Source organism: Mus caroli, unplaced genomic scaffold (assembly GCF_978045245.1).
Source record: "Mus caroli unplaced genomic scaffold, Mus_caroli_1 scaffold_18, whole genome shotgun sequence".
NCBI lineage: Eukaryota > Metazoa > Chordata > Mammalia > Rodentia > Muridae > Mus > Mus caroli.
Genome location: NW_028227273.1, coordinates 15,180,008 through 15,324,186, shown reverse-complemented (window position 1 = coordinate 15,324,186; position 144,179 = coordinate 15,180,008). Strand labels below are relative to the sequence as shown.

Genomic DNA, 144,179 nt, shown 5'->3' with positions numbered 1-144,179 from the left:
TATCAAAACATGTAGCAAGCAGGCAAAGCCCAGTTTGCGGAGTGCACTGTGGAACTTCTGTGGAATTCAGCTGACAGAGATCTGTGAAGAAAGAGCCCCTCAAGTCCTAGGGTACTTTTCTCTTTTTAGGATATATGCTCTCCTTCCTAGGTGGCCTGAAATGTGTCTGTCTCTAGGACTGATATTGCTGATAGCAGGAATGTAAAGTATGAAAAATCACATTTGAATAGCAACATTGGTGACTCAAAACATGATTTGGTTTCAAAGCACAAAGCTTGAAAACCAAGCATTGTTCATAGAGAAAACTGGCTGAATTTTTTTTTCTTTTTTTTCTGAGACAGGGTTTTTTTTCTCTGTGTAGCCCTGGCTGTCCTGGAACTCACTCTGTAGACCAGGCTGGCCTTGAACTCAGAAATCCACCTGCCTCTGCCTCCCAAGTGCTAGAATTAAAGGTGTGCACCACCACCACTGCCCATCCTGGCTGAATTCTTTGATCTCCTTCTTTAACATCTAAAAAACTGAGACCTTACCAATAAATGCCTCTCTGGGAAGTAAGAAATGTGAGAGAAAAGATTTTCTCTTTAGCCAGAGGAAGTATCGGAAGAAGATAAAGAGGTGGAAATCCTTAGACAAGAAGCATCCTTCTTCTCGACTCAACCCAGGCATGCATTGTGTAGGTATGTATGTGTGTGTGTGCGTGTGCATCTGTGTGTGTGTGTGTGTGTGTGTGTGTGTGTGTCTGTGTCTGTGACTTTGTGTGTGTGTTTTTCTGTGTATCTGTGTCTGTGACTTTGTGTGTGTGTTTTACTGTGTGTCTGTGTGTGTCTGTGTCTGTGTCTTTGTGTGTGTGTGTATGTTTCTGTGTCTGTGTGTTTGTCTCTGTCTGTGTCTTTGTGTGTATGATTGGGTCTATGGCAGGGGACAGGGGTCCTGTGTCAATAGCCATTGCTCATGTTAACACCAATGGCCATGTGGATGTCCCTGGTCTGGTCTGCATTCTGGGGCCCCACCTCTCACCTGGACAGAGCAGAAAAGCTGGATCTGATGATGTAAGAATGATGTGAGCGGAGCTCGCCCAGCACCTTTCAGCTATGCAGTGGCAAGGGCACTGGAGCAATGGTCCAGCCCCTCTCTGGCTGCATCACTTTGGAGAGCAGACCCAGTTCCTGGCCTGGGAGACTCATGAGAGTTGGCTCCAGTGGTGTGAGTACAGGAGATCTGGTACCAAGGCACGAGAATGAAAGAGCTGACCTCACCCCTTTGCCAGGGTAGTGTTGAGAGCTGGCCCTCATGACATGAATGCAGGGGAGAGGCCCTTCCTCTTGCCTGGGCATCATGGAAGAGCTGGCACTGAGGGTATGCACACGGGAGAGGTGGCCTTGCCCCTTGCCAGCTGCTGCAGGTTAGAGAGCTGGCCCTGCCCCTCTCCTGGGCAAAGCAGGAGAGCTGGAATGGGGGCTGTTGACCAACGCAGCTACTATCCAGTCCCAGATCCAGGGCTTTCAGTTATCCAACCTTAACATGCACCCCTTCTATGAACTGCTGAAGTACATGGAGGGGCAGGTCCTGGACAGCCAAAGCTTCAGGATCTCCATGGCAACAACAAGACATCTGAGAGGAGTCCCTGTGAGGATCCAGTATTATTGATGTAGCAGAAGCCAGAGACCTTGAAGCAGACCAACAACTCTTTGCAATGAACATTTGCAAGTAAAGCTGTTTGGGCAAAAGAGTATATTGTGTGACACACCACAGGCTCCACACTAAGTCAGTACTTGCTTTAATTTTTAAAAATTATTTCTTATTTTTAATTTTTGGCCCTTGGTGGCGGCCCTAGCCTGGACGTTACCATGGCCGCAGGTCGTAGAAGCAGGCTAATCACATCAGGCTATTCTTCATCACCCTCGTGTCTCCAGTCCTACCGCTCTTCATAAAACACAAACCATTCCACCTCTCTTCCTCTCCCATCTCTCCAACGCATATTTATTCATCTTAGCAGCGCATGCCTACCCAAGCCTCATAGCAGCGAATGGGCCTCTTTGCTCAATACTTTTCCATTATATTAACTTTTTTTTTTCTTAAGCCCAGTGGTGGCATATAAATCCCACATAGGGGAGAGTGACACAAGAGGCTCAAAAATTCAAAGCCAACCTGGGGTACATAGCTGGACTCTGTCTTGAAGTAATAGAATAAAACAAAATAAGCAGAAGTTGGAAAACACTTGTTGTTAACTATATTTAAAAAGTTAGGTCTACACTGCTTAGTCTTATCTTAATTGATAACCAGTGACGTAAACTTCCCTTGCTTTGTTGGTTGTTTGTTTGCTTGTTTTAAGAAATCAATTGCCAGGCGGTGGTGGCACATGCCTTCAATCCTAGCACTTGGGAGGCAGAGGCAGGCGAATTTCTGAGTTCAAGGCCAGCCTGGTTTACAGAGTGAGTTCCAGGACAGCCAGGGCTACACAGAGAAATACTGTCTTAAAAAAACAAAAACAAACAAACAAAAAAAGAAATCATCTTATATTTCTAGTTCAAAAAATACTGAGAATCAAGAAAATGCTGGACAGACTTATTAATACGGTATCTTATGATACCTAGATATATCAAAGTTGTGTCAAGCTGACAAAGACCAACCAGGACAGTAGCATCTTTTCTACTCTGACATCTTTCTACCTACACTGGGCAGCGGATCAAAGTTGAGAGCCTTAGACCTCTCATTGTCTCAGGCTCTTGTGGAGATTGGAGAATCCTAAGGGCAACAGGACTCCTCTTGCCTCCGCGTAGCTGTCTTTCCAGAGAAGGCCACCAGGGGACTCCGCTCTGAGCCGGAAGGAACATGAGGACCCCTTGGAGCCCATTCAAGAGGACGATGGAAGGAGCCATTTAGAGTAAATAGAGTGAAAACTACAGGCGGCCACACTGGGGCCTGAAGGTTGGCAGTGGAAAACCCTGCTGGGCTGTGATCTCTCACTCCAAAGTCCCAAGTGCCTTTTTGCTTCCTGCCAAAGAAAGAAGCCAAGGAGGAGACCATGTCCATCGCCCTGAAGCAAGTGTTCAACAAGGACAAGACCTTCCAGCTCAAGAGGAAGTTTGAACCCGGTACACAGAGATTTGAACTGCACAAACGGGCTCAGGCATCCCTCAACTCGGGTGTGGACTTGAGGGCAGCTGTGCAGTTACCCAGCGGGGAGGACCAGAACGACTGGGTAGCTGTGTATGTGGTGGACTTCTTCAATCGCATTAACCTCATCTACGGCACCATCTGTGAATTCTGCACTGAGCGAACCTGCCCTGTGATGTCAGGAGGCCCCAAATATGAGTACCGGTGGCAGGATGACCTCAAGTATAAGAAACCAACTGCACTGCCCGCTCCCCGGTGCATGAACCTGCTTATGGAGTGGATTGAAGTCCAGATAAACAATGAGGACATATTTCCAACATGTGTTGGCGTCCCCTTCCCAAAGAACTTCCTCCAGATCTGCAAGAAGATCCTGTGCCGCCTCTTTCGGGTCTTCGTCCATGTCTACATTCATCACTTTGACTGCGTCATTGTGATGGGTGCAGAGGCTCACGTCAACACCTGCTACAAACACTTCTATTACTTCGTCACGGAGATGAACCTCATAGACCGCAAGGAGTTGGAGCCCTTGAAATAGATGACAACCAGGATGTGTCACTAACACTCCACCTCATCTTCTGGAAGAAAGGAACACTGTTTCCACCAGGAGGCCCCATGGGACAGAAAGTGGCCCTCTGTGGCTGAAGCCATCCCGACTTCCAGGAGCCGGAAAACCCCACAAGGACTTCTGAAAGACGTCTCTTACCCACTTCTCATGCTCTTAACCCTCTAAGTGCTGCTAACCAGGACCTGTGGGCCATGTAGACCACGGCATGAAGGACCAACCTTAACCCCTTTGGGCCAAGGACAGTGCAAGAGAGGCTGCTGCACTTCTGCCCACGTCACACTTCTGCCTGTGACCTGCCGCTAGGCTTTACTAGAATTCAGGTTTTGAGACTGAGGGGTTTGTTTGGTGGTTCTTTTCCACTTCCGTCTTCTAGACTAACTTCTCTGTCACTTATTTTTCTAAGTTCTAAGCAAACGTGGAGCTACCATATAGGCAGTACGTTTTCCTATCCCATCTCTCCTCCACTTCCTGGAGGTCTCTGGGCTTGTGGCGTAACCTTACATGGGGCTTGGAGCTGGGGGAAACCTGCAGTTCCTCTGGAAGTATCCATGCCGTTTCCCTCATGGGCAGTTTCACCAGGGACCACTTACTTGATGGGCTACATGACCTGTACCCGAGACAGGCCGTTCCCAGGCTACCCTCTGGGACGAGTCTAGATACAGGAAATAAAGCTGGTGTGTGATCTGTGATACCCTAGTTAGAATGTATTCTTTGTAGCCACCGTCATGTCTAGATGCTTCCATTAAAGATAGACTTTCCCATTTCCCCAAGAGAGGAAATAAAGTTTTTAAGTGACCAGTAAGATCCTTGAGCCAGGTTAGTGCAGTGTTTGTTCTTTATTAAGGGGTAGTGAGCCCTGGCTGATCCTACATATTATATTGTGGGGGCTTCAGTGACAAGACAACAGACAGTTGGTACATGTAGATTAAATACTTGTAGCCTTCCCAACTGACCCCTCCATCCTATTCCCCCCTCCTCATTCTCCCTCTCCCTCTCCCTCTCCCTCTCCCTCTCCCTCTCCCTCTCCCTCTCCCTCTCCCTCTCCCTCTCCCTCTCCCTCTCCCTCTCCCTCTCCCTCTCCCTCTCCCTCTCCCTCTCCCTCTCCCTCTCCCTCTCCCTCTCCCTCTCCCTCTCCCTCTCCCTCTCCTGTTGTCCCTCCATCTCCCGTACTATATGACACAGATGCATTTCTTTCCAGTGGGTAGGCTATAGTCAATCACCAAGGCCTTCCTGCTCTCCGTTCAATCTGTCCCTTCCGACCGTCAAAATAGCCATGCTGTGCTCTCTCTGCCTCTGGAAGCTTTAGTGAATGAAATGTTGCCTTCTCTGATCCCTTCGCAGAACTGGTTCTGACCACTTGACTAAGAGGTACCCACACTTCCCATGGTATCTGATTTTAATAAAGTATCTGTTGGTGGAGGGGAAAAAAATACTGAACTCTGGAAAGCATAGAACTCGCACATTTCCTAGAATCCAAAGTACTATCCAGTTGCTAAACAGAAATATACGTTCTGTATCTTTTGTTGTTGTTGATGATGTTAGAAAGATAAAATGCACCGAATTTGAGTAGATTTTAATCAGATGTTGAAAGTAGACATGATTGCAAAGAAACAAAATAGTTTCTCAGACACATTTTACAAGTTGGTGAGACACATCTGTTATGGAGAAAAGTACTATCAACCAAGTATGTTTGAACTGTAAAGTGAACCCAAAAGGTTCTCTAAAGAAGCAACCTTAGTCCTGGCCCCTGTAGTTATTTTCACGTATGTTTCATGTCTTTGGTACTTTAAGTGATCACAGTATTTTCAACAGTATTAACATGAAAGAACAAACACAAAGACTTGGCCTGTGCAATCACATGTCTCTACAGTCGGAGATGACAGCAGTCACGTGTGAAGTATTTGGTAATGTTAATAAGCGCCGTGGGAGGGAGTTGTTGCCTGTCTTCTGCATTTTACATTACAGTATGCTTTGAGTTTTGCCATCAAAGATTCATCCATACGAAATGCAGAACAGAATCAATGTCTGTCTGCAGATGATAATTTATATATTCCACTGTAATGAGAGAAGAAATTACTAGACTCTTCAGTTTTAAATTGAATTTTATAAATACTTACTACCTGAAATACTAGTGAGTATACATGGTTCACATATGAGCATATGAATTAAGGGACCTGGGCTCCCTGTACTCTCTGTTAGTTGAAATGCATGATAAACAAAGTTTGGAGTTCACTGACTTAGAAAATAAAAATTGCAATATTTTAGTCTGTTGTGCTTTTTAAAGATTTGAATTTTTTGAAAGATTTGCTTTTAATTTTTTATTTACGTGTGTGTGTGTGCGTGTGTATGTGTGTGTGTGTGTGTATGTGTGTGTATGTGTGTATGTGTGTGTATGTGTGTATGTGTGTATATGTGTGTGTGTGTGCGTGTGTGTGTGTGTGTGATCCTCTGTAACTGCGTTAGAGATGGCTATAATCCACATGAACTCTTATGCTCCAGAAAATCAGGCAAGCTCTTAGCTGCTGAGCCATCTCTGTACCCCCAATTTTAAAACGTTTAATTCCCACCCTCTGTAAATTCTTTCTAATTATGTCCTTCCATATATGTATAGACATATATAGGAACAGAGAATGTTGATAATTCAAACCATGGAACATGATTGCTCATGGTAAATTAATAGAGTAGTTCCTGGTTGTGATTTAGTTTGCCATACAGTTAACTTTTGGGAAAATGTGTAGATTGGTCTCATGTTTTGCTCACTAACAATGAATAGTTGTCCTGAGTTTTATTCAATTAGGCATGAACCAAAGACCCTCTCAGAGCCCCATGAACCTGAAGTCTTGCACTGTGAATCCTGGAATGAACTAATTGTCATGAGCTGGTTATCAAGGGCCTTTCTACCAACGGCCCCCAGTCAGTGTTCCCAGAGCTCTGCCCCTCCGAGATGTTCTTCCTCCCACTTCACAGTCCTGCCTTTAATGAACAATCTTACATTTTCAGCTTTAACATAAGATCTACTTTTGAAAAAAGTTAGAAACTGCCTTCCCTTACTCCCATTTGCATTTCCCCTCAGTGCTCCTTTGGTTTAGTGTTATTTGCCAACCCACAAAGGCATCTCCTTTCTCACAGGAACATGCTTTACCCAGCTCTTTCTATCTCCATGCCATGTCACGGTGTTCCCTGGCCCACCATGCCTCCACTTGGTTCTTCATATTTCCTGGATTCCCTCCAGTAACATCTTTGTTCCTTTCCACCCGCTTAAGGCCAGAAGCTCCCTGGTTCTCTGTATCTGCTGTAGACTCCAGGATTGTGTGCCCAAAGTAGCTGACTAATAAAGTTGTGCTGATGTGAATTACCTAAGAAAGAGGTTGAAAGTCAAATACAAGGCTCCATTAGGCCTCTGTACCTTCATAAATGCACTCCAATAGTAACACTGAAATACTATATTAGCAAATAGCCTCACGTGTCCTAAAGACTCCTCTCTGATCTCTTCTTCTCGGCTACTGTCCATTGTTCCTGCCCCTCTGTTCCACTTGGATTGCTACACAATCTAGCAAGTAAACGATTTAAGTCCAACCCAGCAGAGAACCTTAGAGCCAACCCAGCCCTACACCCCAGCTAAGATACCGGCATGGCCACCCTTGCTGAGCTCCTAACTGAATCTTGCAATCTTCTGCCTCAGAGTACACAACAAGAATACACAGAGAGCCTTGTGAGGATGGGGTTAGACCATAGAGACAAATATTTCCTGAGATCTTAATTAGCCAGCATGGCCATTCAGATTGTATGTCTACATAGGACTGGAATGCTGCCTAAGCAAGGCCTGGGAAAGAAGGGGAAGACACAGCCCACAGGGATTAGCTTGGAGCTCACAATTTGGAAAGCAAACCAGATTACTGCGAAATAGCTCATGGGTAGTGAGACCTTCCTTCGGGGGACTAAGTTGTACATTATCCAGCTGACCTAGGCTATGTCCATCATTGTATCATAACCCAAGAACAGAAGAATTTGGAACTCAAGCCCATACAAATGAGCTCAAGCCGTCTTTCCTTCTACATCCCATTCAGTACTTGTATTCTTGGCTCTGTGCTGGCCTGGTGTTTTAATATGGCTAGATGTTTTGCAGTTTCCAAGGAACTTTATCATGCACAATCAGATTTTGATTCTCAAAATGGCCTGTGCCAAGCAATGATTCGCGTACGCATCATACAAAGAAATTGGGAAAACTCAGAGAAATTCTGCAACAAGCCCACACTCCTTTAGAAGACAGATCCTCACACCCTCACACTTTAAGTCCATGTGACCAACTAAATTATGTTGTATTTTAGTGTCCTTTGACTGAACGCAGTGCTCTGCTTTGTTTGACTTAATTGGGAACAGCCTTGTGAAGCTTAATCGTTCCTATACATTCTGAAGCAAGAAGGTGGCCGTCTGCTAGACTGAAGATGGAGCTGAAAAATAAATTCAAGATCCCAGGAGCTTGCTGATTGGTCCATAAAACACGTACCTACTTGCAACTGTTAAAGAAAATGGTGAGAATCCATTTTACTTTCTTTGACAACAGGTTAAAAACAAATTCAGACCCTAGCAGCAGAAAATTTTCCTTTGAATATCTGCCTATAACAAGAGAGAACAGTTAGAATCAAACATCTAGTCACCAGAGAAAAGGAAGGTCCTAGGACTGGGAAAGAAAGTAGAAGAGAGGAAGCATCTTGCTCTGCCTCGCACAGAAAGGCATAGACCACAGAATGCTTACTGAACTCCTTAGAGGATGCTGTGTTGGAGGGAAATTCCCTCAGCATCAAACTGACTGGGGGGGGGGGGGAATGAGTGTGGATTCTTGTCTCTAGTCTTGTTTGTAAACTTTTTCTGTCTGCCAACACTTTCAGAGAGATTATTTCCAATAAGGGTCTCATACTTGTTGGGGAAAGAACTAAAAGGGTCACTGGGGTCTCTGGGTGGGTGATGTGGCCTGAAACCAAGTGTGCAAAATAAAAGGAGCAGGAGTCAGGATTTGGGGTTATTTGCTGATGGAGCAGGATTAGGGATGAAGGGTGGAAGAAAGAAGATATGAGATGGCAGAATGTTGGGTGCAATGGTGCAAGATCTCTCAAGACTCTATGATGTCATTACTTCAAGAGATGATTGAAAAGCCGTAGAACCCCACAAAGTGCTTAGGTTTATCCAGCTCAAGGGAGACAAAACGGCATCTGTGAGTGCAAGGATGGGTGGGATGCTGTCTCATCAGGGAGTTCCCGTATCCCTGAAAGGCAAGCACGTCTCTTTGACATCAACATCCCACAGTTAATGAGTTAAGGCAGTTTTTGGGAGGAGATTGTATCAGGCATCTTTTCTGTCCTTCCCTGTTCTGCTCCAAAGAACAGATTTGGACACTGTGGTCTTTGGAGGTTCCCCAGGTGGTCTGTGGTTTGGTGCCCAAATGCAATGGGTAAGTTTTGTTCAAAGAATATTTTCTACTTGAAATTCAAATTTTCTCTCCACAAAAGAAAACAGAAATGGAGACTTGAAAGTTACAACCACAAAGATAGCCACATACTAGGCAAACACTTCAAATGGTGACTGGAGGGGAGGGGAGGGCAGTGCAAGCAGAAACTTAGAGGTGGGTGGTCCAAGGGATTCCTTTAATGTGGTTGACAGTCTGAAGCCTCTATTTGGAATGAAGTTGAGCCAGACACCGGACACTCAAAAGGCAATCAGAGATCCGACCGCTCTAAGAGTCTCCAAAACAGGTATTTGTAACTAATATTCCAACTAAGAAAAACATCTCAACACTAAACAAGCAATTTCATTACTCCCCATAACTGAGGAATGTCCTGGCTATATCATCCTTATATCCAATTTTATTTCTAGGAGTATAAATACTTGGCTTTGAAGTTTTATGCCAAGTCATAATTTAGGGAGTGATTTGGGGAAAGACTTTCCAAAAAATCTGGTCTCAGAAAAGGTCTTTTTGAAAGATCTTCATTAATCTTCATCAGAGTACATGTTTCCTAACATATATATATATATATATATATATATATATATATATATATATATATAGAGAGAGAGAGAGAGAGAGAGAGAGAGAGAGAGAGAGAGAGAGTCAAGCCATTGGTTCAGAACAAGACAAGCATATAAAGCATTCATTCAGATTTCAAATATGTGGTGTTAACAGTTTAATGTTTTTGCATTTGTATTCTTTATTCTTTGGCAATGACATGCCTGTATAATATAGATTCATTTCATCTTCCCAAGTCATTTTTAAAAAGAGATAAAAAGAAAGAAAAAAATGAATTTAAAAAACAGGGCATGAAGGGGAAAAAAGACCATCAACAAAACTATGTAAAAACACAATTCCCGACCCCTCAGAACTGAGGTGTATGAGACCAAGCAGCAACAACCGAAGAACCTGAGGGAAAAGATACAGCCCAGAAACATCTTACAAGCCACCGACTCCGTACACTACAAACAAAACACGTGCCTGAAAGGAGAGGATCGTACACTTCATGAAGACCCAGGTAAGCGCATTGAAAAATAGCTAATAAGACTCCAATCTGGTGGGGGAAGATGGCTTCCCTATGTGGCTGTCCACTTAGACACACAGATGACAGTAGACTGAAAAACAAGGCCCCGGAATGTGCCCACATTCTAATCTCTAGAACCCATGACTGCACTGCCTAAGGGATTCAGCAAATGCAGTTAATTAAGACTTCTGAGATGAATTATTCAGGTAGGCCTCATACTATCATTAAGAGACCTTGTAGCAGGGCTCAGAAAACTCAGACTCAGACAGGAGAGAGGACAGCAGAAAGCAGAGGGCTGAAGTGCTACGGTTAGATGGTGGAGGAGCTTGAGCCAAGAGCTCACCCAGCACCTGGAAACCCATCAAGCAAGGAAATTGGTTCTCCCGAGATGCTTCTAGAAGCCTGGATTTTAGCCCAGCACACCCCACTTCAATCTTCTGACCTTATGCACTGCGAAGGTAATAAAGCTGCATTTTAAGCCATTAAGTTTGTGTGATTTGTTACAGCCGTCACAGGAAACCACTACCATAGAAACCACTACCTTCTTCACAGCCCCTTTCTTCTGTGTTTCTGGCTAGATGGTACCAGAAGAGGAACACAGGCAGGATTCAAGATGGTGGAACCAGGGTTATTGTTCTCTGAAGCTCTATGAGAAGATGGGGTCCCATCAGGGATGGCCCTACCCTGTGCACTGTGTCTAGCTTTTCTTCTACTAGTCCCAGTGATGGACAGCAACCCATGGGAAGTGCTTGCCTGTGGACCCGAGAGGCAACACTTCCTGTGGATCGCACACATACCCCACCCGCTAGACTCACTTCGGCTGTGGTCAATGGGATTCTGAGGTACCAAAGGATTTTCTATTCTGTCTTCTTGAGGTGAATAGTCAGGCTTTCTTGAAGTGGTTGTATCAAGTTTGCAATGAGTATGTTTCTGTTATCCCATAATCTCAACAACACTTGGTATAGGCTGATTCGTAATTGTGCCCAGTCTGTAAGCTAGGTGCTGCTATCTCCTTATGACTTTAACTTGCATTTCCCTGGTGAGTCATGAGGTTGGCGTCTTTTAATAGTTAGAGTGATTGTCTAGCTTTCCTTGTTTGTGAGACAACATCATGACTCACTCCTCCTTTTCCTTATTGATTCGCTGTTCTTTATATATTCTGTATGTCGGTCCTTCATCCATTAAACATATTTCAAATATTCCAGTGAATGGGTTGCCTTCCCAGAATCTTTAAAGAGAATGGTTCTGTGGCCTGGGGATGTAGTTAGATGCAATCAATGGTAAAGGGCCTTGCCTAGCATACACAAAGCCCTGCGTTCAGTCTCTAGTGCTGGCAGGGAGGTTCCCCAAAGTTTAATATTGTCAAATTTATCATTCTCTTTTTTAAAAGATTAGTGCTTATCACCTCTCTCTCTCTCTCTCTCTCTCTCTCTCTCTCTCTCTCTCTCTCTCTCTCTCCCTCCCTCCCTCCCACACACACACTCCCACCACCTCAGCCAAAAGCAACTCTCTTGCTCTCTTGCTCCAGCTCCTTACTCTCTCTTGCCCCATTCCCCTCCCTGCTCTCTCCACATGCTCATGATCAGCCTCTACTCCTCTTTTCTTTTTTCTCTCTCTCTCTCTCTCATCCCCCTTTCTTTGTTTCTACTAATCTCTGAATCCCCCTCCCAATGTCCTGAATAAACTCTATTCTATACTTTAAAAAAAAAAAGATTGTTTATGGCAGCATTTTTCCTACCAGGAAAGTAGGAACAGGGGTGGAGGCAAACGTTGGAAATTTCCCAAATGTCTATCAACAGAAGAAATAAAATATGCAGGCTTGTTAGAAGAAGGCAACATACCACAAATAGGTTCCATGCGTGGATGAGACTTGCAAAGATACTCTAAATTTAAAAGAAAAAATATTTATCAAAATTCAGTTACTCCGAGTTAAGTAATGTGTTTTAAAATATAATAGTAGAGATGTTCATCTTGTAAGGAGAAAGAGGGGGCTATTCTCATAAAATGTTAGGATTGGAGTTACCTTCTGAGGAGACAGGAAATGGGGTGGGGGCTCTCAATACTGCTGATACTCTGTCATTTGACCCAAGAGGTGTTTGCTCAGCTAGGTTTTTTTTTTAATTCTTTGAAATTACCATGTGCTTTCAATAACCACTAATACCTGACCTATTTTTCCAATAAAACACGTTAAGAGGTATTTATTAGTCATCTCAGTATAAAAAGATTGTGCATTCTCTAGGGAAAGCTGTTCTCATATCATATGTTAAAAGCTCAGGCTCCAGACCCCACACACCCTGGAGAATTTGAAATGTTCAGGGCAGAGCTAGAGAATCCTCCACCTTTCTCTACAGCATCTCTCTAGAGTGCTCAGCCTTCAGCAGGAATCAGCGTGGTGAAATTCATGGCGCCCACTGCCCTCTTGTGGCCAGTTTTACTACCCACAGGGAGAAGAGCAAGGGAGCACACATCTGTCCTGGAGCAAGTGGTCTGGCTGGTTTGGGCTGTCTCCTAGGACTTGCTTAGCTAGGTTAGATACCAAAATGTGCCACCTAGAACCCACTAAATTGTTTTTGTCAAAGTTCCAAGCTTGTGAGCCTGGCTTCTCTTCTGGAAGCATGCTTGCTTCCTTCTGACGATGATAACATCACAGATAGTAGACCCCATCTGCTCCAAAGCTCCTACTGCTTGGCTCTCCCAGCCCAGGCAGATCCCACAGTTTAGATTTTGCCTCCCCTTCTGGATCCACCGCATACTGTCTCTCCACTAGCTGCTCTCTTTTTCTATCTAAACCAATATCTATGGCCTGGAGCCCACAAAGCTCAGTGCTTCTCCTAAGTCCTTATCGATCTTCAGCTGCCTATCAACCAGTGAGCAACACTCACCCTTCCTCTGCTGGATCCCGTCCTTCCTCAACCCCATCTTACTTTCCCCTGCCAAGATCATGACTGTCAACCCGTCCATTCAGGGTTGCTCAGTCTGGACCAGAGGACACTACATCTTCAGTGGTGGGAATTGAACCTGGAGTCTCACAAACATTAGGCAAGGACTCATCCCAGCCTTACTTTTCTAATCAGGAGTCAGAGTGAGTGTCATCTGCTTTAAGCACGGTGTTTTAATACCTCCAAAAAACTGGGCAGGCTGAAGGACTGTAGAGTATGCTACCCTACAACTTATCACTTTGCCATCAGTATTATTTTTCAGCTAAAGACAGTTAAGAATGTATTTAAAAACAAAACAAACAAACAAACAAACAAACAAACTCTGTCTCCTACCATGAAAACAAAAAAGAGACACCCCAAGACCTATGCTTCTATACTCCCTACTAGGAGACTCCAGAGAACAAACCTTACCACCTCACCCTTGGGTACCATTACTTTTCCATATTATTTAACTTCCTCAAATCAGCTGCCCCCAAAGCTCAAAGCCTCCATCTTTCACCTTGTTGCATCCCTAAATACTTTCTCTTCTTTTGTCAGGATGTCGCATGAATTCAAGCTCTAGACAGCCCTGAGTCACTCATCTCTGAGAACCCCATGTGAGTATGGTAGACATGCCAACTTCTGGTTCTGAACAGCTTCTGTTCTCTTGTTATTCAACCTTTTGTTACTCTGAAGTGCCCTACATAGATGGAGAAAGAGTTCCCTTTTCCTACAAGAATGGTCAGGTTCAGAGAAACAAGCCAACAGGCATGTGCTGTAGAGCTCTGTCAACAACTCCTCTGTTCTCTGTCAGAGTCAGCAGCCTCTGCCCCTGCCCTCAACTCTGCTTTCCTGACTTAGTGATCCCTCTGCCTCACTCCTCAGTCTCTGTGGTGAGGAACTCCTGTCTCATGTTGGACTGTCTAGAGTCAACAGTTATAGAGCTGCTGAAATAGCCCATTCCTCGGGATGACAACATTGAGTCAAATTCATATCCCGAATGTTTGCTAGACTAATTGGTAAGGTTTTCTTAAATCCTCTCTCTGCACTCCAGGACATGGAGCTGGGAGCATTGCTGAGAACATTGTGCTTTATATTCAATGGCAAAATAAAAACTCTTATCTAGTTTTGGACAGTGATAATCAGACAGCTTGAGTTCTAGGCTAAGATCTGCTTCCCCTGGCCATATGACATGGGTAAAAAATATGTTCTGAAAGTTTCCTATCTACCAACCGAGAGAGCTGGGTTAGATGACCTGCTTTGATAGGTTAATACCCTGCTCACCAGCATGCAAGAGGGTTGGACTTCGTCATTTGGTGTCACTGTCCCTTTGAGAAGGCCTCCAGTCATTCAGATAATACCATCCTCCTTATCCATCAGTAAGCCTTACTTAAACAAGTAATTAATTACACAGATTAATACACAGACTCCATAAATGACTTGCTTAAGGACACAAAATGAGTCATTTTCAGAGGCCTAAACAGCGACTTATGCCTCCCTGCCATTTTTCTTCCATTAAGACAGGAGGACAGAAACGATTCCTGCCATCTTCCCCCTCCATTAACATTGTTTGCTGTTAAAACAGTGAGCAGGCCTTTTGCCTGGATGGTTCTTGTGCCTTGTATTCTTACCTGAGCAAACAAAATAAAAGTTTCATGCGAGCAGTATAACAGACCTCAAACTTAACCAATCAGGAACTGCCATCTAAGCTCTGCTAGGGGCTTCCTGCCTGACCATACCCAGAGAAATCAAAAGCCTGACTGCAGACAGTCAAGTGATCTCCCCACTTTGCCTCCCAGTTCAGGGACTCTCTGAATCACTTCCCAACTCCCAACGCCTTTGATGTCCAAATACACTCTGTGAAGTCTACTTAGTCTGAAGCTTTTAACAGAAGGCTTTTTTCCTCTATGTAAAGCTTCCCGTTAACTGAAATATTACATTTCAAAGGGAAGTATACTTAAACGCATGGACCATCATCATTCAACACTTGCTTTTAACCTGCATGAGAGAACATTTACAAACTGAGAAACTATCGGCTCCTCCCTCCCCACCACCACTTCTAAAAAAGGGGGCTTTATTATCAAGACATGGCTAACAGACCATTTGGAGGCTGGGGAGATAAATAGTATGTATCAGAGTTTTATTTAAGAATCAGTGTTTTCCATCCAAGACTTACTGGCTACCCGCCCCCGCCCCCCGCCAAATTAATGTAGGCTCGGCCCTGAGTCACATTCTCAAGGCTACCTCCAGAAAAAGCACTGAGAGCAAATGTCTTTTCTCAAGGCAACAGTATCTTATCTTTGACTTTGTTTCCTTATGCAAGGAGAAATCAAATAGCCTGTGTACTGTTAGAAGCAACATCATAATCACAACTTCCATATAACTTTGTGAAAAGAAGTTTGAGGTTTTATAAGAGCTCTGCCCAGGAAGTTTTTTGTTATTGTGCTTAATTACATCACCGTAATTTTCATTGACAGGGCCAGTTTGTCTGGGAAAGTCCTGAAGACCCTATCCAGGTAGAAGAAGAACCAAAGGTTCCCCTAAGAGCCTGTGGATGGAGTAGAGGAACATGGGCTGCAGACGGGTGGGAAGGGCTAGAAACCAGAATATGCATGTGGTTGGGACAGAAAAGGAGTGTCTAGACCTTGAAACTGAAAGTCACAGAGCTGACCACAAACATGAGCAGTTGAAGGCAGAACGTAAGCCTACAGACAGGAACAGAAGTAAGGACTGGTGGGCAGAAAACCCCGAGTCATAAGAAGCAGAGGAGCACACAACAGGATGCTTAACCCTCCTGAAGGGTTCTCAACTCACCCTCAGGGCAGGACAGAAAGTGAAAGGGCGAAAAGAGTAATCCAGACTCAACTGTTAACACAACTGTCTTAGGGTTTTACTGCTTTGAACAGACACCATAACCAAGGCAGATCTTATGAGGACAACATTTAATCGGAGCTGGCTTACAGCTTCAGAGGTTCAATCCATTATCACCAAATGGGGAACATGGCATGCATGGTGCAAGAGGAACTGAGAGTTCTATATCTTCATCTGAAAGCTGCTAACAGAATACTGGCTTCTAGGCAGCTAGGATGCGGGTCTTAAAGCCCACACCTACGGTGACACACCTACTCCAACAGGGCCACAGCTTCTAATAGTGCCACTCCCCGGGCAGAGCATATACAGAGCATCACACCAATAAAGAGAGGCTGCAAAACTGCAAACCCTGAGCTATTTCTAATGGTTATTTAATATCCTCTCTTGTTTACTATGACATTTGCTTAAAAATTAATAAAGATGCACAGTGACAGCTGTATGTATTAATAGCTGGATACTGTCATTATTCTAAAGGCTCATCTTGTGCTACAGGAAGTATTTTGTTTTGTTGAAGGGTGTTTTGGTATGTCTCTAAGGCTAAAATAAAAACATAGTAACCTAGCTTTGATAAAATCAACGCACTGTATCCATAGTGACATAGAGGGCAGATTGGTCATCCCATATATGCCTCTTTAGCATAAGGCTCGTTAGAGCTGATGGTAAGAAGACACTCTTGCCTATTCTCCTGGCTAAGGGTAGGGCACTGATTTACAACCAAAAGATGTTCTACTTCCCACACACTGGTCCTGACAACAGTTAACCACTGAAGACAGCCTCAGTCCCTCCTTCTGGGCAGGTACCAGAGGAACCCACAGAAGTGAGCTTTACTAAATTGCCTTCATCTGCCTTGCCACAATTGCCTGCTTCTAGAGAGATAGAAGTCATTTTGTTATAGGTGGGTAAGAGTCTGGCGCTAGTGTTTCCAAGTTCTTGGCCTCTTAATCAAAGAAGTTAAATAAAGGCTAAAAAGGTGCACAAAGGTAGCAAGGAAACTCCATTCAAAGTGAAGCAACAGTACAGAGCAGGAAGGAAGGAATACAGTCAAGATTGACAGATGGCCCCACTTGAGCAAAGGTGCACAGTGGGTCATGATAACCATCTGGGAACTCATCTCCTAATGTAGTCACCCACTGTATTAACTTCTTGTGTCATTCTTGTATAAAATACCTGATAAGAACAAAAATAAGAAAGAAACTCTTTATTTGGCTCACAGTTCGAGGCTACAGTGCATCCCAGTGGGTGATCAAGGTGGCAGGAGCTTGAGGCAGCTGTCCCCATGGCATTGTCAGTAAGCAAGCAGACACATAAGCTTGTACTGTTTGCTTTCACCCTTCTATTCAGTTTGGGACCTCGGGCCATGAACTTGCACCTCCATTTAAATGTGGGTATTCCTAATTCAGGTAACCTAGTCTAGATAATCCTTCACAGATATGCCCAAAGGCTTGTTTCCATGGGGTGACTCTAAATTCCATCAACTTGACAAGATTAATCACCATATTTGTCAAAGATCCAACGTCCTAACATCATCACACTGGATTAGAACTTTAACATATGGGGGCTGGTGAGATGGTTCTGTGAATTAAAGGCACTTAGCACCAAGCTGGACAACCTGATTCAATTCCCAGGACCCATGTGTTGGAAGGACCAAACTAGCCCCACAAATTATCCTCTCACCTATACATACACATCATAGCATTCATATGTACACACACACACACACACACACACACACACACACATACACACACATACACACAAGTAAGCTTTTAAAAAACTAAAGAACTTCAACATATATATGAGGCATAAACACATAATCAACTTTCAATGCTCTGACTTGGGAGATTTTAAAAATTAAAGTTCCTTATTCAAAAGAAGCATGCTATGCCCCAGTGCCTTTTCCTACAGCATTATCAAGAATGCTTTGTCCAATGGCCTTAGCATCCTAACCCTCAAGCTCTGATCTCTGGAAGAGCTGTCTCACCAGCTTACTCTTTTCTCCATCACTCTTTCCACTAATCCACTTCTCTAACCTCGCTAAAAGGCTCTTCAAGCCACAAAGTTTTAACACAAACCACAGACTGTATGAGAATTTCTACTTCAAAGAGTATAAAATAAAAATATCTTGCATACACCTTCCTATCTAGATAGTCAACATATAAAAATAAGCATTAGACTGAAACTAAAAGTCAGGTTGATATTACTGGCCATAATATTGCTTTAAAAATCCCTCAGTGCAAGAGGTCTCTTGATGCAGTTGCTATTAATGTGTTAAAATATTTCATGAAATGTAGGGGGAGGAGCTGATGCTAAAATCTGTTTCTCTAATTGGTTCTTGATTTGGTCAATAAAGAAGGAGAAAGCCAATTGCTGGGCGAAAGGAAAAAGATGGGACTTCCAGGTCCCAGGAGGAGGAAGAGCAGATGAAGGAAGAGAGGATGGTCTTCAGACCAGGCTTTGGAATGAGAAGGATGCCATAATCATGTAAGGCCCTCAGGCAACCAGAATTGGTAGCCTCCATCACCTGAGAATGGCTCATATAGGTTAGCTGATAACTCTGGTTCTAGAGGTTTCTGTGCCCAGAAATTGTGTTACCTGGAAAGTTTTAAAATCATGATGTGGTCTAGTGTTTTTCTTCCAAGGAGCTAAGGTGTGTAGGAGAAAGAGAGAAGACAGATCAGCTGGTGGCATCTTGAAGAAGCTAGCTATGAGGAATAAAGAAAAGCCAAAAAAAGGACTGGTGGAGTACAGAGAGCAGCTCCCAGTTCCCAGGTTGAGGGATGGTTGCGTTCAATCTGGAGCTAAACCAAGAGTGTGGATGGAGCTCCTGGGAAGGTGGTAATGTGTTTTTGGCTTTTTTGTTGTTTTGTTTTGTTTTGTTTTGAGTCCTAACTTTGGACTTTTCTTTTCTTTTCTTTTCTTTTTTTTTGCTTCTTATTTTTATTAGATATTTTCTTTATTTACATTTCAAATGCTATCCCGAAAGTTCCCTATACCCTCCCCCCTCCCCAACCCTGCTCCCCTACCCACCCACTCCCACCTCTTGGTCCTGGCATTCCCCTGTACTGGGGCATATAAACTTTGCAAGACCAAGGGGCCTCTCAAATGATGGCCGACTAGGCCATCTTCTGCTACATATGCAGCTAGAGACATGAGCTCTGGGAGTACTGGTTAGTTCATATTGTTGTTCCACCTATAGGGTTGCAGACCCCTTTAGCTCCTTGGGTACTTTCTCTAGCTCCTCATTGGGGGCCCTGTGTTCCATCCAATAGCTGACTGTGAACATCCACTTCTGTGTTTGCCAGGCACTGGCATAGCTTCACACGAGACAGCTGTATCAGGCTCCTTTCAGCAAAATCTTGCTGGAGTATGCTATAGTGTCTGCATTTGGTGGCTGATTATGGGATGGATCCCCAGGTGGGTCCATCCTTTCGTCTTAGCTCCAAACTTTGTCTCTGTAACTCCTTCCATGGGTGTTTTGTTCCCTGTTCTAAGGAGGAATGAAGTATCCACACGTTGGTCTTCCTTCTTCTTGATTTTCTTGTGTTTTGCAGATTGTATCTTGGATATTCTAAGTTTCTGGGCTAATATCCACTTATCAGTGAGTGCATATCAAGTGATTTATTTTGTGATTGGGTTACCTCACTCAGGATGATATCCTCCAGATACATCTATTTGCCCAAGAATTTCATAAATTCATTGTTTTTAATAGCTGAGTAGGTAGGTGTGTTTTTTTAAAATTACACTCAACAATGAAAGTTGAAAGCCATTATTGTAAAATGATAACACATTCTTTGTATACTTTCAACTCATTATTAGTTGTATCAGAGATCCACATCTGAATGGATCTTGTTCATTCCACTTGGCGTTGCCAACTCCCATTTGGTCAGTGTGCAGATATTGTTGGGTAATTAACCCAAACCATCCCCAACTGCCTCACTTATTTTGCTGAGAGACCAAATCTTTTGGATTCAGACTCCATCTTAGAGAACCTGACCTGAGACTGAACTTGAGTTAACTAACAAACTAACACCTAGCACCAGTTTCCAGGTTAGTCCTCAACAAATCTGCACCTCCATGTTACAAGCCTGCCCCTGACACTTCACTTCTTCACAACCACCAACCGGGAGAAAAGCAGATGTTAAGTTTATGGTTTGGTTTCCAGAACCAGCCATAATAGCACCCAATCAGATGTGTACCAGGCTAGATACCCCATTCTTGCCTCTATAAATGCTTGCCTGAAACTGGGCTTGGTGACCCCTCCCATTCTCTTGGATCAGAGCCACTGGTATGGCTTAAGGTTCAGCTTGAATAGAGACACTAATGCAATCACACTGGAATCAGCTCCTCGGGGTCTTTTGGGATTAATGCTTCCTGGATCAACGTTGCTACCCTTGAGGTCAGAAAGTCAGATGCCTGGTTCCAGAGCTTCTCTTGTGCTGCAAATGGCTAGACATCCTACTTCTGACCAAAATGTTAGAGGCATAAATGTTATGGTATCTTCTGAGGCATTTTCTCTTTCTTGACAACTGACCCCACATTCCTTCTCCCTGTTGTTTGAGTAAAACAAACAATAGACAAAAGGCCAACAAAGAAATATTAGAGAAGGAAGCAATCTGTCCCTTAGCATCTCTCACCGACCCTGGAGCTTGCACATGTGGCTAGACCAGCTGGCCAGCAAGCCCCAGGGATGTATGTGCCTCTTCTCCCATCTCAGTGCTGGGATTATAGGCATGTGTCCCCATGCTCAGCTTTCTAAATTTTAACTTAACATTTAACATATGTTCTAAGGATAAAACTCAGGTCTCATGCTTGCACAGCAACAACTTTACCTACAGAAACACATCCCCAACCCATCTTGCCTCTTTTTCAAAGCAACTAATTTGTTTAATTCATTGAAAATATTCCTTGTTGATATATCAGTTTTAATTTTCTCCTCCAGATATAAATGTTCAGAGTTCATCCATTTTGAGAGCATGTGGTCAAACAAAGTTAACAGACAGAAAAAGTAGCCTCTTCCCTCTCAACCTTGGCCATTCTTAAGAAACCCATTCCTTCCAGCATTGTTGCATAGCTAACTTGATACTAATGGGCTTAGGGGACCTGGAAACTCGATTCCTTCCATCATAGTCAACAGCCTATAGAAAGGAGAACTGGAATGACAAGATTTTAATTACTCAGAAGCATGGGCCTGCGTCATATTTCTGCCTCTGGAAGGACATGTGGATCCCAACCTGCCCGGAAGGCTGTTAATGGATAACTTTCTAAACAGGATCTATGGAACCCTAAACTACGTAAGATTATTATAGAGCAGGAGGCTTTCTGATGAGGAACAATGAAAAACCATTTTATGACATGCATCACTGAGATAGTCTTGAAAAAGTCATTTCCATCAGACCTATTTAAATCACTCAAAATGGACAAAGATCCTAAGGCGAAGTTATTGTCTCTATAGATAATAGAATACTGTATATAGCCTATGGGGGATATAGACTAAGGCAATGGTCTCTCTCTTCACTCTTAAGAATGTATGCTCCTTTGCTCTGCAGTAGACTGTGCATTGTTTCTCTCCTGCTCTGTACATTTTTCTTTTGTGTCACATGGATTCTTTTACAGAGGTCACAAAGGAAGAAAGTGAAGGGAGTCTGGAGGAGGATCCTGGTGACATCTTTGGTGTTTCTATTTAGCTCTATTGGGTTTCTTTCATCTCCGCCATGAGAGGGTATAGACGACTCCTTGCTGTGTCAGGAACATAGTCTCCTCTGTTCATCTATAATCGGGAGCTCCCTTGAGACATGCACAGTACCAGGCTGTGGGATCACCTCCACTCGCCTAGGTTTTGAGACTACATGTCTTGGGTCACTTTTTCTTGCTCAACTTATACTTTGCTTCCTGCTCCCTCTGTACTAACTGAAATACAGTTTTCAGGAAGAAATAACTATGCTTATGAAATCTTTTTCAAATATACCTTGTCGTGGTGGTCTTTTCCAATTTGATTACTAGTATAAAACTTAATCGGAAGGCTGCATGTTGTTATTTACCGTAACCGTTTTGCCTGTACTTTCTCCTTTCAGCTACACAGTTTGTACATTCCTATGTGTCTCTGGCTTGTAATTTGATTCACTGTTGTCATATAGTGAGATAAGTTCATTTTCTACATAGGACTGAGGAGGTGATGTCAGACCCTAATAGGGGCTTCCTTTGTTTTGAGTCACTTGTTTTGCATGGTGTACCAGAAGGAGAATTTGGACCCCCTTATGACAGTTATCCTGCAGTACATTTCGAGTAAGATCTGTGTGCAGCTCCTTCTCCTAGGTAGTTCGTTCTGAGAGTTAGTTCAACCTCTCCATATTCTTGTAGGAGGTAATGTTCCTGCACCATGGGTCACAGAGAAAAATGAAAAGAACACATGGAGAACTTGGCTCCCACCAGCAAAAGTATTGCATGCTGTTCTTGATATCTAGCCTGGAGAGTAAACTGGGTTCACTCAATGGTGGTTTCATAAGGCTCAAGAAATGACAGATTTTCTACAGGCTCCTTATATTCTTCCTCTTCTATATGAATAACTCCCTCTTCAATTCTTCCTGATTTACCTCTTGGTATGTTCTTTATATTGAGGTCAGATTTTATCCCTAACTTTAAAAATAAACCATGTGACCTCAGGACAGGAGAGAATAATTGGTCTGGAAAAGGAACTATCAGTTACAACTAGGTTTATTGTGGGAATGACTGGACAAATAGTAACATCCTATGTTCAAACTTCCTTTGCCTTAAGAGAAGGCCCAGAAATTAGATCAAGCAACAATAGTTCTCAAAAATGAGATAGAACTCTTCATTTAAGAGATTGTACCTTCTCTGATCCCCCTCCTGATAAGTCAGAAGTGGCATCTTTGGCCATTGCCACCTATGAATTAGGCCCGGCATCTCCATATTCCTTTATAACACTTGGACATGACTCCTTCAAGAAGTTGATAGGAACTTGAAGCTATTGAGCCCAACAGCCATTATTCAAGAATATAAGCAAATCAAGTAGAACTCACATAGCTTCTCTGATAATTATGAGAAATATGAAGAGTTTTAGTTTGTTTTTTTTTTTTCACATCCCTCACAGAATTTGGAAGGATGCCACTGCTAGTACGGGGCAGACACTACCTCTGTGAAAAAGGGTGTGACTCAGGTCTAGACTATGTGTATATATAGTATACACACACACACACACACACACACACACACACACACTATAAATCCTAAGTATTCCCAATAGGACCTGAAATAATACCAGCAAATTCCATGATAGGGAATTACAACACCCAATTCAGGATGAGAGAGGGTTATTGAAGTCTCCCACTATTATTGTGTGAGGTGCAATGTGTGCTTTGAGCTTTAGTAAAGTTTCTTTTATGAATGTGGGTGTCCTTTCATTTGGAGTATAGATGTTCAGAATTGAGAGTTCTTCTTAGTAGATTTTTCCTTTGATGAGTAGGAAGTGTCCTTCCTTATCTTTTTTGATAACTTTTGGTTTAAAGTCAATTTTATTTGATATTAGAATGGCCACTCCAGCTTTTTTCTTGGGACCATTTGCTTGGAAAATTGTTTTCCAGCCCTTTACTCTGAGGTAATGCCTGTCTTTGACACTGAGGTGTGTTTCATGTATGCAACAAAATGTTGGGTCCTGTTTACATATCCAGTCTGTTAGTCTATGTCTTTTTATTGGAGAATTGAGTCCATTGATGTTAAGAGATATTAAGGAATAGTGATTGTTCCTTCCTGTTATTTTTGATGTTATTAGGTTTGTGTAGCTATCCTCTTTCGGGTTTGTTGAAAGAAGATTACTTTCTTGCTTTTTCTAGGGTGTAGTTTCCCTCCTTGTGTTGGCATTTTCCATCTATTATCTTTTGTAGGGCTGGATTTTGTGTAAATTTGTTTTGTCATGGAATATCTTGGTTTCTCCATCTATGGTGATTGAGAGTTTTGCTGGGTAGAGTAGCCTGGGCTGGCATTTATGTTTTCTTAGGATCTGTATAACAACCTCCCAGGATCTTCTAGCTTTCATAGTCTCTGGTGAGAAGTCTGATGTAATTCTGATAGGTCTGCCTTTATATGTTATTTAATCTTTTTGCCTTACTGCTTTTAATATTCTTTGTTTTATGCATTTGGTGTTTTAATTATTATGTGACAGGAGCACTTTCTTTTCTGGTCCAATCTCTTTGGAGTTCTGTAGTCTTCTTGTATGTTCATGGGCATCTCTTTCTTTAGGTTAGGGAAGTTTTCTTCTATAATTTTGTTGAAGATATTTACTGGTCCTTTACGTTGGGAATCTTCACTCTCTTTTATACCTATTATCCTTAGGTTTGGTCTTCTCATTGTGTCCTGGATTTCCTGGATGTTATGGGTTAGGAGCTTTTTGCATTTTTTCATTTTCTTTGACTATTATGACAATGGTATCTTCTGCATCTAAGATTCTCTCTTCTATCTTTTGTATTCTCTTGGTGATGCTTTCATCTATGACTCCTGATCTCTTGCCTAGGTTTTCTATCTCCAGGGTTGTCTCCCTTTATGATTTCTTTGTTTATATTTCCATTTTTAGATTCTGGATGGTTTTTTCCAATTCCTTCACCTGTTTGGTCGTGTTTTCCTGTAATTCTTTAAGGAATTTTTGTGTTTCCTCTTTACAGGCTTCTAGCTGTTTACCTGTGTTCTCCTGTATTTCTTTAAGGGAGTTGTTTATGTCCTTCTTAAAGCCCTTTATCATCATCATGAGATGTGATTTTAAATCATAATCTTGCTCTTCTGCTGTGTTGGGGTATCCAGAGCTCACTGTGGTGGGAGAACTGGTTTCTAATAATGTCAGGTAGCCTTCGTTCCTGTTGCTTATGTTCTTGCCCTTGCCTCTCGCCATCTGGTTATCTGTGGTGTTAGCTGGTCTTGTTTCTCTGACTGTGGCTTGTCCCTCCTGCAAGTCTGTGTGTCACTACTTTTGGGAGACCAGTTCTCTCCAGGAAAAATTTGGGTATGGAAGCTGTGGCACAGGGTCAGTTCTGGGATGCAGATGGAAACTTGAAGGATCCTGTCCCCTGCTGTTCATTGTTTCCTGTGTCCTGATGGCTCTGGGCGGGTCCCTCTTGGGCCAGGAATTTGAGCATAAGTTGTGGTCTTACCTGTGCTCACAGGTGTGTTGGCACTCCTGGAGAACCAGCTCTCTCCCAGTGGTATCTGAGTGTGGAACTGCTGTGGCACAGGATCAGCTCCCAGAGCAGACAGAAACCAGAAAGATCCTGTCCCAGGCTGCTCCTTTGTTCCTGTGTCCTGAGGGCTCCCAGGCAGGTCCCTCAGAACAGAACTGGTGGTCTTACCTGTGCTCACAGGCATGTCCACACTCCTGGGAGACCATCTCTCTCCTGGCAGAGTTTGGGTATGGATTGCTCTGGCACAGCATCAGCTCCTGGTGCAGACAGAAACCAGAAGCAGGGCAAACAATTCTTTGGCCAATCAAATTCAAGTTCTGCAGACCCTTCTAACACCCATCACTATAAAACAGCTTTTTTGGAACTAACAGGTTAGTGTTGACAGATACAGCTTTATGACTAAGCCTCTGTTTGTAATGACAAAATTTTCCTTTTCTGGGAATAAAAACAACAGAGTCCTCTTGACTCCAGGCTCCAACTTCAGAGGTACCATACCAAACCGGCTTTCTAAATTGTATGTTACTAAACATCAAGGTACAGTCCTGGAAGTCCTCACCCAGGCTTTGGGTCAAGCCCATTATTAACCTGTTTTTGATAATTATCAAAACAGCCTGACCTGGTGGCCCAAGAATGGCTCAATTGCACAAGGACAATAGCAGTTATAGAAGAACCTCATGAATTAATTGTGGGTTCTCCTCTACTTGTTCGTTCTTCATACTAAATAACCCCTGTTAGAGTCCAAAGGATCCATTGATTTAGAGATGTTCTTCTTATATTTTACCAAGCTGTGTTACTTGACAGTGCTGAACTATCTTTATATTGATGGTATAACATCAACACTGATACTTGATTGCCTACTCCCAATAGAGGACACTCAGGGGAAGCGCATTCACAATTACCCCCATATGATTAATTTTGTTCATTATAGTAAAGAAGACTTACAAGATAAGTTTTTTTTTTTTTGATAAATCAAATGTATTTGGCTCACTGGTGACCATTCCTATGTGAAAGCTGGGGGACAATGAGTTGTTTCTCTTAAGAGCATACTAGATACCTAATCTCTGCCTCCCCAAACCTCAAAACAGCTGGTTGAGTTTATAGTCTTAACTCATGCTTTGAAACTTTGCCAGGGGAAATTGTATACAATATATACCAACCCTAAGTATGTCATCCCAGTACTGTCCACACTGCCACAATCTGGCGAGAGAGACTTCGCCTTAATGTTGACATCATTTCCATCAGAGGTAGGCCTCTGGCTCTAGCCTCATTGAAAGCAATACAATTACCAGCTGCAACAGCAAGAGTTCACTGTAGGTGCCAAGAAACAGAGACACATAAGGAAATAAGGGAATAGATACAACAGCCAAGTAAGTCTCCTGGTTCAGTCATGTGTTACATTAATTCCCATCTCATCTTACTTGTCCAATGTATACACCAAAAGAAATTACCTGGGCCTTAACCTAAGGGCGTAAATAAGAACCAGATGGGTGACTTCAATCAGAAAACCCTTCTCCTTTCCCAATCTACTGAAAACCAGTAAGAGATTACATGATTTGTGCTGTCTAAGCCAATACCAATTGTACGAACTGTGTAAACAGGTGTTCTGTAGCAAAGAACTTTATACAACAGATCAGGTTTCAAAACCAGTGCTCTCTGTGCTGTTAATAATCCCTAAGAATCTAAAATTTTCCTCTGTCGCTGGCTCCAGTCCACCATACCCTGGTGAAGATTAGCAAAGTTTATATATAAGTGCTGCTTTGTCAGATTTAAATCCAGGTCTTTACTGATACATATAAGAGGCATTCTCTATAACATCTGAAATCCCTGTCTCCTGACTTAATTTGGGGGTCTCAACTCTTAACCATGGGGTGGGGGTTAGCAGCTAGTTAGATAGGACAGGACAGAGAGACCTGAAAGCTGAACTCCCTACCTCCTAGTCAGAAGCCTGTAGAGCAAAGGACTGGAACAGCAGGTTTATAGAAACTGAGTCGCATTGCTAGCTCTAGATGGTTATTTTGTGCTTCCCAGAGGGCTACTACTGGGTCACTATAAACTGAGTTCCATGGTGCCCTAAACCTCATAGGATTATTGTAGAGCAGGAGGATTTCTGGGAAAACCCAAAAGACATACCGTCTTATGGGTAGGTATCACCAAGGAGCCTGTAAGCATCCGTCCAAATAGATTCACTGATCACCTGGACAGGACAGAGGGGTTTTTTAAAGTTGTTTGTTATAGAGACCCTAAATATAGTCCACAATATACAGAGAGGAATAGCAACAGGTAACTCCACAACATACCAGTGAGAGAGTACAATATGGTAGTTTCTTGCTTCCGTCTCACTGGACTGGGGAGCACGGAGAAGAAAAGAAAAAGGATAACACTGAAGTAGCTGCTTAAGGGTTCTTTGGAAAGTCAGTTCTATGGTTTTTGTTAGGGCAAACACGTGAAGGAATGTTTAGCTGAAGCAGATGTAGAAGAAAAGATGTTCTGTTAAAAACAAACTTATGAAAGAACATGTGATGGAAGATTCCTTGTTAATACACACACACTTATATATGTGTATATGAATGTATGTATGTATGTATGTACATTGTTAATAGCAGACATCATAGTCTTCCTCAGAGTTCTGAGGCACTGTGGTAAGCACATGGTGGGTGTTTGATGGTAATCACAGGTCATTAGATTTGAAACAAACTTGTTTAAATCATATGCATCACTCTTTAGCCCTATACTCTCTGAAGGTCCCAGGAATCACATTATCCAATATAAAATTTTTCATAAAAAAATCAGAGAGTATCATACGAATGATATTCTGTAGGATGTGTATGGGTATCCAACTCTTTCTCACCAGCATAAGAAAATGCCTGACTAAAAACAGTTTAAGATGGGGAGGATTTGTATGGCCCATCATTTCACTGGTTTGCTCAGTTCTTGGCTTTGTTGATTCTGGGTATATGGTAACACAGAATATCATGGTTGCAGGGCTGTGTGTAAAAGCTTCTTCACTTGATGGTGGACTAGAGGCAGACACAGGGAGAGAGTGTCCCAAGATGGCATGCCCCTGAGAACCACTTTTCCCAGCGACATCCTATCTGCTAAGATGTCCACTACCCTAAAAAGTGTGCCACCAGCTGAGTGCCAAGCATGCAAACCGTGAGTATTTGGGAGACATTCAAACCATGACACTGTGACTCTAAATGTGAGGATGACTTAAAATAAGAGATTAAAATAAACTTCAGCAGTTATGTTACCTCGTCTCCTTTTAAGCTGCTAGGATGTGTTTTATTGATATTGGCATGATCAACATTGTAAGCCAGGTAGTCTGTGCCTTGTACAATGGCTTCCCTAGACATCAGAATTTCTTCAGCCACATGCTTGACCTCTAGTTGTTGATATTAGTAGACCTCTTCTGTTATGATAAATATATATATACCTCTAGAAATTGTGAAATGTTCTTAGGGGCAAGGGGAAAAATTGTCACTGGGTTAAGAATCACACCTAAGGTTTATTAAAGCTTCAATCATAGTCAGGGATAGTAAAAAACAATTTGTACTACTACATGGGATTTTGTTTTGCTTTGTTAGTTTACTCAACAACTAATTACTCCACAAATACTACACACAATATTCAGTATACGTGTGGAGAACACACTGAGGAGACAGAGGGCTTGTTCTCAGGAGCTTCCCTTATATGGGGAGCCAAATGAAAGAGACAGGTATGCAGCGGATCACCAGCAGAGGAGGAAGTCCAGGGACAGGAAGATAAGAGGGAGGTAAGAGCAGACTGGACACATCTGTCACAGAGTCCAGCCTTCAGTGAGTCAGAGGACTACCATGGGCAAAAAGAAAAGAGGTTCCAGATCTCTCTTGGCAAGTTGGCGGAAGATTTCATAGTATTTTCATATGGTGGATTTTAATAATCTCAATGTATCAAGTGTGTTCCTTTTTCTTCCTATATAATTGTTACATTTTAGCCATCGTCATAAAGTTCAAATATTGTAAAAGAAAAGAAAATCAATATTCTATTTTTATGATTTCAAAAGATGCCCCATCATTCTGAAGTCCGATATGAAGTTAAAGAAAAATTTTAGTTTTCAGGAAAAGAATAATTTATGCCAAGTTAAGTTCTAGCTCTCAGGCAGGAAAGAGCAGACACAGGCATTGAGGTCAGGGTTCACAACAGCTCAGTGTGATTTGTCTGGAATGCTCTGCAGGCAGGAATTTCCTTGTCATCCCTAGAGGTAGCAAAGCATGAGGCAGGGGACATGCCTATGTCGTGACACTAATTAAACATAAATCATTGAGAGGCTTAATCTCAGCTCAACTTAACTTCTCCCCACCCACCTCATTTTCTTTTTTTTTTCTTCTCAGTTCATTAAACTTGAAATAATACACAATTAGTCTTCTGACACCTACCACAAGATAAATTAATCCTCAGACAGCTGAGTTAAGCACGACGTGAAAAGTTAAATAAAAGGGAGTGTCCCCGAGGATCAGGGTGAGATATTTCACATCTTAAAGTCCAGACAACTGTTCAGAGAGTTATAGGCTCTGGCTTCACTTATCTGCACATTTTTTTTCTTTTCTGGTCTGAGCCATAACCTGTCTCAGGGAGGAAAAATTTTAACAGTTGGATTTTTGGATGGGGAAAGCAATAATATTTAAACGTTTGAGAATTCTATCATTTTTTAAAATTAATCCATTGTATGTTTAGTTGAGTGCTATGTGACATTTCAACACATCCTGTGATGATCTCATAAGGGTAATTTGCATACTCATCAATGTGTGACTTGTTTTTGAGTCACTGTGACTATCCTGGGATTACTGTGGCTGTGATGAAACACCATGACCAAAGGCAACTTAGGGAGGAGAGGGTTTACTTTGCTCACACTTCTATATAACAGCTCACCATCTAAAGAATTAAGGGAAGAAATTCATAGACAGAAGGAACCTGGAGGCAGGAGTTGATGCAGAGGCCATGGAGGGGTGCTGCTTACATGGCCTGCTCAGCTTGTTTTCTTATAGAACTCAGGACCACCAGCCCAGGGATGGCACCACCCACAGTGGGTGGGGCTCTCCCTACTATTCATTAATTTTTTAAAAATGTCTTACAGCCAGATCTTTTTAAAAATTTTTTAAAATTAATATTTTATTTATTTACATTTCAAATGTTATTCCCTTTCCTGGTCATTCCCTCTGCAAAACCTGACTCTATGAGGGTGCCCCCCACCCACCTACCCACTTCCACCTCACTGCCCTAGCATTCCTCTATACTGGGGCATCGAGCCTTCACAGGACCAAGGGCCTCCCCTCCCATTGATGCCAGATAAGGCCCCTTCAGCTCCTTCAGTACTTCCCCTAACTCCTCCACTGGGGTCCCTATGCTCAAGCCTGATGGTTGGCTGCTTGCATCCGCATCTATATTGGTCAGGATCTGGCAGAGCCTCTCAAGACACAGCTGTATCAGTAATAGTGTCTGGATTTGGTGTCTGCATTGGAATAGATGCCCAGATGGGGCAGTCTCTGTTACAACCAAATCTATGGAGGTATTTTCTCCACTGAGATTCCCTCCTTGCCGATGACTCTAGATTGAGTCAGGCTGATGCCAAACTAGCCAGTATAGTGACCAAATATCTCATAGTAAGATGTTCTGGAAGGAAAGTTTTTTTTCTGGCTCATGGTTTCACAGGGATTTCAGTCCTTCACGGCAGGCAAGGCAAGCAGAGTTCATGACAGTGGGAGTACATGGTGGACACCAGATCACGTGGCACGTGCCAGGAAGCTGGGGGAGCAAGGAAGGGCCAGGAGCAGGCTGAATCATCAAAGGCCTCTCCTTCTCTGCCAGCTATGCCCCACTTCTCAAAGGCTCTGCAGCATCCTAACAGCTACCAGCCAGGAACATAGGCTTGAGGGAATAACTTTAAGTTCAAACTATAACAATCATTTTGAATATTTGTCATTTTTTTTTTTTTTTGGTTTTTCGAGACAGGGTTTCTCTGTGTAGCCCTGGCTGTCCTGGAACTCACTTTGTAGACCAGGCTGGCCTCGAACTCAGAAATCCGCCTGCCTCTGCCTCCCGAGTGCTGGGATTAAAGGCGTGCGCCACCACGCCTGGCTATTTGTCATTTTTGTGTTAGGAACACCCAGGATTCTGTCTACTAATCCATTTAACCACTCTGCTATGGAACTTTAGAAGTCACTGCTCCTGGCCAGCTGCACCCCTATGCTTCTTTCTCTCCAGCATTGCCTCTCCTTCTCCTAGCCTCTGGTAATCAATTTTCTAGGTGGTACTTCTCTGAGATCAATTGCTGTATGGGAGCACATGCAGTGTTTGTCTTGCTGTGCCTGATTTATTTCGTCTAACATAATAAGCAGTCTAGGGTCATCTGCCGATACTGATTTTTCTGGCTGAATCATATTGTGTTGTGTACATATGCCTCATTTCGCTTGACTCGTTCACCCATCCGCAGACACCAATACTGATTTCATATCCTGGTTATGTTGGGGAGTACTGCAGTAAATATGGAGTAGAGCACCCTTGAGGACTTGTGCCCTGTCCCTGGAATATGCACATAGTAGGGTGTTGCGGCCTGCCCGCAGTCCACAACATGAACGGTTCACTGAGAATGGCAGTTCACTGAAAAGAGAGGAATCTAGACGGGGCGGAAGAAACAATGGAGCCAAGACAAGATTCTGATCAAAGCTCAATTTTACTAATTCCAGACACTCAGTTATAAAGGAAGGGGGAGGGAACCCAATATCCCGCCAAGTAACTCAGGGTCCAGTAGCAGGACGAACACATGTGTGCCTCCAGGCAGCAAAGGCAGGTTCCAGCAGTAGGTAGGCGTGACAGGACGAATGAGCCGGTAGCTCCACCCTTGAGCAGGCAGGTTCCAGGCTGGGGGAAGGGAGGCCACAGTAGGGAGATTGCTAGATCACATAGTAGGTGTTTTTCCAGCTCCATACTGTTTTCCACAAAGGCTGAGTAGTTTACCTTTCTAGTAACAGTGGATGAGAGTCCACCTATGAAGACTTGTCTTGATCATTACACAACGCTATTAATTTATTTGGTTGATGTGTATTAAACTTATTTCATTATCAGGGGTGAGTCATACCTGAGCCACAACATGCATGTGAGGTCAGAGGACAGCTTGTGAGAGTCAGGTCTCTCCTTTTAACATGTGAAAACCAGGAACGGAACTCAGGTCATAAGATGTGGTGGTAAGAGCCTCTACTCACCGAGCCATCTTGCCAGCCCCAATTCTACAAATTGAATAAAAATCACTGACTTTTAAACTTACGTGGCTGAGTTTTAAGGTATATTATTTGTACCTTAATGATTTTATTCCTTTAAATAGTGTTTTAAAATAAAAACAGACTGTCAAGAAAAAAAACGTGTTCGTTCACATAAAAATGAAATTTGTAGTAGCTTTATTTGTGACTCAAAAAAGTAGACATAAATGAATAAACAAAATCTATTGTATCTACAGCAAAAAGAAAAAGAAGTACTAAGAAACTAATATATGCTGTGAGAGAGATGAACCTTGAGATTTTTGTTAGATGAGGAAAGCCAGACACAATAAAAATTTTTCCCTAAATAGATGATATAATGTTTTATGGTTAATTTTTTATTCATTTGGGATTCTTAGGGGCTATAAGCAGGCAATAGGTTTTTTAATAAAGTTAATCAACTGGACCTTCATTGTCTCCTGACTGTTTCTCCTTGGTTACTAAATGCTGTGTGTACCTGGGTCTCTATTGGGGTTTTGTCTCTGTCATTAATTAATTCTGTGATTCCCCACACTGGCACTGTGCTGTTAGCGTATTTTATAGTAAAATTTAATAACCAGGAGAGGTAATTGATCTTATTATTATTATTCAGACTTTTTCTGATTTCTCATGAATGTTTATTCTTCTGCTTGAATATTAAAATCAAGTCTGAAAAAGACCTGGTTTGGGTAGAAATCTTGTGAATTCGTGTGTGCAAACACAGTATCTCTTAAATATAACTCTTTGTATGCAAGAACACAGTGTGACTTTTCATTTAGTCCAGCCTCTTTTTTTTTTATGCCTGTGAGTGGGTTTTTTTTTCATGTAGATCTTGAACATCTCTAACATGGTAATGAGACACTATGGTGCAATGTTTACAAGCAAGGGCTCTGGAGCCAGATTGTTCACATATCACCTCCAGTACTTTCTGGCCACATGACTGCACAAACTGCACCTCTCTAAACACTTCAGTTGTTAGTCTCCAAAATGGAAATGGTGGCTAGGGGACATGTCTCAGTCGGCAGAGTACTTGCTTGTCACGTGCAAGACTCTGGGTTCAAACCCCAGTTTCATTTTAATTATTTCAAATATAAGTGGCATAATTTACATTACAGGATTGCTATGAGGATTAAACAGGCTGCCTGTGGAGATTCTAAAAGATTATTTATGGAATTGCTTTTTAAAGTGCTTAGTTCAAGCCAGGCATGGTGTAACACCGCACCCTGCACTTGGGAAGCTAAAGCAAAAGAGTCTTGGGTTCAAGGTCATTCTGAGCTACATAGTAAGACCATCTCAAACAAACAAACAACCAAGAAGAGGAAAGGAAGAGGAGGAGACCAGATCACTATAATCAATGTGCTCATGACAACAAACAAAGTACCTTATAGCCATAACCAAAGGCTAGCCACCAACAGAAAAACTGTTGGTGAGTAGTTTTCAATTGCACAGTACTTGGAAAGCAATACTCTCCCTTTTGTTCACTTATCCCTTTAACCCAGGAATTTCAGCTTTAAATATATTACCTGGAAGAGACACTGGAATGAACACAACATGGGGTTTAATTTGTGGCGGGGCAGTGTGGAGAATTATGTTTTGTGCTGCATGCTGACAGGAACAGGCAGAAATTGTACAGTTGTTTTTTTCTCACTAAATCTTATCTGGAGGTAGGACACAGCACAGCTAGGACAATGCGGTGCCTGCTAAGGAATTGGAGTTCAGTCACTTAGCAAGGGAAGCAGATCTTTGGGGCTGCACAGTATTTTTGTTTTAACTGGCCGTTCTTTGAGTTGTTTATAGAAAACAATAAGGATTAGTATGGATTAGCTGTGATCATGGAACTAGTTCATAAAACTATCGATGCTTCATGCTTCAGATCTGTCCCCAGACAGGGCATGATTTCATTTTTCCATTTATTTTTCTTGTTGTTGTGATTTAAATAAAAAAAAAAAGTCTTGACAACAGCAACCTAAAGCAAAGGGTTTATTTTAGCTCTCAGTTTGAGGCTGCAGCCCATTAGTGGCAGGGGAGTCAGGGTGGTAAGCATGTAAGGAGACAACTGGTCACATGACCTCTGTAGCCAAGAAACCAAGAACGATGAAGTGTCATGTTCAGCTAGTACTTTCCTTTTGTACAGTCCAGGTCAGGACTCAAGTCCAGAGCATGGCGCCTCTCTTCTTTAGGGTGGGTCTTCAAACCTAAATGAACCTTATCAAGATTATCCCTCTTTGGCCTGCCCAGAGGTTATTATAAATAAGCCCTCATGGGTTTATCTCTTAGGTGATTTCAGATTCTGTGGAGTTGAGACTATTAACCATCACACTATCTCATAATACACTTGCACTGAATAATATTTTCATCGAAAATAATGAAGTGAGCCTAAATAATATCTAGTAGTTCAGAGCCTAGTTAGACACTTCACAACAAAATACTTATGAGTTATCAAAAAAGGTAGAAATGAAATTACATAAGATACATTAATTATTATGCATGTTTTATATGGCACATATAACACACATGCATACCTGTATATTCATGGGAAATATGCAAACATGTGTATCACAAACCATATCTTACTTCTGGAGAATGAGATGGTCTAGAAAGGACAAGGCTTTCTTAATAAACCTCTGTGCTTCTAAGTTGGATTGTTAATGAAATGGCTTTAATTAAAATGCATATAAGGTTGTCTTCAATTTTCAGTAATGCTTGACCTCATTAGAAATGGAAGCTACCCCAGAGCTTGCTCACTAAAGCTATTACATTGTAAAAGATAAATAATTTAATTTGCCAATCCCTCCAGTGAATAGTTGATTCAAATACTATTCATCAGAGAATGTCTACTGAGCAAAGTCTCTCAGATTTCCTTTAGTTATTAGAATATTAGCATTGGCATGTCTAAGGATGATTAAGGTAAGTAATTGATACTGGGCTATATTAAGTTTGAATAAGAGCCCATTTGTCCCTCCTATACGAAGGACTAGCAATAGTCCCATAGGATGAAAACAAAGACATTAAGGTTTTATCAGGCACCAAACCAAGACTAGGAAGAGTCAGCTCACGTAGTGACTTAGTGGCCCAGCAATGCAAATAAACACAGTGGGGTCACGTTAGCAGGTGCAGAACCACAAAAGTGCAGCTGGGACGTGAAGCGTAGAGATGGGTTTATTGCCTATACCACAAAAGGAAATTGCGGGAACTGTTTCCAAAATGGTGCCCTTTGAACAGCTGCAGCAGCATGGGGGTCTTATCGGAAATCTTATTCACACTCACACAAGGGCTGGCCATTCCAGCGTACTTGATTAAGAAGTACAGTCTTAAACATGCTCAGTTTTAATCTATAATTTAAGAAAAAAGCTTAGCTACATCTTGTGGCATGTTGATCGCAACATCATGAGGCACATGTTTAAAATACTGAAGTGAGGAACAGGAATGTAAAGCAGGCTTAGTGTGATGGTTTGTATATTCTTGGACCAGGGAGTGGCACCATTTGAAGATGTGGCCTTGTTGAAATAGGTGTGTCATTGTGGGTGTGGGCTTAATACTCTCACCCTAGTTGCCTGGAAGTCAGTCTTCTACTAGCAGCCTTTGGATGAAGATGTAGAACTCTCAGCTCTGCCTGCGACATGCCTGCCTGGATGCTGCCATGCTCCCACCTTGATGATAATGGACTGAACCTTTAACTTGTAAGCCAGCCCCAATTAAATGTTGGGTTTTTTTAATAAGACTTGCCTTGGTCATGGTGTCTGTTCACAGCAGTCAAACCCTAAGACACTTAGCTTGAAAAACAAAAGTTCAGTTAAAGATGAAAAAAGTTTGAAGATGTAGCAACATAGGAGTTTGTCCCTAAAAGTGTGTCTTGCACGGTGGTTAACTGAATAGCTTCTTCTGATACCCATTTATATATCCACGTATACATATAGAGTGAACTTATTTCCCTAAATGTCTATCAACTATGTTCCATTGAATTATCTTTTCTACTGCAAAGTGGATCCCTGAACTTCCAACACTGTGTGGAAATGTATCCCTAGCACTTCAGTCTGCATTTAGTAGCTCTTCCTCAACCTATAGCAAACAGGACTTGCTCTCTTTCTCCAATCCCATTCTCTTAACTTCTCCTTCCTGTTTTCTGCCATCGGAACACATAAGAGGGAATAAGCAAGGCTTCCTCAAGAGGCTGCGTGCCCTCTTTCCAATTGGTTGCGATGTTCCCTCCACTGGCACAGCTTGTGGGCAAAGTTGTCATTGAGGGCTCCCTTTCTTAGTCATTGGAACTGTTTCAAGTCATAGAATCACTGTAGCCTGGGCGTAGGTAGGTAAAGTGTACAAGTGACCCTGACTATATGGGCACAGTCAAAAATGGCTTCCTTGGGTAGTTTCAATCTCAATTACATCCCACTAAGACAAGATCACACTGTTTTGTGACTTGCATGCCTTTTCTGCTTCCCTGTAATGGTGCTCAGAATGTCCGAAGCTTCCCACTGCACCTGCCATTGACGAGACAACATCTTTAATATATCCTGGAAGGGACTATGACTGTCTCCTTTATTCTGCTATTGATGAGGAGCCAGGATGCTTTCTAGACTGAATGGCCTAATCAGAGCCTAATAATGATCCTTAACCCAAGTTGCTCTTCCACTGGAGATGAAGAGGCCATCTCCAGGGCTGTTGTGAGTTACAGGTGATTCTCTTGGTGATGCCCCACCCATCGTCAAGGCCCTTGGGTATAGAATGCTGGTAAAACACCCAGCCACTTTACCAGGCTGCACTCTTCCAGAGGTTTCTCATTCCTGAAGAGGACCCAGAACCAAGGTGGAAAGAGGAGCACGGTCTCTTCACATGCACAGTGAAGTGTTTTTCCATTTAGAGTAGAGATTACGTAATATTTCTTGTTTTCCACTAAGGAACTTATCACCAATCCCAGGAGAAACAAGAACAATCTCACTTGGCATTTTTATTCTTTCTGAGGGTTCATGAACCCTATCCTTTCCCTTTGTCTGCCCCATACCTTCTTCATGCATTGCCTCTAATTCTAACCCTGTGTATTCATCATGCTGTTGATTAATCCCATGGCATGCTAAATAAAAGACTTATTTAGCATTCTGTGTTCTTAGAGATTGTCACTGTACATGTAAATAGCATCTGCACTCCTTATGTAATTTTTCTCTACATTTTGTTTCTTTCTACCATAATTCTCAAAAATAATTATCAATGTGATTTACTCCAATACTCTACCTAATACCCTCAGGAGGACACTCATTTTCTGGTGTTCTGGATAAGCAAAGAGCAAAGAGATTAATTTCCTTGTAGAATATTTTCCAGCCACTCATACAATGAATGTGGACCTTTCACATTTTAATTCATTATGAAATAGGTTTAAACACTGCCACATTCTACCACTCTTCTATTCTCAGGATATGCTACAAGTGGTGTTTACCCTCAGGGAGGCTAATGTTAGAAACTGAGACACCACCTTAAGTAAATTCTTATTTGCCAAGTGTTTGCCCAAGGGCAAAAGTGCCCTATTTGAACCTGCAAATTTACTGCCCAGTTGCTACAAGCTTTCTCTCGAAACTGAAAATGTTCTCTCTCACTGTGGACAAGCAGGACTGTTCCACCCTCAAGTTTCATGAGAAGAGTTCACAAGCCCTTCCATCCCCTACAAAACCTTTTGCTGTGTTTGCAGCACACTATAAATACTCCAAATATCATCTTAAAATGTTTGAAGTAAGTGACCTTCCCAGATCCTTTCAAAGTGCATGAACTTATAAACACACTTCAGACCCTTACAGCAAAGATATAAACAAACTGTGACTCCCAGAAAAGAACTGAAATAAACCTAATTTGGAAGAAACTTAAATCAATACTGGAAGATAATCAAAGAACTTTAGCAGCTGGTAAGGTCAAAAGTAAAGGATATTTCCAAACTAACTTGGCATCTCTATAGGCAATCATTTATTAATGAAAGGTAACATTCTCATTTTTTAATAATATTTTAAGTTATTTTCCTTCTCAGTTAAATAAATAATGCACTGTGGAGGAACTGAAAATTAACTTCTCATTTTGTTCATCGAAACTTAACTGGATTTATTCTTCTTCTCTGTTCTCTCATTGACTGAGCTTGCTACCTTGAATATCAGAAATTAAATGGACGTCATCGAGGCATTAATCCACAGCACTTCTTAAATTTCTTACCTGGTCCCAGTGTTTAATACTTTTCCATAAGATTAAATTTCATTTTAAGTACTGGGGAGAACCTTCAAATCATGGAGCATTCTCATAGGCAAAAATTCCAAAATAAGATTTTATTTATTTCTCTCGATACTGCCTTTTAACTCCACTTCTCACAGAACACTAAAAATGCAAAAACAGGTCCACAGTGATTCCTACAGATGGTGATGGTGATGATGATGATATCTGGTCTGTTTCATTTAAGAAACTCTTTATCAACTACCACCTAGAAACATGTGAGGCTTCTGAAAGGGTGGCCCATGCAACATCAACTGGAGAGTCTTTACACTGAAGATTCTTGAGCTCCCTGTCAGAACTAAGCAACCAAAGGCATGGTGGTCAATGATCCCTGGCAATCAACAGTCAATTCAGAGCCACTCTATTTACACTCAGTGCCTCATTTTCCAGTCTGCCTTCTTAATTACAAATACCATCTAAAAGATTTAGTGGCCTGGTGAGGCAGAAGCGGTGGTGCTAAAGCACTTTTAAATACAAAATACATAAATCAGGGAGATTTTTAAACACTTGATAGCAAATTCTAATGAAAAAGTTACTATGATAAACAGGACTCGCTTTAGACCCCATTTTGGCTCTAATGTAAAGTCCAAAACTTCTATTAAGTTTTAGAAGTTGATTTCTACCTTTTCAGCTTTTCTACAAGTTTGTTTCAAAATCAGCAGGTCTTTATCCTCTGAAAGCCACTCTACCCACCCCATTAGACAATTGTGTGTGTGTGTGTGTGTGTGTGTGTGTGTGTGTGAGAGAGAGAGAGAGAGAGAGAGAGAGAGAGAGAGAGAGAGAGAGAGAGAGAGAGAGAGAGAGAGAGAGACTGTGTTGGACAGATATGAGAGTCTTGCCAAGGCTTTTAATTTAAAAGTAAAGACTTTAGATATATAGATATCTCTCTTTGTTCCCTATTCATTCATTCATTCATTCATTCATTCATTCACTTTACATTCTTATCACTGCCCCCACTCTGGGTTCCCCTATCACACACACACACCCATTCCCTCCTCTCCTTCCCCTCTGAGAGAGTGGTGACACCCTGCCCCCAGGTATCCTCCCATTCGGACACATCAAGTCTCTGCAGGGCTAGGTACAGCATCCTCTCCCCCTGAGGCCAGACAAGGCAACCCAACTAAGGAATGTATTCCTCAGATGGACAGAAGCTTTAGGGACAGCTCCTGCTCCAGTTGTTGAGAGACCCACATGAAGACCAAGCTACATATCTGCTCCATATGTGCAGGAGGCCTAGTTCCTAGCCATGTATGTTCTTTGGTTGGTGGTTCAGTCTCTGAGAGGCCTCAAGGGCCCTGGATAGTTGACGCTGTTGGTCTTCACGTTGAGTTCCTATCCCCTCATGGGCACTCAATCCTTCCCCCAACTCTTCCATATAAGTCCCCAAACATTGGACAGATCCATTGTTTGGCTGTGGGTCTCTGCATCTGTTTCAATCAGCTGCTTGGTAGAGCCTCTCAGGACAGTTATGCTAGGCTCCTCCCTGCAAGCATAATAAAGTATCATTAATAGTGTCAGGGATTGGTGCTTTCCAATGAATGGGTCTCAAGGTGGGTGGGTTATTATTCGTTAGCCATGCCCCCAGTCTCTGCTCCATCTTTGTCCCTGCATTTATTGTAGACAGGATAAATTTGGGATCAAGAGTTTCATGAGTGGGTTGGTGTCCTGATCGTTCCACTGAGGTCCCTGCCTGACTACAAGAGGTTACTTCTTGAAGTTCCATATCTCCACAGCTATAAGGCTCAGGCAGGTTTCCCTCATTGACTCCTGAGAGCCTCCCCCATCCCAGGTCTCCAGCACATCCTAGAGATACCCCCAACTCCCACCCTGACCAGCTGCAGACTTACATTCATTCTCCTAGCCCCTCTGTTCTGTCTCTCCCTACACTGATCCTAAACCTGGTTTCTCCTTCCTATCCCCCTCCCACACAGTTTCCTCCCTCCATCTGTGTCCTATGACTATTTTATTCCATCTTCTAAGTGAGATTCAAGCATCCTTACTTGGGCCTTACTTTTTGTTTAGCTTCTTTGGGTCTGTGGAATGTAGCATGGGTATCCTGTATTTTATGGCTAATATCCACTTATAAGTGAGTATATAACATGCATGTCCTTTTGGAACTGGGTTACCTCATGCAGGATATTCTCAAGATCCATCCATTTGCCTGTAAAATTCATGACGTCTTGGTTTTTAATGGTTGAGTAGTATTCTTTTTTTTTTTTAGATATTTTCTTTATATACATTTCAAATGCTATCCCGAAAGTTCCCTATGCCCTCCCCCCACCCTGCTCCCTTACCCACCCACTCCCATTTCTTGGCCCTGCTGTTCCCCTGTACAGGGGCATATAAAGTTTGCAAATACCAAGGGGCCTCTCTTCCCAGTGATGGCCGACTAGGCCATCTTCTGCTACATATGCAGCTAGAGACATGAGCTCTGGAGGTACTGGTTAGTTCATATTGTTGTTCCACCTATAGGGTTGCACACCCCTTCAGCTCCTTGGGTGCTTTCTCTAGCTGCTTGAGTAGTATTCTGTTGTGTACCACATTTTTTTAAATTCATTCTGCAATTGAGGGACATCTAGGTTGTTTGAAGTTTCTGGATATTACAAAGAAAGCTGCTATGAACATAGTTGAGAAAGTGTCCCTGTGGCATAGTAGGGCATCTTTTGGGTAATGGCCAGAAGCAGTATAGAAGGGTCATGAAGTAGAACTATTTCCACTTTTCTGAGAATCCAACAAACTGATTTCCAGATTGGTTGTATAAGTTTGCACTCCCACCAGCAATGGAGAGGTGTACCCCTTGCTCCGCATCCTTGCCAGCATCTGCTATCACTTGAGTTTTTGATCTTCGCCATTCTGACAGGTATCAGATGGGTCATTTCTTTAAGTGCTTCTCAGCAGTCCGAGATTCCTCTGTTGAGAACTCTTTTTAGCCCTGTACCCCCTTTTAATGGGGTTGTTTGGATTGGTGATGTCTAATTTCCTGAGTTCTTTCTATACTTTGTATATAAACCCTCTGTCATCAGTAGGGTTGGTGATGATCCTTTCCCCATCTGAAGGCTGCTGTTTTACCTATCGATTGGTTCTTTTATTCAAGGTGTAGTATTACCAAGTATCAACAATTAGGATAGAAAAGTTAGTTTGATAAAATTATTTAAAACTTAAAAAATTAAGAACTTCTAACATACTCTGTCAAAGTTGGGGAAATGTTTAACAGCCCTACCTGAGCATCATGTAATTCAGTGTCCACGTTGGTGCTATTTTTGCTGTTAAAGTATCTGATTCTATGATGTTACACACTAATCAATAGATCTTTGTGCTATTGGTATACAGAAGTCAGGAGTGCTGAGAAACATTCTAAAACATGACATTCTCCTATGGTTATTCTCTGGCCCAAAAAAGTCAATAGCACTGATATTGAGAAACTTTGTTCCAAAAAGATCAAAGCCACTTGCCTGGGGCATGAGGAGGCCTTTGCCCTGCACAGTTGAGAACAGTGGAGAGCTGCTTTAGTGGTTTCTGTGGGGGATGTGGGGGAGGGCAGGCAGTGAATAAAGACTGAGAGAGAAAGCTTTCCAAGTTTTAATCATTAAGGATGTTAAACCAAGTTATTGCTCAAGATGGGAGGCATAACCAGTGAAAATTTTGATAATGTGGGGCAGCAAAGCGTTTTAGTTAAATGAAATTTTCAGTTTTCACTTAGATGTATGATGCCATTGACAAGACAACCCAAGCCATAGTAGGGTGGTATGTATTGATCATTTCTGCATCTTAAAGGAGGGGAAATTGATATATTTAATTTATAATTGTAAATGTTTAGCAAAGGAAAATACTAAAGTCTAAGTGTCTAAAACACACTTGCTTCATAAGGACTCACTGTGTTTCTAAACGTAAATATCCAAATTGTCTTCCTGCTCCAGGACTTACACTTCCTGCTCTAGGAGTGCCTGGCTGGCTGGCTAGCCACTGTGTATAAAGGTTCGAGAAGCTGACAAGTGAAGGGGTAACTGTGATGCCATTCCTATCTGAACCAGCTTCCTTTTTATTTCTGAGGAGGACGGAGGGCTGCTTTCCCGCATGTGAGAAAGTCACCATCTGGCACAATGAGCTTCTTTGCTGGAATTCTGGCAGAGCCTGTGGCCGGGACAAGGAAGACTTAGGTCTGCACTAGCTGGTAAGGAGATGCCACAAAGGCAGAGTGCATATCTCTTAACCTTGGTCACTGCATAGTAATCAACTGCTACCATAGCTGGCAGGGCAAGGACTCCAAGGCCAATACACACAGACGAGTGCTCCCTGACATCAGTACTCAGTTGAAATACAACCCCAAGTCAGGATGCACGTTACCGCATAGATTGTAAAGGATTGTATGGGCTTATTTAGGAAAATGACCATCACTTGTGGCATAATTTTCATAATTTATATCTCCTGTTCTAAGCAAACAAACTAAAACTGTATTGGGTTGGAATACACGAGAAATGTGGATTTATGGGACAGAACTTCTTCTGAAATTGTTGCACTCGTAGGCTTCAGTTTTCATCCTTTTCTAGATTCACATCTCTGGGTGAGAGTCCAAATAAGCAAATTAATTATAATGTTAGAAATGAAATTTTATAAATTAAAAAGGTTTTTAACTTTATTATTCAAAAAAGTCTTGCAAATAAAAAACATTACACAACTAATACTAGCCAGATCCAAAGTCTACACATCTCAGTAAATTTCTATACACTTAGAATGCTCATCCTGATTCTGCGGGGCTTCACACGTGGCCTTTACTAACTCACTACCTAACATACTTTTATGCACGTATCCACCACCAAAACCCAAAACTCCATGACAGAGAACTGGAAAGCCAATTAGTTTTATATCCTTTCTCGTAATTCATTCCCCATTACCTGCATTCAGTCCTTCTGCCTCCCCTAATATTTAGTCTTTCTTGTTCTCTCTTCTGCCTGTTGTACCGTACAAGCTTTAACAGTGGCTGGTTAATTAACGAGTCCCTATTGTAACCTTAGAGGGTAAATCTGTTCTAATGATTGATTTACATAGCAAAAATCCCCCCCCCCCCATCTCCTGAACAATCTCTTGAAGAAAATCTGCTCCTACCGGGGAAATCACATTTCTTTGCAAAAACTGAGGTCAGGGAGCTATGAAAACAGTGAGGGCCAACTGCTTTGCAGCAGAATGTTGACCAACCTCTTCATTAATCAAGACTTAATTAAAAAAAAAATCTTCTGTCTACTCACTGCAAGTAAACATCTTCAGTCCCGTGTACTGCTACCACTGCTTTGTCTCATTCGTCTTCAGTTGTATTTGATTCTGGTCAAAGGATGAACTGACCTCGGTTTGTCAAGGACACCCTTCCACAGGGACTCTCACAAGGACACCCTCAGTCATTATCTCTCCCGTTGAAAGAATGAAGGGGCTGAGTTACTCTTTTTAGAATCCCTTTAATTATGCTTTAGAGTTCTCTGAAGAACTCATGCAAGGACATGGCTAAAAGACTCTTCTGCAATTTCTGAAGAAACTTCATAGAATAACCTAGAAAAACTCCTGACAGCCACCAAGTAAGGTTAGTATTGATCAAACAAGGTATTGTTTAGGGCTTTCCTGGAACTTTTTCTTCATTGAACAAAAGCATTTTTTCCATGTGAAAATATAAAGTTTCTAATAAGAATTAAATATATTAATAAGGTAGTTATATTTTTAACAAATTGACTCAGTTTTCAATTGTTTAAGTAATGTATGTATATGTATATGTGTTTAAGTATGTATATATATGTACGTGTGTGTGTATGTGTACGTAGATTGGAAACTTGTCACTCATTCTTATTTAAAATGCTATTTTGTAATCTTTTCATTACCAGAATAGTGGACAACCATTTTGCTATATTTAAGTAAATAATAATTTCTTGAATTCATCTATTAACCTTATGAAAATATTCAAGAACTGTAACCTTGTACATATTTAACAAACTATTATCTTGAAGTTCCAATTTAACCAAAGTTATAGTTTTTGGAATTTCTCTCTTGAAATTTCTTAGTGTTTTAGAGATCTCTAAAAAAAAAAAATGGAAAACAACTATTTAATTGGACACTTACGTTGTTCCGTTTTTCTCCATACCTCACTCCTAATGGACTCTAAACATGATGGGCATGACAATTTTACATCCTGTTGCTAAGCCTGTATGGTTACCCCTCAGGAGCTAAGTGTTCAGAGTTAAGGGTTCAGTTCCTCTTCCAACAAAAGCATTGAGGGCTGGGCCTTAATTAGCTGAAGTGGGTAAGGAATACAGACTCCATCACGATAGGCCTGCTGAGTCCAGTGTTCGATCAAAGGTGGCCTATCCAGTGGGGCTTACATGGGGTAAAGAGGAAAGCTTTTCAAAGATTGGCTTGATTTTTACCTCTAGAGCTGATGGTGTGGCTTGGCCACACTTTTCCCCCTTTGAAGATTTCAATATCATCACCAGTAATGTTATTTATCTCACTAGATTTTTATAAGAGGACAAAATAAGAGAGTACATTTAAAGAATTAAGCCAGAGGACCTTGAGAGACAGTTCAGCCCTTAAGAGCACTGGCTACTCTTCGATAGAACCCAGAGCCAATTCCCAGCATCCACCTGGTTGCTCACAACCACCTGTATATCCAGCTCCAGGTGACCCAACGCCCTCTTCTAGCCTGTGTAGACAATGCAAACACACTGTACACAAACACTCACGCACGCACGCAGGCAAAACATCCATAAACATAAAATAAAAATCAATAAATCTTTAAAAGAATGAAGCCAGAGAACTGGGAATAAGACTCAACAGATCCTTGCCCTTTTTGCAGAACATTTCCTTCAAGCTCTCTGAATGGTGAGTTTGCCGTTTGGAAATAGGAGTTGGAGACTTCAATAACTGAACTGAAGGAGTGACAGTTCAGTACTGTTCACAATGAAGTTGAGACTAAAAAACTTTATAGGTGAATGGAAAAATCATGGAATGTGGGTTCTAATAGTTGACTGCTATCAATCCTTGAGTTTTACAATAAATTTCCTATCAAAGTCTTGACAAAGGGAAAAGTGATTCAGGCCAAGGAAACAGACAGGACACTTAATTGTCTTTAAACCAAACAGTTTGTTTCCCTCAATGGATGTCACAGGTGATTAAGGAATTAGAACTCAGAAACACAAAAGGCACAGACAAGCAGTAATTATGTCATAGGGACCAGAGTAGGCTGAAAGACAGCAGCAGGAGTTTTAGACTTCCTTAAACTCTTTTTTTGTTTTGTTTTGTTTTTTGTTTTTTTTCGAGACAGGGTTTCTCTGTGAAGCCCTGGCTGTCCTGGAACTCACTCTGTAGACCAGGCTGGCCTCGAACTCAGAAATCCGCCTGCCTCTGCCTCCCAAGTGCTGGGACTAAAGGCGTGCGCCACCACGCCCGGCTACTTCCTTAAACTCTTTATCCTTTCATTATCCTTTATCCTTTCATTCGTGCATAAGCTTTTAAAGCACAAATGAACCCCGAGGGACAAGGAATGTGTCCAATAGCTTCTCAAGGGAAAGAGATCAAGGTTGGTGGATTTGCCTTACACAAGTGGTCAAGAATAGTGTATCCCAGTATGAAAGGAACACCATGTATGAAGAGATGACGGGGTGGTTTGTTTATAGAGGAGAATGACTAGAGACCAGTCCTATGAGGGTGTGCTGGGGCCTCTACAAGAGTACTCTCTTAACTAGAGCCATGTCTCCAGCTCCAGCACGCTGTGCTTTTGTAATAAACTTGATTTCACACTAGAAAGTAAAAATTCTATAATGTGAAATTGTTTTCTCCAATTTCCTTCAGTAAAGAGTAGTATATTGTACAATCAATCAACCATGATTCTTTTACAGCAGTTTGGTTCTTGTGTTTTGATAAACAGGAGCGCACCCATTTTTAATTCTATTCAGTTCATTGATGGGGACTTTAGTAATTAAGACTGTTCTCAGCCGGGCAGTGGTGACGCACGCCTTTAATCCCAGCACTAGGGAGGCAGAGGCAGGCGGATTTCTGAGTTCCGGGCCAGCCTGGTTTACAGAGTGAGTTCCAGGATGGCCAGGGCTACACAGACAGAGAAACCCTATATTGACCCTCCCCACAAAAGACTGTTCTCATCAAGTCAAAAGTTTAAGTCAACCATGCTCCAAGTGAGAGCTATACAGAGGGGCATTTAAGCAGTTTTTAAAAGTTCGACAGAATTATCATTACACAATCTGAATTACACACCAGCCATCTGAATCCAAGAAGACTGGTTTTGAACTGAAAGCAACTCAAAACAGCAGGGGACAAAGAGGCTGGGAATTTGGTTCATTGAACATCAAAGTGAGTTGAAGTCGGGAAAACCAGATGATGGTGCAAGAGGTCTGCGTTTGACTGAAGGAAGGTTAAAAGTTGTGCCACGGGGGTGGGGATGGTAGAGGGGTGGGGGATGAGCTAACGGAGGGGAGGCCTTGGAAGCCATCGGTGGCAGGGATGGCCCAGCGGATGCGCCGGGTGGAGGGGGGCGGCTGCCTCCGAGGCGGCCTGCGGGGCGCTCTGCGGGGCTCAGTTTTCCGGGCCGAGAGAAGCAGGCCCGGAGCCCGGGGCTGAGCAGTGCCGGCGGCCGGAGGAGGCGGGAGCCCCGGGCCGCTAGCGGCTCCTCCCCCGGCGCCTCCGCTATCTGGGTCAGACACGAAGGCCACCACGCAGGACCTTGGGACCCGCAGGCTGCACAGGGTTCCACTCGGCCATCCCCTCCTCGCTCGCCCGCTCGCCCGCGGGTCCCGGTTCCCTGGCTCCAGCCCCAGAGAAGCCTGCGCAACGACTCCGGGTGTGTACCTAGCCAGGGAAGGGGTACCTGGGCGGGCTGGGATCGGCAGCCCGGTCCGACGGGCAGTGGGGCGTGTGGAAGAAGGCGGCGGCACTTCCGGCGGCTGCTCCACTTCCGGGTCGCGGCCTGCCGCCTGGTGACCTGGGGCTGCGGGCGCTCCTGGCACCATCCTAGAGGAGCCTGCGCCCTGGAGAGGTGGCTTCCTGACCCCGAGCCCAGGCGACCACCGGAGCGGGCACCGCGCCTCTGCTCCCGCCTCAGCCTCGCGCCAACCTTGTTCTCTTTGCGTGCTCCCTAACTAAAAAAGAAAAAGATTTTGATTGTCTGCTCTTTTTTTATACAAACATGGAAACTAGACTAACAGCACTACTACTAACATTTGCAAATAAGTTGAATACTAAAAGGCTCCAAATTTAAATTATAGATGAGGGAATGCATGAAAGTCTGATGGAATACGAGTGTTAGAATTCAATAGGAAAGTACTTGCATCGCTGTATACAATATAGCCCCAAGAACTCCGTCCGAGTGTTGCCTTCCGAAGCTTGAAACTTAAAGCTGATTTGTAAGGCATAATGTTGCTTGACCCTCTTGGCCGTTTTCGTTCCTCTGGTTTATGGGTTCGAGCTCTTTATGCCTTCCCCTTATCCCAAGGACCAGCTGATGAATTCGTATGAATGTTTCTTAGGAGCTCGTTCTAAACATTCAAGTTACTTTAAGAACATTAATATCTAGAGGTAAAACTAAGATATGAATGCAATGTTTTCTTTTAAAAGCATTGCGTGTCCTAGTTCTCTTGGAAGTCAACATTTCATTGTTTCACTAGGTGACTCGCTGCTAATAACCTTTGGTTGTGTACCATATTAATTTTAGGTCATTTATGCAAACATAATAGCTATCCTTTTTCGTCGTAAGTGATTTATAACTGGAAATTTGTAAACTAATAATGTTTTGCTTCTGAAATGCAAACTTGCATCTTAAAGTGAGTTGTAAAGTCTGCTCAATAAATTTTAGTTGCCTTATCTGTACTCAGGACAAGAGTATACTACTATAGGCAAGAGTCTAAAAACAATATAAGTAATTTTATACAACCTTTTAAAGTACACCGTAGGCAAGCAGATTCTGATTTCCAACTTTTGTAGTCTTCCTTGTTCATCTGTGTCATATTTCTGATTATTGACACAAAAGCACACACCAAGTTACTTCTTGTTTGTGCCTTACTATTTTTATTCAGGGTTTTCAAGTCACTGACATAGAAGCACATAGAAGCATAAATTCACACACTCTGACCTATATGTTTCTAGTGGTGAGACTTTTTTTTTTAAACAAATGCCATATCTAGTGAGTCTATTCTTTGTTAATGTTCATAGTTTGGATGCCTTAGTTCACCTCTAACCATCTCTGCTCTGTCAGCATTCTCTGTCTGTCCTTGCTTGACGCTTTCTCATTCTGCATGCCGCTGGCTAGATGTCTCTAAGATTTATGAAACAGGAAGCCAGAGGTAACCTTTCTCACTTCTTGAATCCGATAACCCTCTGGGTAGATTACAGCAGTTTGTCTGAAAAATAATAATGGCACTATTGTCTTGAACTACTTCAAAGAGATCATTTGGAGCTGGTGTAGAACCAAAAAAAGGTAAAAGTTTGGCTGCTTCTCTCTCATGTGTTTAAACCTGATTCTGTCTTGGGGATAAGGTCTTTCTCCTGGTGGATTTTTACTTCTGTTATTTACTTATTAAATGAAAAAACCTTTCAGATCTTTCAGATGTGTGTGTGTGTGTGTGTGTGTGTGTGTGTGTGTGTTTCATAATGTAAAGTTCAAGGCTGGCCTGGTAAGACTGGATCAAAGAATTAAATCAGCATAAGTAAATTCCTTATGGTAGACTTGTTTTGTTTTTTGTTTTTGTTTTTGTTTTTTTGTTTTTGTTTTTCTAGACAGGGTTTCTCTGTGTAGCCCTGGCTGTCCTGGAACTCACTCTGTAGACCAGGCTGGCCTCAAACTCAGAAATACGCCTGCCTCTGCCTCCCAAGTGCTGGGATTAAAGGCGTGTGCCACCACTGCTCGGCCATGGTAGACTTCAAGATGGGCGTGTGGGCATTCTTCATTAAGGGTGGGATGGGGCTGGGGATAGAGAGAGAGAAGGCAGGTATAGAATGAGTGTTGTTGGAGATCTAATGCTGGTTCTGATATATGCTAAGCAAGAACTGTACTTTTGAACTGTTCCCAGCCCTAGTATTTTATTAATCAATAAAAAGCAGAAACAAAAACCAGCCTTAAGATGATCAAGTTTGCTGCATGATTGGCCTATAATATAGATGCGTGTCATAGTATGTGGTACCTTTTTTATTTCTATTGCTTTTTGTGGTAATCTATCGAGGTAATTTAGTTTTATGCACTAGTATAATGTTTATGGGGCCAAACGACAGTACTTATCAACAGCCTCATCTGTTACAAATGCATTAGATCCTGCTATTGATGGGTTTCCTGGGTGAGTGGGGGAGCAGCTGGTTAGATGTACAGTTCCCAGATAGATCAATTAGTTCAGAGGATATTTGGGTTTAAAAGAGAAAAAGAAAAAAAAAGGAAAAACTGACAAATGCTCTTCCCAAATCAGACAGGCCAGATTAAGCACCAGGGTCCTCCCTGGGATTGTTGTAAGAGAGAGATTTTCAACCAGTCTCTTAGAGATGATAGTCATCAAAATCTGAGGTAAGTCCTTACTTTTTTTTTAATGAGGTGGAACATCCAAATTGGAAAGTAACTGTTGTCTATGCATATAGTTTAATATTGTAAGAATCTGGGTTTTTTTTAACTTTTATTTATTTACTTAGTGTGGTGTGTGTGTGTGTGTGTCTGTGCGCGTGCGCGCGCGCAATAGCACAACTTGCAGGAATTGTCTTTTTCCTTCCTCTGTGGGGGAATGAGGATTGAACTCGGGTAGTTGAGCTTGAGAGCAAGTGCCTTTGCCCCTCAACTACAATAAGAATCTGAAAAGAAACGTTCCTTTAAGCAGCCCTTGGAACTAGATTCCTGCTGCTTTCTTTTTGTCGCCCTCTTCCATAGGTCACTTAAATCATTATGTTTAGTTGGCCATGTAGTATACAGGAAACAACAATGCCTTGCTAGAATGTGCAGAATAGTATGGTGCTCGCTGTGGGGTGCACGATTTCAGGGATGCAGCCTAACTCAGGATTTATGTCCATCTAGTATTTCCGCCCCAGCTTCCACTCCTGGCTGTTTTGGACAAGAAACAATCAAAGAGAACTTTGATAAGCTCCTACATTCACCCACTTATCCTGAATCTCTGCTAAAGTAATCTGCCTTTTCTTTTGTTACTGTCAAAGCGTTGTTTGTGCTCCGGCTGAAGGTCAGCCTTGTGCGCATGCGCTGGAGACCATCTCCTTGGTTTATGCTCCGGCTGAAGGTCAGCCTTGTGCTCATGCGCTGGAGACCATCTCCTTGGCCTTATTTGGATCTGTACAATTCTGTCCTGTTGCTTCAACCTTATCAGCTTTGCATTTTAGCTAAACTTTCATATTGGAAAATCATGTTTTCCTTGATCGTTTGAGACCATGTTTCTATATAACCGGCATCTTTTCTCCCACTTCTTTTGTATTTAGCCATCCCTCAGGCCAGCATGCCTTCCTTTGGTGAGTGAATATCTTTATTACTCCATTTTTATCCACCCACCCCACCCCAACACACACACATACACACACACACACACACACACACACACACACACACACACACACACACACAGGGTTATCGATACCTTTATGGTTTTCTGTTCCTTTCTTTGGACTCTCCCATACTTTGGACTTTGCCCCTTGCTTTCTAGCCTGTTATAAACCTATCATGTATGGTTGCCACTTTGGCTTCAATAGCAATTAGTTTACAAGTGAATTTTAAAATGAGAAAACTCGATTTTATGTTTGCCCGTCTATGCCACCGCTGGTGTGTGGTGCCCTCCGTGCATGTTCATGGCTACTGTGCTGCTTGAAGAACTTGCTTAGCATTTCTTTTAGCACTTACTTGGTAATAATAGTTTCTGCTTTTGTTAAACAACAAAACCCCAGGCTGTTTTGTTTTGTTTTGTTTTGTTTTGTTTTTGTCTTGTTTTTACCTTTAATGTTGAAAGATATTCACTGGGTATAGAAAATTCAGCTGATAGGTCCTCCATCCCCACCACCACCTCCCAGCATGTTAAAGACACCACTTCATCGTTTTTCTTGTTTAAATGGCTCCTTCATCATAAGCCGTGGTAAGCCTTCTCCTTCCTCCCTATTCCCACTCCTCCCTCCTCCTTCTGGCTCTCTTCCCCACTCCACCCTCCATCCTTATCAGCAGAATACTAGTCCACTTGGTTTCTCACTGCTTGACTACGTTGGCTTCTCTTTAATTTAGGACTCGTTTGCTCCCCTTCTCTCGTTCTATGCTCCTGTCCATCTCGGATGTTCTTGATGTCTACTGTCCTGGTCGTTAGCATCTCCCCATTGTGCTGCATCTGGGGGTGACTTTTTTTTATTACGTATTTTCCTCAATTACATTTCCAATGCTATCCCAAAAGTCCCCCATACCCTTCCCCCCCTTTCCTACCCACCCATTCCCACTTTTTTGGCCCTGGCGCTCCCCTGTACTGGGGCATATAAAGTTTGCGTGTCCAATGGGCCTCTCTTTCCAGTGATGGCCGACTAAGCCATCTTTTGATATGGGGGTGTCTTTTACTGCTGTGTCTTCCTGTGCACTACTCTTTGTCCTTCTGTGGTGTTTTCATTACTGTCAATTTTACTTCATAAAGCCTTTTTTCCAGATATCTTAGTTTTCATTTCTAGAAATTCCAAACAGTCTGACTTAAAACTTTCTTTTTTTTCTCCCCTCATCAAGTGTATCTTTACCATGAATATATTTGTACATTTATAATATGGCAACATTTTAACTTATTCAAATAAGTGGCCAATGCTTTAAATGATTGTTTTAAAGCCTTTGTTTACTGATTCGATTGCCTCTGGTCTGCTTCTGTGCTAGTCTGATGAATTCTGGCTAGGTATGGGACATTCTGGCTGTATATTGTTGATCATTGTTCAATTCTGCATTTTTTCTGCTTATTTACAGTATTGGACACTTTTATCTTTGACACTTAAATCACTTGTGAATCAATGTAATAGTTTGGTGGCTTATTTTTAAATTTTTAATCCATTTTGGATGGAGTGTAAATAGCATTAACTCTGAGGTTCCTTTGAGCTCTCTGCTAAAAGCCTCACATAGACTGTAAGCCTTCTTGGCATCTTGAAGCATCTCAGCTCCATGTGATCCTTGGGACCATTTTAACGGACACCTTCAAGGTAGTTTTTAATTCTCATGAAGTTATTCTTTACCAGCCCCCGTGGAGTCTGTGTTTTCCCGACATCCTTGTCTTACCCTCTGCATGCTGGCACATACATTCTAGATACTCTAGTTCCCATAGACCCTAAAATTATCCCTTTAGTCGAGTGAGACTGCCTACCTGTTTGCTTGTTCTCTTTTCTTTTTTCTTCTTTCATAGTCTAGAAGTTACTTCCAACTGTGATCCAGGAGTCCCTACAGGAATTATTTCTTTCTCTCTGATCAGGATAATAGAAAGCAGTGCTTTGATAATATGTTCCAAAGGTGGCTAGCTTACAGCTATTTCAACCAACTTACTAGTAAACTTTAACACAAATAAATACATCTAATAGACAAAATTGAAGTGAAACCAAGTTCGGGAAGTTCTAGGTATATTCACATATTCCTATGGTAAGGAAGATCCTCCCTTAGCCTTAACCGTGAGCTAAGCCCAGGAAACCTCACACGTTAGCTACACACAGAATAGCAGAGGAGACCAGGAAATCTAGAATTCTTAACGCATTTTCCCAAGCTGGTGGTACTTTTGCTTCTGTTTCTCAAGCTCTTTAAAGGATAACTAGAGAGCAAGCTTCAGGTTGACTGTAGAGAGATGATAAAATCAGAATTAAAGTCCGTATTGAAGTAGACTCCAGTAATAGCCCTAATAATGCGATTTGGCTTGTGATTTGTCACATTTTTTTATGACAAAGGGTTCATATTGCTTTTATTGACTGGAAAAGCATCTTTTTTTTTTCCTGGACAGAGAAACAAAATTCATTTCCATTCTCCCTTTTTTTTTTTTTAATTTTAGAAATAAAAGCCCAGAAATGCCCCATTCCACAAACAAAGAGCTAATCCTTGGCATCATGGCGGGGACTGCTGGGATCAGCTTGCTGGCCTTCTGGTACCACAAGGTCCTCAAGCCGAGGACGACCATGAACTTCCCTAAGCTTTTTTCTCTGGGTAAGAAATTTGGTTCACTAACTCTGCCAGAGGAAAGCCACAGTGCACAAGGAGCATCGGTGGTCTTTCAAAGGAGGCAACTCCAGATCTTGGAAAAGCTAAACGAGCTACTGACCAACATGGAAGAACTGAAGGAGGAAATCAGATTCCTGAAAGAGACAATTCCAAAGCTGGAGGAATGTATACAAGATGAATTCAGAGGGAAGGTGACAGTTCATAAGATCAGTCCTCAGCACAGAGCGAGGAAAAAGAAGGGGACAACCGTTCAACGCTCAGCAACAAGTAACAGCTCAGAGGAGGCAGAAAGTGAAGGAGGGTAAGTGGCCTCAGTGTTTCCCGTGGCGAACTCGTTATGTCTCCCATTATTGTTCTTATATAGATAGATAGGCACAGTCATTTGCTCTGCTATTAAAAGGAAATGAAAGGAATGTTTGTGTTCCTTTTTTTCTTTTATATATGTAATATTTTAATATATTATATATTTTAGTATATTATATGACATAATATTATATTTACTATATTGTATTATTAAATTATATATATTTCCTTGTAATATATACACATATACATATGTATATAATGACATCCTGTTGAAAAGACAGTTTTTGTTTTCCAGAATAGATAACTTATTTTATAATTTGGTTATTATAAATGACTAGTAGCATCCTGTAAGGGTTGGGAAGACATCATCATTTGACAAGATGGGCAGCCTATTGTATAATGTGGGTACTATGTGACTTTTATTAACAACGCCCTAGACCAATGTGGTGCAATAGAACTTCCTGTGATGTTAGGCGTTGGCTGCCTCTGTGCTGCCCAGCACTGTAGCCACCAGCCATGTGTAACTCTTACTTAAAGTGTGGGCTGTACACGTGAGGAAAGGAACTTTTAAGTGTACCTCGTTGTAATTATAATTTATTTCATGTAGTTAAGTGTACCACTTGGAAGTAGTAGCTACTGGATTTTATTGCCGGTCTAGAGGATATAGATGTGATTCTGTTTCATCTCTACATGGGTTAATATCCTGAATCCTAACCCTGAGAACAAATATCCCTTAGTCCAGAAACAAATACTCTGAGAATTTACAACATTGACCCTGGGTAGGGTTTTTGAAGAACAAAATAGCCGCGGGGTTTGGTTTGTTTGTTTTTAAGGCTCTGTACTGAATGCGATAGGGTCTGGCATCCTTGAGAGTAGGGACCTTGTTTGCTTCATGACACTTACTTCTGTGCCTTCACAGAGTAGGGGCCAATGAGAGTTTCTTAGCTGGACGGGTGATCCACACACTTTCTGTGGATGTGGGAGGTGGCATCTGAAGGAAGAAGTCAAAAAATATGGATGACGTAGCTCACTGGTCAAGTGTCAGCCATCAGTGCTCAGTCCAGGATTGTTATGTATCCTTTTGTATGCTGGTGGAATGACCGTGAAGTTTTGTGGTAGGGAAAAGCCACAGGTGATAGATTCAGTCGTCATGTCTAAGAACTTGGTGTTCCTGCACAGTAACAAAATGTCCTAGACTAGTTTTAAAATAGGCAAGTGAGATAGATGTTTAGAGAGCACCTAAGATCCACTGGAAAGTGTAAGTCAGAATAGAGACCCAGGAATTTTCATGAGTATGGGTAAGAAACACTTAGTTCTCTAATAGTGAACAGAAATCTTCTACACCGTCATGGGACATCTCTGAGAGGTACAGAACACCAAGCAGACGCCTCCCCCTGACTGCGTGGAAATCTGGGGTAGCCTTTCCCTGGGAACGCGGGGTAAGGTTTGAGCAGTCTTCTCACAGACAGGGCACGTTGGAGCTATAGTCTGAGAGGAGACCTGGAAGCTGGTACAGTTTAAAGTGCTGAGTGGCCTGTACTCCTAAAAACCTGTCTCGAGGAATTTAAGCGTGCTTGCTCAGGAAATGCTAGCATTCTGGAAAGAGAAGCAGCCCTCCTCCAGCTCAGGACAGATAAAAGGAAGATAATTACAGACTCTAAACATTGAGGTAAGAATGCAAGAAATAGGAGTTCAAGGAAGGCTTGTGAAAATTATGAATGACAGCTGGCGTGAATATATCAAAACTAAGACACAGGCACTGAAACCGGACTTCTTCCAGCTTGATCCTGGGTGGTTTTGTTATCAATAACTATAATACAGTCCTAGTAACAGACTAGACTGGTAAACACACTAGACTAAGTAAATGGGAGGTACCCTTTTCTATCTAACGCTGCTTTAGAACAGTTTTTAAGCAAAAATAATCATTTTAATTTAGTTTTTAATGAGATACAAAAAGATGTATCCTGTTTCTGTAGATAAATATCTGTAAGCTAGTCACCTCCCTAAGCCTTCTCTCTCCCTTTGGAACTTGTCTTATCTCAACTAGCTTCCCACAGGGGACCCTCTAGCCACAAGTATTTCAGAGACCCCGGGAAGAAACCAGTAAGTACAGGCATATACCAACCTTTAGATTGTGCTAACTCAGGGATAACAAAATCAAGTCTGCTGAGAGCTTACCAGCTTGTATCAGTTTACTGGAGAATCCTTTAACTTTGATCTCTGTGAGATGAAATGCAGAAATGCCTTTGTAGGGTGGGGTGTTTGTTGTTGTTTTTGGCATTTCTATCTTAAGTTTATTGACTTCTGTCAGGTCAGTTTGGTGTTGAAATTCATGTCTAGGCTTCTAGGCAAACAGACGCTGACTATAATGATGATTTTGTATCCCTCAAAGTTGTTATAGTTAGAAAATGATTTTTTTCAGCTCTACTAACAATGTGACGTTGGAATTGAGATCTTTTCTTTAGGAGGTGCCCCTTGCCTTCATCTGTGTGCAGGCTTTGACAGTTTCCCTGTCTCCTCTGGGTGCTTGTGTTCCTATATACAAGGAATAACTGGGATTTTGTTCCTAAAAATTACAGAAATAACATTTTGTGATGCATTGGGGGTTTTTTTGGTAGCTGTTTATTCATTTTTTTTCTGTTTTGAGGCTGTCTCATGTTGATATATGTAAACGAGTTCTTTCGAAATGTGGTCCTGCATCCCATTGATGCGGTATTGGTCTCTCTTGTTGGTGAATATTTAGAGCATCATTTGTTTGCTCCTATAAATAATGCCTCAGTGACTACCCTTAGAATTCCTTAGACACGTGTAGGTTTGTAAAGCATGTGTTTGAAGTGCTGACTTAGAGATCACATGTATCGGTTATATGTATACTAATAAATCTTTAAAATTCACAAACCTGTGTCTATGAGAAGGCTTATTGTCCTGTATTAACACTTATAGCGTCGGATTTTAAACTTCAGTCAAATTTATGAAGATGAAATGTTAACAAATAATTTTCAAATTTGTATTCCCCTGAACCTTCATTATATTGAGCATATTGCCATACGTTTTTGGTTTGTAAATAAATCTCTTTCATGAGGGGGGAAGGGAAAAAGAAAGAGAAAGAGAGAGAGGGGCTAGGAGAGAGAAATTGAACTTGGTGAAGTCCCTCATATTCACTGACTGTGTCTACTCCATGCCAGGCACTGTCTAAACTATGGAGACACAACTGAGAACAAAACAGTCCTGTAACTTCAACCAGTTTTCTTTAAGATGAAGTAGGATGGGCTGGTGAGATGGCTCAGTGGGTAAGAGCACCCGACTGCTCTTCCGAAGGTCCGAAGTTCAAATCCCAGCAACCACATGGTGGCTCACAACCACCCGTAATGAGATCTGATGCCCTCTTCTGGTGTGTCTGAAGACAGTTACAGTGTAGTTACATATAATAAATAAAAATAAATAAATAAATCTTAAAAAAAAAAGATGAAGTAGGATGTTGAAGAGGAACGCTCTCGGGCATTTTAACCAGAACCCCCCAAAGGTGAAGGACCACACAAAACATTTTAAGTGCTTAGCGTTGGTGTAATTAGGTGCTTCCTTCACCTACGTGGCAAGGACAAGGACTTGCTAAGAGACTGAAGGCGTTGCCCAGGAGAGCCAGTGCTCACTGTCTGCAGCTGTGAAAGGAGAGTGGTGCAGAGCAGAGAAGTGCTGCCATTGTTGACCCCATTCCAGCAGTATCCTTGCAAAGCCCAGATCCTGGAGGAGTGGGTGTTGTTGCTAAAGCACGTGTGCAGTGTGGGCAGAGAAAAGAGTAGCGTGCATAGCCTTCTGGAGCCAGTGTTACTGGAGTGGGTGGAAGCGAATTCGAGCAAGCCGGCAAAGGACCTGAGAACTGCTGGAACAAGTGTGTGTTCAGGTGAGAGAACAGAGCAGAACTACCCCAGCCCAGAGCAGACCAGCAGAGGACTGAGGAGCCAAGGAAGAGAAAGCTTTCCAGAGCAGCAGTGGGGACATCTGCTTCCATCCATCTGACACAAGCATGCATCCTGGTTCAGCTTTAACTACATACATGACATCAGTTTCCCAAACCTGAATTCTTTTCTTAGGTAAGGCCAGTATGATGGCTCAGAGGGTAAAGGTCTTTGCCACACAAGCCTGACAACCTGTGTCCAACCCCTGGGACCCAAGGTGGAAAGAGACAACTAACTCCCAGAGGTTATCCTGTGACCTCTACCTACATGCCATGACTTCATGGTATGGACACCCCACCCCCAGACAAACATTCAATAACAAATAAAACTATTTTAATTAAAATGTGGTTAATAGTGTGTGTCATGTTGTTTTAAGTTTTAATTGAGATGACACAGGGCGATGCTTTGTACCCTGTCTAGTCTGTGGTGAGTTCAGCAAAATATCAATGTTTTATCAGTTAGAAGGGAACAGGCAGGTCTGAGGATGCAGCTTAGTGTTTGTGAGGCACCTGCCTACCAATTGCAAGCCTGTGGACTGCATCCCCAGCACCGTGAAGCAAGGGAGGAGGGGAGAAAAGGATCAAATGTATCGGATGCACTAAAAAGTGGTCAGGAAATTTCTGCAAAGACTTAGGAAGTAGAGAGACCCAGAGTCTGTCTCATCTCCCAAGCTTTCCCACTGGAGTGTGAAAATAGCTACAATTAGTCCACGGCCATGACCCACAAAACCAGGTGCTGCTTTTTAAATGTTTCCTCCCTGATTTACAAATTCTTCAGTACAAATTCTTTAAGAGTCACTTTACCACTTCACTGAATATAAAGGCATCGGAAAGAGAACATTCAAGTGGAAGAAGGGAGGATTAGGAGACCAGGAATGTAGAAGATGGCTGGAGAGAGGCTGTCCCAAGGAAAGAACTGGCAGGAAGCCCATGATCTCCTTCAATTAACTGCAATTTTAGCTCCTAATTTGTCAGCTGACTCCCTGAACATAACGAAATCAGAATACACACTCCGTAGCCACAGAGCTTGCAGCTCTTCAGGAAGGCCAGCCACAGAACGATTTTATTCTAGAGCAACGTCAGTGGGTTCTAGAGTCTCTGTCCTTCCATTCTGGGTTGTTGCCACGGCAACTCCACACACAGCTTCAGTATTCAGTCTTCTGACCTGTTCCACCTACACAGGGCATTTTACGTCTTATGAATGATGGCCTAGAAGGGAAAGACTTAACTCTGGATTAAATTCAGTATGGGAAAATGCTTAAGGTATGCCTTAAAGACAAAGCAAAATAAAGCAAAACGCACTTCACGTGGTGCACATTTTTTGCATGCCAAAGAATGTTGGAAGTAGCCAGAAGCCCAGGTAGTGTTGCCTTTAGTTTCCCACAGTAGCTGGAGATCTCTGTGTTTAGTTGAAGCGTCTTCCCACCGCAGATAGACTTTTGCTTCACCCATGGCAGATACGGTAAAATGGAGTCAATGGAATATAGGTTTGTTTTAGTTAATTCCCGTCAAATGGAAGTTTAATAGTCTCAGAGAGATACTGTGGTGTGTCTGGGGGCGGGGGAGGGTTAACTCTCTGGGGACCTGTTATGCCTGATATCATTTTATGTTTCTCTTTATTTTTCTTCCTGCCTGCATCCCTGATTTTATCACTCTCCCAACCCCTGAGCTTTCACAGAGTCGGTGGGTGGAGATAATCTACCTTTCTGTGCATTCTTTTGGATACATCTGTGTGGCCATTAAACTTAGCCACACCATTTTCAAATTAGCTGTTGTCTCCCATCATTATGGTAGATATTATTCTTTAGAAAGTTTGCTAGGCCTCCATTCAGCTCCTGTTTGCTTTTTCTTCTTCATCCCCACCCCCCCACCCCCCCACCCCCGCTTTCACTCTAGCTGCTGGAAAAAGGACCAGTGCTTCCAACCCAATCATGAAGATCCAGTTACTCCACAACGCATGCGTCATGGATCCTCTCGTGCGTTACAAACAAAAGTGGCTCTGGGTCTTATAACATGTCGTCCTTCTTCAACATACAAGATAGGTAGAATATCCTCTTCCTCAAGTTCAACTACACACTTATGTCCGTGTAAAGGAAGACATAGTTTACGGCGGAGATTCCGAAAGAGGAAACAACAGGGTAGTAGGGTTAACTTCGATTCTCAGGAAGACTTAACTTCCAGTACCGCGAATTCTACAGATCAGTTCACTTTGACTAAATCTCGAAAATATTTTTCTTCCCGCAAGCTGAGTGTAGTTTCCTGCCACAGGAATAGCGTTACCTATGATACTCCACGAGGTAGTCTGTCTCATGAAAACGAAATTCAAGGCTTTTCTAAAAAGTCACCTAGCACAGATGCTCCAAAACGAATAAGCTTCTCTGATCCCGAACATGGCAATAGATACTTTGCAAATCTGGAAACAAAAGCCGGTTCTTCAGGCCACTGGAGTTTTGAGAGAATGTCTTACCCACTAACTCTAACAACATCTCTCTTCTCACTTCCAACTGTTATTTCTTCTTCCAGTCAAGTAAATGTATCTGTTGCTGATAATCAAGAGCATGGCCGGCTAAATAAGGTTTCGGAAGATGCCCTTCATCACAGGTCTCAGAGTCAGAGTGGAAATTACTCTCCAGCTGGTTTGGAACAGCATCCGTCTTCTGCCAGCCTCCTCCAAGATGAACTTTCTTCATTGTACCAAACTATCAATAGCTTAACTGTTGAAGTTACCTCAGGCTCCTTTGAAGAGGAAAGCTTTGCCACCCCACCTCTAGATGAAGATATACCTTCACCTGTTGAAATGGATGAAATAAGGTCATCTCAGATTTTCCTTTCTCTGAGAAGGGCGGCTCAAATTGGAAAATTTCCCAACAATCGCTCTCCGAAGACGATAGAAACTAGTATTCAGCTCTCTAGAAACCCGTTCTTACACAGATCTGCTATAGTGCAGGGGAAAAGATTTCTATATGGCGGGTTTAAATGAAATAGTGTGGTTTTGAAAGTTTGTAGACATTATTAGAATGTAGAAGCCAAAGATGATTTCATGTTCCAAAGATTGGCTAGTCTTGGATTTCTAAATTTATAAATTTCATAAAATATTGTGGTTTGAAAATGACACCAAGTTTTTCTGTGTAAATTACCTGAATGTCATGCATCCTTAGAGTACAGTGCCTCCTTTGATTCTGATCCCTAGAGATGGTAATATAATGTATATATATATAATCTATAGAGTTATCATGGTTGACTCATAACGTTTTCATTTGTATCAGTGAGTACTTATCATATTTCTCACTCAGAGTTTTCATTAACACAAGAATTAAACAGTGATGTAATAGAAAATGTAGATTATTTAGTACCCAGATTTTTAATTTATATTATTTGGGGAATCCATATGTGGTGCATGCCTGGTGTGTGTGGGGAGGCCAGATGTCAACCACTAGGAGATAATTGTCTCTACCATGTAGGTCCCAGATGTCAAACTCACATTATCAGGCTCAGTGGCCAGCACCTTTATCTATTGAGTCATCTCAATAGCCCATAACCCAGAAATCTTGCTTAATAACTTAATTATATACTTATATATGCACAAATCTGAGAACGTAAGGAATCATGAAATCAAATAAGAAGCATATATAATTGGCCTCTCAAAGCTATATTTTAAAAATATTATTCTTAATCTTTTCCAGTAGGCAAAAGTTATATAAGTACTCTAAAAAAAATGAGTAGAAAGATAGCAAATGTAAGCAACCAAAAACCACTTTAGACTATGTTCTTAAAAGAGTAGTTACGTTATTTTCAGTTATTTATCATATTCAAATGAAACCCTAATTCCCACCATTAGGCTCTAATGTTATTTTTACATGCAAGGCTTTCCATTCATCTTAACAGAATAAAATTCTTTTTAATTTTAAATTCATTACTTGCGAAGAACATTAAAGGTACCATTGTAAGCATTTTGAGGTGCGTAGTTCAGAAACATTAAGTACCCACACTGACACCACCTCAGCCCTACAGCGCTCTCCAGATAGGAAAACTGAAGCTCGATCCCCAGTAAGGAATAACTCTCGAGCTCCTTTCTTCCCCATTTCCCTGACTACTGGCCTTTTACCTTCTATGATTTTGACTGGCGCGTATAAGTCGAATTGTTAGTATTTGTCTTTTCCAACTGTCTCACTTCACTTAGAATTATGTTGCCAAAGGTTTGTGTAGCATATATCAAAGCATTTCTCATTTTATAAGGCTAAAGAGCATCCCATTTTCTGTGTGAGTCGCATCTCACCTAGCCATTCATCTGTCAGTGGAGAACTTTGATTTCTTCTCAGTTTGAACTCGTGAATAATCCTACTATGAGCATGGGCGTGAGTGCCTCTTGGAGACACTACTTTTCAGTATCTCATTAGCATGTATCAGTTATACAGAACAATGGGTTTCATTGAGACATTTTTATGCATGTACACGAAGCATTTCAGTCCTATACCCTCACCTTCTCGTTTCCCCCTCATCTCTCTGGTCCCTTTTTCTCAACTGACTCCCCAAGTCTATTTCATGTCTTTTTATTCCAATGACTCAATGGGTTTTGTTATGGTTAGTATAGGAAGATCTCCTTCCAGGAGCATGGATACGTTACCTGTGGCTATCCCACTGAAGGAAATACTGACAATATATAAATCCTCAGAGACGAAAGGGGCCTCAAGAACTTTTCCTACTCTGGGACAAGATATTGGCAGGCCTACAGTACAGGCATGGGGCTAGTATAGGTCTTGTGTAGCTTCTGTACATTCGAGAGTACAACAGCCTGCTAAGCCTGCTAGTCAGCATTCCACCCCATACAGACCGCTCTCCAGCTCTTACATTCTCCCCACCCCTTTTGTGATATTTCCAGAACTTTCAGAATGTAATATAGTCACCCCACTTATTAGTGAGCAGTCAGCAGTCAGTTATTCTCAACACAGGATCAGCTGTGGGTCTCTGAAGTTACTGCCCATAAGCATGGCTATTCAGAGGGTAGTTGGGCAGCCGTGTCATGTCCAGGTAGCAATATGGCAACGGTAGACTAAGGACTGCGATTTCCCCAGCCATAGGCTCTTAGCTGGCTTTATAGTACCGGATGTGAATTCCCTCCTATGTTAGAGAACAGGTTGATTACCCTCCTCACAGATTTGCTGTCATTATTACACTAGTGGGTCTATCTTGCCTGGACAGTCGTCATTATTGCACTGAAGAGTGCATAGCAGAGTAAAATTCCGAGTAGCACTCGTCTCCCTGCATCTGCACTTCCCAGCAATCTGAGGGGTAGCCAGGCCGGAAGCTGAGCTCCCAGCTCAGCCAGGCCGGAAGCTGAGCTCCCAGCTCAGCCAGGCCGGAAGAAGCTCCCAGCTCAGTCCCGGAATGATTTCTCTGCCAGAGGATGAGGGCATGTGACAAGACCTTACTTTACACTGTTTTAGAGTCTCTACCAAAATGTCTAGATCCTAGTGTAACCTGATTTTTAATTTTTTTTAAAGGAACTATCTTAGTGTTTTCTGCAATAGCTGCACTAATTTTGCATATTTCATACCAGAAAGGCACGGGATTTCTTTATTTCCTTAATTTATCAGCATCTATTTGTCCTGTTTTATTTTAATTGTAAAGTGATATTTCATTTCAGTTTGATCATCTTTTGATGTGACTTCCTTTGGAGAAAATTTATTCACATCCCTTGCTCTTTAAAAAAAATCAGATTATCCATTTTGTTGTTGTTGCTCTTTTAGGGCAACCTTATGTATTAGGGTAGTAACCCCCTATCAGAGATATCAGTTGCAAATATTTCCTCCACATGTCTGGGCTGAATTCTTACTTTCTAGTTGTGTTCTTTATAGACAGAAGGTTTATATTTGGTATAATCCTGACCTAGTCATCGACTTTAATATTTGCCTTTCATTACCTATCCATTGGGTATTGTATCCAAGAAATTATTAATTCACTGACATGAGGATGTTGTCTCATGTTTCCTCCTAAGGGTTGTATAGCTTAGTTTTGCAGTTAGGTCTTGGCATGTTTTGGTGGTATTTTTTTGGCTATGATGCTGATTAAGGATCTCAGGATACAATATTTTAAAGATGTGTTTACCAATTTCTTTGTGTATGAAACCTAGCAAGTTACATGGGTACTGACTCTGGATCTCACGGTTTTAGAGCAAGCTGATTGTCCTAACTGCTGGTCCTCGCTCTAGCACCAAAGGACATGTTATCGAAACTGATGCTTTTGCATGCAGAAATACAGTTTTCCCAACATTACTTGTGAAGGCTACTGTTTCTTCTTCATCATTATGGTCTTGGTATATGCCTAGTCATAGAGTAGCTGTGTTATACAGTAGATCTAACTTTAATTTGAGGAAACTTCAAACTGATTTGCCTAATGTCGGTATGAATTTGTGCTTCACCAGCAATGAATAAACTCCTCTGTCCCATATCCTCTCCAGACTTCATTCAGGTTTCTTGATGACAGCCACTTTGACTGGGGTGGAATAGTATCTGAAAGCAACTTTAATTTGCATTTCTTGGATGGCTAAGGATGCTGAGCACTCTTTAAATAAGAAATTAGGTGATGAGGAAGGACAAAATTCAGGTACAACAAATGATCACTCAAGAGGATATAAAACTGATTGTTTCCTAGTTTCAGCTAGGTCATGGTGTCGTGATTCTTTTTCTTTTTTCTTTTTCTTTTCTGTGTGTTTGTGTGTGTGTGTGTGTGTGTGTGTGTGTGTGTGTGTGTGTGTACGTGCGTGTGCTGGATAGCTGCATACAAATACAGTTGATAGTAAAGTGCAAGGCAGTATGGGATTCTCCATGGCTTCAGCACAGCTCTTCAGCTGTGTAGGAGCCACTGAGAGACAGAGTCAAGCCAAGGGAACTGTGCTGAAGTGGCTGTCTCATCCTAGTTCTGGGATGGTTTTATTTGAGTTCATTATAATCAGTGGCTTTATTTTAAAAGGATTAAAAGTAACATAGACTTGGACCCTTGACCATATACTTGATGTGTGTGTTTCCTCCTGGTCTCTGTTCTGTTCTGCTGGTGTGAGAAGTGTGCTTTTATGCTTATATCACAGTGCTTTGATTCTATTGTCTTGTGGTAAATTTGAAATGAGAAATGTGAGATCTCCAACATCATTCATTTTTTTTTCAAGATTGTTTTGGCCACCAGGTGTTCCTTGAGATTTCAAATGAATTTCAGGATAGATTTCTATATTCTACCAGACTATTATTGATATTTTGAGGTGGATCGCATTGAATCAATAGACTATTTTGGAGTAGTTCTGGCATCTTAATATTAAACCTATAAACATGAGGAATTTCTTTTCGTTTTTTTATACTCTTTCAACAATATGTTATAAGGATACATATCACCAAGCACAGTAGTTCATGCCTATAATTCCACCTATTTGGGAAACTGAGGCAGGAGGATCACTTGAGTAGGAGTTTGGGATCATGGTGCAAATCAGGTGTTGACACTAAGTTCAACATCAATGTGATGACTTCCGATGAGTGACGTTCCCTAAGAAGGACAGGACAAACCCAAGTCAGAAACAGAGCAGGTCAAACTCTTAGGACGGAAGTCATTAAACTGCCTAAATTAATCTTAATTTTATTCTTTGAGATGCTATTAGAAATAGAATCAGTTTTTATTGTTTACCTTTTATGTAGATCATTACCAATGCATAGGACAGCTGAGTCTTGTCTGTTATATCTTCAGCTTTGCTGCATGCGTTTGTTAGAGACTATAGTGTGTGTGTGTGCGTGTGTGTGTGTGTATGCCTATGTGTATGTATGTGCCCTTGTATACACATGTGTGCATGTGTGTGAGCATGTATGTATATGTACATGTGTGCATGTGTGTATATGTATATTATGATATGTGTGTGCATGAGTGTATGTGCATGTGTTACATGCTTGCGTGTGTGTGTGTGTGTGTGTGTGTGTGTGTGTGTGTGTGTAAAATATTTGGGTTTTGTTTGTTCCCTACATATAAATCATATTAGCTGTGAAAAGAAGATAACTTTTCTTCTTCCATTTCCATTTGAATCGCTTTTATTTCTTCTTGTTGCCTAGTTGCTCTGGGTAGGACTTTACGTGGTATATTGAACTGACCTTGTGAAAGCAGGCCGTTTCATCCTCACTAACTGGTCTACAGGAAAAGCTCTCCATCTTTCACCACTGGGCATGTTACCATTGTGCTTCTCATATGTAGCCTTTGGTACATTGAAGCAATTTTCTTCTACTTTTATCATAAAACACTAAATTTTGCCAAGTACTTTTTTCTTTGCAAATGAAAATGATACTTTGAAAATGATACTGTTTTTTATTTGCATTCTATTGCTATAGTATATATTATGCTGTTTTATTTCCATGTATTAAGTTATCCTAGCATCCAAGATAATAATGGGCTACTCTGTCATGGGCTATAGTCTTTTGTAATATGTAGTTAAATCCTGTTTGCTGGTACTTGAAAATGTTTGCCTAAATATTCATCAGAGATGATAATGGTCTATAGTTTTCATTTCTGGTAGTATCTTTGTCTGATGTTTCTATCAGAGCAATGCTGATCTCATAGACTACATCTGAGTTGTTTTGCTCACTTCAATTGTTGGGGCAGTGGGGAGGGTTCAAGAATACTTCTCTTAATTCTATTTTAAGTGTGTGGTATAGCTGGGCCTGGTTAAACATGCTTTTAATACCATAACTCAGGAGGTAGAGATTTTATTAAGGCCAGCCTGGACTATGTAGTGAGTTTCAGATCAACTGGGGATGCACAGTGAGACCATGTCTCAAACAAAACAAAGAATTTGGTAGCATTCGCGGAAGCCATCTGGCCCTAGCCTTTAGACTTGCTGGGAATTCTGATTGCTAATTCACAATCTCCTTGCTTGGTTTAAATGTTAAGAGTTTCTGTGTCTTCCTGATTCAGTCTAGCACTTGCATGTTTTGAGAAATTTTCCCATTTCATAAATTTTCTATGTTTTCCTGATTCAGTCTAATATTTGTGAGTTTTGAGAAATGTGCCCACTTCATCTTTGTTATTTACTGTGTTCACATCAATTCTGCTTACAATCCTATTCCTATAACACCAGAAGTAACATCTATTTCATTTTAGTTGAATTTCCCTTTTGTTTTCTGTCAGTCAAAGACTTACAAATTTTGCTGATCTTTCTAAAGAACACATTCTTTTTCTGTTGAAATTTTTCTTCTAGTCTCTCTTGTTTATTTCCATTCTAATCCCTATTGGGTGTTTGTTTGCTCTTGGTTTTTGGGTTTTGGAGTTTTTTGTGAGTTGAGTTTGTTCTAATTTCTCATGGTGTACATTTAGATTGTTTTTCGGACCTTCTTTAATAATGTAAGAATTTGTAGCTATAAATCTCCTCTTATCTCTGCTGTGTTCGTGGGATTTTGTGTGCTTTCGTTTGCATTTAACTTGACGTCTTGTAGTGGCCCTTATGGTTTCACATTTGGCCTACTGGTTGTCTGATATGGAATGAGGAGATAGCTCAGTTAGTAAAGTGCTTGCCACACTAACCTGAGGGCCCAGCACCCATGTGAGAAGCTTGTGGTGAGCCCACACTTGTAATCCCGGCACTGGCGAAGCAGGGACAAACAGTTCCTTGGGAGCTTGCTAGGCATTGGCCTATTCTAATCAGTGAGCCCTAAGTAACAGTGGAGACCTCTCTCAACACAACAAGGTACGCCAGCAAGGTGACTCCGTGGGTAAAAGCTCATGTCACAAGCTTAATCACCCTGAGTCTGAGCTCCACAGCGCTTTCCTCTGACCTCCTCACCATGCTGTGGTGTAAGGGTACCACATATACACATACATAATAGCTATAATGAATAAACTAAAAAATCCTGAGGAATGACATCCAAGTCTGTCTTTTGGCCTCCACATATATGTATATATTACACATGACCCAGATACATATGTATGTACGTACATACATGCACCTGAATATATATTTTGTACATGCACACATGCACCTGGATATACATGTATGCACATACACATATGCACCTGGATACCGTGAATACACCCTGCCCCACCTACACAAAGAACATAATGTTAAATTCCTAAATACCCTTGGATTTTCAGTCTTCTTTCTGATTTCATCCTACTGTGGTCAGAAAGAGGGGCTGTTGCAGGTATGATGGTGACACAGTTGTACGAATCCCAAGAGACAGAAAAGATAATTTATACATTGCCAATATTTCCAAATTCATTGAGACCTATTTTGTGGTGTAACTTATGATCTGTCTTAGGAATGTGTATCCCGAGAAGCGTGTAGTCTGTTATTGTAGAGCCTTATTTGGCTCGTGGTCGACAGTCATGTATCCATCATTTTCCAATCAGGTTTCCTCCAGAGATGCTGCTGTTTCATTCATTACTAAAAGTAGGACATGAAGGCTGGGCATGTAGCTTGATGGCAGAGCATTTGCATGACGTGTGTGGTGCTCTGGTTTCAGTAGCTAGAGCTACAAGAAGAGACTCTGGAGGACACTGACATTCTTTTGACGACTGGTCTGTTACTTTCCCCTTCAATTCTGTCAAATTTGCTTTATATATTCAGAGGCCGTGATGTCTGGTGCATAGATCCTTATTATTGTTATTTATTCTTAATAAATTGATCATTTTCCTATATATTGCTATCTTTTTAAATTATGTATTTTTGAGATTATAATGTGGTTACATAATTCCCCCTTCCCATGCCTCCCACCATATCCTTCTATATATTTCTCCTTGCATTCCTTCAAATTCATGGCCTCTTTTTTCATTAATTGTTGTCATATGCATATATGTGTATGTATGTACATATTCATATACATGCATCTATTCCTAAATATAACCTAAGTCCATATAGTGTTACTTGCATGTATGTTTCAGGAGTGACCATTTGGTGTTCAATAATCCCTAGGCATGACTATGTGTCCCCCTCTCAGCTCAGCATTCCTTAGTTGCCTGTGGTTCTTTGTGTAGGGCTGAGGCCTCATGGTCTTTCCCCATCAACTTTGTCCGTTGTTGTCCTTGGCTAGCTTATGTTATAGTCATGTTGGTGAGACCTTATAGGTACAGCAAATTCCCTAGTCCTCTGGCTCTCCCAGTCTTTTCAGTCCTTCTGCAACATTCCCTCGGCTTATATACGAGAGTTGTTTCATAGATGTATCCATTGGGCAGTAGTAGCACTCATATCTTCCTGGAAACCAACAGCTCTCTAATTAGAATTAAGTTCTATTCAACAAAAGGGAGACCATGCCTAATGTTGCAAACCATTCCAACTACCCAGGGCTAGTGAAGTCATGGGTCTTAGAGCTTCTCTTGGAGACGAACCTACCACCATCACTTTACTAAGCCAGTGTAACCCCTAACTACACTCTAAGTATGTGCTCTTATACCCACAGATAGGTATAAGCCTCACCCCTCATGAAGGAATCATCTTGTCACAGATGGAGGCCATCATAAAAAACCATAACTAATCAAAATGCAGAGTCAAATAACCCAGCCCCAGTGTTGTTTGGCATGTGTCACAGATTTTGTCTTTACATCTATTAGTGAAGTTACTTTTAGCCTATTTTAGTCACCATTTACATAGAGTATCTTTCTCCATCTTTGACCTTTAACCTGTTTTATCTTTAGAGTTTTGTAAACATCATATAATTGGATCTTGAATTTTTAAAATCTATTTTACATATATATATGTACATATAGTTAGTTAGTTACTTAGTTAGTTTTGGTACAATAATTACAAATAGGAAAGAACTTATTGGTGCTATTTTATTATTTTTCTCTGTGTGTTATAGTATCTTTTGCCACTCATTTCTTCAATTAATTCTTTTCTTTGTGTTAAAATTGTATGTTTTGTGATATGTTCTTATTTCTTTTTCAATAGATTCTTTGGAAGGTCCTTTGTGGTTTCCAATAAAAACAAAAAAGATGCAACAATTGATTTTCAACTGGTCTAAATTTCAACTACCTGCAAAATATTCTATTCCTTTTTAACTCCCCTGTTTTATGTTGTTGTCACAATTTACACGTGTACTATATAGCATTAATATATTTTTATAATTTTATACTTTTTAAAAATCCTGAATTATAAGTAGAGTTTCAAGACAGAATTTTGATAATACTAGGTTTAGTATTTATTTATGTATTTACCTTTACTAAAAGAACTTAACATTCTTTCATGTTGTAGTTGTTGTTGTTTTGAGGCAGTCCTCTGTAGCCTAGACTGTCAGGTATGAGCTTGAGCTGTGTCATCTAGGATCTTCCTGCCTCTGCCTCCACTGCATTACAGGGATGTGTTGCCACACCCAGTTTACATGGGACAGGAAACTGAACCCAGGGCTCCATGAGAGGAAGGCAACCAGTGGACCAACTGAACCACACCCCCAGCCTGAGAAACTTACACTTCGTTTGCTTCAGATTATTTGTGTGAAAGCAGTCTAAAGGACGCCTTTTAGGGTTTCTTGTAGAGCAATATTAAACTTGGCTTTTTTTTTTTCTGTAAGTATTTCATTTCTCCGTTACTTTTGAAGGGCCATTTTTGCTGGTTGGAGAATTATGTTGTTATTCCTTTCTTTCTTATGGTATTAAAATGCATCACCTCGGTGCTGACTGGTCAACAAGGCTTCTGCTGCGAAGTCTGCTAAAGGTGACAGCCCGTGACATGTGCTGAGCTTCTTTTGACACTTCCTTTATTTTTTAAAAAAAAAAGATTGATTGATTGATTGATTGATTGATTGATTGATTTAATGTATTTGAGTACACTATAGCTGTACAGATGGTTGTGAGCCATCATGTGGTTGATGGGAATTGAACTCAGGACCTCTGCTTGCTCGGGCCCTGCTCACTCAGGCTGGAAGATTTATTTATTGTTGTATGTAAGTACACTGTAGCTGTCTTCCGACACATCAGAAGAGGGCATCAGATCTCATTACGGATGGTTGTGAGCTACCATGTAGTTGCTGGGATTTGAACTCAGGATTGCTAGAAGAGCATTCAGTGCTCTTAACTGCTGAGCCATCTGACCAGCCCCCTTTTGCCACTTCCTTTCTCTTTCTTTCTTTCTTTCTTTCTTTCTTTCTTTCTTTCTTTCTTTCTTTCTTTCTTTCTTTCTTTTAAAATCACTTTACATCACAATCATAGCCCCCTCCCTCCTCTCTTCTCAGTCCCACCCTCACAAATCCCTGCCCCCATTACCCTCTCCTCTCTTCTCCTCAGAGGAGGAGAGCCTCTTTGGGTACCACAGCACCCTAAAGCTTCTAGGCCCAGCAGGTGTAGGCACAGCCTCTCCAACTGAGGCCCAACCAGGCAGTCCAAGTAGGAGGGAAAGAGATCCAAAGTCAGGGAACAGAGACTTAACCCCAGATCCACTTGTTAAGGGAAACACACGAGCACCAAGGTGCTCATTTGCTGCAGATATGCAGGGAATCTAGGTCCAGCTCCATTGTGCTCCCTGGTTGGTGGCCCGGGCTCTGTGAGCCCCCATGGTCCCAGGTTAGTTGACTCGTTGGATCTTCTTGTGGTGTCCTTGACCCCTCAGACTTGGCTCACTCTAACCCCCCGTCTTTCACAAAACTCTGATCTCTGCCTGGTGTTTGACTGTGATTCTCTGCATCTGCTTCTGAGTGAAACCTTTCAGGAGACCGTTATGCTAGGTTCCTGTCTGCAAGTATAGCAGAGTATCATTAGTAGTGTTAGGGGTTGGCTCTTTCACATGGAATGGGTCCCAAGTTGGGCCAGCCATTAGTTGGTTGTTCCTTCAGTCTGCTCTGTTTTTATCCCTGCACATCTTGAAGGCATGACAACTTTTGGGTTGAAGGTTTTGTGAGTAGATTGATGTCCCCCTCCCTCCTCTGGAAATCCTGCTTGGCCATTTCAGTCTTTATATCCCCCACTGGTAGGAATCTAAGCTAGAGGGCCCCACCATAGACACTCCATATCCTCTCCCATCCTGGGCCTCCAGCTAGTCACCAGAGTTATCCCCTCCCCAATTTCCATTCTCACTCCCAGGCCTCTCTCACCACCACTCCCCCGTTAAGCACACACCTGATCTCTTTCCCTGTTCCTCTCTTCAGCCCCTCTCCAGCTTGGTTTCCTCTTCCCATCCACTTCCAGTGACTATTTAGTTTCCCCTTCTGAGTGAGATTGGTGCATCCTCTCTTGAGACCTCCTTATTACCCAGTTTCTTTGTGGATTGTACCATGGTTATCCTGTACTTTATGTCTAATATAACATAGAAATGAGTACAAACCATACCTGTCTTTCTGGCTCACCTCACTCAGGATAATATTCTCGTTTCATCCATTTGCCTGCAAATTTCATGATGTCTTTGTTTTTAATAGTTGAATACATTGTGTAGATATACCACATTTTCTTTCTCCATTCTTCAGTTGAGGGTTGTTTCCAGTTTCTTATAAATAAAGCTGTTAGGAACATAGTTGAGTGTGTGTCCTTGTGGTATAGTGGGGCATCTTTTGGGTATATGCCCAGTAGTGGTATAGTTGGGTCTTGAGATAGAGCTATTCCTAGTTTTCTGAGAAACTGCCAAATTGATTTCCAGAGTGGTTGTCTAAGTTTGCAGTCCCATCAGCAATAGAGGGGGGTGTTCCCCTCGCTCCACATCCTCACCAGCGTGGGCTATTGCTTGAGTTTCTGATATTAGCCATTCTGATGGTGTGAGGTGAAATCTCAGGGTCATTTTAATTTTCATTTCCCTGATAACTAAAGATGTTGAACATTTCTTTAAGATCTTCTCGGCCATCTGAGATTCCTCTGTTGAGTATTCTCTGTTTAGCTCTGTACCCAATGTTTTAATTGGGTTAGTTGGGTAGTTGGTGTCCAACTTCTTGAGTTCATTGTAAATTTTGGATATTAGTCCTCTGACAGATGTAGGGTTGGTGAAGATCCTTTTCTAGTATGTAGGCTGGTCTTTTATCCTATTGATAGTGTCATTTGCCTTACAGAAGCTTTTCAGTTTCATGAGGTCCCATTTATCAATTGTTGATCTTAGAGCCTAAGCTACTGGTGTTCTGTTCAGGAAAATGTCTCCTGTACCAATGAGTTCAAGGTGCTCCCCACTTTCTATTCTATTAGATCTAGTGTATCAAATTTTATGTCGAAGTCTTTGATCCACTTGAACTTGAGTGTTGTGCAGGGTGAGGGATAAGGATATGTTTGTGCTCTTCTCCATGCTGACATCCATCCAGTTAGACCAGCACCATTTGTTGAAAGTGCTTTCTTTTTTTCCTATTGAATGATTTTAACTTCTTTGTCAAAAATCATATGTCCATAGTTGTGTGGGTTTATTTCAGGGTCATCAGTTCAATTCCATTGATCAACCTGTGTGCTCCTATACCAATACCATGCAATTTTTATCACTATTGCTCTGTAGTACAGCTTGAGGTCGGGGATGGTGATCCCGTCAAGAACGTCTTTTATTGTTCAGGATTGTTTCAGCTGTCCTGTTTTCCCCTCATATGACATAGAGAATTGCTCATTCTGTCTATCGGCAGCTTAAGTGTAAGGTGCCTGGGTGGCTCGCTTTGGGTTTATTCTACATGGAGTCAACTGAGCTTTCTGATCTGATCTGAACTTGTCCTTCAGATCTAAAGTTTTGGCATGATCTTTTCAAGTAACCCCACTGTCCTCTCTTGTCTTCTCCCAGTGCCCTCGTCATCTGTATTTGGTCAACATAATGGCGTCTCCCACGCCCTTCGGATTTTGTCTATTTTCATTCATTCTTTATTCTTTTTATTCCTCACAACAGTTTCAAAGTAAACATCTTCAGGTTTGCCTGTTGCTCCCTTCCAGCAGATTTCAGTTCCTCTATCACAGTCTCAGCCCCACAACCTGTGTTTGGTTCTTTTTCCTAATGTGCATTTCTTTGTGGACACTCAGTTTGTTTCTTGTGTGATTTTTCTTCTTTTGTCCTTTTTATTCTTTCATTCTTCCCTTAGCTCTTTGATTAAATTTAAGGCTATTGTCTTAAAATCCAAGCTTTAGCTCCTGTGTTTGGAGATGTGTTCTTTTCCTTTAAATTAACTATTTGTTTCTTGTGTGATTTTTCTTCTTTTGTCCTTTTTATTCTTTCATTCTTCCCTTAGCTCTTTGATTAAATTTAAGGCTATTGTCTTAAAATCCAAGCTTTAGCTCCTGTGTTTGGAAATGTGTTCTTTTCCTTTAAATTAACTACTTGTCACCATCTCCTTATATGCTCACGGGTTTTGTTGAAGATTGAGAAGTTGAAAGAGCATCCATGTCTGTGAACTGGCTCCGTGTTTCAGAAGACCCTCAGTGGTCAGCTAAAGTTTGGGGTCTTTTCAAGTCTTCTGGAGCATGGATTTCTTACAGGTCTATGTGCTTATGGACTTGCAGGTTTTCCACTTCTTACCATACACTCAGCTTTCATTTTTCTGAAAGTCTTCTTGGAGGCTTAAACATTCTGTTTTATTCCTCTGCCCACTGCCCTCATTCCTAGATACCCCTGAGTCCACAGTCTCCTTGTTACATCCTTGTGCCACGTTACTGCTTTCACCATCTTTCAACCTTTCCTAGCCCAAAGTTCCAAAGTCCTCCCATTGTCTCCCCCAAAACACATGTTCAGGTCTGTCACAGAAATAGTCCGCTCTCTGGTACCAATTTCTGTCTTAAAGTTTTTATTGCTGTGATAAAACACCATACCCATAGACAACTTGGAAAGAGTTTATTTTGGCTTCCACTTCCGTCTCACAGTCTGTCATCAAAGGAAGTCAGAGGAGGAACCTGGAATCGAGAGCTGATGCAGAAGCCAGTTAAGTGCTGCTTACTAGCTTACTAGCTCCATGGCTTGCTCAGCCTGCTTTACAATACCATCCAGGATGACCAGCCCAGGGATGGCACCAACACCCACAATGAGCTTGGCCTTCCCATGTCTATCGTCATCGAGAGAACAATTCACAGGCCATTCTGGAGGGACTATTTCTCAACTGATGTCCCCTCCTCAAATGACTCTGGCTTGTCAAGTTAACATAAAAGTAGCCAGCATACATGGGTAGGATTAATTTTTAAAAACTAAAGCAGTGGGAGCAACAAAAAATGGCTCAGTCAGAAAACTGCTTGCCACACTAACATGAGTTCAGATCCCCAGCACCCAGTGTAAATGCTAGCACAGCCATCTGTAATCCCAGCTCTGAGGGACTGGAGGCAGGTAGGTCTCAGGCACCCTCTGTACAGCCAGTGTAGCTACTAGGTGAGCTTCGTGTGAAATAATCCACACTGTCTCAAAAAACAAGGTGGAGAGTGACTAAGGGAAATTCATGGTGTCAGCGTCTGGCCTCCACATACCATTCATGTGCACCCCATTGTACATGTGCACATGCACATGTACACATACACCACACACACACACACACACACACACACACACAAGTTAGAACATCATGTTCAACTATAGAAGAATACCTGAACATGTGCTAATATACACATACACATTTTTGAGTGCCTGCTGAGTTCCTGCAGCTTGCTGTGATCTATAACAGCATCTAATGAATGTACTCTGGCTACTTAGTTCTTCTGTTAGTGAACTGTACGTACCACTAAGAAGCATGCATTCTAGTGGAGCTGATTCTGAAAACGTAGCTGACGAACCACATGCAGTGTGGTTATTATTAATTGCATGTTAAAGAGAATATGTGCTTCGAGGGGAAAAAATGTACGCAGAACAAGGAAAGGAAGAAAGATTTAGGATTGTAGAATTGGGTAGAAAGATCTGGGTGGGCCACACGAAGAAAGATGCATTGCTGCAGATGTTAGCCAAGAGTAGAGGTTACGTCTAGGGGAAAGAACATTCTATCAGAGAGAGAGCAGCTAAACGCCTTGAGGCTGACGGGGCCGGTGACTGAGAAGATTGGTCAGAAATTAAGTCACAGAACTATTAGGGTTGGCATGTGCTTGTAACCGCCCAAGTCCTTGTAAGCAGTCAGCTCTTGAAAGGCCAAGAGCTGACTGCTTACAAGGTATAACAATGGGTGCTGTGACATTTTCTAGCACAGAGTGGAATAATTCGACTTGAATTTTCAAAGGATTGCTCTGGTCACTATGTGTAAGTCTAAAGGGAGTTGGTGGTTGTTTCTGCCATCTTAGGTATATTACAGCTAACACTGACACAGAGGAACAGAACTTCCCGTTCCCCAAGGCTCTTAACACACACATAGAGGAGCTAAAGTTGGATGTCCTCCTTCAGAAGGCAGACCATTTGCGGATGAATGAGTCTCACAAAATGGAGAGTTTTGAGCTACTCTGCGACCACAAGGAGAAGGTAAGAGCTGTGTGGCAGCGGTATGTTCACACAGTTTGAAATTTTTATTAAAGTACTACCCTGCTCTTACTGAAACTACAGCACTGTGTTGCAATTCACAGGGAGAAAATAAGGATGCACTTTTATAAAATGAATAACTGATTAAAATTACATTTGAGTTAATCGGGTTTATCTAAGGTCCCAAAAATAGAAACCAACCTGATACAGATTTACTCTGATTTTGTTAACTTGGATATTTAATGTGTGTTTTGTAACATGAAGAATAAAACATTATACCTAAGCATAATGTTTTCTCTGGAAAGAATAAAAAGCTTTTTAGGTTTTCTTTTGTTTTTGTTTTTTAAGACAGGATTTCTCTTATGTGTCCCTGGCTGTCCTAGGACCCGATCTGTGGACCAGCTGGCCCACAGAGTTCCATCCTCCTCTGTCTCCCGGGTGCTGGGATTAAAGGCATGTGCCACCACGCCAGGCTACGTTTCCTGTGTTGCTTTCAATGTAGTATTGGTATCTAAAGCTATTTCTATCAGTAGTCATTCTGCAGTGTTTAATATTGGACTTGAGTTCGTTAGTCTCACCATCACAACTGAAAGAAAGGATATAAGGGCTCATGAGAGCTCGAGGAGATATAAAGTCTCTTTTTTGCCCATGAGCAATATAAACCTAACCTTGGCCAAAAGAAGGTTTAGCAACTTCGATACACTGTGTAAAACCTGTGAACCCAAACTGATCAACACATAATATACAGATATCCTAAAAATCAGACTATAGCCTATGAAGATATGCAAGGATTATCTGTCAATAAAAGTTTTTAAAACGTTTAAAGTATCTACAATTATAATTGAATCATTTAGGTAAAAATTATAATGTACTTCAATTTACAGACACTAGTTAATGCTCAGTAAGCTTTTTATTATGCTGATAGTAGATAACTTACAAAGGATAATAGGAGAGGATACCTGGTCCAGGGGGAATATGTAATTATATCTGTATAATATTAAATGATTTAAGATCCAAATGTAACACTATATTTGGTCATATTTCTTAGCCATAAATATTTGGATTTAAAATGTTAAATATCTATAGTATAAATTCAGTCATCTATAAATACCATTTTACTTGCCTAAATTTTTTTAAGGTACAATGAAAGCAATTATGGTCATTCTGGACAAATGACTGCATTAATCTAGTGTGCAATGCTATCTTTCCAGTTTAGTGAAGAAACAGAGTTTCTGTGGCGCCTGGCCCGAGCCTATGGAGACATGTATGACCTATCTACAAGTACACAAGAAAAGAAGCATTATGCTAATGTTGGTAAGTAATTCGTCAGCACTGGGTGTTCTCAGGTGGCATTGTTTTCCACAATAAGCCATCAGTGGGTTTAATTCAAGCAAAATTGTCTAAGTTAAAGACTCAATCCATTTCAATATACTCTGATAATGAAAAACTGTACACAGCCTCAGAACAAAATGGTCTTCTGGGACTAAAGTGTATGTTCCTTTAAAGCAACTGAGCTAATGATATTAAAGCAGGGAACTGGAGAAACAAAACAAAACAAAGCCCTGATTTCAGTTTTTGAGTTTATGATGTCACAGGAAGCTAAAACACCTGTGCTAGCATTTGAGGTGCAACTATAAGCCACGGAGTGTTGTGGCCTCCAGCTGTACTATCAGTTACACTCACAACTCACTTCCTATGGCATGGTAGGCCAGGAACACATTAAAAATAACCTCTCGATTGTCAGGGATTTCCAAAAGGCAATACCTTAAACTGCCATTTTGCATATATTTGAATTTTTCCACTATCACATTAAAAACCAAGGAGACTGTCAAATTATTGCTGTTGGTTGTTGTATTTATGTTTCACTGGATGCCAGAATGCTTTCTTGTCAAAACTCCTGCATGTCCATCTCTCTGAGCCTCAGGTTTTATTGTCCTTTCTTCCAAAGCTTTCTCTTTTCCCGACTTTTCCATGATAGTATAGGCTATACAGAGAAACTCTGTCTCGAAAACCCAAAATACCAAACCACCCCCCACCCAAAAAAGAAAAGAAAAAAGAAGGAAATAGCAAGTAAGAACTCCTCCCACTCTAGTCTGGCATCTTTATTTCCATGAAGGACAAATGATTGGAATCTGCGGGAGTCTTCCGGATTCCCTTGCTAAGTGTCCTCTCCACCTAACTATTTCCTTTCTGGAAAGCAGTTTTCTGTAGCAAGCCAACTATAAGGCACTATCCATGGGGGAGTTCTAGAAAAGAGATTAATTTCAAGGAAAAGAAAGTTTCAACCAGAGCCTGAAAGGATTTCAATTCATATCTGCTGGGGGGGGGGGGGGGTTAGAGCATATTGATGTGCAAAGTGTTTGACACTTGCTAGCAGTAATGTATCTTTCTCGAGCACTCCTCTTGGGTCTTCTGTTAGCAGACGAGACTAAGAGCACAAAATACAGGAGGAAAACCTCTGACTTTGTTGGGAAGGTGATGCATTCCTATAATAATATATAAAGGGACAAATAGAAATGGGGAGTTATTTTCAGACTACAGGGTGTTAAGTTTGTATAAATAAAAGGAGGAGTCGATAGCAGGAGCTAGAGGTTCATGTAGGGAAATCTTATGGAGATAACCGTTCCCACAGGTAAAATTCTCTAGACTGTTTTTAAATTGAAGGAGAGCTCAAGTGCGTTGTTCTTCCAGCTGTAACTATCAACCTGATGAAACTTAGAGTTGTCTGAGAAGGGACCTCGGCTGAGGGATTCACTAGGTCAGATCTGTGAGCATGTCTGTGGGGATTGTCCTGGTTGATAATTGATGTAAGAGGGCCCAGCCCACTGTGGGTGGGACCAATCCCTGGGCAGATAGTTCCAGACTGAAGAAGAAAGGTAGATAAGCATGGACCTGCAAACAAGCCCTCAGGTGGCATTCCTCCATGCTTTGGTTTCTGCTGCTCTTCCTTGGCTGTGGGTAAGTTCTTTGTTTAGAAGGAGTGTGTGGAATGGCAAGCAGGCCTGCACCTGAGTCCCTGCTTGAGTTTCTGCTGTGACTGGGGACAATGACAGTCTATGATGAGTCCTTCTCAGTCCCTTTCGGTCATGGACATTTGTCACCGTGACAGAATGAAGCTGGAACATGAGTTGATATATGAGACAGAGAAATAGGAAAACGGGATGGCGATCTAGCGGCCAGAGTGCCGCATGGGGTTAAAATGAGAGTTACCCTTAAGAAGAAACTTTACCATGTCACGAGAAGAAGAGGGCACCATTTTCATGCACACAGAAGGAGTGTATTCAAATACTGAAGTAAAGCAAAAAGGATCACTTTTATTTGTACATTTAAGAAATGACCTCAACATGTTAGTGTTCTGGGAACAGTGCTAAAATGAAGTGTGGCGAGAAAGGGTGAGGAGAGATGCAAGAAGGGACCCGTGAGTGTGACCGTGCCACACTAGAGAAATAACTGTATAAAGGACCAGTGACCAACCATCACAGTTCAGTTCTCCAGTAAATATTATTTGGGGGCTTCTACCTCACCTTAGATTGTTTAGTTCCCAAATTAAGAAACACACACACACAAAATCTTTATATTTATAATAAGCCTTTAAGCATCAAAGCTGGGCATATATCAACCCCTTATGCTAGTTTGTTTACTTCTCTGTCAGTAACCTCAAGATTTCACTTGCCATGCTCCACCTTTGCTGCTCCTGCTCCAACAGGCCATGCACTCTTGATCCACCTGCCCCATGGTGCCTTCCTCCTTCCTCCTCTTCTCCCTCTCCTCTGGTCTCTCCTCAGACCCCAATCCCAAGAACTGAAGCCCCACCCACCTCTCCTGCCCAGCTATAGTCATCTTTATCAACTACTGGTTTTAAATTAACAAGCAAGGTTTGCATAACAAAAGGTTGCATACCAGAGAATTCAATCATCTTGAGGCAGCTAGACCTTGGGATTCAGAATTTAGCATTACAATACATAGCAACACACCAAACCTCTGCATTACCCCCTTTTGTCTAAATAACAATAAACAACATAGAGTGGAACAGTTATAAAACAATAATGACAATTATTAGGAAAGAGTTAAATTTAAAAGCCTGTGTTTATATTTGGCAATTTAGATAAAGTATTCTATCATCTTTCCTATCTTGGTGAGTTTAGAGTTTTAGATCTAAATCATTTTCTATCCTAATTTGTAATAACATCCTAAAATCATCTTCTTAGACTTGGTACATCTTCTTAAATCCTAACCATCTTAAACTTATATTAAGACTATGACTATCTAGTCTCCGACCCCATCAGAGACCTGAGAAGGAATAAATATTACTTTAGTATGTAGGAAGTGCAGGGTCACAGCTTCCAAAAGTTATACAAATGACAGAGTCAGTTGACTGCCTGGACAGTCCCCAATATTCTCTAAAACATTGGAGCATCGTCTTCAGTCTTCTGGCCCAGAAAATCTGACAGGTCTTTTGTGAAGCAGGAATTATGATGGACCTGTTTATCCTGTCTTGGAAGAGCTTGGCAGTTGAGTTCCTTGTGTCTGTCCTTCTTGGACAGCATTCTGTCTGCAGATGAACTCAGGCAATTTTCTTTGCTGTGATTGAAGCGACTCCATATGGGGGGTTCTTCGATGCTCATCATCTTTGAAAATGAAAAGTGAGGTACTCTCAGACATGTCTCAATGTCAAAGGGGCCTTAAATTAATAATAAAAAATCTTTAAATTCCATATTCTACTGGTCCCTGAGATTTTTGATAACTATCTATCTATTCATAGCATACCTAAACAACATGGCCATGACAACTTACTAGAGGCAGGGAAACAATACCTGCGTCTAGTTGTCTAATTGTCTGATCAACCCAGGATGCATATTTCTGTGGTAATCCAGACTTGTATCTCACATGACCAGCAACTTGCATTTCTCAATCATCCCTAACAGTTTGCAGTAGCAGCTATTAAAAGGACTGGGACTAAACCTTGTATTTTTAAATGAATTGCATAGGCATAATACGTATACAAGAGTTGAAGCATACATACCTTATGTTATAACAAAACTAACCTTAAATTTTGTATCAATATACAAAGACTTACAACAATGAAAACCTTAAGTCTGTATCAATATCTGAACATATCCATATCAATGTAAACAAAAATAACCTCACTTGAGAATAGCAATAGCTCTAAGTTGAAGAATAGATTCAGTAATCTACCCTTTTATTCTATTATTTCTATATGATAATTCTGTTTCCCCCTTTTTCTTCTCAATCCCCTTCCCTTTATCTAAGAAAGAAAGAAGGATAGAGAAAAGGAAAGCCAGAAATCCCTGAGTCTAAGCTCTATATTTCGTTTCCTTTGTCCAGGACCATAACTATTTGTAACCATCCCCTTGAATGACAATATACCTAAAACTCATAAAATGGCCAAAACTGCCCACCCCATCCTAAGGAAATGGGACAGACCATGGTCTCCTGAAATTGCTTCCTGCTGACTTGGGGCAAAGAATTCTTTTGTGGGTGGGGAGGAGCAAAGGAAATTGGGAAAATGTTTAAGTCAAAAGAAAGTAGCTGGCATCATGTGTTGTCCAATCTCTATGCCCTGAGAAAGTTCAGGCCCAAGTGAGGTCCTGGCTGGATCAGTCTGTAAGGTTGGACAAACCAAGGTGCTCTGGAGTCAGCAGCCCTCCCTGAGGCTGTTTAGAAAGCAAGTCTCGCACAATGTGGGGCAGGATCAGTTGTCCCAGCATCCTCCAGGGTTGACCTCACGAGTGCTGTTTCCTCCATTGTCATTTTCCGAAAACATAATTCCTCATAAGTAATACATAGTTCAGTACCAACAATTCATGGAATGTGCAAGGTGCATAGTTTAGCCAAAGATGACCTTCTACTCTCCATCTGAGAGATGACAGACTTCTGTCTTTCTTTCTGAACTAGTCGATTACATGACCAAACTGTAAGATAAGATTCCATTCATGCCATCTGAAAGGATGGTATGTAATAATAAGTCATGAAAATTCTGTAGCCAGCAAGATTTAACACTATTCCAGCTAAGCTGAAGTTCCAGTTGAAGTCAGTCTCAGAGTTGTTACAATAGAGGGCTTAGTTTTGTACATTACTGGTTCATTTAGTTCTTTTGATTTTCTTCTTCCTTTCTACAGCCAAGATTTTCAGGAGGTCTCCCACTCTCAAGTCTGATTTTTATCAGTTTGAATGAAATCCAAAGACTTTCCCCACCTTTTATGTTAACACAAATACAAAGTCTCTCTCCAACATAACATACCTCTTCTCTAACAGTTAGAAGGCATCCTTAGTATAGAGGGACCCAATCTAGCAGCCCTGTTTTTATCCAGATCCACTCCATTTTGTCCATTTTGACCTCTCTCAAAGAAATGTGCAACATCACCACTACCACTGAGTATATAACCCTTTTCATTGTGATAATTCAAAACAAGATTGTATGGAGTCCAAATATCCTCCTCTACAATGACAGACATTTATTATTTCTTATTGAGAAAGGTTTTCTCTGTGTAGCCTGGGGTGACTCAGATTCGTTCTGTAGATCAGACTAACCTCAAACTCACAAGGAGCCTATCTGTCTCTGTCTTTGTTTCCCAAGCATGGGAATCAAAAGCATGAATTTATTTATTTAGTACCTTCGTACCCTTGAAAACATTTATATCAGTTTTTGTCTCCTTCTCTGTTCTTTGGAGGTTACCTTTTATGTGGCTATACCTATCCCTCCCGTTTTCCTTCCATTTTCCTCTTTTAATTGAACATTCTTCCCTTCCCGGTGTTCAACTTTATTTCAACTGCTTTCAGGCAGAGCGTGCCTGCTCGGAGGTCTTGGCCTGGGTTGTGTATTTCACACTAGGCTGAGCTGCCGTCAATTCTCCCGTGGGAGTCTTCCAAGGAGCTACTTTCCACGCGTTCAGGGTAGCATGACGCCCTTCCTCAAAGGGGATAGCAAGCCCCGGTCTGTGCCGTTTTAAACTAGACCAGTCTGTCAGTGTGTCCTGTTGGGTAAAATGATGGGGTATCACATTTAGACCTTAATTGGCATTGATCCCGTATCTTTTTACATTTAAAACAGTATCACATCGACTCCAGGACATGTATATTCATTTGATTTATTTATCTCCTCTGGCAAAACACATTTGTATTCTGTATTGCCGAGTTGATCATTAACCTGCAATACAGTTAGCAAGCTTAACAGCATTATTTTTGTTCTGTCCAATGGTCTTAGGATTCCTTAGTTGGACGCTTTTCTTCTCTGGAAAGATAAAAGCAAACAGCCTTGTCCTAACCCTAATTCTGGGTCTTACATTGACTAGCAAAATAGATCTTTCCCGGGGGTGCAGGGGGTCCTCCGGGGGGTGCAGGGGGTCCTCCGGGGGGTGCAGGGGGTCCTTTTTGGCAACAGAAAAACCATTATCTTTTAAATTGAAATTATAACCCTTATGTGGCTAAATATACCTGCATTGCCCTTTCCCTTTATATAAAACTAAGACTGACATGCATTCATGTCAGTCCTTACTAAGGACATTTCTACTTATTTTTAAGCAAAAACTTAGATAGTACCTTTGAGAAAAACAGTGTGTCACTTTGGACCTTAGACTTCCTTTGAAATCAGCTTTATCTTATCAGCAGGGAGTCCCACCCTGACTTCACTGTGTAGACCACGATGGTCTAAAACCTACAGAGATCTGCCGCCTGACTCTGTCTGCTGTGTGCCGGGATTAAAGGCATACGCCACAGCCACCCTGCTCAAATATTTCACCTCAATTTCAAATCCTTATAACTCTTTAATTCGTAAAACAACAAATTTGAACTGTACTGACATTCTGAATTTACTTAAAATCTTTTTTAAAAATCTCCTATGTTTTAGTAATGCCAAATAATAAAAATCTCCTTGCTGATAAACTGAGGATAATAATTTAAGGGCTCCATTTATTCCCTGAACCCATTCTTGTCGTGACTGAGCAGGCCAGGTCCCTGGCCGGTCCCCGCCCTTCACACACGCTGTGCTCTCTTGACATTGCTCTAATCGATCTGGTTACCTGCTTATGGATTTGCTGTGCAGTGAGGTCTTTGGGCCCTGGAAGTCATGGACCAGCTCTAATGTGATGCCTTATCCCCACATGTTCACACCATACAGCAGCTAATAAGCGTTCAGCACGCGATGTTTGAATTGATTACAAGCACCGTCTTGGAAGCTGGTAAACCGTAGATCAAGAAGCCGACTCGCAGAGCAAGCAACTGACCCTGGGGCTGAATGACCTCATCTGACAAGCACAAGGGGGACAAACACTTTCCACCTCAGGACCCGACTTAGGAGCCACTGCCTTGACTGGAGACTCTACTTCCTACCCACTCCTATAATGACACTAAACTTCTGTCTCTCTGTCTTTCAGGAAAAACTTTAGGAGAGAGAGCTATTACCAGAGCGCCCATGAATGGACACTGCCATCTGTGGTAAGCGTGCGGGGTCCCTGCAGCCCTACCTCCCCAGTATACATGCCTCTCTCCACACCGCAGGGTGTCCTTTTTTTTATTAGATATTTTCTTTATTTACATTTCAAATTTTATCCCCTTTTTTGGTTTCACCCCTGAACCCCACCCCCAGTCCCCTCCCTCTTCATCCTGCTCACCAACCCACTCACTTCTGCTTCCTAGTCCTGGCATTCCCCTACACTGGGGCACAGGACCAAGGGCCTCTCCTCCCACTGATGACCAACAAGGCCATCCTCTGCTACATATGCGGCTGGAGCCATGAGTCCCTCCATGTGTACTCTTTGGTTGGTGGTTTAGCTCTGGGAGCTCTGAGGATACTGGTTGGTTCATACTGTTGTTCCTCCTATGGGGCTGCAAACCCCTTCAGCTCCATGGGTACTTTCTCTAGCTCTTCCATTGGGAACTCTGTGCTCAGTCCAATGGTTGGCTGAGAGCATCCACCTCTGTATTTGTCAGGCACTAGCAGAGCCTCTCAGGAGACAGCTATATCAGGCTCCTGACAGCAAGATCTTGTTGGCATCTGTAATAGTGTCTTGGTTTGGTGGTTATATATGGGCTGGATCCTCAGGTGGGGCAGTCTATGGATGGTCATTCCATCAGTCTCTGCTCCATACTTTGTAACTCCTCCCATGAGTATTTTGTTCCCCCTTCTGAGAAGGACTGAAGCATCCACACTTGGTCTTCCTTCTTGAGTTTCGTGTGTTTTGCAAATTGTATCTTGGATATTCTGAGCTTCTGGGCTAATATCCACTCATCAGTGAGTGTATACCATGTGTGTTCTTTTTTGATTGGGTTGCCTCACTCAGGATGATATTTTCTAGTTCCATCCATTTGCCTAAGAATTTCATAAATTTAACACATTGCCGCACTGAACTGACCAGCCACGGTTCCTTGCTCACTTGCAGAAAAAGACAGTGGGTAGTGCTGCAGCTGTCATGGATACATTTGTTCTCACATATTTCTCCTTAGATTATGTTCTAAATCTGAGTAGTTCCTGAGAACCTAACAAGTCTCATGCCTTTGAGGATAAACTATAATTAAATCTAATTAGATATAGGTTTTTGAAAACATATTCTAAAGTTATGACATGTTTCTGAGCAAAATGTGGGACCAGTGTTCCAAAGGTTGGAAGTGAGGGGTCATTTTCTTTAAGCTGATGAGTAACAGGAAACAAATTCCACAGGTCAAGGGAAATCCAGTCTGTGACTTAGGATCACCAAACCGGGGACAAACTTAGGTGACATAGGATGGGGAACTTTGGAGCAAAAGAGGAAAGCCACTTCCTGGCTCTGGCTGGTTGCTTTTTTTTTTTTAAGGGATGTGTCCTCCTTCTACACTGAAAAAAAAGCAAAGAAAAATATATTGTTCTAAATTATCTTTCCTTTTATTTGTCGGTCAGTTTTATATTTTTAGATTCCTAGTTGTTGCCACCACCTCAGGCTTTGTTTCTCTCCCAGGCTAAATGAACATGCAGTTACCCTAGATACAGCAGAAAATTAACTTATGGTCATTTCTTGAATGTAGGTGTCTTAGTTGGGGTTTTATTGCTGTGGACAGACACCATGACCAAGGCTACTCTTATAAGGACAACATTTAATTTGGGGCTGGCTTAAAGTTTCAGAGGTTCAGTCCATTGTCATCAAGGTGGGAGCATGGCAGGGTCCAGGCAGGCATGGTGCAGAAGGAGCTGAGAGGTCTACATCTTCATCTGAAGGCTGCTAGCAGAATACTGGCTTCCAGGCAGCTAGTGTGAGAGTCTTAAAGCCACTGCCCACTTGACATGCTTCGTCCAGCAAGAGCACACCTCTAAATAGTGCCACTCCCTGGGCCAAGCATATACAAACCACCATAGTAGCTTTTCATAAATTTACCCTCTCCGGGGCTATTTTGTTTCTTTAGGGATATCCCTAGGCAAAATCTATCTAAAACAGCTATCTTTTCGCTGTTCCCAAGATCCCTAACAGCAAAACTGTCTGTCTATTCTGTCATCAGCAGGGGGCGCTCCATTCACAAGGACTTGCTTTAACCTTCCGAACAAAATCCAGTAGTTTTTGTGTACTCCAACTTCTAAGAGACACGTGCCAAAATGTGAAGTGAGCTTTAGGAGCTAGAACATGTGACTCGCTCTTCCGCACGCCATACATTGGTGGAAGCCCCTTGAAGAGGCTACTTCAGAGTGGGAAGGCAGCTCTCACTTTGGTGCTTCAGTTAAGGCCGGAGGAGGGGGCGATGGAGAGGTGAACTCGCTGATACAGACTTAAAAGATCACTGCAATGTGTAGGGCGTCTTGGGTTTTATATCTCTACTTAGCTTGCCTAGATCATCTTGTATACTTTAAAACTGGCATGCGTGATAAAGCACTTTTGTTCCTTCACTTTGAGGAGTACTTGAAACGAGTTTGTACTGAGAAAGCTATCCTCTCTCTTCATCTTTGAAACTGGGTGCCTGGGACCTGGTCAGCCAGATCAGGGTGCAAACAAACACTCGTGTTTCCCCTTTAACTGAATTCCTCTTCTCCTCCCTACGCCCCCTTCTGAGGTCTTCCTCTCACTTCCACTCCCTCTTCTTCCTCTTGGCCTTTCTCTGCTCTTCCGTCTGTCCAGCAGTCCTCTGGACCCATGAGCAATCACATGAGAAATATACACAGTCTTCAGTGAGGCCCTTTATCAATGTGAGTTCTCAGTTTTCACAGAGAATATCGGATCTTCTCTGCCGGCTCTGTAGTACCTGAGCCCTGGCTTGCTACAGTAGTCAGCACTTAAGTCCCCCTCAGTATGCTGCCCACCCCGCCTTCCCTTAACCTCCTCCACTCCCTCTTTCCATTTTTGTTGTAAATCTAATACCTTGATTATGACAACAGGACTTAATTCGCAGAATAAGTTAAATCATCACAAAGTAATGATCCAATTATTTCACGTGATTTTTTTTTAATTCACTATCAATTTTTTAAAATGTTAAGATCAATTCAACTGGTGGAAATTTAATAAATTTTAATGTCAGTTTAACATTCACTCTCAAAATGTATTCTCTCTACTCAATAGAAAGCCCTTCAATCAATCAAATATTAAAACTTATTGTGGCAATGAATGAAAGAGAATCTTAAGCTTTGACTTGTGAAATAACACGTGGACAAACTGATCTCATAGCTAGCCCTGTTGCATGCAATTTTAAAATGTATGCAGTTGCAGGTGCCGGCAGCAGTCCCACCCAGCCCCCAACAGCTAACTTTGTCAAACCTCTAATGACCGAGCTGCAGCTGTCTTTCTCCTATCCACCTGAGTGCAGCAGACAGCTTCAATATTTTAAAACCAGCCAACTGCTGGGTGGGCGAAGATTTTCTTATATCATCCTTCTTAGCTTCTGCAGCCACCACAGGCTACAAGCTATCGGTCCCCAAGAGTTCCATGCTCCACAGCCTCATGCGAATTCCTCTCCTCTCTCTCTCCTCCTCTTCTTCCTGGGATCCAGAAATCCCTCTTTATCCTTCACTCACCGATTCGCTTCTGCCATCTTTATCGACCAGTTAAAATGGGGAGAAGGTTCACATGGACTCACCAAAGTGTGTGACCAACTTCTCATCATGAAGAATCAGAATTGACATCAAAATACAAACAGCACCAGGGAGATCCACAACACCTCACAGTGCTGAGGGACAATCTTACTCTTCTGGAAGTCTTTCAGGGTAAATTAAGGAATTAATAAAACTTTTCTCATTCAGTCAACAAGAATGGCAAACTGTGCTGTGAAGGCTAAATCCACTCATCTGTTTTACAAAACAAATATTCATTGGATAGCTGGGGTTATAGGTCAGCTTGGGAAAAACTTCCCTACAGTACCTTTAAGACTACAGAAGCATTCTGTAAGATTCTGTTGCCTTTATCATATCAGCCTAAGATACTCTAGGGTCAAGATAATAAAATATATTTATAATATGTTGGCCAAATGGGTTTGGCTGTAGGTATAAATATATCTCTCATATGAGTCATACTCTATTGTGCTCTACTGTTTATAACTTATAGCTACACTCCTTATAGCATATGAGTCACACAACAGTCTGTTTCTGTTGCCTAAATACAGAAGCAATGCTGTGTGTGTGTGTGTGTGTGTGTGTGTTGATTAGGAAGCAGAGCCACACAATGTATGGAAAAGCAGAAACTAGAACTTAGCTGTTGTGTTCTGATGTTTTCAACCCTCCTTCTATTCCAAGAGGCTGCCTCTGATCCCTACTGTGTGCAGTGTTAGTGCTGAATCACAAATAGGCAAGAAGTGAGTAGGGTTGTGTTGAAGTTATATGACTGTCCCTTTTAATAGTATATTCAATATCAATGCAAACATATGTGTGTGTGTGTGTGTGTGTGTGTGTACACATTATATATGAGCAAGTCTTATGAAAGCAGCAGTACCTCAGATAACCTCTAGATGGAGGTAATTCACCGTCATGCAAAGTGGCTTAGGAAGGATTCCCATCAGACTTGAGTTTGAGAAATAAAATATTAAATTACATTTTAAAATGAGCATTATAAAAATGATATACACATATCATAACTAGAGTTGACTAGAAGAAAGGAGATGATGAGCCTTTGGGGAAAAGTGAACAAGTGACCTTGGAGTTTATGGCACAGAGGAAAGCAAGTAATGTTTTAGACTCAAGATGGATTTCAGAACAGATTATTCATGTCCTAAGTCCCTAGGGGTATGTTATTTGAAAGAATACGAGTACTTCCTATAATGTTTAGAGTTCATGGACTTTCTTTGTCTTTTCTCTTCACTCATAGTAACTTAGAAGGACGGAAAATACTCCATAGTCTAGAAGTCTTTGGAAGGAATGATGCAGCAGAATTTTAGCATTTCAAAAATATTGAAATGTTGCATAAACAGTCAACTTAGGCCTTTGTTTGTTAAAGACATAGGGTAAATAATAATAGGAAATACGAGGCTCCACTGGTAAATTCCATCACATATTTAAGGAAAGAACACACCACATTTCTACCAGCTGGGAGCTCCCAGACGCCTCTGGGTAGCCCAGCACCACTGTGCGCCTTCTGGCCAGCATCTCTTATGGCTATAGGTATAGAACGTGTTTTAAAATGTAGTAGCAAACTGAACTGCAACGATGTAGGAAAAGCATACACAGTAGCCATGTGGATTCTTTCCCGAGCTTTTGAGAAGCCTGTTTGACATGTAAAAGTCAGTTAGTACATTAACAAACTGAAGAAGGAGAAAGATCATATGCTGACATCAATAGATACAGAAAAGCACAGTGGACAGACAACTATTATTCGTGGAAAGTAAAACAAACAAAACCTCTCAAAAACCAGAAGAGTGGGAACTGCCTCCGCTTAGCAGAGAACAAACCCCAGAGCAGCCATGGCTAGCATCATTGCTGATGTGAGAGGGTGGCTTTCCTGCCGAATATGCATGGGAGATAAGGCAGAGTAGGCGTGTTCCTCACACCACAGCCCTTCTGGTTCTTCTGAGAGTTCTGGCGAATGCACAGAAGGATGTGAGAGAGACGGACCAAGAAGGAAGGCCTGGACTCTTCGCTGAAGATGTGACAGCCTTTACACTCCTAGAATTTAATCATCAACGCAAGGTTGCAGGATACCAAATTAATGTACAACACCCAGTCAATTTAATATACTAGGGATATGTAATTGAAATTTAAAATTAAAATACATTGCCATTTGCAGTAACATGCACCCAAACTCAAATATTTAGGGTTTAAAATACATATAAAATATGTACAAGATCTCTATGAGACAAACTGCAAAACTCTGATAGTGATATGGAGAACTATGTAAATGGAGAGCCAGTTCGTGCTGTGGGTACATAGCCCCAGAATTGCCAAGATGTCAGTTTTCTCAGTATAATCCAGAGATACGATACATCACCAGCAAAAGTCCTGTTGACTTATGTGATATCATGAACACATTTTATATGGAGAAACAAACCCCCCAAGTCAGAGTTGGAGGAGGGAGCAAGGCTGAGGAGCAACATTTCATGACTTAAAGGCTGTGTGCACTAACCCAGGTACAGCAGTGACCCTGGGACCTGAGGCAAGAAGCACAAATTCCCAGAGGGGGATTAGAGTGCTCTGAAACAGCACTCATCTAATATCCAAACTCTGGGTTCAGAGAAGCAAACTCCAGTCTCGTTTAAAGCATTTGACCAGTGATCTGCCTGACTCTAGGTTCTCGGGTCATTTCCAATAGGCTGGCTTGATTTTTCTTCCTGCCTCTACGGTGGTGGGTTCCATTGGCTGTAAAGAGAACAGTCACAGCTGAAAGGGGAGTTTCACTGATTGTGAGTGAGTGACTTTTAGCTCTTGGTTTTTGTCTCCCATGTAACAATAATAATGTTACTGTTCCAAATTAAGAAATTGCCCAATCATTTTTGTACTTGGAAGGTATGCTCACCCAGAGAAGCGATCACGATAGCACTCAAAACCATATGCCCGAGCTCAGTTTTTAAAACAATATAAGACTATCACACTCTTTGCATAGTTAAATGTGTGTATTTTGTGTCAGGCAGCAGCATCCTGATGTCCTCTGGAGACTTGCACAGACAGAAACGGGTGTGAAAAACAATGTATCCTCAACTTTTAAAGTAGATAAGCCAGTTACTGAAGAAACACTGTGTCTAATCTACAGTCAAATAACCATTTCTGTAAAGGGCTGTATTCCCCGAGGGGGGGGGGGAGAGATCAGTCATTCTTGGATGGATGTACCCTTGTACTAATGCATTGTTTCCAGGAGGAACAGAGAAAAATGGAGAATTTTTCTTGAAGCAAGTTGTAATTATCCTCAGTTTTAGTTGATTTTAATCATGATAGTGTTTTTCAATGACATATAAGGAGGCCAGGAAAATTTTGAGGTGGCCATGGTCTTTAACTACTGATTTTCATATGGTTAAAAATCTGTTAACACTTTGTTATCTAATTTAGTGCATGGTTCAACTTTTTCTGAGAGCCCAGCATCTGGCATTGGCTAAGAGCTCCTACTGCCAAGCATTGTTCAAATCACGTCACATTCCGTGGCTTGTTTTCTCTCACCTTGTGTAGGGCATGGACAATGTTCCTATGCCCAGTTAGCTCCTGAAGAAGCCATGTTCACATTAATGTCAAATATCTACGTGTAGGGCCCTTGCATCTCTGTTATTGCTTCTGTAAAACATGAACTAAGTGCTTTAGAGACATATTTTAAGTGTTGTGCGATACTGGCGTTTGATGAAAAATTGACCTGACAGCCACTATTTGTTTCTCTCTCTCTCTCTCTCTCTCTCTCTCTCTCTCTCTCTCTCTCTCTCTCTCTCTCTCTCTCTCTCTCTCTCTTTCCAGGTATGCAGTTTTGTGTGGTTATGTATCTGAGTTTGAGGGCTTGCAGAACAAAATTAACTGTGGACATCTATTCAAGGTACAGCTTCCTCTCACTAACCGCCATGAGATTATTCAGCATGTTGAACACTAGGGGTTTATTCTGATGTTTGAACAACAGAAAATGAAATAGTTACTGCTGTAAGAAAAACAATCAAACCATTTGGGGGGAGGGTAAATATTATCCAAGATGGCACACGATAGTACCCACATAGATGAGTGTTGGCCTTTTTCCCTCCAAAGGTGGACGATTAGCCCTTTGGTCATGAGCTCACTGACATAAAACATGACTGAGTAATCACTAGTCTCTCCTTGCAGTGCTCCCCAGCCTTCTCAGTGCTGCTCCCTTTAATACAGTTGTCTCTCATGTAGTGGTGACCCCCAGCCATAAAATCCTTCTGTCACCGCTACTTCATAACTGTCATTTTGCTACTGTCATTAACTGTAATGTAAATATCTGAGGTCAGCATATCACTCTGCAACCGCTGTTGGGGGTCATGACCCACAAGTTGAGAACCACTACCTGCCTTCGCGGCAGGCAATGAAAAACAAAGGGTCGAGCCTAAAGCTTAACGTTACCACGGTGATGAACAAAACAGGCAAGTTGCCTACATAACCATGTACTATTGCTGTTAGTTTTCATAACCCACTAACTAATCTGACTCAGTAACTGTGGTGGAAGAAAACGGCTCTTCCCTGAGTCCCAGCTTCCGGTTCTCACTCTGACAGGGCAGGAGGGCGTCTGGGGTGGGTGCGGATCCCTGGCCTCCCCAGAGCTGCTGGTTTTCTTACCTAAGTCCTGCTCCGTGCCATCTGATATGCGTGGATGTATGCTCGTTTCACCGAGGCGCTGAGCATGGCCTCCTTGGGGCCCAGTCACAGCTTCAGTTCCACGGGCAGGGGATGTGGTGACTTATTGCAGAGATATAATTGTGTTCACATTGTCAGACAACTGAGTTCCCTGGGCTTTGTCAAGGCTCCGTTTAGGTGTATCTGAAACTAGATGACTTTTCTGTGAACTTTTTTTTTTCAGAAGCATCTAGAAATAGCCATCCAGCTTTTGCCTGAAGAACCCTTATTATATTACCTCAAGGGAAGATATTGTTATACTGTAAGTCACTGTCTTTGCTTAGAACCCTTACTTGAATACCATGTGGACAATAGATACAGTTTCAACAGCTTTCTCCCTCTTTCATGATTTGACCTATTGCACACTAAAGTGAGCACTGTAAAGTTAGTTTTTAGTGTATGATATATGTTTTGAAATTGAATATTAATTTTAAATTATATATTATCATTTATAAGCTTACATTTTGTGTATTATATTTGTGTGTGTGTGTGTGTGTGTGTGTGTGCAGTTCTTATTTTTCCATGGAATTGCAGAAGTCATACTTTGGGCTTTCTCAGGTTGAGATCAGCTATCACACATGTTTTGTGTACAAATGTACCAATCATGGTTCTTTGGGAAGATCTATTTTTATTATCAGCATTATTGAGCATAAATTATATGTTTAGTTATTGGCCCGAAAATGACTTTGGTTTCAGCTGTAAAATACCTTTCCCCCCCTCTTCCTTTTCTTTTTAAAATTTCAGTCTGCTAAAGATCAAACTCAGAACCACCTTCCACTTCCAGGCAAGCACTTCACCACTAACTGCAGTCCCCAAACATCTCAGACATGATCGCAGGCAGGGTTCCTCCAAGGAACGTAACTTGATGGGATATTAGACATTGAAACAGCTTAAATATGGGCAGCTGGTCAGCCGAAGGCCCAGTGTCTTCAATAATACATTAGTTTACAGAATGAGAAATGTGTCTAAAGAGATGCATGGGAAAGGTGCAGGACAGCTACCTACACTTTGTAAGTAAAGAAATTAGAGGGAGCAAAAGCAGGAACCTTCTCATTAGGGGACTAGAGAGAAGAAAGAGGCTCTCTTTATTGGAGACTCTATGTCATGTGTGTATTTTATGAGTTATATTTCTTTAAAATATATATAATTTAATATGAACTATAAAAATATAAATGCATTTAATCTGTTTTAAAGTACAATTATTTCTAGAGCTACAGGGCATAGCTATGCAAAAATAAAAGCTTAATTAACTGTGAAAGAATTTGTAACTTAATACACTCCTAATACCAGACTCAAAACTATAAAATAAAAATTGACCAAAATATGCATATATTTGCAAACTGAAAAAATCCTCGTAGACTTCACATGCTTCTTGATGGGGTGGGGTGGGCATGTATGTATACATGTGTGTGCATGTACTTACAGGGCCAGAGGTTGACATCAGATGTCTTCCTCCTCGGTAACTCAGCACCTTATCTTTTGAGGCAGGATCTCTCTCTGAGTCTGGAGCTCACCAATTCTACTAGACTGTCTGGGCAGCAGTGTTCAGGAATGTCTTGTCCATCCAAACCCTCACCCGATGCTGAACTCACACAGTGCTGAGCTCACACACACAGTGCTGAGCTCACACACACACAGTGCTGAGCTCACACACACACAGTGCTGAGCTCACACACACAGTGCTGAGCTCACACACACACAGTGCTGAGCTCACACACACAGTGCTGAGCTCACACACACACAGTGCTGAGCTCACACACACAGTGCCGAGCTCACACACACAGTGCTGAGCTCACACACACACAGTGCTGAGCTCACACACACAGTGCTGAGCTCACACACACACAGTGCTGAGCTCACACACACAGTGCTGAGCTCACACACACACAGTGCTGAGCTCACACACACAGTGCCGAGCTCACACACACAGTGCTGAGCTCACACACACAATGCCGAGCTCACACACACAGTGCTGAGCTCACACACACACAGTGCTGAGCTCACACACACAGTGCCGAGCTCACACACACAGTGCCGAGCTCACACACACAGTGCCGAGCTCACACACACAGTGCCGAGCTCACACACACACAGTGCCGAGCTCACACACACAGTGCCGAGCTCACACACACAGTGCCGAGCTCACACACACAGTGCCGAGCTCACACACACAGTGCCGAGCTTATACACACAGTGCTGAGCTCACACACACACAGTGCTGAGCTCACACACACAGTGCTGAGCTCACACACACAGTGCTGAGCTCACACACACAGTGCTGAGCTCACACACACACAGTGCTGAGCTCACACACACACAGTGCTGAGCTCACACACACACAGTGCTGAGCTCACACACACAGTGCCGAGCTCACACACACAGTGCCGAGCTCACACACACAGTGCCGAGCTCACACACACACAGTGCCGAGCTCACACACACAGTGCCGAGCTCACACACACAGTGCCGAGCTCACACACACAGTGCCGAGCTCACACACACAGTGCCGAGCTCACACACACAGTGCTGAGCTCACACACACACAGTGCTGAGCTCACACACACACAGTGCCGAGCTCACACACACAGTGCCGAGCTCACACAGTGCTGAGCTCACACACACAGTGCCGAGCTCACACACACAGTGCCGAGCTCACACACACAGTGCCGAGCTCACACAGTGCCGAGCTCACACACACAGTGCTGAGCTCACACACACAGTGCTGAGCTCACACACATAGTGCCGAGCTTACACACACAGTGCCAAGCTCACACACACAGTGATGAGCTCACACACACACAGTGCTGAGCTCACACACACAGTGCCGAGCTCACACACACAGTGCCAAGCTCACACAATGCTGAGCTCACACACACAGTGCCGAGCTCACACACACAGTGCTGAGCTCACACACACAGTGCTGAGCTCACACACATAGTGCTGAGCTCACACACACAGTGCCGAGCTCACAGGCAACGGTTCTGTCCCTTACCTTTTATTTGAGTGCTGGCCATGGAGCACAGGTTCTTCTGTTTGCACAGCAAACCATCTTCCCAGCCCCTAGCCTGCCTTTATTTGATATACATATATAATATATATATATATATATATATATATATATATATTGTGTAAACCACTTAATAAGCATATCAAATTCCACATTTAATAATGTTTTTGAATGACTGAACTTCAATTATGCCATCAAGCAGATTAAAGCAATGTTTGGTTAAAAAAAATCACAAAAGGAAAAAAGTGGTGTGATACACTTTTTACAAAGCCTTAAAAAACAAACTTGAGCAAATAAATAAAATTGTATAGAAATGCACAGTTTTGTGAGCTCCAAGGACTGAGCCCAGAGCCTTGTACATCCCCAACAAGTGCACACACCGAGCAACATCCCTAGCTCCACAGGTTCTGTTTCAGTTGTTTGTTTTCTTTCATGTTTTGCTTGTTGGGTTTGGGGGTTTGGTTTTGTTCTCTTTCTCTTTCTTTTTCTTTTTCTTTTTCTTTTTCTTTTTCTTTTTCTTTTTCTTTTTTTACCTAAACATTTAAAAGTAGGTTGAGAAGATATTTGATTTCACTGAGAGGACATGCATTTCATCAATGCACACAATAGCATTTCTGAAATGTGATACATGCCCAATATTCATATTTGTGGAAAATAAAGCAAACGGCAATATGAAATTGAATTTGATTGCTGTTTTCATTATCTGAGCAACTCATACTTGCGTGCTTTGTTCAGATCAACCCTATCCCTCCCTCTCCACTTTCTCTTCTAACCTTCCTTCCCCTCTTCCTCCCAACTTCAAATGCTCCTTTTCTTTAAACCCACTGAGTCCCCTTAGTGCTGCGTGTGTGTGCATAGGTGTCAGGCCATCCTCAGAGCCTCTCAGGGGCCTAAGTAGTGAAGAAGTCTTCTCAGCCCTCTGAACTCCCTCTAGACTAAGACTCGTGTTATTTATCCTTATCTAAGAAAGCACTGACTCGGAGGATAGCATGAAGTAGGCACGAGTAGCAGAGGCAGGCTGTGTGTTTAATCAACGTCTGTTGTATGTATGTACATATATGCTTGCACATGTAACTAACATGAGAGACATCATCTATGTCTAAGAGTGATATTCCTTTGTATATGTAGGTCTCAAGACTCAGCTGGATTGAGAAAAAAATGGCTGCTACTCTGTTCGGAGAAATACCATCTTCAACGGTTCATGAAGCTTTGCACAACTTCCTTAAGGTATGCTTGTCTGTCACGTGGAATTGCTTTGCTGATAAAACTTTGCACAATTAAATGCAGTATTGCGCATATCTAAGCATGTAGTATATCTACCCACTAAATTAACTTTCTAGTCACCTGGTCTCTGCCTTACTCTGAAACCACTAAACAGTGCTTCCTGTCAGCTCCCAAGCTTGACACACATGGGATTTCCAGTTCCCGGCTGGTGACATCAGTTATTTTGTTGTTTGAAGAAGAGGATGAAGAAGAACACATGAGTAGAGGTTATCTGGATGGCGTTTTCTCAGAGCTAAGACAAGTACAGCACATGGAAGGGGGGCAGTTGAACAACTAGTCTGAGTCATTCTTGGGGTGGCTCAAGAGTCTTGCCAAATGAGGAATGTTGAGCCGGAAGTGATTACAGAGGAGAAATACCTGATCAGCCAGAGCCTGCCAGCACTGTGGGTGGCTCCCCTGACCCTTTTACCCTACAGACTCAATAGCACATCCAGACCTCTAGCCAGGGCTGAAATAACAACTTCCTCTGATCTCTTCCTCTATCTGGACTCTCTTCCGTGCCAAGGCCATACATGTTCACCTGTCAGTCTTAGACTCTCCCACAGACAGAGTCACACACATACACAAGTGTGTTCCTTGACAGTGGAAGTTGAGAACAAATTAAAAGGGCTAATGGAAAAGTACTTAATGAGAGTATATCCGTACTTTGAAATACAGCTTTTAGGAACAATACAATAGATCTACATATGCTGACATGAAGATTCGTCTGTGGCTCCAAGAAGGGAAAAAGTATAGAAAAAAACTTCATTATAGGTGTTATTTTTAAAAATGATAATTACTTCTGTTTCTGTATCCACTCATCTGATAGGATGAGTGTCGATGGCGTTACTCCTGGAGAATGGGATTGAAGATGAGAATAAAATAAGAAAGGGGAAACTTGCCTTTTCAGACTTTATAAATAACTGAATCCCTAAAGTTTTTTTTTTGATTGTTTAAAGTGTTCCCTTAAGTTCTTCATCCCTCGGGGCTGGGGACTGGAGTCTGGATGGAAGCCTACATGCCTGGCCACCTCGGCAAAAGGTGGCTCAGAGGCAAAGAAAGACTAACTTGGGTCCTTAGAAGAGCTCTAGTTTAGTACCCTATCTGTACAGTAATTCTTTCCCTGAGAGATTAGGAACTATGTGTGAATGAGTAGAGGTGGGCACACTAATAGTGCCTTCTGCTTGGACCAACTCTCTTGTGGATCCTGTATTTCCTTTAAAAGCACTGCATGGGGTGGACTTCAGGGGTTATTGAAGTCATGTGACTTGCCCATAAGCAACCAAGTCTTAATCTAATAGAAGATGTTTGCCATGCCCTATTCTTGTTTTTCTAAGCAGATGAAGAATGTGTAGGCCCTGTCTCATGAGAGTGTGTTGCCAGTTGTTTTTGTTCTAAAGGAAAATGAGGGCAGATAGGACAATAAAAAGTAAGGTGATGACTGTGTATGAACTAATCTAGTTGCTGTGGACGCTTGGTGACCATAATGGAGATGGCAATACACTGTAATAGCTTTCTCCAAAGGCTGTTTCTATATGAAAATACTTAAGCCAAGAAAGATATTCAAACACGAAACAAGTCTTGGGGCAGTTTGGTTACTAGGTCTGATTTGTTGAAATATGTCCCTTTTCATTATGACTGGTATTCTTATTATCCCATAGCCCTGTTATCCTCTTGTGTGCTTTCTCTTAATCCAGACTGAAGAACTGCAACCTGGTTATTCCATGTCCAACTATATGTATGCAGCCAAGGTAAGGCAGAGAACTGCTTAGAGATAACTCTGAGCGCATTGCAGTAAATATGGGTTGCTCTTCATATAAATGTTTCTTTTCATTTCTAGTGTTATGTTGAACTTGGGGAACCTCAGGAGGCTTGTAAATTCTGTAACTTGGCATTGCTACTGCCTATTGTCACCAAAGAGGTAAGTCGAGGCACTGAGAAAGTGTGGGGCACTCACCAGTACTGAGGTTCAGTGATGAATAACCAGAGTTTTCCTTATAAGTTACGACATGAATGTATTATTCTAACTTTATTGGAGTATATTTAACAGATACATACATATATTTTTAAAGATTTATTTATTATTTATGAGTACACTGTTGCTGTCCTCAGACAAACCAGAAGAGGGCATTGGATTCCATGACAGATGATTCTGAGCTACCATGTGGTTGCTGGGAATTGAACTCCGAACCTTCTGGAAGAGCAGTCAGTGCTCTTAACCTCTGAGGCACCTCTCTTTGACTGCTTAAAGACACAGAAATCTTTGATTCGTATATGCACTGTAAGACAATTACCACAACCAAGTTAATGGATACTTGCCTCACCACACACCACTGTTTTCATGGTTGAAGCCACCAAAGAGTGCTCTCTTTTCTAGTCCGTGTTTGATGGGGCATCACTAACTATAGTCAACATGCTGGGCATTAGCTTTCCAGAACTTACTCAGATGAAGCTTTTACTCTTCAGTCACTTTAAGGGAATGGGAAGATCCTGGCAATCATGGCTATTCTCTTCTCCTATGGGGAAATGTTCTTTTATAGTACAACTTTATCACTTGGATTTTGCGTGTCCATTAAAGTTTTAAAAGTTGTACAATCTCTGTAGAATAACTTGTCACTAGGAGATCACACAAACCTTTAAGGCAGACACAAATCATGAACTATCACTTAGCACACCCTGGTGCCTACTGTGTATAAAACTGCAGGAAGACACTTGGGAGGCAGACGCAGGTGGATTTCTGAGTTTGAGGCCAGCCTGGTCTTCAAAGTGAGTTCCAGGACAGCCAGGGCTACACAGAGAAACCCTGTCTCGAGAAAACAAAAAACAAAACAAAACAAAACTGGAGGAAGAGACTGGGGAGATGTCTCGGTGGATAAAGTGCTTAGTGTACAACCAGGAGGACCTGGATTCAGAGCCCCAGCACCACAGTCAACATAACACTCAGCATGCCATGCCTGGAATCCCAGCACTAGGTGGGGGAAGTGAGCATGCTCAGGGCTTTCTAGCTAGCCTTCTAGCCGGTGCAGCAAGTTCCAGGTACAGTGAGACACTGCCCCAAAATAAACAAGGTAAAGAGCGATAGAGGAAGATACCCAAGATCAGCCTCTGACCTACACATACACACACACACACACCAGATTTATGCACACAGATAATAAACATATATACATGCATACATATAACAAACATAAACATATATACACATATAACAAACATATACATGTATAGATAAAACAAATATATACAAATGCACATATAAAACACACATGTACACATATAACAAACATCAACCCATGGATACACACATGCACACATATATTCACAAATAACAAATATACAGGTACACATATAACAAACACACATGCATGCTTATAACAAACACACATGCATGCTTACAAAGGAAAAAGTTGATCAGTCAGGAAAGTAAGAAAACTAGGAGACTGCTCAGTTAAAACCACATAGATATCTATAGAACATTTCATCCTAAACAAAAAGAATATACCTTCTTTTCAGCAACTCACGGTACCTTCTCCAAAACGAACTACATAATTAGTCACAAAAGAGGCCTCAACAGATAAAAGAAGATGAAATAATCCCATGCATCTTATCAGATCACCATGGACTAAGGCTGGTCTTCAAAAGTAACAAAGACAACAGAAAGCCCACATACACATGGAAGCTGGACAACGCCCTGCTCAATGGTAACCTGGTCAAGGAAAGCAGTACTAAGAGGAAAACTCATAGCTCCGAGTGCCTCCAAAAAGAAACTGGAGAGAGCATACACTAGCAGCTTAATAGCACACCTGAAAGCTCTAGAACAAAAAGAAACAAGCACACCCAAGAGTAGTAGACAGCAGGAAATAATCAAACTCAGAGCTGAAATCAATCAAGTGGAAACAGAACTATACAAGAATCAAGAAAACCAGGAACTGGTTCTTTGAGAAAATCAACAAGATAGACAAACCCTTAACCAGACTAACCAGAGGGCACAGAGACAATATCCAAATTAACAAAATCAGAAAGGGAAACATAAGGGAAGACGAAATAACAACAGAAACTGAGGAAATTTAAAAAAATCATCAGATCCTATGACCAAAGCTGATATTCAACAAAACTGGAAAATTCACATGAAACGAGCAATTTATTAGACAGATACCAAATGCCAAAGTTAAACAGAATCAGATAAACCATCTAAACAGTTGCATAACCCTAAAGAAATAGAAGCAGTCATTAAAAGTCTTCCAACCAAAAAAAAAGCACAGGTCCAGATGGATTTAATGCAGAATTCTATCAGACCTTCAAAGAAGACCTAATACCAATACCCTTCAAACTATTCCACAAAATTGAAACAGAAGGAAATTCATTCTATGAAGCCACAGTTACGCTGCATATTCTCCCTGGAGATGGAACGGTTTCTGTCTAATCAGGAACTTGTCACAATTTCCTTTCATAGAAGACTTCATAAGAGATTTTTTTTCTACTTCTACCATGTTTAATGTTCCAAGTAGATTTTTAAAACTGGTTAAGTGCATATTACTTTTAGTTTTAGAGGGTATCATGTATATTTAAGAGGCACTTAACTATTATAAATTATTTTATGACATAAAAATGTCAATACTTGGAGGGGAGGGTATGGGGGGACTTTTGGGATAGCATTGGAAATGTAAATGAAGAAAATACCTAATTTTTAAAAATGTCAATTCTGAGTTGTATATTATAAAATAAATTTTATTAGTTTAATAAAAAAACCACATTGACTATCCAAGGGGTTGCCATATTCAGCCTCTAGGACAGAACTGAGCATAGCTATCCATAGCCATGAAACTAAGCGATAATAATGTGTATTACATTTTATTGCACTCTTAAGAGTTTGTTAGTTAAAAAGACACTCCTGTGCTGTGTCTTGCCATCGTATTTAGTAACTCAGAATTCTGGAAATGCTATGGCTTCAGGCATTCTTCAGGGTTGTCATTCCAGCCTGTGTGCCTGTGAGTCATTGTCTATATTCTGGATGAATAGAAATAAGTAAATGTTTTTCTGCTCCAACCATTGTCGCCCTCAGTTCTCAAAGGAAAAGAAATGCCTTGGGGAAAGCAGCCTTCTGTGTTGTGGTATTGGATATAAAAAGTAAAACATGCCTCTTACATGTCTCGGTTTGTACTATAATAATCATAAACCCAGGAGCCTCTGACTCAAGAGAACATACAGCACATATCTAGATACTGGTGTCTCAAGATTCAGAGAACAGGGTGCTAAGAGGTGCGAGGAACTTACTACAGAGACTTCAAAGGGAGAAATCAGTTTTTTCTAGCAGAGACCAGGACATACCAGAGATAAAGTTTGAAATATCTGTATAATGTGTAAGTGTGAGCAGAGGATATATCAGGTCATGAATACAAGCACAGAATGAGAAAGCAAAGATATTAGCTGGAAAGGAAGGAATGCATGATGGCACAGTCACTGAAATAAGACTGAAAGGGGAGTTAAATAAGATCTGCCTAGGAACTTCGTGCCTAGAGCCAACTGGACCCCACGGGGCCCTTTCATGGCCACCTGGGCAGAGCATGGTTCTGCTCTGCTATGTTTTCTGGATGTCTGGGATTCCCACTAGGTCTGTTATTCTCCTAACACATTGCTAGTGGATTCCATCAGTTAGTAAAGGAGACAGAAGAGGTCCAGTTAGTGGGGCAGACATAGGAAGATCACCATCACAGTCTACACAGCAAGCTCTGGACAAGGCAGGCCTAGAAAGAGAGAGTCTTCTTAGACAACAGAAGATGGATAGCAGCTCAGATCTGAGAAATCTTTCTCTAGAACACAAAGGCTACACTTGACAACAGATTTTTTTCCCTCTGTGTGCATGATGGGGACCCTTTTGCCTTTTAGCACAATTTGGATGATACACAATCATTTTAAACCAACATCTGTGTTCTTATTAGAATGTAAGAGTAGAATTAAAGGTGATAATGAGGTGAGCCGCCTTGTTTGAAATGCAAGTTTCCATGTGTAAACTTCAGAGATTTCATAAGTAGGTTAGTTACTGATGATGCTCAGAGTTAGGCATTAGTCTGTTGGTCCCTTGTCTCTTCTCCAATCTTCTTCCCACTCCCCATCCTGTATCTTCACCTGGCTTCAATATTATCTGTGTACCAGGGCTCCTCAAAGTTGCCCCTCTAGACCTCTTCCCTGAGTTCTAGACTAACTTCCTACTTGACAGACATCTCTGCTTAGATGTCTCTCAGACATGTCAGATTCAATTCATCATCAGACCTTAGGCTCTGTTCATGCTCCTCATCTTTATAAACAGCACACACACCAAGCTGGAAAACCTTGAACTATCTTTAATGCCTCCTCTGCCCTTAGTACCCCAAAACCTAGCCAGACATACACCTAGTGACCAAAATCTCTGAGTTCTTCTAAAACATGTCTAGAGATGCTCTGCTGGCACAGTCTCCACTGCCACCATCAAAGTGGGGCACCAGCAGTTTCTTTCTTGTCTACAGATCATAAGAACCTTCCATCTGGCCCCCCAAATTCCTATGTCTTCCAACAGACCACCTAAGATCCCTTGTCAAGGAAGTTTCTCTTATTTTCCCTTCAGACCATATGGGAAAATAGTGACTGTATAGTTATTTGTATGATTAGTCTATACAAATGTCTTATCTCATTTGCCACTGTATTCCTAGTGCCAAATAAAAGCACTCATATTAGCATATTAGCACTCTGGAAGCTTTGGTGTGAAAAACCGGCACTCTCATTCACACAGAGACGGAGCATGTCTGCGGGACTGCAGGCAGTGCGAGGGGGGTGAATGTAGCTTCAAGCTCTAAACATTATGAAAATAGTTTTATAAGAAAAAAAAAAAGAACATGAACAAATCCTCACCATGTTTTTTTTTCCTAGTCTTCATTTGTATTATTAAATTGTTTTCTAAATTGTGTGTATGGCTAGAAACTCAGTTTCCTCTTAGTCAAGAATATAAGATAAAGTGATTTATACCTATAACCACCTGCCGCTAGGTTTCCCCAGTCTGAAATATATCCAGTTAGTGAGTTTGTAACCAGTTTATTCACTGCTACACTAACAGCAGCCAGAGTTGCAGTGAAGACTCCTCCCGTCTGTTCCCTGCCCTGCCTGTGAACCTTCATAGCATCCTTCACGTTCTATGGCACTTGTAGCTTCTTCTTTCCATTACAGTTATTTTGTAGCTGTGTCTATTGTCTCTCACCAGAACGTTCTAAACTCATCACACATCCAGTTGCTACTGAGACTGTCAGCCATTTCCTCCCTAAAGCCCAAATGAACGTGTATCAATATGTTTACCTTGCAAGAATTTGAAACTACAGTATTTTCATTATTTATGTGAGCATCTCTTCACTTTAAGGAGCTAATCACAGATCCTAAGAAACAGTTTTTAAAACAGAAAATTAAAGGGATTCTTATGTTTAAGGCAGTCTACAATGACTGCTGAATGAAATAATTACTTCATCAATAGCCTCACCGCTGTTTGCCTAAAAACAGCGTTCAAGTTCAGCAGCCTGGCATGCACTGAAAAGACTCATGTGGAAGAGAAATTATAATACTTTGATTTGCTGTGAAGACGGCACTAACCTTTCTTTTAAATGGTTATGTTTCCAGACAACAATCACTCATAGGAGAGTAATCTCAGTATAAACTACTTGATAAAGTCAATAATGAAATATATAACATTTAGGGAATATAATGTGATGTATTTATATTTATTATCTACATATATATGGCTCTTCCTGGGTAATCTCAGGTAACCTCAAATCCTGCAGCTTACGCTATGGCTTCTTCACACCTCTTAGAAAGGGAGACAGCACTCCTGCTAAGACACTGGTAGAACCAATGTGTCCACCTGTGGAGGAGACTGTCCCCTCCCGAATCCCACTCCAGAGTTCATGGAGAAGCAGCACCTTGCACATCTGCATCCTGTGTGCCCTAAGGAAAACACAGTCTGTTGCGATAGCCTTTCAAGAACAATACCTACATCCAAGACTAGTTAATTTCAAAGTTCTTGGAATACCAGTGTAAATGTGTGACATCTCATTGTACCATTTGGATTTTTTTACAGGACAAGGATGCCCATAAAGAGGTGAAGAAAATGATCGGTTCTTTGAAGAGGTAAATAAAAGAACTTATTCTTCAGCAAATCCAATACAGTCTTCTAGAATTTAACAGATTGTACTTTTATAATGCCTTTCTCCTTAACGTAGAGATTATGTACTCTCATTTGATTTGAAGGTCTAGCCTTGCCTTCTAGGCCCACTGCACTATGAGACAAATCATGTTCTTTGGAGGCAGTATTTACTCTGATGTTAGTATGTAACGATCTCTGGACATGTATACTTCTTCGTTTATTCGTGTCAATATACTACAGACTTTAGAATGTTTGTGTAACCAATACGTAGTCTAATAAAATGCACCCTAGCAAATGTTATTGTTTCACTAGACTTTATAAAATGATTAATTTATGGTGAAAATGTAAACAATGGGCAGAGTTGCTAGAAAAAGAAGAACAAGAGAAAAAAAGGCACACCAAGGATCAGACATGCGAACAGAGCTGCAATAAAAATACCGTTCCACTGTCAAACTTGGAAGAGTTTTTTCCTCTTTTTAGGAAGTAGCTAATTTTAGCAGTATTACCATAAGATAAATGTATTCATATGTTGATAGTGTGAGGGTGTTTTTGCTGCAATCCTCTGGTTAAAATATATCTAAAGCCTAAAAAAAAATATATTAAGTCAAATCCTGCAGTGTCTCATCATAGAAATAATCCCAAATAATAAGGCTATTGATATGAATTCCAACATTACGCCTAACAAAAAACAGTCGATCATGCTCGAGTTCCACTACAGTAGAAATATTTTAATATTAAAAATATATGTGCTCAATATGGTGGCACACGCATAAATACCATCCCTTGGGAACAGGAGGAGGTATGATCATGGGTCCTAAGCCAGCCTGGGTTAAAAAGCAAGAGCCTGTCTCAAAAAATGTATGATAGTATGATTATGGTATGATATGATATGATATGATATGATATGATATGATGTGGTATGATACGGGGAAAAGCAGAAGATCATGAGTCTTACATAGACTAAATAACAAGACTAGACCAGTGGGGGAGAGAGTGTGTGTGTGTTATATGGAAATGTTTGTGAACAAGACAAAATGGTATATAGATGTAAAATCAGATGTGTGAAAATATACCAGAAAATTATTAGTAGAGAATAAACTAAAATAATGAGTTTTATTTCTGTGAGTATGTCTTTTATTTGCTTTTCCAAATTTTTAGTAATAAGCTAACACAACTTTTAAAAATCAAGCTTAGTCATCAGTGATTGATAACGATATCAGTGGTACCCTTCAACCATCCTAGAAATCAAAGTAAAACTTGAATCTTCTGTTTGCTCTCCCCAACACACACACACACACACACACACACACACACACACACACACACACACACGAGGTGGAAACTTAAGGGTTCTTTGGAGAGTCAGTTGAGTTGGATGGTGTTTTGCTGGGGCAAACATGTAAAGGAATGTTTTCCTGAAGTGGACACAGGTGAAAGACTAAGGCAGACTCGTGAAGGGACATTTCACTGAAGCAGACACAGGAAAGAGGACGTTCTGCTAAAGCAAGCATGTGAAAGGACACGTGATGAAGGATTCTCTGCTAACAACATACATGTATTGGTCTGCCTTACACTGCTTAGTTGAGCTCCATCTGTCAGGACTCCATGGACTCCAGCTGATCGGATGCACATGCCGAGGCAAGGCACGTGGTGAAGGACACATAATCTTTGGAGGGTATAAATAGGACTCAACGGAGTGATGGAGACAGAACTTGGCTTGCTTGTGGGTCTCAAGTCTTCACTGATCTTTGCTTCCCTGAGAAGCACAGCTGAGAACTTGTGGTGTTCCTGGTAGTCCCTCCTGCTGATTTGAGCCTAGGCTAAGGCCTGGCTGTCTCTGCTAGGTCATGTCACTGCTGTTGGCTAACCCAACTCTACCGAACTGGACTGCTGGTGTATCTGCCACTGCCTGCTAACCTGTGGACTGAGCTGCCCATTTCCAGACAAAATAGATGGGAGTTGCTCCAAAAAACTTTTCTAAACAGAATCACTTTCCCCATATCCTTTCTTTTCCACTACCTCTTGTGGCCAAAGGGCAAATTAAAGCATTTAAGAACCATCATTAAAAGTAGGCATTGATTGCAAGTCACATGAAACTCAAGAAGAAGGAAGACCAAAGTGCGGCTACTTCTCTCCTTCTTAGAATGGGAACAAAATACCCATGGAAGGAGTTACAGAGACAAAGTTCAGTGCTGAGACAGAGACTGCCCCACTCAGGGATCCATCCCATATACAACTACCAAACCCAGACACTATTGCATATGCCAGCAAGATTTTGCTGACAGGACCCTGACATATCTCTCTTTTGTGAGGCTATGCCATTGCCTGACAAATACAGAAGTGGATGCTCACTGTCATCTATTGGATGGAATACGGGGCCCCTAATGTACGAGCTAGAGAAAGTACCCAAGGAGCTAAAGGGGTCTGCAACCCTATAGGAGGAACAACAATATCAACTAACCAGTACCCCCAGAGCTGTGTCTCTAGCTACATATGTAGCAGAGAATGGCCTAGTCGGCCATCATTGGGAAGAGAGGCCCTTGGTCTTGCGAAGATCATATGCCCCAGTACAAGGGAATGCCAGGACCAGGAAGCAGAAGTGGGTAGGTTGGGAAGCAGGGCTTGGGAGGGTATAGGGGGCTTTGGGGATAGCATTTGAAATGTAAATGAAGAAAATATCTAATAAAAATGCCTTAAAATAAAAAATATAAAAAATTAAAATAAAAAAAAGTAGGCATTGAAAAAATTCACTCAAAACTCCTAAGCCCTCACTTAGAGATGCCAGTTACTTAAATGGAACAGTCTCTTCTCTCTTCTCTAGAGGCCAGTTGAGGTACCAAACCAATCATTTTTGTAGACCTACAGATGGTCTACAGGCTAGATCGGGGAGAAAGCAAGCAGGTCACTTCCTGCCCTTTGCTGGGTCTACAGTGCTATTGATAGTGACTAACAATCTCTAAAAAGCTAAAAAGTAATGAATAATACTAGTAATAATATGCAAGTTGAGGCAGGCTGTTCCAGCTAGCAATAAATGGCACAGTGTTAGCACATCATAGGCAGCATGGAAACAGCTCCACAGACAGCTCCTTCCAACAGAAAGCTAAAGTTTAGTGGCTGCCTCTAAGGAATATGAGAAAGAAAGAGAAACAGTGTCCTTACAGGTAGAAGGGACTTGAGACTCTAGCCATAAGACGAAATGTTTACTAATTTCAACAAAGTTTCTGTTTGGTCCCCGCCATCACCACATCTCCAGTGGGCAGGTTGGAAGCCAGATAGTTTATGGATTAGTCCTTGGTCCCATAGCAGTGTTACACTCCTCCTTCAGTCCTTAGACTACTGGCAATTTCTGGCCCATGTGGCGGTTTCTCTCATAGAGTGTTAATGGAGAAAAGTCCCCGACCCCACCCCACCATAGTCACACCTTGTAAAATTACCAGTAAACCCAGGATGTCTGTGTCCCACGCTCTCTGGAGCACTTGCATCTAGTGTGTTGCTGTCGGGACCAAACCATGTGAGCGAGATGACACATGTGATAGGACCAACCTGAGGGTCTACGGGGTTTTTTTGGGGGGGTTGTTTGTTTGTTTCTGTTATTTTTGCCTTATAACAGCTATTTTTTCCTGTGCAGCCTACTGCATTACATATAGAATATTATATCCCCTCCAGGAAATTCCATACAAGTTCTTCTGCGTGAATGCTAGTTTCCTGCGGTTGCTTCACTCACCACTCAAGATACCTGACCTTGGAAAAAACCAGAACATGGTCAGCATGCAGGTGTTGAGGCCAGACTAACAGGACCCCTTCCATGTAAAGATGAAGGACACAGAGTCTGACTTTTCAGGAGACTTCATGTACAATGCTGGACCAAGGGAGTTCTAATCCAGAACTTGGAGTCTCTCCCGAAGATACAAATCAAGACTGTATGTTACAATTTCTCATAACACATGAGAGAAATAAACACAGTGTTCTGACATCTTAGTGCTTTTATGTCCCTTAGTTTGTGGTGTTAACTCTCCTCCTGCAGGACACCTGGCCTTCGCTGTAATAAAATGGAGTCATGTCAGTTGGGCCTCCCCACCTTATAGCACAAGTTTTTTATTTTGTAATGTGTTTATACTTATGAATTGGCTAAAGCTGAACAGGACCATCAATTTATCTTCTATAACAAACTTTCCATTTTAAATAAACAGCTTAAGCTCTGGTATAAGAGGACCATAGCGCCAGAACATCCCACTGGCCAAGCCAGGCCTGGGGTGCTGACCTTGACCATGGAATCTCATGTGTTCTCAAATCCACTTGGAACCAAGGGCTGTTTCCATGTCGTTATATCATGGATGCCAGAATAAACCATCATGTCCTGAACAGGAGACCAGAAGCAGGGAATGCTCCAGGGTCCATGTTGCCATCTGAGCCACTGCATTCTCCTGTCATGTAAATGGGGCAGAGGGGATGGGTGGAAGTAGAGCAAGGAACAAATGATAGGAAGTAGCAAGAAGACCCTAAAACCAGAAGGAAGAGTAAGAAGAAAGTAAGGAAAGATACTTACTATATAAGCTGTGGGATTGTTTCTAGTGTTCTATCGTAGATTTCTGACAACCTATTTCATAATCTTCTAATGTTAATTTTTTCGCACCTTTGTCCCCTTCCCTAGATAAGATGAGAAGAGGATAGGGAGGCTTAGATTGAGCAACATTTTGTCTCGGTATATAGGAAAAGCCTCGTTGTAGACTTTGTAGCTTATTAATTGTAATGAACAAGACTGGCTTCTTCCCCCAAGACAAGGTAGACTTCAGTTATTATCTTCATCTTCTGTGATCTCAGCTCTCCCAGCATGTATTTTGCTTTAGGTTCCTGTGGCCAAGTCCCTAAGGATGATTTTTTTTAAAAAATAGCCTTATTGAGATATTACTAACCTACAAATAATTACATATATTTTGACACACATCCTTTGACAAATTTTGACATATGTGTATGCCCATGAAGTCTCTAGCACAACCAAGAACATTTCTATAACGTCAAACTCTAGTCCACGCCCTTTAGAGTCTTTCCCATCTTCCTCTGCCCCTTGTTCTCTGCTGCAGCCATACACAACAGCTGACCCACTTGCTGTTGACTGAGCCCTTGCGTAAAATACAGCTCAGAAGTAGAAAAGGAACAAACTGCTACAGTTACACCAATGGGTGGAGCTCAAGATAATTAATGCTTAAAGAAGTCCACTCCGTATGTTTACATAAAATTCTACAGTGTTCCATGTACAGTGATGCCTTCTAGCATAATGGAAGCCAGCCAGCGCAAAGGAAGTTCCCCCCTCCCCCGGTCAAATACTGTCCCTGTCCTGTCCCTAGCCCTGTGTTGTTTGTCCTCGTCATTGCCACCTCTCTTCCATTCAAGATTGATTTCTATGTCTTGTGGCCAAAATGTATAGTCCTCAGCAATGGGCTCTTACCATCTAGCCATGGTGAATGGGCAGCGGCACCGGCCTCTGGGGCCTGAGTGGTCACTACAGGAGATGCTCCATGCCTAGCACCTAGATTCATGTTTAATAACTCATCTCTGAGAATAGCAATGTCCTCCCATGTAGAGGTCCTTCCAAATGCCTTTTTAAAAATCATAACATAGACTTTTAGGGCTTTTCCTTCCTCTCTGAGTGTCTCATATACCCCCGTTTTCCACTTTCATTCAAGGAAAATAATTTTTACTTTCTGTTTTGATGTCTTCTTTAACATGGGAGTTATGTGGAAGCTGTGTACCTGCCATCTCAAGCATCAGATCCTCTAGGCTATGCAGGAACCCCATGCACACACCATCCTCCTTGGCTCTCCAGGCCTTCCTCCTGAAGCTTTCCCCTGGGGAGGGGAATGAAGCAAAGAATGACACTGATGCCAACATTGTGTTGTCTTCCCAGTGTTGCCCACTGGGAAGGCCGGTTCGACTGTCCCACCTGTCCTTCCAACAGATCTCCAGAATTGTCTCACTGTGCATACGCTGTCTGCATGCCAGACAGACTGGATTGGTCATTACTCAAAAGCTTTCCAGTACTCATCTGGCCAACTGCTTGGTTTTATTCCCTGTGAGAATAAATGCTCCATGACTGCCCATTGAAGTCAAAGTCTAGCTCCTTGATGAAAGGTCCTCATCAAAACCTTGTGAACTGTATCATCAGGTGTGATCTCACCCACCTCAAATGTCAGATCACTTTTCTGTGACTTCTTTCAGTCCAACCAACATCAGTGAGGTGAAACAGAAGTCCTGTGTCATTTACCTTCACAGTGCCTATCCATGTGTGCTCATTTAACATTTGTGAAACAAACAAAAACAAAAACAAACCAAAAAAAAAACAAAAACAAAAACAAAAACAAAAAACAAAGCCAGTATCCTAAAATGGAAGGTTGAGAGCCACTGCCATCCTTGGCTGCGGTGTGGCAGGGGAGGGGCAGAGACCAGGCATAAAGGGAGAAGCAAAAGGGCGGGGGCATAGTAGATGCTAACAAGGCAGAGGCTAAGCAAGATACAGCAAGGCTGATGTGGTGTGAAGGCCAGTTTTTAACATATCACATCAAATAATGTAGTGAAATTGTTTAGCCCCTGGGATAGGTTAAGAAAAGGATCATGGAACGAAAGTTAGACTAGATGATGACATATACCTAGTTCATTCAAGTAGAAAACAGGACCCAGGGGCCTGGTTTCCAACACTGTTTTGGACAGCACTAAAATAAACCATATTGAAGCCATATATTCAACTTCAAAATTTCAAATGACTTAGAATTAATGTCCTCGGGGGCTAACTCCATTTCCCTTTACTTTGTTTCCGCTTTCTAAAAGTTAAAGCAGTTAAAAATATAAGACAAAGAAATAATTCTTGAAATTTGTAGAATTGTTAACTTAGCCAAGACTATAACAAGTATCTCCCGTGGGAGAGGGAGGATCTATGGAGGTGGTTCACTGGAAAGGAAAACAGTAACTTAAGAGGAATTTTGAAAAAAGAGCTTGGTAGCCATATGAGATAAATTCCCGGGAAAGTGCCTAACTCTTAGGGACCTTCTCCTACTTGTCCCTGAGAGTAGTGATTTCCCATGAGATGTTTTTATTATACATCGTGTCCCTTTTAAAATTTGCATCAACATGTACAGTTTCACTGCTACAGAACTGTAATTTATACTTCATAACACGCTTGAGATATGTTTTGTCTAAGGCTTGCAAATCCCTCCCTGAACATACCATGGATTGGCCAGAGAAACTTCGGAGCAAGCAAGGGAGAAGTTCATCTGAGTTCCCCGAAACTCGCTTGACTGAGTATTGTTAGCACCCCATTTCTTCACACAGAACAACTTGCTTGTGTACAGCCATTCCACAGCGTCTCCTGACCTTCCTCCAGGTCACCAGGATGGATGTGGTTTCAGAATGGAACCTTTTCAGGAAGCACGGGGCCTATGAGGAATGTATTGACCATAAATAGCTATCCCTCTGTTTAAGGTCCTGTCCAAGAGAGAGCTGATGAACTGGGTCATTTCCTACAAGGATCATCCTACAAAGTATCTGTGCACCACAGTGGCTCTGCCTGAGACTCACTCAATGTTTTAATAGTGATTTTGGGGACCAGCTGCATACTGCAGACCAGGACCTAAAGGAGATCTTTCAAGTGAAGGCTATCTTTGATTTTCTCAAAATACAAAAGCTGTCTCGTTTTTACACTAAATGTCCTGAGCTGTAGATTACACATAAGAAAATGCTGATAACTTACTTGTATCATTTGTAAAGTTCCTTTTGCCCTTTCCCATTTAGGGCCCCATCCACCTTCATCCCAACCCCATTTAACTACTGATCAGCCTTCTGGCACTTGGGTTCACTGTTTTCTAGCACTCCACAAAAGTGGAATCCCATGTAGATTCCTAAACATGGCTCTTTGGCTGAGCATGTTTTGAAATTCATATATGACATAGAGACATGTAATTTTTACTTTCATTTCGGAGGCATCTCCAGCTTGAAAACACCAAATTTGTTTCACCTGTGTGGGTTGACTTGAGGCTTGGAGTTATGAAAAGCTGACTTGAATTTTCACACACAGGTCTTTCTGCAGATTTGTTGTTTGTTTGTTTGGTTGGTTGGTTGGTTGTTTGGTTGGTTGGTTGGGTTTTTTTGCAGATGTGTTTTTGTTAAGAAGAAAAGACTGGGAATGGTGGTGTTGTTTCTCATAACTAGTATGTATTAATATCATAAAGCGTCACAAAAGTACTTTTCAAACAGTTGTACCACTTCCTGGTAGCTGCACATGCTCACCAGCCTCTTGGTGTTCTCCATCTTTAATTTCACACATCCAAGCAGGTGTGTCTCCGTGTCCTTTTGTAGACACATTTCTGGCTGCTGATGTTGAAAGCCTCCCCCTGTACCTTTAAGTACCTTCTTCCTTAACTCTGTTATACTGACTAGTTCAACGTCTCTAACTGATTAATTCTACTTTTTAAAGTTGAGCTTGCCCTTATCCTTTTGAGAGTTTCAGTCTAAGATAGAATTTGTTCTACATTTCAGAGCAGTCATTGCATGGCAACCCAAGATTTCATCCCTAGAACATTATGTGATTGCTCCCTTAACCGCCTGCCCTTGTTGGCAATGGAAAACAAACCCGGTCTGGCCTGGGTCTGATCTCTGTGAAACAGTCAGCACATTGTTTTAAGTTTTTCACTGTGTCTATTAACTTTAAAAGAACACACATCTTGGTTCAACAAAAATGCATAAATCCAGATAAAAGAAATTTTTTAATGAGATGTTTATCCCTCCAGCTCTTTTTTTTTCTTTTGATGATGATGAAGAATAGTGACGTTTCTTTACTTTTTAGAATCTTCTTGGGATGCTCTGGAAAGGGTGCAGACAGGAAGCCATCACTGTGCTGAAGCTAGGCAGTGGGTCTTTATTCGGTCTGGATGCCTCCCACCCTTTGCCTGCTCTGCCTGGAGATATGTCACCTCCTTCCCCATCACTGCCAAAAAGAGCCTATTTCAGCCAGCATACTTAACTTGTGCTAGACATGATGCACAAAGACTGGACCCAGGCTAGACTCCCAACCCTACACCCCTAACAACACCTTAGCTTGGTGCTAAACTGCAAGGGTGGTGAGTTCTGGCAAGCTTAGTTCTAGGATCTTTCTTTCTTGAAACTGTCCCAGATAGAGGAAGCTAAGGCATGAAAATCAGACTTTTCCAGGGAAGAACTTTGGGTTTCCAGTAATCGATTCTCAACAGATCTTCTACCAATCAATAAGATAACCAATAGCCATAAATTATCAAAAACCACTCAAGATCCCAAAAGATATCCTGTATTGTCAAAGGAAGATTAAATTACAGGTGATAGTTAAAATATTTTTATTAGACATTTTCTTCATTTACATTTCAAATGCTATTCCCCTTTCCTAGTTTCCTCTCCAAAAATCCCCTATACCCTCTCCCTGCCCTGCTCCCTAAACCACCCACTCCTACTTCCTAGCCCTGGCATTACCCTATACTGGGGCATAGAATCTTTGCAAGACCAAGGGCCTCTTCTCCCATTGATGGCCGACTAGGCCATCCTCTGCTACATATGCAACCACAAGCTCTGGGGGGAGGGGGGTACTGGTTAGTTGATATTGTTGTTCCTCCTATAGGGTTGCAGACCCCTTCAGCTCCTTGGGTACTTTCTCTAGCTCCTTCATTGGGGACGCTGTGTTCCATCCAATAGATGACTGTGAGCATCCACTTCTGTGTTTGCCAGGCATTGGCATACCCTCACAGGAGACAGCTAAATCATATTTAATATGTTGATATGCTGTAATTCTATTAAAATTCTCTAAACTCACATCCTCCAAACTTCCTTTGGTTTTGTTTGCTTTGGTTTGGTTGGGTTTTTGTTGTTGTTGTTTTGTTTTGTTTTGTTGGTTTTTCGAGACACGGTTTCTCTGTGCAGCCCTGGCTGTCCTGAAACTCACTCTGAAAACCAGGCTGGCCTTGAACTCAGAAACTCACCTGCCTCTACCTCCCTCTACCTCTACGTGCTGGGAGGCGTGCACCACCATGCCTGGCGGTTTTTGTTTTTTGAGTGTTTATTTTGTTTTTTTTTGGGGGGGGTGCTTATTTTGTTTTGTTTTTGAGCCAAGGTCACACAGTTCAAGCTGGCCTTAATTCATAGTGCTCTTGTCTAGATCTCCTGAGTTCTGCTTTTATGGATACATGCTACTATACTCAGCTGCCAAATGACTTTAATTTGCATTTTACTTATCATCATCATCATTATTATTACTATGTTTAAATGCAGATATCTGTATGCCATGGTGGGTGTGTGTGTGTGTGTGTGTGTGTGTGTGTGTGTGACAGAGAGACAATTTTATGGAACTGGTTCTCTCTTTCTGGTTTCACACGGATTCCAGGGATTAAACTTAAGTCTTTGGATTATGCAGTGTCAGAACATGGTCTAGGACCAGACTCCTGTAAGGAGAATTCTGAGAGCTTGGGAGTACACTGCAAGAAAACAAGTCTTGTGAGCTCAGTTTCTTCAAACCACAGACTTGTTCTGGCAATGTGTTTTTGTGCTCCTCTCAGGAGTAGCAGATAGGAGTGAGTTTGCTTCAGGTTATCACTATGGCTTACAGGTATTATTATATGTGTAAACTGTTCTTTATATGCCTCTATGGGAAAACATGCTTTTGCCATGTGCTGCTTATTCTTGTGATTGTATACCTCTTGAACTCAAGAGAACTTGACCCATATGACTGTTCTTACCCTCTCAGAGTATAGTTTGTCTGAGGCCCTGAATAAAGTGGGCTGTTCATCAAATCTTTGTCTGCCTCATTTATTGTCTCCATTCTCCCAGATCCAACCACCTTTGGAGTGGTGACAGTGCATCATAAGCCAGCTCACTGGCCCTCCATCTACTGATGTTAAATTTAAAACATTAACATTCCCTAGTGCATTTAGACGCATTTATTTATAAGTTTCAAATATTAATACCATACTAAAATGTTCATAAGAAAATATACCCAAATATGTAACATCTTATTAGGGGGTAGGAAGATAACGCAATGGGGAAAGTGTTTGCTAGGCAAACATGAGGAACTGAGTTCAAATCTCCAGTCCTCAGGTAAACATCCTAGCATGGCAGTACACACCTATGATTCTTGCACTAGGGAGAGAGAGAGAAATTGGATCTCTAAGCTCTCTGCCCAGCTCGCCTGGAAGAGTTTAGGTTTGGTAGAGACCTTGCTTTAAGACACATGGAAAGCAAAGGGAAGACCCCTAACGTTGGCCTCTGGCCTCCTAATGCATATGAACACTTACCCACACATACATCAAACACACACACACACACACACACACACACACACACACACACACACGAAGGAGCAAATGAAAGAGACAACATCTTATAGGATAAGATAACCAGATTTTTATTTTAAAATTTTCTTAATGAGAAAACAGTTATTTTCTTGCTAAAACCCACCAAGCTTAAAAACCAAATGTTGACAAGCACTTAGAGTGAAGTCAGGACAGCACAAAAGTACTGTCACTACTGTTATTAAACAATGTCCTAGAGAAATTCGCCCTCATGAGCAAAACAACTAACGAGGTCGAGGACAACATTATAGAGAACACCATACATACCATTCTTATACTGGTAAACTTATATATGTGGAAAACCTGGAGACTTAGCTACAAAGCTATTTTCCCGATATGAAAGGATTAATTAATAATGCAAAAAAATAGTAACCATCACCAATATACAGCAACCAACTAGAGGATAATAGAGCCTGGGGAATAAATGCTCATTTCCCATAACCTAAACCAAACCAAACACCTCGGAATAAACAATAAGCCAGCAAACGCTGAAGGACCCCAAAGGTTTTAACAACCGGAGAGACTTGCAACATTTTTATAAGATAGTGTTCTATAGTCACCAAATGCTCTTCATGTAGACTACGCACGCCCTGTGCTTTCTATACAAGGGCTGACCAAAACTGTTTTTGTTTTGCATTCCAGGAAGAAAACTGACAAGAAGAATGGTAAAAGCCACTGAAAATGTCAAGTAGAGGAATGTGGCGAGCTACAGAGACTAAAAAAAAATAAATAAAAGTGTAAAACTGTAGTCCTCAAAGACACACAGTGAGTGGATAGATAAGTTGGCGAGATAGGATAAAAAAAACCTGTCTCTGTATGTATACATTCAAATGCCATGCTAGTTTAACATATGGTAAGAGTGACGTGTAAAAGGATTATTCAAAGTGTGAGGTCTTTGAGGGTTGGCGTGAGGTAGAAGAGAGCTGGAACAAGGTATATCATTTTAAAGCAACTGGCTGAGGTCTTGTTTATTCACGGAGAGCCAGTAGTACCTCACACTTCCCCTATCACCACGATACTCCTAGGTCTACTGATGGGCAGTAGTTGTGTCTTCCTCGACACATCCCAAGCACTCCTGTCTGTTCCATGACACAGCAACAATAACCTGTTATGAGCATGCACAAGAGAGTAGCTGATCAACAGAGGAGACAGGTGCACATAGTAACTTTGAACACAGCTGCATAAAAATGCCAGCTAGGAAGAAGATCAAGATTTAAGAGAAATGAGGATGGAGGTGAGGGGTAAGGAGAATAGCCTAGCTTGCACACTCATGGGAAACTTCTAGGTATGGCTCGAACCTCGAACATACCTGTGCTAGAGAATGATAGAGATCTCTTGCAGAGATGCTCTGAGTATCATCAGAGAGGAATACATCATCCCTGAAGTAGCTCAACACCAAGGACCCACAAGCATGGTTCTACATGGTCTCCAGCAAGCCTTGTGCCTGATGCATCCAGCTCACAGGGTTTAGGTGACATTTAAGTGACAAATGGAAGTATACTTTTCAAGCCTGGTAGGTGCCCAAGCAGTGAGCCTTATGGTGACGGGCACTCACTTTAGTCTACCCTTTACTTCCACAGGAGCCCTAGGTGACTTGAACCAGACAGACCCAATAGTAGTTTCCATTGGTTCTGTTAATGAAAGTTAAGGGTGGGAGCCATAGACTGGTCAGCCTCTTTGTGATGCCCTGTGCAAGCACAGGTTGGGGAAGCAGCTTTGCCTGCAAGCCTTCTACTCCATTTGCATTCATGTTAGCAGACAGTGATGACAGACACAGAGCTCAACCAGAACTGGAAGCAGTGAGGATGGTCCCCGAGTTCTATAAGAACTCACACTGAAGCCCTGCTCTCCTGTGCTGACGTGTGGAATACCGCGATTCTCAACCCCTCTGGGGGCTCAAAAGACTCTTTCACAGGGGTGGCCTAAAGCACAGAGATTTACATCATTATTCATACCAGTAGAAAAATTACAGTTTTGAAGTATCAGCAAAAATAATTTTATGATTTTATGGTTGGGGGGGGGCGGTTAGGTCACCAAACATGAGTGATTGTATTTAAGGGTTGCAGTGTTGGGAAGGTTGAGAGCTGCTGCATTAGCAGGTCTGGTAACACCAGAGGAAACAAATTCTTAGGTTCCTGCTAGGGAAAATAGGGACGGGGGTGAGCAGTACTGAGCTGGCTGGCAATCACAGGGTTCTCTGCTGAAGTCTACTGAGATAAGCAGCCCACTGAGAATGTTACTGAACTGACGGGTTCAAGGATAACCAAGCCTGCCTAGGGAGTGCTGCTTGTCTATTTTGGGCTGGGGAGTAAGGATCAAGAGCATAGAACATAAGAACAAGTCTCCTTTATCACTAGAGTACATCAATCTAGAAATATGGGCTTTCGGGGAAAGGCAGCATGGTATAAAGGAGAAAGGAGCACCTTACACTGGAGCCTGACTCAAATCCAGACCTCGTACATGATGCCTGCATGAACTTGGATAGGAGACTCATAAGCTCTCTGAACGAGGGGATCCAAACCTCCACCATGAACGATTGTGTTAAAGGGATAAATAGGTGTGCATAACACAATTGGCACCTTGAAATCGGTTAGATCTTCCCAGCGTTTCTCCCAGGGGGACACACATTCCTCTGGTTCCCTATACCATCCACAGATGCCCCCCACACTTGCTTTCTATGTCCACACCCCTGATTCCCTGCTCAAGTGACTCACAAATAAGAACTTAGCAAAACACATTGACTGTTCACCCAGATCCTGCGTGTTTAATAGATGTCTTCAGAAACAGTCAGCAACGGGCTCCCTGCCCAGTGTCTCAGAAGGGCTTGGTAACACCACAGAGCCCCCATGCAAGGCTCAGGAGAGGAGCTCTCTGCTCAGTCTCACACACCAACACTCAGCAATGGGCTCACAGCCCAGGATCTCAGAAGGGCTTGGTAACACTACGGGGCTTCATGCAAGGCTCAGGAAAAGAGCTGCCCATCAACTAACTCTCTCTCTCTCTCTCTCTCTCTCTCTCTCTCTCTCTCTCTCTCTCTCTCTCTCTCTCTCTCACCGATGCACACTCCCTAGCTGGTAAGTTGATATCAGTTTATCACAGAGTCTCAGAACACTTCAGAATTCTTAGTGTGAACTCTCAGCTTCCCATCAGCTATGAGGAACTCCCAATAGTACTTTGTACACTCTGGCTCTTCTAATCCCCATGGGCTATGATCCCATTGTCTAGATGATTAAAAACAAATTGAGGTTAGACAAGTCACGCTAACTGCCAGAGCTAGAGACCACCAGAGCCAAGAGTCATGAGCTGATAGTTTGGCATGAGCTGGTGAGAGAAGACTTTTGAGATGAGTGTGCAGTGCTTGGCAGAGTCTGTAGGCCTGGCAGGACCTGTGGAACCTGGCATTCTCTCTCTTTACTCACAGGCCTGGCCCTCAGGACCCTCGTCAGTACCCGCCTTCCCAGTTTTCAACAACACTTAAGTCTCCTCATGTCTCCCTTCCCTTTCTCCCATTCTTTGTCCATCTAGACTTTGGAAGCCTCCATTTTAGCCCACAGAAATCTGAAGCCTGGACAGGGACTTTCCACTGGCTGGCCTCTGCCTTGGACATAGGAGCTCTTGTAGGAGGCCAACCCAGGGTCTCCGAGACACAAGGGCTCCAGCCCAGAGCAGATTCTGCTCAATGTGACTCTTTCTGTGTACAACACTTGGACTTTGCTCTCTTTAGGGTGTTTTTGGGTTTTCCCAACAATCTAATAAGCTGAGTGTTGCTGATTTAGTTATCTTTGTGTTTAGGGGAGAGGGCCAAAGGGAAACTTGATATTCGTTGTGGAGTGTGATCTTTTCTGGGAAACTCTGAAATGGTTCGTGGCTGGTTACCTCTGTCTTCGTCACAACCGTGAGAGTTGGCTGTGGCTTTTAGCAAGTACCTTAGCATTTGGGACCAGGTTGTGTTCTTTTATCTTCTGAGGCAGTCTGTAGCCACATGGAAAACATAGCTAGCTCTCTAGTGCTTTGCATCCAAAGCATCTGGAATAAAATCTGCCACAGAGCAGGCACCAGGGAATCGGCCTAGAAAGTGGGCTGATTATAAAAAGCATGTATCACAAACATGGGCTTGGAACTGGCAGATGCTGGTGATGGGGAGGGGCAGAGATGCCTTGGTCTAGTCAGACTTGATCATAGACTCCACGGCTGGGGCCACAGTGTTACCTCTTAGCATCGCAGAACAATGATACCCCAAGAGGTTTTCCTCCACTTGTTCATAGCAAAATATTTTACATGATGACTCTCCTTTAGAGTTTTGTTTTGGGGGGCTTTGGGTTTTGGTTTTGTTGTTTTGTTTTGTTTTAGCTATCTTTCTCTTGATTATCCTGTAGGCTGAGCCTATATTGAATAGTTTTCTTTTATAATTTTAAAATTGTATAATTTTTTTACCTGGAGTGCGGCCTCTCTTGGTGAGTGTTCCATGTGATCTAGAAAAGAAAGTGTACTGTACTGTATTGTGTAGAGTGTCCCACAAATGTCAATTAGACCCAGAGCATTGCTAGAACAGCTGTGATCTTCCGTATCAACGCTGAGTCTCTAATTGCTTTATTTATCTGCTATTAAAAGTGGGATATATATATGTATATATATATATATATGTGTGTGTGTGTGTGTATATGTGTGTATATATATATGTATGTGTATATATATATATATATATATATATATAGAGAGAGAGAGAGAGAGAGAGAGAGAGAGAGAGAACACAGGTGTGCACTCAAAGAGGCCAAAGACCAATGTGATGACTTGCTGGGGTTATAGACGAGTGCTTCCACGTCCATTTTTACATGGGTGCTAGAGATTTAGTGAGCACTCCTAGTCACTAAGCCTTAAAATACTACTTAAAGAACTATAAATGACTTCTCCTTGATGTATTTGAGACTGTTGTTAGATTCATACACATACTCTTGGATATTTACCTTTTCACAAATATGTCTATCTTCATCTGAGTGTTAACTACCTTTTGGTGTTGCTAAATTTAATGTATCCATTGGAGATTTCTTTTAACCCGTGTTAGCATGATACACCTGCCTCTGGGACTTTACTTTTAAACTATATGTAACATTGACATAGGGCCAGATACACTGGTGCATGCCTTTAATCCCAGCACTTAGGAGGCAGAGGCAGGCCTGTGAGTTGGAGGCTAGCCTGGTCTACAGAGGGAGTTCTAAGACAGTCAGAACTACATAGTGAGATCCTGTATTGAAAAAAATGTTGACATAGGTCAGGGTTTTTTTTAATTCATTTTTTGTTGCTATTACAGATCATCCACATTTTCACATTTAAGATAACAGCTGTCATAGATGAATACATATCAACTATGTTCATGGTGTATGTTCATTGCATCCTATATATTTCTGTCATCTCTCTGAGTATATTACTAATATTTTCTTACATGTTACCTAGTTTTCCATAAAGTTCCATGTCAATGATGTCACAGTATAGAAGCAACAAACAAAATCGAAGTCTTATTATAGTAGGAAGTTGTATTCTGTCTGTTTGCTTTGGCTGGTGACTTACAGACATTTGTATAGAAAAAAGGAGCTTGGCATAATACAGTCCCATTATAAAGCTCTGAGTCCTTCTATAGATTTTGAAGATGTAAATCTTCAGTTTCATTCTTTCAGATAGTACACTACATTTGTCAGTAATATCCATTTTGACAAATGTTACGTTTACATAACTCCACATGTTAATGGATTTGAAGGGGAAGAACCTAATACACATCCAAGTCTACTTTTGAGAGAAAAGATACGTAACTGGCAGTGTGTTGGCTTGGGAGATGCTTGTGCATTTACATAATTGTAAGTATAATTACACTTACAGACCTTTCGATTATTTTCTCCACATATGCTTTTTAAAAAAAAAAATCCTTGTCAGAAAAAAATAATAGCAGGAGTTGAACCAAGCATCGATCTGATGTCTCATGAATGTAATCCCAGAATGTGAGAGGTTGAGGCAGGAGGATTGAATGAGTTCAAGGACAGTCTACATGAAGGAGGAAAGGAGAAGGTCGCATGGATGCCTGGGGACCCAAGTCTGATCCACAGTGTTTTCCAGGCTTCCCATGAGCCTCTAAGTATCCTCTGAGAGGGCAGTTTGCAGGCTGTGGACCAGATGGTTTAATTCTCAGTTCTGTGGTCCACATGTTTCTCTTATAGGTTGAATTTCCAAATCTCCATTGGCAAACTATGCTTACACGTCTTGTTTGCTTGCTTTTCCAGCCTCTAGGCCTAAAGTTCCCAATTAATAATTATTACTCCAGCTGTGGAAGTGGGTGTTTTGTTCCCTGCTTCTCCACAGCGACCACTGAGCTAAAGTTTTAGCGCGCATCATTTACTTGAATACTTATACTACTCTAGAAACTTGAGGCTTATAAAGTTCAATGTCCCCAGGAATAAAAACTCACTTTAAAAGGTTAAACTTAACAGCAAATTCACACATTTTCATAACATGGAAAAAACTGGATCTGAAAACTGGAACTTAAGAAAGCCCTTAAGTCCACGCTACACAAGCCCTATGAAATTCGGTATCATGTCCTGATAGATCAGAGATCTTGTCTTTCTCCTTCCCCAGGGCTTTCCTCAGACAAACATTTCATGCTTTGTTTGTTCTCTCCCTGTTAAATCAGTATGTGCATGTCCCTAAATATAACCCATTAAAATATATCTCAACTATGAATCTATTCTGTAGACCCATACAGCCCCAACTTTTAAAATGTTCTTTTCACATTCCCAAGAAAGCAAGTCATGTAGTGTATGACAATTAGCCTTAGGCCTCTAACATTTTTCAAGAGCCTTGAAAAGTCTATAGGACTCTGTTAGCAAGTAGGAAGAATGGTGGGGGTTGAATAAGTACCCACAATTCCTGCCACACCCCTTTAGCCCATATAGATGCATACACGAATCCCCCACCACACCTAGACCAACCCTAAGCACACTCACCCTGAAGCTATTTCCTGAGCACCATAAGGTGGCAGCATTGCAGTGTCCATTAGGATTCTAGAATTATGTCACCACTGGATTCTCCAGGGCTGTCCACAACCCTCCTACCATCCTTCTCACCTCAACATTATATCTCTCTGACAAACTGCTAATTGTCTTCTTCAGCTCAGCTCAAATGACATCATGATACCTCTTTTTTGGACTCTCTCTCTCTCCCCCTCCCTCCCTCCCTGCCTCCCCCACCACCACCCCCACCACCCCTCTGTTTTTCGAAACTAGGCCCTGGCTGTCCTGGAACTCACTCTGTAGACCAGGCTGGCCTCGAACTCAGAAATCTACTTGCCTCTGCCTCCCAAGTGCTGGGATTAAAGACATGAGCCACCACTGCCCGACTTGTTGGAGCCTCTCTTAAGTGTCCTCTCCCCACAAGCTCTTGGTATTTCTTGGTCATTGTTCCCAAAGCTCTTAATCCATAGCTCTCTTCAAACACTCATCAAACCCTGTTAGGGATGTTTAAATACATTTCTTCAAATAGAAAAGGCATCTCTGAGTGAGTGTATTTGCTTGTTTATATGACATTCCATTTCATAACACTTTATAATAACACCTAGAAACATAAGTTAGATGTTGAATAAGTAATGGGCTGGATGAACCTCACTGTATATAAAATTATATTGTAATTATGTAAATTATATTGAAAACAGTAAGAACACATGAGAATTTTCCAAAGTACAATTCAGAGTACCCCTTGTGATTAGACTATCTTTTCTCAGTTAGACTGACGTATGAAACATATTTGATGGATGCCATCAAATGTCTTAGGTTACATGCAAAAAGTTTGAAGCTATAGCCCATCACAGAAGCTATAAAATCATGGAGTCCATAGAACACCAATAATTATTTCTCTTAACTTCAATGTCATGTCTATTAACTGATCTCTCCCCATCACACACTCTCTCTACTACTCTCCAAAGACCGCCCCCCCATGCCCCCCCCCCCGCTCAGTTTCTACAAGTAACATCAACTATTGTAGATTTAAAGAGAGGACTTTGAATGCTCTCCCCATAGAGAAATGAAAAAGTCTGTGCAAGTTACAGAGTTGATCACTAGTCAATAAACAATATGCCAAGTCATTACCTTGTACCCCATTATATCTATAAAATTGTTTATTGGTTAAAAGTAGAATAGAGTAAGGATTTAGCCCTAAAAATATCAAAAGGTCCGAATCAAGAAGAAAACAGGCCTTTAAAACCTCAAGCCACAAACCTTACTTCAGCGCAACTCATTGCTATTATGTCACTGACAGTTTTCAAGAGCCTTAAAAAGTCTACACAGCCTACACCCAAGACTCTATTAGCAAGTCGGAAGAATGGTGGGTGTTGGATAAATACCCACAACATCTGCGCATGGGTCTGAATTCTGCCCTCTAGTGGTTGGGTTCCTCAGTTTCTGATACAAAGCCAACATTTTCAACATTGAGTCTGAGATATTGCCTTTGTGGAAAGCGTAATTGACACATTTTTTGTTCCCTGGTGCCTCCTTCGGGGATCTTGGCTGGGGGCGGGGGTGGGGGGCGTTGTATCTCTCTCTCAGGGAGCCTCAGCTTGCCTGGGTGCTAACACAACTCCAAGGCCAGCCAAGACTCAGGCAGAAACAATCACATGGAAGTGCTGTGCCAACCAAAACATACTTCCCAGCATGAAGAGGTTGTTATCCTTATTAGTCAGTGCCCTGAGAAGTTGATCGTGTAGACCAGGGTTGACAAGATTTTTCTGTAAAAGGTCAGATACTAAATATTTTAGGCATTGCAAGCCATGTGGTATCTGTCATAGCTACTGAACTCTGCCATTGTACCATGAAAGCAGCCGTGAGCAATAAGAGAACAAATTAATGTGGCTGTGTTCCAGCTAGTTTCATTCACGGAAATAAAAATTTGAATTTCATAAAAACGTTCTTGTGTCGTGAAATACTATTCATCTCTTGATTTCTTTCAACCATCTAAAAATGTAAAATGACTCCCAGCTTGAAAGCTGTATAAACACAGGTGGTGGGCCACATTAGGTTCATGGACCATAGTTTGTTGACCTCTGATGTGATTTCAGATGTGTGCTAGCCCGTGGAGCTGCCATATCAGAGGAATGACTCAGGAAAGCATACAACTTATGATGGCAGTATTTGGGAGACTTTAGTTCTTGCAAATTCAATTTAAACATAACTATGATTACTTCATATCTTGTTCTTTTGACCAGAGTCTATTTTCCACCTGAGGTATTGGCTTGTCCCCCTACGGGTGAAGGCCAGATCAGGATGAGTTGACCATATGGACTAGGAGAAGGGGTGGAGGTTCCCAGAGTAGAGCATCCCAAGTCGACAAGAAACCACACTCAACTGCTCATTATCCTTCCATAAGTCTTTAGGTCAAGGCTTCATGCTTAGTCCTGCAAGAAGAAGCCATTGTAGAGACATCATTCCTGGGATGGCAGTTCTCAGTCTGTTGGGGACTGGGGGGGCAGGGGGAGATTGGAAGGATGATCGTACAAACTCTGGTGAGCTCATTTGTTCTCTCAAGCTCTGTTGTAGTGGGGGAAGCAGACATACAAATTTATACTCTGAGGAGTGGGATGGAACTAGAGACAGACCACAAACCCAAAACAAAATCATGTTGACTTTAGGCTGTCTTGAGATACATGCTGGGATTGGCCCACAGAGACAGAATAGAGCAGGGTTGGAGTTTTGAAAGAGCCTGGAAGAGGGAACCAATAGGTGTTAAAGGGGAGCTTGGGAGCAGCTTCACTGAGGTGAGAGCTACACTCCAGTCAGACAGTAGAAAGAACTCAGTGTGCTCTGCAAAGCCAGGGGCAAGTCTTAGCAGACAGTAGAAAGAACTCAGTGTGCTCTGCAAAGCCAGGGGCAAGTCTACATAATGGTCCAACCCCCAACACACTGTCGGAAAGAAAATGAGCTCTAAGATGTGTTTGGGGAAGACAAACAGGTAGTTGGTTTCTGATAGCAAATTCTCCATAGATCTTCTTAGAGCCACTGCCAGAGGTTTGAAGTTAGAAGAGGAAGGGCGAGCTTACCTTGTTTGTATAGCAACTGGTTCCTGGATGGTTCCACACTGCAGAACACAATGAGTTATCGTCCCCTTTCTTCTACTGCTTTGTCCATCGTCCCCCAGGCTACCTTTAGGTGTGAAGGCCAAACTCAGACTCAGAGCAGCAGTATTTCCTGTGGGTCTGTGGAATCCGAGAAAAGAGAGCCTAGGGAGATGGTATGAGAACAAAGGTGGCCCTTTAGCCTGTCTGTATCAGCTCAGCAGGGAAACAGGAGCCAAGGGAACAGAAGGGAGAGGAACACCCTGAACTTCCTCAGCACAGCCTTCCCTGAGGCCTCGCAGAGCTAGATGTAACCTGACGCCTGGTGTCCCAGGGAACTGTGTGGGTGAAACAAACAAAAAAGTAAACCTCCACACAGAAAAAGAGAAGCCTCCACACAGGCTGCTGACCAGCAGAGGACCTGTGCTCTCCCATACAGTCTCACCCCCAAGCAACTCAGTCTCTGCACACCAGGTGGGATTTGGTGGCAGTCTTTATCAGCCATATGTAATAAAAGTGTGTTCATATGGCACAGAGTGTTGAGTATTCCAGAAAAAAAAAAGATTCACAGAGTCAGTCTGGAGGAGGTCAGTACATACAGCATTAAGCAATCCCAAAGATCATTAGAACACACTTTTTGTCTGTTTTTGTTTGATTTTTGTCTCAGAGAGAGGGTCTGGAGCAGTGGAGGCGATCCTCAAACTCACTGTGTGTAGAGAATAGCCTCTGGACAATCCTAATAGACTCCTACCTCTGTTTCTGAGGGTTAGGATTACAGCATGTACCAGGATCCACCATAACATATACTTTTAAAAGCATTGTTGAAAAGGACATTAGCTCCTGAAGCCTGCTGTCTGAATTTTCCTCCCTAGAGTGAGCCAGCGAAGTCAGGGAATGGTCTGGACCACGCCAACGCCATTTGGCAAAAACAGAAGCCAAGACAGATTAAGGATTTGCCCACAACATCTGTCATAGGGCGTGCTCACACAATTTTACTTCAAATTACCCAGATTTTAAGTGACTATGAAATCAAGTTAATGGGTGTAGCCAGCCCTTTTGTTACTGCTGTGGGTATTAGTGTGCTGTCTGCTGACTCCCTGTCTGCATTTCCTTCATGAGGACAACTTAGGATGAAGCTGACATCATTAACGTTTGCCCCTTGCTGTTGCCTCCTGCGGAGCCTTCCCTAAGTATTCATTGTAAACAAGCCCGCAACATGCAGACACACAACTGACCACATCATATATATACTCATACACACATACACATACCACACACACACACACACACACACACACACACACACACACACACACCACTCTGTTTATTGATTGTATCACAAACTTACTGGAAATGTTATGCTTACGTCCACCCACCCATTCATCCCACTAGGATTATTGGCTCCATGAGCTCAGAGCCTGGGGTTCCCTGTATATATCTCTGCCAATAACAGTGCCTGGTTTGTACACAATTAACACCGTAATGGCATTAAAAATATTTCTTTGACCTGTGGAAGGTTCTACCCCAAAGGCCATTTCCTGTTGAACTTGGAGAATCTGTCATGAGCACACACACACACACACACACACACACACACACACACAAATACACACCATCCAAATAGCAAGGATGTCAACACAGGCCTTGGCCCCTCTTCACCAACCTGGGCTGGACCTCCCCTCTCAGAGCGTCCATCTTGTTGCTTAGGCAGAAATAGTAGCCATGCACTCTGGAAACCTACATCAAGCCCCTGGAAGCTCACTTAGGCCAACAACCCCTTTTAACTTTTTAAACTTTTGTTTTCATTATAATAAAATTATATGGCCATGTAACTATTTCCATAATGAAGAATCAAATCTACCCTTCTCCATCAGTGAACTTATTGCAAGAAATCATATTGATAACCTTTTGAGGCTTTGGGGGGTTGTTTGTTTGTTTGTTTGTTTTTGTTTTTGCTTGTTTGTTTATTTGTTTGTTTATTGTCTTTTGAGACAGGGTTTCTAGGTAGCCCTGGCTGTCCTGGAACTCACCTGTAGACGAGGCTGGCCTTGAACTCAGAGATCTGCCTTCCTCTGCCTCCTAAGTGCTGGGATTAAAGACATGCTCCACCACAAGCAACTGGGGCTGACTTTTTTTTTAACCAATGTTAACTGGCCATCATCCAGAAGCTGCGTTCATGCACAGTTATTCAGTTTTATTGCTGAGTCCTATCCTAGTGTATGGCTGTACCGCATTCACCTTAGCTAATCACCTTTGAAAGAAATGTCACTTGGAGTTTGGATGAATTATGAATAGAGCCACCATAAACATTTAGAAAATAGGTACTTATTTCCTCACTGTAGGAGAATGCCTTGGAATCGGGTCACACTGTATCATTTTGTGTTCCCCTCGGCACTGGGTGAGAATACTGGGAGCTTCACACAGCCCCGGGGCTTACTACTGCCAACTTGTTTACTTAAAAAATAAATAAATAAATGGAACCACTAGAGTGTATCTGCAATAGTATGTCCCCTGAAAGAAAGGAAACTGCCGTGACTGAAGATCACAGTCTCAAAGGCTGACAAACCACCTTCTAGTCCCAATCACAGGCCAGTTGGGAAGAGGTGGATAGTACCAAGGCGCAGCAGAAAGCTTTCAGAGACCATCCGGAAGAGCACGCTTCTAAAGTATTTTCTATATTACCCCCATAAGACTGCCATACTAGAGTGTGCTCAAGCTTATTTTAGTACTCTGATCCAAAACTAACTGTTGAGTAGTCGTGCCTTCTATTTTCTTACCTGAAACAAGCTAAAAAGCAATAGTACCATTTCTTCTTAAAGTTTGTGCTTGTCTTGTCAGGTAAAGGAGTTCGAAACATAAACTGATGCTTAGAGATTGCCTGGATTTCTCCTGTGTTTTGTTATGTGTGCCTGTATGTGCATGATCACTAGCATGGGCGTATTTGGAGGTCAGAGGACAGCATTGGGATCTCTTCAGTCACCTCTCCATCTTACTTTTTGAGACAGGATCTCTCACTGAACCCAGAGCTCACTGTTCCAGCTGCTCTGGCCTTCGAGCCCTGGACTTATCCTGTGTCTATCCCCCACTGCCAGGGTTACAGATGGGCATGGCCACACCTGGCTTTTGTGTGAGTGTTAGGATCCAAATGCAGGACTTCATGCTTGCACTTTGCATGGTGAGCCATCCCTTACCCCCCAAATAGTTTAATCCAAAATACAACCGAATTGTTTTTGTATCTGAATATATTTAGTTTTCCTTCTTTTTCCTCTTCTCCCACGGGTGACTAACTAAGACACCCAAGCCATACAGCAAAGTTTCACTGAACTTGAATAAGAGAGAGCTAAAAGCCAGTTAGTTTCTGGAGCACATAGGCAAAAAGGTGGAGTGCCCCCCAGAATAGCCTTTCTGAGCTTCCAGGGAGTTTATCTGGCTGATGCCCAGAGCTGCCTTCACGCCCACCTGCATCAAGCCTGAACTCTATTCGATGAATTGAGTTTACTCTCTCCCGCTTCCTGTCCCCAAACAAAAAACTTGATCCCATGGAGGTTTTAGGCTTTTTCCCACCAAGAAATTATTTCTCTTACTTGTCCTTAACGGATATGACCATTTTCCAAGAACCTTTTATCATTTCTCTGAAAAATGAGCGTCTATTCCTCAAGCCCAACTCACAGCCATCCCTTTGGCTGCTGACCTGATGTTCCCAGCCAAAGTATCAGTGGCATGAAGCACTGTCTTGGCTTTCCTGCTTGTTTTCCTGCTTTTCTAATAACAGGAGTGGTTGTCTGGAAGAAGTGAGGACCTCTGGCATTGCAGGGCCCTGAGGCCTATGTGTGCAGAAGTGAGGCCCAGGCTATGGGTCCTGGGACACCGTGTCACTTACCAAATAAACAGGGCCTCAGAAAACCATGTCCACATCGTGCATGGGAGAAGTTTCTCGTCTGTCCTGTTCTACTGGGCACCAAGTACTCTTACTAACCAATCCTAAAACTAAACGAACTGCACGCTCAAAGAAAGGACCAGCACGCTGTGGGTGGAGATAATCGCAGCCTGCATTTTCAGATAGAGCAGAAATGCTAGGTCCCGCATGGTAAGAATTCAATCCAGTCTTTCAAAGTTATAAGTTTAACTCTTTGTTGGTCTTTGCAAGTTTAGTAATGTAAAGACCATGAATTTGCTGGAAAACTGGATGATGAAAAACTATTGAATTAAGAAACTGGGAAAAGTAAAAGAGAAAACAGGCTAGAATATGGGATGACCAAAGAAAATGTTTGTAACGCATTTTCTCTCTCTTTTTTTTTAAACATTAGAGAGTAATGCACTGGGATCTAACAATGTTGAAGGCAGGTACACACCACATTGTGGTGTGAAAGCTGAATTAATACATGTAGGGACTGCTGGAACTGTATACCACAGTGTTTCAATGCAAGGCACATGATAATAGTAGAATTAAATGACCAATTAGACTGTATTTCCTGTAACATAAAAAACAATTCATAGAATTATGACATTGGGTTTTATTGTTTAGGTAACAATGTTTCATGAGAGATAATGAAGAGAGAACATTTTAAATTGTGGTATATCAAAGGTAGAAGCTGCATGTTAGTTAACTCTGTGTACGGAGGATCTGTGTGCACTGTATCAGCTATATACATGTTAAGAACATATATGACAAAGTACAATAACACAAGAAACAGCTAAATGGGGAGTTATTCCTGGGTTATTATCACCTGGTAACATACACCTTTTACCATACAACTGTGTCACAGCTAAAAACATACTAATTAGCATACATGGTGATCTATCTGCTTAATCCAGTACAGCCCTGGTGGGAATATATAAGAGTGTGCTAATATTTCACAGTCAAGGCTAAGTTCTGGGGCATGAGCTCTTGTGATTAATCCATCAAACACACCTGAGGCGTCTGTTTCTGTTTTGGGGAGAAAAGCAACGCTCTGACAGAGACCAAGCTTTACTGTGCAGATGAGGCATTTAATGAGACATGCTTCTGCCGCACTGGCCTGAAGTAGATACGCTGATGAACATGGTGACCAGCAAAAGAAGTCGCTCTGTGGCAGAAACAAAAGCAGGCTTTCTGACTAAGCCTGCAATCTATTCGAGCTTCCAAATATGACAATTATTACTCTTTCCTGGCTTGCACCCTTCTTCCTTTCACTAGGTTCTAAATATAGTAAACAAAGTAGCCCCCTCTACTTTCTCCTTTGCTGAAACCATCAGATGAAAATGACCCCGACATTCACAAAACATCCAGGTCTGGTTGGTTTAATAAGGAGTCCAGACGGATACATGAAGACTTTCACTATTGTAAATTTCTCATAGTAAAACGGCCATGGAAGCTCAAATCACCGTCCCAGTCTTACTAAGGTGCATGCTTTTAAAATGTCTGAAAAACTTAAAAATTATTGAATAGAGTTAATTTTTGTTGAAATTAAGGCCTTTAAAATACTGACACAACCTGTGTATCACATTCAAGGGGTTCTGTTGTGGAGAAATTTAAATTTTACATTGTATTTTTTATAATTCAACTTCCAACCACAAAATAGATGGGGGAGATAGGAGGAAAGGGCCAGGGCTCCAGCCACTCTTAAGAGACACTTGAAGGTAAAGCCTGCCACTCAAAACTCCTTTTGTCTAAACATTCATGCCTCAAATTTTATACTTCAGGAAACTAATTTGGAGTGAATGGGGACCATTTAGACATCTCTCTTCTCCTCATGCTTTCTCTGTCTTGCAGCCTCTGGCCTCTGCACACAGAGAGCATCACACACCCCTTCCTTTGTAATTTTGATACGAAAATTCCAAGAAGCCTAATGAAACAGAGCCAGCAGTAAGCTCTCTGAGTGCTGAGGGCTTCTTTTGTTCAGGCTAATCACAATGAAAACAGAAATGGGAAACCCCCCACGGGCCCTGTCCCCACTTTTCCACCCATCCAACCCTTCTCAAAGGGCTTTCGGATTGTTTACATAATCCGAATACTGTATTCCTCCTCTCTCAGCTTGTGGCTGCTCATCGTGGTGTGCCATCCTAAATAAAAGAACCAATTTTAGGCGTCTCTGCTGTCTCAAGAAGCAGTTGTTAAACAGCCTCCCAAGACAATCTTCAGATTCTGACTTTAAAAACAAAAACAAAAGACACACAGACCTTAATACTCAACTTAAAAAACAACTACAACAACAATAGTAAGAACACGGAAAAAGAAACGACCAATTACTGGTTGTAGTGAGTTTCCTATCATATGGTCTCTACCGAACACCCAGAACATTCATGGCCTTTATTTATTTATTATTTATTTATTTTTGCATTTGGCATTTGTTCTTAGGCAAAGGTTAGGTTTCTCACCTTCTGCGAGATAATGATCATATTTTCTCTAGCTTCAACTGGAACGAAATAATCAAGATGGATTTTAAACTAATTTAAAAATCGAAGCAAGCCAAGAATTTGTAAGTTTAACCTATTAATGGGGTCAATTCCAAAAGAAGCATCCGTGTTGTAACTACAATTACCAGATCAGAACATATTTTGCTGGTTTGGTTTTGAGATTTGTCCCTTGTATGAACTATAAATAAGAAAAGACTGTTCTGTTACTCAGTTTCCTGATGTCAAAACGGATTGATTTAGTCAGGCTCATTTCCTGGAATGGGGCAAATTCCACTCAACTGATTATACCTTTTGGTTTGCAATATGACATAAGAAATATATTATTCAAGTGTTTTCCTGATTGAATAGTTAATATTCATATGATGTTTATGAGCAATTGTGTACAATTTAATATGCATTGAGTACTATTTGGGAACACGGGGTTCCGTTTTTAGTTTATCAGACTTATTACCGAAACCAGTTCATTACAATCCCAAACTTGAAACCATAAGCTAGCCTGGCAAATCTTTTTCTCTCTTATAACTGGAATACTTCATCTGAGCACCCAAATGAGGTTCGGCTTTAACTTATAAACATTTTTTGCCACCTAAACAATTTACCTTTAAATTCGCTAATCTCTAAAACCTACTGCAGTTGTTAAATCAGCCATAAATTCTTAGGGGACAACTGACTTTATGGTCCATTCTAAAGTGGGAGGCCCATCTACAGGCAGGCAGAAAGCCTCATCCAGGGCTATAAAGGAGTTGAAGCATTTTTCTAAGCAAGCTGTCTCTTGGTAAGAGGACTTCCGGTTTTTACCTTTTACACGAATCACATGTCTTTGAATCTTGAGTATATCCTAAGCCTTTGCTTACTGCAGTTTCCTGTGGGGTCAATTTCTGCACATAGAAGTTCCCTCACAAATCTACCCCAAAAGGCAGAATTACTGAAATACTTTCTTAGATAGTTGTGCATACATGTTGATATGTGTGCATGTGTTTAGGTGAAAAACAAAAACAAAACCCAAAAAACAACAGGCTCCAAATTCCTTGGCCCCTTTTGCTCTTCAATTCCAAAATACTTCCAGGAACTCCAGCACAGGTCCAAGAGGAGCCGTGAATTGGTGAGCATGCCCCACCTTCAGACCACTTGGTTTCCATTCACTGCTGAGAGCTGAAGCCAAAATGAAGCTGGGGGGAAAAATCTATTTCCTCCCCAGTTAATGAGATGGGTCTTCCTTAAACATTCCAGCTCCCTCCGGCCTCTCACTTGCAGGCTTCCTCAGTTTGCAGCTTTTTAACAGCATCATCCAGGAGCTCCATCGACTCTCTGAGAGACACGTGGATTCTAAACGACTTGGGCTTAATGGTCAGGCCATAACTGAAACTCATGTTTGAGGACTCATTTTGGTTAGCCTTGAAATTGCACTGATGAGCAAGGATGGAGATGAAGAGAAACAGAATCATCTTAGACAGCTCCTCGCCGATGCACCTCCGTTTGCCCACTGAGAATATCATCACACTGCTGGCTAGTGCCTTGTTAATGAAGCCGTCCTTGTCCAGGAAGCGGGCTGGATCAAAGTCCTCTGGGTTAGGCCACTTGGCTGGATCATGATTCACAGACCACTGGTTAACAAAAACCACCGTATTCTTGGGGATGTAGTAACCTAAAACAAAGGTGTTGGCGGTCGTGGCGTGTGGAATGGTGACAGGCAAAAAACTAGAGAATCGCATTGATTCATAAAGAAAAGCCATGACATATGGCAGGTTGGGCTGGTCACTCATGCAGGGCAGGCGGTCCCTCCCCACAACCTGGTCCAACTCAGCCTGCACGCGGGCCTGAACATCCGGGTATCTGTTTTGATTTTAGTATGAAAGGAGGGGGGGAGGGAGGGAGGGAGGGAGGGAGAGAGAGAGAGAGAGAGAGAGAGAGAGAGAGAGAGAGAGAAACAAAATCAGTTCATCTTTCCTTAGCAGCACACTACACTTCTATTTTAATTCCACAAAGTATCTAGGTCTGTGACTGAATTACAATTTCTGAAAGAAAGTCTAAAACAGGTTATTAATTTCTCACACTCGGTCCTACAAGTTAAACAATAATTTTATTTTTCTGTGATAAGCCTCTTGTAGTCTAGGATTTATCTCCCATTGTGAGAAAATAAAACTCTCCAGTTTTTAATAGTCTAAAAATGCACAAGAGTATACATTTTAGACACCCAGGAAAATATTTGCCTATCTTTTAAAACCTACAGACCTAACAAATGGACTTACAGCTAGACGTTCACATACACATTTTAGCATGTTCATTTTATATCAGTGTAGTTATAAAATATATTTTCAATGTTTTATAAAGAAATCTACAAAGGCAAAAGGGCCCTGGACCCACAGAAGTTAAAATGCTACCCTGAAAGCAAATTATTTTTCTTCCCTCATATCCTTAGGCAATTCCTTGTTTCTATTTTATAAAGTATTATTGGTCTGTGGATAAATGACGCTTCGCATGTCCTAAACTCACAAAGCAGAGACCCAGCTTGTAATATGAGGTACCCATTATAGGTCTGCACTGCTTTTGCTAGGAACAGGGACAATTCTTTTGGAACTCAAAATCTTCCTGCACAGCAAACTCTATAAAGGCAATTCCTTAACCTCTCATTTTTAAATCCAATATTACATACCTAGAAGTCTATTTTCAGAAAATAGCTTAAAAGGGATAATGATGTTTAATCATAGCAATGCTCAAAACTCACAATGCAGCCAAAACCTGCATTAATTAATGTTAAACCTGATTATATCAATGTATATAACTAAAACAGGATATTATGTAGCCATCAAAATTGCTAAAATCTGGGCTGGAGAGATGCCTCAGTGTTTAAGGTGTACCAGTGGCGACTGCATCAATAAAATGTGTATCTAACTGGGCATCGTAATTTGCCCACTCTGGTTACATAGCCTTTTCAGGAAAAGGAAAAATAATGTCACCTTTATTTCATTGAAAGTGACCCTGAAATGGTTTTATTTCTTTGGAACACATGGAGAAAAACTTATACAGCTCAATAAATTTTTTTTTCTTTTTTCAAAGAGTACCCGCTTATCTTGGGATGTGAAAGACCTGACGATACAATCTAGGAAGACCTTTTTTCCTAATCTTAGGTTCAATGCCCTTTAAGAGAATTTCTGCCCCCTCATCTCACTAGTCCCATTATGTTTCCACGATTTGACTTTAATATTGAAAAGCTATTTTAAATATACTTCCCTTTTAAAATGCGAAAGCAGATCTAAGGAAATACGAATTGTGTGAATTCCAATAGGAACCAGATCCTGTGTGACAAATTCACAGGTGAGCGCATCTTCAGCACTTCTTAGGGCAGTGGTTCTCACCCTCCCTAATGCTGCAACCCTCTTTTGGTGACCCCCCAACCATAACAATATTTCCGTGGCTACTTCAAAATTGTAATTTTGCTACTGTTATGCATTGAAATGAATCTGTGTTTTCCTGTGGTTTTAGGCGACATGGGTCGAGTGACCCGCCAGTTGAGAACCGCTGTCTTATTCTCTAGGAAAACAAGTAGTGCTTCTAGATAAAATACAAGGTAAATCTGAATTTTAGGTAAATAATAGGTAATTGTCAAATTCCCATAAAGGATTCATTTACTTAAACCACCTGAGTGCGAGGAGGAGGATGTGGGGGCGCTGCTTAATCCTGGTGTTCAGCCTTGCGCTATAGAGGTCTGCTCCCTGGCCCAGAGATCAAGACTCCCACCAGCACCTAGACTCCTCTCTAGAGGATGATGGCACGCCACAGAAGTGACTCCACCTGCTTAGCCTCGAGGTAAACCTTATTCTTAGGTTGTCCTCTGGGAACAGACCTCTGCTGGCTTCCTTAGCCTGGTAAGAGAACCCTGCCCGAAGCTGGAAGTAGGGCCAGAAAAGGACAGCCTCCCCGGTACCCGCTGTGCGCGCTGTGTTTAGTTACTGCACACCCCTTAAACTTGGAACCGGTCCAATTTTGCTTCTATTGAGCCGTGGAAGGATCAAAGCTGATAGGCCGGCACAGTAAAATTCTTATTTGTTTGGTTTGTTGGGTTTTTTGTTTTTTTGCTTGTTTTTTGTTTTTTTGTTTGTTTGTTTGTTTGTTTTGTTTTTGGTGGGGAAGGATTCTTAATACATTTGTTCCCTGTCACGGGGGAAAGGGGATTGGGAGTGGGGCGCAACATCAGAGATGCTGGAAAGTCCTGGCAACACTTGGAGGGGGAGCACATGTCTTGGCCTGCCCAGTTGGACCCGGCCTTATCTTACCTGAGATCTCAGTTTCGAGGAATTGGGGGTTGGGGGCGACGCAGCGCGAAACCTCAAACCCTGCACCCAGCGGCACTCCTTTTTTCAAAGGAGGAAAACAAGGACCGGCCCAGCCCTCCCGGAGGCTTTACCTGGTAAAGAGGATGAGCAGCCACAGCAGCGCGGTGGAAAGGGTGTCCTGGCTGGCTCCGAAGATGTCCGTAATAGTGGCAGGCACATCCTCCAAGTCCAGCCCGGAGGAATCGTCGCCAGGGGCCCCAGACGCTTTCTTTTCGGCGGAGAGGATGAAGGCGTCCGTCATGTCTCGAGGAGCAGCCCCGGGCACCAGGCTTTCGCGGTGCCTCAGGAACTTGTCCAGGACGAAGTTGCTGAAGTTGCGGTTGAGCTGCTCGAACTCGCGGAAGGTGGTGCGCACCGGGTTGGGAAATAGCTGCAGCCAGGGCAGCACATCCACCAGGCTGCCCGCACCCACTGTGCGCCCAAACTCCTCATTGTGGCTGAGCAGCTCTAGGAACTCGGCATCGTCGTGGTTGTACCGACAGCCGAAGCACACAGCGCTCATGACGTTGGCCACTGCCACAATGACCGGCTGCGTTGGATCGAGGAAGGCGCCGCCGGCACAGCGCCGCACCAGTACTGCCACCAATTCTCGAGCCTCTGCCAGCGCGTGGCCCTCGAGGAGACCGCGACTGCGCGGGTGGCGCGTGGAGAAGGCACGCATCGTGCTATAGGCCGAGCGTCGCTGCGTCTTCCAGTGCTCAGAGTAGTGGCCGAACGCCAGACTGCGGCCACCAGACACCACACGGAAAGAGGCGAAGGGCGGCCGGTCCGCGAAGATGCTGCCCTGCTGCACCAGGGCCTGGTGGATGGCACTCTCTCCATTCAGCACCACCACGGGACAGCTGCCCAGACGGATCTGGAAAACGTCGCCATAGCGCCTTGCAAGGCGAGCGAAGTACAAGTGCGACGCCTGGCCAACGGCCGCCGCATTTCCGATCAGTGGCCAAGGAAAGGGACCTGGGGGCGAGGACCACGGTTTCCGTTGCCACTGTCGCAGCAGCCACTGGCCTAAGTGCACGGTGGCCAGGACGGAGAAGAGTAGCAGAAGAGTGGTCTGCTGGGTAGACAGCGAGCTCAGCTGCTGTGGACTGTCTGCACTAAGGCTGGTGGCCATGCTGGGGACACAAAGGCAAATCGTGAAACTCAGGTGTGCAAAGGAAAAAAAGAGTGCCCTCCATCCCGTGTCTCGGCCCCAGCATGGGGGTTTACCCTGAGACTGAGTAGAGAGGAGGCAGTGCATAATTCAGGTAAAGGCTAGCTTTCTGGGTAAGATGCTTAAAACTACGTTTCCTACCCAACCCAGCCTCCAGCAGATACCTATCGGCTTCCAAATCCCCAGCTGCCTAACGGTTCCCAGAATTCCAACACATTGCCGGTGGGTGGCAGACACTGAGGCAGGTTTCTTTAAAAGTACCTAATACCCCCACCCCTGATCTTCAAGAACTGCCTTGAAGAGACCTCGGGAAGGTGGCTCCGCGGACAGACTGACCTGCGATGAAGCGTGGTTTCCAGCGGTGTAGAGCAGCAGGGTCTGGGAGAAGCTCTGGAGCCTCTGCCCAGATTCTGGCAAGGCTTCAACCTGAGAGTCCCCCAGGGACCCGGAGGCCTAGACACCTGAGGCCCGCTGCTTTAGCACCTACTCTTGGCTCAATCAGAGCCTAAACTTAGATTAGGATGGAGGACAGGGACAAAAGTGTCTCAAGTTTGCACCTGGGACTCCGCAAAGACAGGGCTTTCTCACGGAGTTGGAGTTGCAGTTGAGAAGGGTCAGGGGTGGGAGTTGATAAAGTGGAGTTAAATCCCAGCCCGCTGGCAGTTTTCAAGCTGGCGTCGCAGAGGTGTCTGCAACGCACCCCAGAGGCGATGCGCCATCCCTCTACTCGGGGATTTTAAGGACTGGGCAGAGACTGGAGGAAGCGGGACCTTAGGGGGTGGGGCGTGAGGGGCGGGACGCACTGCGAAAATCCACAGATCTGTGAGTTGGGTCTCACATCCGTGCTCAGGGTGACCCAGGGTGGTCCAGTGGGAAGTCCGCGCTGCTGGCTGGGACCCTCCTGAAACAATAGCTGGCAGCTTTGTTAGGATCCGCCTTGTAAAGTTTTCCTTTGGCGACGAGGGCTTGTCGTCAGTCATCCTCCACCCCCGCCATCCCCAAGTCAAGACCCCCACGCTTTCCCCAGAACCGAGCTTGGGACAGAATTTCCAACGCCTCTGCGCGCTGGAGCAAAGCTCAACCAAGAGCACGCCCTCCTCCTCCAGGTGACTCGAGTTTAGTGCCTTGCTTATGATCCTTAGGCACCGAGCCAGGAAAAGAAACTTGCTATTTTAATATCAGGGCAGCTTGGTTTGCCTTGCCTTGATCTTTATCTTAAGGTTTTACAAAGCATTTGGCCCCGCGGCCGCGGCCCTTTGTGTGCACAGATCTCTACCTCTGAGATTTGGAAACCTTGAAAGTTCTCCCGCCCCAAGGCGTGCAACATCCTTCTGCACACAAAGCTCTCAGAAGGCAAGGCTTTCAGCGTTGAAACGACAGGAACTCTGCCACCTGCTGGACACGCGTGACAGCTCAGGTCGCCCCAGGCAGTGATCCAAGCTTGGGCGCCAGAGACAGTCCTGGAGCACCAGACCGGAGAGGGGGCGGTGAGTGGGAGGAGGAGGCGGCTCTGTACGCCAACAAACGGTTGGGTTGAAAAGTTTCTGCTGTCGCCTCCCCCTTGCGTGCGGAGCTGTGCCTTGCGTGCGCCGCTTCTGGGAAGTCGGCTCCAGTCATCTCCCTGGGCGCTGCTCGCGGCCGCCCCTCCCGCGCTTCTCACGACACCTGACGCGCCGAGGCGGCGGCCAAGGGCGGGGTGCCTGCCGCCACCACCCTCGGCGGCGCACGCACAGCTGCCGCCCGCAGGGCCTGCCCTGAGGATGCTCGATCGCAGCCAACTGGTCGACCCCCACTCACTCAGCTTCTTTTCCAAACTAGCCTCGGGGACGCTTTCTTCAAAGAGAAAGCCAAGGATGTCAAAAGGCCTGGGAAGCAAGGTATCTTGCAAAACACCTGAGAGAACAAGGTTTCTGTTAGGCTCTGGAAAAGGCAACCCAAGAAAGAGGTAGACTGCTTCTAATAAAGGAAGAATTGTAGCTCCAGGCCATTGGTGTGATCTCTGGATAACCCATTCCCAATGTTGTGTTATTGTCTCACAAATAAACAGATTCAGAGAGATTACGAGACTATTATCCGAATCACAATGTTCTCTATAGGTGGAGACAGGATTTGAACTCACAAAGTCCCACTCCAAATCCCTCATACAGTTCTATATAGAATAAAAGCACCCTTAAGAGGACCAACAAATTTCTTGCTGAACAATACAAAACAAGCAAAACAAAACAAAACCAAACAGAATTTGCATAGCAGCTGGCCAGAGGCTCAACAGCTAACGGTGCTTGCTAACAACCCTGACCAGCCAGATGCCACAGGACACAAGACTCACAGTAATTCTTTGACCTCCACGCCCATGCCAAAGTGCACACACTTGAGTATACATAAGTGTAATACGTTTTGAATCAGCCAAAAGGATGTTGGTTTTTTTGTTTTCATGACTGAGGATTATAAGACTCACAGAGAAAGACTATGCTCACTCCTTGCCCTTGAACTGGCCAAGAGCAAGGCCAGTAGAAGTTGCCCCACAGCTGACATTAAAATAACTGATTACATTATAAAGGAACTTAATGAAAATATCTGAAAGAGAGTCTAACATCTTTCAATAAAATTCCTGGCCTGCTAAGAAAAGGCCTTTTTATAAGTCTTTTCTGAATGAGATTTTATATATACTATGGTCTAGTTCTCCTGTGATGACGTGGGTCAAGTGTGTCTTAGTTTACTAATAGCCATTGGTTTCTCAGAGCTACACTGGTCCAACATAATCTGTTTTGGTTTGTTTTTCTCCTGTTGTAACGAAATGCTGGAGACTGGTCCATTTGTCAAAGGGGAGAATGGGTTTACATGAGATCATAGTTCAAGAGGCAGGAAAGTCCTCCAAGAACATGAAACCAGCTCCTGAGAGGAGGGCGAAGGGAAGGGGCAGCCACAGCTACAGTCCATGAGAGCAGAACACTCAGGAGAACCATTTTAATACATCATGTTCTTTGCTCCCAGTATCTAGAAGCTCCCTCTAGGTGCCACCACTACCCAGAGAAATTAAAGTGGCAGCGCATGCGCTTTGGGGAGACACATGCGAAAACCATAAGAAGCTCTTCCGAAGAAAGTTCGTGGTGACCTTCCAGTGTGCAGCTTTAGCAAAACCCTGTCTAGAGATTTAGGACTTAACCATCTGTACTCATCTCCCACAGGGCTACATTCTGAGCCTTTCTCATAGCATCTCTGCCAGAATTAGATAAGGTAGGCAGAAGCCGCCTTCAAACCAAATCAACTTCCATTGTAATGCACAAAACAAGGGGTAAAGCTAGGCTAAGACCTCATGTTTCACAAATGCTATGTAGCTTTTAGATCATCACGTGCATGCCTGCCTGCCACAGCAAACGCTGTCCTTGGCTGCAGTTCCTGTTCTAGGGCATGCCTCAGAAAGGAGAGGAACCAGTTGGACAGATGGTGTCAGGGAGATAGGCTCTTATCAAAGATGACAAACGAATGTGCCTGGCCACCTGGGCTTTTAGGCTACAGGTGCCACTGAAGAGTCTTAGTCCCCAATAAACACTTCATATAAACTGGGTGGTGGTGGCGGTGGCAGCTGCAGCAGCACTCAGGAGGCAGAGGCAGGGGCATCTCTGTGAGTCTAGTCCACAGAGCCAGCCTGGTATACAGAGCAAGTTCTAGGACATTGAAGGCTGCACAAAGAAAACCTGACTTGGGGATGGGGTTTGAGGTGAGATGACTTCAGATAAATCCAAGCACCGGTATGTATTTCTGATCCATCTGGTTCTGTTCTCTCTTAACCAAGCATCTGTATTTGGGATAATGTCATAATTTCTCAACCAACCTGTGACTCTCAACCTAGAAATCTCTTCTCAGTCAACAATACAGAAGGCAGCATTTCTTCCTCCCAGATCTCAACCTTGAATCAGTCTTCCTTTCTTCCTTTTTTCCTTTCTTCCTTCCTTCCTCCCTCCCTCCCTAACTCCCTCCCTCCCTCTTTTTCTTTCTTTCTCTCTTTCTTTCTCTTTTTTCCCTCTTTTCTTCTTTTCTTCCCTGCAAATAACTTCCAAAAAGACCAGTTAAGCTGGGGAGTTGTTTAAAGTGGGGATTTAAAATGCTTCATAGTGTGCCAACTCCCAGACACAGCTTCAGCTTATACAGAGAACACACCAGCTCCTGTGACAAAGGCTAGCAGCAATACCTCAGGGCATAAGATGACCCAGGCAGGGTGGCTTGTCCTCATCTCTGCTTCCACTGCTCTTTGTTCTCCTAACTCTTTCACAGATGGAGAAGGTGGCCACAGGCAGCCTTCAGTTGAAGGCCCTGAGAGAAAACATCTCTTTCAAGGTCCTAGATGGGCCACATTGGCATTGGGTTTCACACTGTGATTAAGGGCTTGCTTTATAATTAGAAGAAAAAGGGGGGGCAAAACATCCGGAAGCCAAGGAGCCTCCACAATGCACTCCATGCATCCTGAGCATCACGGCCATCAAGTTAAATAATACAAATCCATTGTTATTATGATGTTGTTATTCTTATTACAAGTCAGCAATAGACGGATTCTCTCTAGAGACAACACCCAAGACAGCTCTGCCCTTTATCACCTCTAAGTGGATGTTATAGGTAAGCAGTGTGATCCTCCAATCCACTGCAAACATACAAGCATGCTCACAGAAAGGAGCACGAGGAAAAAGAAGTAATTATTTCCCAACAACCCTGACATTGGGAGAGTAGTGATCAGGCACTTGTTATGCAGGGCAGGGGAGCACAAATGCAGAGTCAGGTTAAGTTTCCAATGTGAGGCAGGGGGCATCAGACAGTGTATACTGTATGTTAGAACTCACTAAGCGCGTGTTCCAACTGTATCGAGTAGGTTTCTCCTTCCTGGAAGACGGCAAAGAGAACCACTAAACTGAAGGAGGCATTCCATCTGACCCCAGGACCTATTGTTTGTTAATGTATGTGGTAAGCTAACAGGTGTGGGGAGCAGCCACACGTAATGGTGCCTTTGACTACATGACACATCCAGAGTTCAGAGATTTTAAAAATGTAAAACGTGTGTTTTGGAATTGTCATGCCAGCGGGAGGGTCTCCATCCATGTCGGTCAGACTTTGGCACTGCTGTGATAGCAGAGCAGCTGAGGGAGGACTTACTTTCACTCATGGTGTCAGAGGGTCCAGGCTGTGGTCACTTGGTTCCGTGTTACTGTAGTGAGATGGCACACCAGGCAGTTGGGAGCATGTGTTGAGGGCTGTTTACATCACAGCAGATAAGGAAAGCAAAGGGGGTG

The 144,179-nt window shown here is 42.3% G+C and overlaps 2 protein-coding genes and 1 pseudogene across 14 annotated transcripts; 2 read left to right on the top strand and 1 right to left on the bottom strand.

The window, feature by feature from the left end:
• Positions 1–3,025: 3,025 nt before the first annotated feature.
• LOC110284295 (MOB kinase activator 3B pseudogene) lies at positions 3,026–3,730 on the top strand (annotated as a pseudogene).
• Positions 3,731–42,287: 38,557 nt separating this feature from the next.
• On the top strand, positions 42,288–117,808 carry Rmdn2 (regulator of microtubule dynamics 2). Of its 13 annotated transcripts, none has more exons than XM_029471456.2 (13): positions 42,288–42,435; positions 42,742–42,862; positions 53,694–54,161; positions 76,260–76,434; positions 77,643–77,745; positions 84,825–84,885; positions 92,261–92,336; positions 93,330–93,407; positions 97,281–97,379; positions 99,113–99,166; positions 99,256–99,336; positions 105,511–105,560; positions 117,576–117,795. In XM_029471456.2, exons 3-13 carry the CDS (start codon positions 53,710–53,712, stop codon positions 117,610–117,612), a joined length of 1,266 nt encoding a protein of 421 aa, XP_029327316.1. In that variant the 5' UTR covers positions 42,288–42,435; positions 42,742–42,862; positions 53,694–53,709; the 3' UTR covers positions 117,613–117,795. The 13 variants fall into 13 exon arrangements, with proteins under 13 accessions (XP_029327316.1, XP_029327314.1, XP_029327318.1 ...); XM_029471454.2 differs by having other exon boundaries at positions 42,609–42,862; XM_029471458.2 differs by lacking the exons at positions 42,288–42,435; positions 42,742–42,862 and adding an exon at positions 43,995–44,260.
• Positions 117,809–131,529: 13,721 nt separating this feature from the next.
• Cyp1b1 (cytochrome P450 family 1 subfamily B member 1) lies at positions 131,530–140,574 on the bottom strand. The gene is made up of 3 exons (XM_021186571.3): positions 139,237–140,574; positions 137,819–138,862; positions 131,530–135,246 (listed from the first exon to the last, which is right to left on the bottom strand). The coding sequence occupies exons 2-3, from the start codon at positions 138,859–138,861 to the stop codon at positions 134,658–134,660; spliced, it is 1,632 nt and encodes a 543-aa protein (XP_021042230.1). The 5' UTR covers position 138,862; positions 139,237–140,574; the 3' UTR covers positions 131,530–134,657.
• Positions 140,575–144,179: the final 3,605 nt, after the last annotated feature.

What these genes read in the sequence shown, in the direction of transcription:
- Rmdn2 (XM_085832562.1), top strand. Translation starts at nt 53,710, where the DNA reads ATGCCCCATTCCACAAACAAAGAGCTAATCCTTGGCATCATGGCGGGG. An exon ending in GAGGCAGAAAGTGAAGGAGG is followed by an intron (nt 54,162 to 60,017) that starts GTAAGTGGCCTC and finishes CTTTCACTCTAG; the next exon opens with CTGCTGGAAAAAGGACCAGT. An exon ending in AATGGACACTGCCATCTGTG is followed by an intron (nt 84,886 to 92,260) that starts GTAAGCGTGCGG and finishes CTCTCTTTCCAG; the next exon opens with GTATGCAGTTTTGTGTGGTT.
- Cyp1b1 (XM_021186571.3), bottom strand. Translation starts at nt 138,861, where the DNA reads ATGGCCACCAGCCTTAGTGCAGACAGTCCACAGCAGCTGAGCTCGCTG. An exon ending in CTGCTCATCCTCTTTACCAG is followed by an intron (nt 135,247 to 137,818) that starts GTAAAGCCTCCG and finishes AAATCAAAACAG; the next exon opens with ATACCCGGATGTTCAGGCCC.